The sequence below is a fragment of the Rissa tridactyla genome, chromosome 4 (genome assembly GCF_028500815.1).
Source record: "Rissa tridactyla isolate bRisTri1 chromosome 4, bRisTri1.patW.cur.20221130, whole genome shotgun sequence".
NCBI lineage: Eukaryota > Metazoa > Chordata > Aves > Charadriiformes > Laridae > Rissa > Rissa tridactyla.
Genome location: NC_071469.1, coordinates 1,798,005 through 1,934,320, shown reverse-complemented (window position 1 = coordinate 1,934,320; position 136,316 = coordinate 1,798,005). Strand labels below are relative to the sequence as shown.

Sequence of the window (136,316 nt, the reverse complement as noted above, 5' to 3'; positions counted from 1 at the left end):
GAGTTTCTTTGCGGCGGTTGTGAAAGAGAAGGTTGTCCTGGGTGGGTTTGCCCTGAGGAGTCTGCACAGGGAGGTCAGCGTGGTAGAAATGGCTGATTTTCTCAGTCCTGGTACCCTCCTGCCCTGGGATGTTCGTTGAGGGAGAGCACTAATAAGCTGGTTTGCGAGACGGTGCTCTGCGAGTGCCGGCAGCACCTCTCCCAGCTTGTTGCTCTGGGCTGGAAGGAAGACTTCATCCTGCTGAGCTTCTTCGGGGACGTCAAAGGGTGAGAAGATCTCCCACGTACTCTTTGGAGGTGGTGCAGAGCCATGGCCGTGGGGCCGGGATGCTGTGTAGGGACTCCTGCTCTTCTCCCTGCGGTGAAAGGGCGAACGCCGGCAGCACGGGGCAGCTCAGAGCTTCCTTGGGCTCCTCCATCTCTCTTTTGCTGGGACGAGGAGATGTGGGAGTCCATCTCCCGCGGAGCCTTTTGGGTGCTGAGCTTCCCAGGGTCCCTCCTCAGTGGCTTCCTGCTCCCTCCTAATCCCCGCTCCGGAGGGGGAGGGGGCGTTGTTAGCGTCCTGAGGAGCTCGTGACTCAAATGGAGGAGTATTAGCTTTTAATTAATCACCTAAGCTGGCTTTTGGTAAGAGCCCGGCCTGCGTGGAAGCTGCAGGCGGTGGGACATTCCCTGTGCGGGTTTGCCAGCGAGACCCGCTGCCATGACATCCCCGTTTCACCCTCACGAGTGCCTCTTTCCCCAAGGAAAATCCTTTATTTTCCATGGGCATCCCCTTCCTGTGGCACATGCGCAGCCACGGCTGTTATCGCCTCCCAGCTCCGCGGCGGCACGGCTGACGCACCTCTCGCGTCACGGCGCTTATCTCCCCCCCTCGCCTGGGTCTCAGCTGAGGGCTCCTGAAGGTGACTTTTAAGATGAGGTAGCAAAGAAATAGGAAATTCCAGCACACCGCTGCCTATTGAGGGCCTCCTGTCCTTTCTGGGTAGGTCCTGGGCTCCTCTTCTCCCATGGAGAAGCTCCTGGAGTTTGGAGGTTTGAGGGAAACCCCCTGGGGTCAGACATCTTGAGAACTTTTCTTGGACGGGCTCAGTAGCTTGCGGAAAGGCAGCAAAATTGGTAAAGTGCCTTTTTTTTTTGCCTCTTTGACGCTGGGTCCCAACCCTGGACCTTGGGATGAAGACAAGTTGTGTGATAGCTTTTGCGGTGGCTGTTTGCCAGACACGTCCTGTGAGTTACAGCGCGGTGTCTTTGGCCAAGGGGGAGGCAGCGGAGAGCGGGGAGTGCTCACCCCCGGGCAGAAGGGCTTCGGCTGATGGTAAGGGGTCACGGTGGCCAAGGAGTAGACGCTTGTAGAAGAGGTGCCTCGGTAGAGCCGCGCCTGGTGAAGTGTCGGGAGCAGGCTGTGGCATGTGTCCTCAGGGATAAGCGAGGGACACAAGCAGTCATGGTGCTGGCCATCAGTAAGCTCTTCCAGTCATAGAATCATAGAATTGTTCTGGTTGGAAGAGACCTTTAAGATCATCAAGTCCAACCGTTAACCCAGGACTGACAAGTTACCACTACCCCATGTCCCTCAGCACCACGTCTGCCCGTCTTTTAAATCCCTCCAGGGATGGTGACTCCACCATTTCCCTGGGCAGCCTGTTCCGATGTTTGACAACCCTTTTGATGAAGGAATTTTTCCTAATATCCACCCTAAACCTCCCTTGGCGCAACTTGAGGCCATTTCCTCTTGTCTGATTGCTTGTTCCTTGGGAGAAGAGACCGACCCCACCTCTCGCCAACCTCCTTTCAGGGAGCTGTAGAGAGCGAGAAGGTCTCCCCTCAGCCTCCTCTTCTCCAGGCTGAACACCTCCAGCTCCCTCAGCCGCTCCTCACAAGACTCCTACTCCAGACCCCTCACCAGCTCCGTTGCCCTTCTCTGGACCTGCTCCAGCCCCTCAATGTCTTTCTTGTCATGTGAACCCTAACTCGAAGCAGGACAACGGCTTTTTGGTTGCTGCCACATCACTGCAACTTCAGGAGAGGACGTGGCTGTCACAAAGGAGTACCCTTGTGCTGACCTGGGGTCTGCAGCTATAGAAGTGAGGTGCTGGCACAGCTTGAGACCTCGTGGGTTCTGCCTGCCCTGGCCTCTTCTTGCCTCGATGGCAGCAGCATCGCCCGTCCCTGCTCCAGATACCTCCTTCCATGTTCAAGGCCAGGTTGGACGGGGCTTTGAGCAACCTGGTCTAGTGGGAGGTGTCCCTGCCCAGGGCAGGGGGGTTGAAACAAGATGATCTTTAAGGTCCCTTCCAACCTAAATCATTCTGTGATTCCATGGGAGACCATCACCACCTTCTCTCCCAAGTCCCCGGGCTTTGCCACGGAGGCACATGGTGCACAAAGGGTTTGGTGTCTTCCAGGTGAACGTCTACCCGGGTTTTTCCCCCTCTAGCCAGGGTTAGCGAGGGAGAGATCCCTCCGTCCGCGCACACACCCTCTCCGTTTGGCAGAATTCCTAGCTGGATTTATTTCTACCGATTTGCTTGTCTTGGTATGAAAGGGATTTGCAGAAGGGAGAGCTGCAATTGGCCGGGGTTGGGCTGAAAACCCCCCGATCTGGGGTTTGCGGTTCAGCGGCTGACCTTTCCCCAGCGCATGGGCTGCGGGGGGGGTGGGGGGTGGGGGTGGAGAGGCAAAGGGTCGGGGTCTTCTCCTGTGCGAGGGACGTCGGGCTTCAACGTGAAGGCCCGCGGGGTCTTTCAGGAAGGGCCGTCTTCGTTATCTGAGCTCAGGGAGGTGGGAGAGGCCGGGGGGAGCTGGGCCTTGTCTTCCATTTTCTTGGCAGTGTCTTTGGCACCGAGGGCTGGCACCGACCCCAGAGGGCTGCAGACTCCCACTTCAGAGAGACAGATAAAGAAAGCACTTTCTGTCAACAAAACCCAGCCCAGCTTCCCCGGGACAGGAGAGGGGAGGAGGAGGAGCCCTCCGGGAGAAAGGAGAGGGAAATCCATCGCTTGCTGAAGGCGAGGAGCCGGAGGAGGGCTCCTGCGGGGTCGGGAGCTCATCCAGAGCTGTCATGGCAGCGGCGGAGAAATTCCAGCGAAGCGGTGGAAAGGGTCCAAAGGGAAGGAGACCAGCTTCCCCAGAGCACCCCCTGAGCCCACCGGCCCTGCCTGGGCGGAGATCGCTCCCTCCTGTGTGCAGCCCCTCCATCAGCCCCGGCGAGGCCAGCGGCTCCTGCGGCTTTGCTGGCAAAGCTCTTGCAGGCCACGTCAGCGCCGAGTAGGTGGTGGTTGGGCAAGACCTTGGCTCTGGCGCTCTGTGGAGCCGTGTGTCTCGCGTAGCTCAGGCCTGACCCCACGATCTCCTTTCTCCCACGTGTCCTGAGCCCGTGTGTCCCACAGCCCGAGCGTGGCTCCAAAACTGCTGTGGACAAACCCCGCCTGGGTGTCCCACGTCCCGGGTAGTGCCACCAGCCTGGCTCATCCCACATGCCCCATCTCTGCTTTTACAGCGGGTATGGACAGATGGCAGTCAAGCTGAAGGATCTGCTGATCTTCTCAGATGAGTTTCTTGGCTCAGCAAAGGTCCGGCGGCGTTTCTGACCTGTGAACAAGGACCTTTGTGTCCTTCTCAGGGCTCATGCTTCCAACCTCCTGTCCCCTTGCAGGCCACGACATTAATGGAGCTCTGGAACCATCTAACATCGACACGAGCATCCTGGAAGAGTACATCAGCAAGGAGGACTCACCAGATATGTAAGTGCTTCCCTTGCTCCGCAGCAGGAACAGCGTTCACTGGTGTTTTCTGCGGAGGGATGTCCAGCCATTTCCAGCCCTGCGATTTGAGGAGCTGTTTGGAAATCGCTGTGCACCCTGGCTGCGCCTCTGTCCCTCTTAAAGTCCTCCTTTATTGCTCTGCGCTCCTTTACTCATTTCCAGTTCTTCCTCCTGTCTCTTCCTGGCTTCTTGCCGTTGGATTTCCCAGTCTCTTCTGTCCCCTCTCTTTACCCCTCAAGGCTTTTCCTTAATCTGAGCCACGGGAAAGTGAGGACTGGGAGCACGGTGTGGAAGATTAAATCCCCAGCGCGACAGGAGTGTGGAGAAGGGCAGGGTCTCCCCGTGTGCGCCGGCGCTGGCAAAGCCGGGGGGCAGCGGACGTGGATAGCAACCGGGGTGATCTGAGCCACGGGGTTGGGAGCAGGATCTTTGGGGCTGAGGTGACGAAGCGGCTTCCCCTAGGTCTGTGTCCTGGGCACTTCTGGCCTTTTACAGCTCCACGGGTGGATTTTGCACCCTTGGGGTCGGATCAGTCCCACCAACCCAGGTGACGGACCTGCCTCCCTGTACCCTCCTGCTGGTGCCACCACGATGCTGCCTGTTTTGCTATTTTCCGGGTGTCCCCCAGCACCTGAGTGGCTCCATCCCCATTGCTGCACAGCTGGGGAGGGGAGGGGTGGGCAGAAGGCACCGTCTCCCTGTCCCTCTGCTGAGGTTGTCCCCTTCTCTCTCTCAGCTGTTTCCCTGACATCCCTGCTTCAGCCAGCTATGCGCACCCCCAGCCCTCCAGCTCAACCACCGTCAACGCGCCTCTTGCCAGCTCCATCGCCAATGTGACCAACCCCGCTTCCAGTGGTTCCCTCCACCTTCCTCCCCCGGGCAGCCAGATCCCAATCCGACATGGTCCTCTTCTGGCCAACCCTTGCGGACCCAGCTACGGTGCTCACCTCAACTGCAATAACAACAATGGCATGGTGGTGCCCAAGGGCTACCTTGGTGGCCACTGCCTAAACAACGTGGTCCCTCCAATCAAATCAGAGCCCAAGGCCTCCTACGCACCTGGGTAAGTGGGGTTGGGGTGGCAGAACAAGGGCAAATGGTGGGACAGGTGCTCCTGCAGGCTGGTGGGGCCTGGAGGGTTGGTGTAGTTTGTCCCACCGGGCCTTAACTGCTGGCAACATCACTCTGAGAGTGACGGAGGGTTCACGGAGAGATGCTTTTTTTGCAAGTGGAGGTCCTGAGGTTGCGTGAAAGCTTGTTTGGTAGATCTTGTCTGTACGCATGGAGTTAGAGAGGCTCAGTGACATCCCCCGTGTCTGCAGGTGGCGGTGGAGCCGCCGGAGCTGGGTGACCAGGGTGTTGATGATGCACATCTACAAGTGTGTGATGGGAGAATATTGTAGCATCGTATTTCTTTTTTAAGAAGGAAAAGATGCGGAATAAATTTGAACAAGCCAAAATTCAGCCTCCAGGATGTTCCCGTGACTATCCCGGGGGAAGATGTTGACTAAATTGGGCAGAGAGATGTACTCCTCTTGGCCTGATGTCATAGATACTCCACTCAAGAGAAGAAAAAGACGGCATCTGAGCTGGATTTGTACTCCTTTGCAACGAGCTCTGGATGCAGCCCTGGTGAAGAGGAAGAGGATGAACTGGGTTTTAGTATTGGTGACGGACTCAACTGGACAATTAGTCCTGGCGGGAGAAAAGGTGTGGTTCCTGCTCTCTGGAGACAGGAAGAGGCAGGAAGGGAATGACCCCGGCAGGCTGGGAGAGCGCAGGGATGTGGCAGCAGCCATCTGCAGTGGCCAAAGGGACAGAGACCATGTCAGTAGAGAGTGCTTCGGCAGGGGTGGCACGCTGAGAGGGTATGGCCCTGCGGTGGTGTCTGGGATGGGAGCTGGCATGCCTAAAGCTTTAGTGCCTGGAGACCCAAAGGGAAGAACATGTCTGGTGTCCTCCTCCTCGTGCACTTCTCTGGTCCATGCTGCTCTCCCCCAGTCATAGGGGAGCGGAACAAGATGATCTGAAGCTGGACAGATGAAAATCAAAGTGTGCAGCAGCGTATCCATCAGGGGGAGGCCTTGGCAGTTGGCAGTAGTCGTACCAGGAGGAGCTGTGCTGTGGTCCAACCTGTAGCCCAGGTGATGGGTGGCCCTGGTGCGCTCTCTGTACAGCCAGTCTTTGTGCCTTCTCCAGTGGAGATGGTGGATGTAAGGGACCAGGAGGCCAGGATGGCCCCAGAACTGCTCATCTCTGCAAGCCCCCGGCTGGCTTTTCTCCCTCTGCTTTGTGCCCTCTAGTGTTGCCAGCAAGCATGACGTGGTGATTCCCAGATTTGGAAGCCCGCATCGCACTGAATCAATGATTCAGCTGTTATGCAGCTCCGTTGGGATGACTTTGGCCCTTTGGATGAACTTGGAAAGTCTTCCAGAAAGAGACAAGCTGAAGAAGATCTGCCCTTTTCCATTCCCAGAGTGGGGAGTTCTCCTTTGCTGTGTACCCAGAAGGCTACATGCAGCTTAGGGGGAACCATGCCCAAAAACATGACGTGATGGCTTGTCGTGCCTCTTCTGCATGCATCTGGCATTCTCCAGGATGCAAGAAGTCATGAGTAAGGTTCATAGCTTGCTATTGGAGGTGGGCACCTTGGTTTGGATGCAGATGGACTGGGTCAGCTTCGATGGCAGCATCTCTTCAGCATCGCAGAATGACTCTTCTCTGTTGTACTGGGCTTTTCCCGAAGGAGCGATGTCTCGTGTTGGATGCCAACAAACTCTTCCCTCAGACCGGGCACATCTACACTACCTCCCTACGTGAATTCTGCAGCGTCCACCTTTCTGCTGCAGGGCCTTTTCCAGCCTCCGGTATTCCCTGAATTGTCCCGGGCCCTTGTTACTGGCCAAAACTTGGCTTGCTGAGGCAGAAATCCTGATAAATTCATAGGAAATACAGTATGAAGTCATGGCCAACGTGGCAAGGAGCCTGGAAAGAAGGCTGGTGAGAGACGTTCCAGCCCAAGTGTAGGAGGGGATTGATGGAAAGGTGCTACGAGCAAAGGTGGAGGGTGAGGGAAGCATGGTGACGGCTGCTTGTTGGGTTTACCTGACCTCCTCCCTCTCCAGCTACTGCTGTGTACCAGTTACCATGGAGAACCCACTTACTGGGTCTTGCAGGAAGGTCCTGGTGGGTGTCCTGGTTCTCTGGTAGCTGTGGGTGCCGTGAGGAGCCGAGTTTGAGAGAGATGTGTGCGTGGTGCACTGCACCTTTCCTCCCTCGTTTGCTTTTTGGCCAGCTTTCGTCCGAGAAGCACCGGTTTGTCTGGGATTATTTTGCAGCCACGAAGCTGATGGTGGAAGATGGGGGAATGGGAAAGGATCCCCGCTGAAAATCCACGCGTGGTGAGGAACGAGGCGTCGGGAGGTGGGGAGGAAAACAAGCCGTGTTTGTCTTAGATGGAGAAGCCTTTGCTGAGGTTCTGGGCTGCTGAGATCTGATGGACCTTACTGGGGCTGTGCGTCACGGATCAGATATGAGCAGGCAGAGTCTCCCTGCCGAAGGTCTCCACAGGACAGAGCATTCTGCAGGCGCTAAGGTGAAGGGAGCCTTTCTCTAGAGCATGGGCAACAACCGCTCCCACCGCCAGAGCCACCATCTCCCTGTCCATCTCCAGTGACCATGGCTCAGTCTAGCGGGCAGCGGGGCCTCAACTTTTTCCATGCACTTGATCTCTAAAACGTTGTTACTAGAGAAGAACCAGTGTCTGAGACAGGCAGATCCCTTTGCTTGTGCACCAGGGCGGTGGAAATTTTCCTCTGGCCTGAAGACGTGTGAGGGCCAAGCTCACACAGGTGCGTGTTGAGGAGGGGCTGCAAAAAGAAAGAAGAAAAATTGGTCGACATGAATTTCCACGGAGGTGCTTTGGAAATGGCTGAAGACTCCAGCTGCCTGGAGTCCGTGCTGGCTCCAGGTGGAGGGAGGAAGGATGCAGGAGGCAACCGGCTCCCTGCAGAGCATCAACGCTGCCGCCGCACGCGACAGGGCTGGTCCTCAGTCCTGCTGTCCCCAAGCCGTATTCGTTCTGGAGAAGGCAGCTGAGAGCTCCCCCTTTTATTTGGGGACGTTTTGCCATCGGGGCCAAATCCTGGCGGCGTTGGTGTAGAGCCAGGGTGATACAGCCAGCAGCTGTGGTGGTGCTCAGGTTGGTACAGGGCACAAGGCAGAATCCATCCCCTGGGCATCCCAGCCTTCGCTTTTGGGAATCAGACCCCAGGTCCCAGCCCCGGTTGCCCCAGAGCTTCCCACATACCCGCGGTGAAGCACACGGTCTTTCTCTCGGGGGACGGATAAACTTCTGGTTGGCTTCTTTTAACTGGAGGTCTCCTCGGCGGGTCAGCAAAACGTGTGTCCCTGCTCCTGAGGTCCCTCTGGGGGGGAGCGGTGACAGCCCCGAGCTCGTCCCCGGGGTGACGGGGATGTGCTGCAGCCACAGCTGGGATTTCCAACCGGAGCCTGGAGGCTGCTTGGATCAAACTGGACCTATGGGTTGTGCTGGAAGTTTGGTTTAAAATGACCTTCCCTTCTCTTTCCCCGTTGCTCCGCAGCACTTTACCTGACTCTCCCCCGGACTCCGGATCAGAAGCCTACTCCCCTCAGCAGGTGAATGGTAAGTGCTTAAAAGAGAGAGGAGGAGGGGAAGGGGGGGCAGGGGGGGTAAAAAAAAAAAAAAAATAATCCAAACCCCAAACCCGACATCCTCCCCCTCTTTGTTCTGGGAAAGTGGTTGGCTCTGAAATCTTTATCAGACGGGAGAAAACAGGCGGCTGCAATACGTGGGGAGATTATCAGTTAGTAAATATCCCTAGACTTTCGCCTATTGTTCGGCTGCTGGTCTTTGGAAGGGGGGAGAGCGAGCGAGCGAGGGAACGGGAGAGAAGGCGAGGTGGGAATCCACTGCCACGGGGGAGAGACCGGTGCGTGTGGCTTGTCGTGTCCCCCCCGACCCCGGGCAGGGTGGGATGCGGAGCCTGCGAGTCTCCTTCTCCTGCCCTCCGCCTCAGGGGAGCGAAAGGCGAGGGGTGTGAGAGCGTCCCTGACATGGAGCCCGGCTCCGGGAGGCAGAAATGAACCCGCCGTTCAGCAGTAAGTTCCTTCCCAGCCTTTTCTCCCCTCCCGCCCCCCGCCCCAAGCCGATCCTGGGGGTCTGCTGCTCCCCCTGCAAAGGGCAGAGAGAGCTGGGTGTCCCCCCCGCCAAGGTGCAGGCAGGGTCACAGCCAGACCCTCCTGGCCCCACCTGGGGAAGCCACCGAGCGTTAGTTGGTTCCTCTGGTGACCTTCACTGCTCTTTGGTGGAAGAAACTCCTTGGGGAGGAAGGAGGGTTGCTTCTGGTCTCCCTTCCCCCTCGGCAGCAGCACCCTCTTCCCCAGGCTCCAGCCCAGTCCCCACCAGGAACAGCGCCTGCTCTTTTTTTTTTTTATGGAAGAGGTCAAGAGTTCTGTTTATCTTGCTAAAAAAAAAAAAATCCCTGGAATTCCTCCTGGCCCTTCCTTAAATATAACAAAGAGGCCGGGTTGCTCACCACGGGGAGAGCTGCTTTGACGTGCTGGCAGAGCAGCAGCACCTCTGCTTGGGGAGGAGAAGACCCACAAAGCGGCTCCTTCCTCGCGAGGGAAGGACCAGATTCCCAGACCTGGTTTTTCCCTGGAGCTGGGAGCACGGAGCATCAGCCCCTGTCCCCACCCTGGTTAGAAGCTCATGGAAATTGCGACGTGCTGTGGCCAGGGTGAAGATGCAGTGTCTGCTGCCGGGGCACGTTCTTGGACGCTTGTGCGTGGGTTGTCCCTTGAAAGTTGGACGAGGTCTCCCAGCTTGCACTGGAGCCACCAGTGCCGAGGCTGAACGTGCTGCAGGGGCAGGATGTTCACTTAAGGGGATGTAAAGATGCATTTCTTGCTGTGCGGGGCTTGGTCTCCGAGGGTCGTTTGGAATCTGTATCCGTCAGCTTGGCCGAGCAGTGCCGAAGCTGCCCGGTCGTTGCATTGTTGAGCCGTGCGAGTCTTTGCCCCCAGTTACAGGGCTGGAAGTTGAGTGCTGGTCAGGGAGGCAGGAGCAGAACTGGGTAAGGAGGATGTCGTGCCCGGCACCATCGCTACCCAGCTGAAAAACAGAGAGACGCCCTGTCCCAGCGATGTCACCTCTCAGCCCTGGCCGTTGCTTGAAAGCAAGGCTGCTCTTTGGTCCTGAGGATGGAGACCTCCCTTCCTCCCTGGAGCCCTAGTGCTCGGCTGGGCTGTCCCTGAGACAGCTCCAGAAGGCAGGCAGGCCTGCCTGGGAGCACAGGCAGAGGATTCCAGTTCGATTTGTGCTGGAAAAATGGGCACTGAGAGATGTTGGCGGGTAGCAGAAAGCCTTGGAAGGGAGAAGAATGGGTGGATGGGTGGCAGCGTCCCTGCCCCAGCAGCCTTCAGGAGGAGGGCTCAGTGTAAATACGTTGCGCTTTTCCAGACCTTGCAACGGGAGGAGTTTTCTGATTCCTGATCAAGTGCTTTGGCCTCATTAGTCAACCACGGACTGGTTGGTTGTTCTGAGACCAAAGTCCATCCGGTCCAGTGTGGCTCAAGGCTGGCTGGTGGCACCAACTTAGGGGAGCAGCCTGGCCGAGACCCAGCAGATACCTTCTCTGCTGGCCCCCTCCACGTCCCCAGAGTCTGTGACAGGCTCAGCCAGTCCCTGGGTGTGTTTTCTCCCTCCTGCAATTCGTTGGTGCTTCACGGGATGTCCACAGCGGGGTGCAAAGAAGCTTTGTCTTGCGCTTAGAACACCTGCAAAGTCACTGGCCCTTCCCAGCCCTTGGTTTCCGTTGGTGGAAGAAACTCCTTGGGGAGGAAGGAAGGTTGCTTCTGGTCTCCCTTCCCCCTTGGCCATACCCCACGGCCAAGTGCCCCACGAGTCAGTCCCTCATTTCTGCAGGGACCTTGGCACCCCGTGGGGACACCTGAACTAATGCAGACACAACCTCCAGCCATCCGGCGAAGGCTGTGAGAGCGGATGGGCTTTGTCCTGCCGAAGAAAAGGGGGGAGGAGGTTGGTTTGGTGGGGCTGGCGTCCAGGCTGCGTGTTTCCCACGGGCAGGAATCCCAGCAAAGAGCGCCTTTTCCCAGGCAGGGGCTCAGCTGCGTGTTTGGTGACTGCCAGGTCCAGTTTCTCTTGGGTTTTGTGCTTCAGCTGGGCATCAGCACCCGGCTCCCTACCAGCTTTTTGACCAAACCTGTCTTTGTCGGCACAGATTTGATGCGCCGGATCCTGGGGAGGTCTCAGGAGGGGAACGTGAGTTTATCTCATCTTTTTGCCGTCGTTTAAAGGCCCGTGCTGCGAAACTCCTGAGCAAGCACAGGCTTTTGGAGTGCTACTGAGATCTTCTGGTTGAATGCCGGGATGGGAGGGAAGGACTTCCATGCAGAAGTGGTGTTGAACTTCCCCATGAGGCTTCTGTTACCGCCTTCTCCAGGAGCTGCCTGTCAATGCCTCTAATTTTTAGTGTTTTAATGCACCCTAAAAAAGAACGAGCTTGTGCCACCAGCAAGTGGAAGGCAAAGATCCGAGTCTGCTGAGTTGCAACGATCTCTTATTCCAGCTTCTCTATTCTCACCGCAAAAGCTGTAAAATGGAGAAAAAAACTGGAAAGAGAAGAAACTGATAAAAAAACCTCAACTACATCTCCAGGACGTTCATTCACATTTTCCTGGGAGATTTTTCACGGGAGAATTCGTAAATTCTTACAGATTTGTAAAAATCTGTAAATTTGTAAAGGTCATGTTTTTCTCAGCATGCGCCGTTCTGAAAAGGTTCTCCCGCGTGTAAAATCTGCAGTATTGAGATTTTTCTGTGCACGTATTTTCTCGCTCTCAGCCTGTCGGCTCGTTTCTCGTCTGTCTTGCACTAAAGTCGGTGATCGTTCTTTTAGTTTTCCTGTATTTTTCCCACTGTGTTTCTTCACTTGCGGAATCTGCTGGTGGAAGGGTTTGACTTTGCTAAAGAAGCACGTTCCAGGTGAAAAGTTTCTTCTCTTTCCAGTTTTTTTTCTCCATTTTACAGCTTTTGCGGTGAGAATAGAGAAGCTGGAATAAGAGACCGTTGCAATTCAGCAGACTCAAATCTTTGCCTTCCACGTGCTGGTGGCACAAGCTCGTTCTTTTTTAGGGTGGTTTAAAACATTAAAAATAAGCTGCCGAAATGATGCCAACGCTGATGATTCCCGTAAATTTTGAGTAGGCATTTAATCCCGTCATTAGGGCTGAGTTCTGCTGAGCGGGGTGTTAAAACTTCGTCGCTGTGGTCACCAGCGTGACCAGTCCTTCAGTAGACACTGTCACACAAAGACCTGGGTACGGAAAAGGCGGAAATCACGTCCTGCTCCAGCTGGGACGAGCACTGAGCCTGTTCAGGTCATGTCAGCGCATCGACTTTTCTCACCAACGCTGTGTTTTTTCTTTAGTAAAATCATTCCTGTTGTATCCTTTGGTCAAATCCCTCATTTCTAGTCATTCTTGAGGCACGTTGGGTGAGATTCAACCATCTTGCTTTCCTTCATACACTTTACTTTTTGCTCTCAGCCTCCAGAAATGTTTTCATAGAAACATAGAATTGTCCAGGTTGGAAGGGACCTTTGAGATCATCGAGTCCAACGTTTTTAGTTCTAATTAGAGCCCTCAGCTGAGCTCTGACATTGCTCTTTATTGCGCTTTTGGCCAGCTGGAAGCCTAAGCAGCTGCAGAAAGGGAGGTGGATTTGCATTCCCCTCCGCACGCCAAACATTTCTTTTGATGGTGCTGTAGTCAAATCGACCCTAATCATGGCATGGCTTTAGTATCCAGTTCCAAAGAGAGGAGGAGAAAGGCAGGATCGTATTTGAATGTCCATTTTTGTTTATTTAAATTTAGAGATCAAAGTCTCCTTCTGGTTTAAATTTAAAAAAAAAACACAAAAAACAAACACCCAAGCAAGCAAATGCCCCCACAGAAGTCCTCAGGGGTGATGCTGATGAGCTGGCGTTGTTCAGCCTGGAGAAGAGAAGGCTCCAGGGAAACCTTAGAGCCCCTTCCAGTGCCTAACAGGGCACCAGGAGAGCTGGGGAGGGACTCTGGAGCAGGGAGGGGAGCCGTGGGACAAGGGGGAAGGGTTTTACACTGAGAGAGGGGAGATTTGGATGAGATATTGGGAAGAAATTCTTGGCTGTGAGGGGGGTGAGCCCCTGGCCCAGGTTGCCCAGAGAAGCTGTGGCTGCCCCATCCCTGGAGGGGTTCAAGGCCAGGTTGGCCGGGGCTTGGAGCAACCTGGGCTGGTGGGAGGTGTCCCCACCCAGGGCAGGGGAGTTGGAACTAGACGACCTTTAAGGTCCCTTCCCACCCAAACCATTCTGTAATTCAGGTGGTTCAGTTGTCTCTGCTTTTCTCTAGTTGTTCCCATGCCTGTCTCTGCTCTCGTTGGAGAAGAGCACAGCAAGTGTCCCTGCACTCCAACACAGTGACAAGCGACCTTTGGTGCCTCTGGCCCAGGCTGGGCATCCTGGGGACATCTCTCTGCTGGGACTATAGAGGAGACCAGGCAATGGACCGAGCTGCGACCCCGTGCCCTGTGGGGTGAATCCCACCCTTGGCTTCTCAACGCTCTGTTGGTCTGGTTTCTTGGCCGGGTGTTGTGGCCCACAGCTACGAGGAGCTCTGGCATCATAAAGTGGGTCTTCCTCGCCAGAAGAGCATATTACCGGACACTTTTCTTGGGTGATGCCCAGAATCAGTAAAATTTGGCAAAGTTCAGGTGCTTTCTCTCCAGCTTTGCATTTCCAGGCACAGGGTTCAGACCCTGTTGCTGACTGTTGGACCTTTGCCACCAGCTGTGCTTTCTTGGTCCCTGCAGTTCCTTGGTCCTACAGGAATATTGTGGTTGACGGGTTTTCTGTTTGAAGGGAGAGACAAAACTGACACAAAAGCTGCCTGGGAATTCCAAAAGACATGTTTTCACTGCAGAGCATCCACGCAAATATCAGGAATGTTTCTGGGAATCTTCCCTGTCGTCCCTCAGTCTGAGGAACTGGTTGCCCTTTGAATATTGGTTCTTTGAACTTCAAGGTGCTGGTCTTGCCTGCTTCCTTTGTGCTTCCCCCTCCCAGAAGATGTATGGTGCGAGACACGCGGTTTCGTAGTGTTGCATGTCCCTTGATCAGCTGGCCAGCCAGCACCATGTGGTGTCCTTGCTCTGGAGATACCAGGTAGAAAGACTGTCTGAAGTTGACAGCCAAGGCTGCTGACATGAGAAGGGAAGCACCGCTCTGGTTCTCATGCTGGGGAATGCTGGAGGTGTCCGTGGGGTGCTGAGGCCGTTAAGGAACGTGGGAGGAGAAGTCAGTGCAGGGCAAGGTGGCCATTGCAAGGCAGATGGGGTGGCTGAGGGGACGCAGCCGTGCTGAGGCCAGGCAGAAGAGGCAGGGAGGTGCGGGTTCCCATTTGGAGTCCTGTGTCCTGTGTCCAGCTTTGGAGTCCTCAGCACAGGAAGGACACGGAGCTGTCGGAGCGGGGCCAGAGGAGGCCCCGGCGATGCTGGGAGGGCTGGAGCCCCTCTGCTGGGAGGACAGGCTGAGAGAGCTGGGGGGGTTCAGCCTGGAGAAGAGAAGGCTCCGCGGAGACCTTCCAGCCCCTTCCAGTCCCTCAAGGGGCTCCAGGAAAGCTGGGGAGGGACTCTGGATCAGGGAGGGGAGCCGTGGGACGAGGGGGAAGGGTTTTAAACTGAAAGAGGGGAGATTTGGATGAGATCTGAGGAAGAAATTGTTTGCTGTGAGGGTGGTGAGCCCCTGGCCCAGGTTGCCCAGAGAAGCTGTGGCTGCCCCATCCCTGGAGGGGTTCAAGGCCAGGTTGGAGCAACCTGGGCTGGTGGGAGGTGTCCCTGCCCAGGGCAGGGGAGTTGGAACTAGACGACCTTTAAGGTCCCTTCCAACCCAAACCATTCTATGATTCAATGGGTTCATGGAGATAACCATGGCTGGGATGGCCCAGGAGGAGAGGGGTGCTGTGTCTGTGCTGGTCACAGACTTAGGACACGCAGTGCGCGGCCCTACCTGCAGGTCTAACAGCTGTTCCTCCTTCTCTCTTTCAAGATCCTCACCTCCTCCGGACCATGACCCCCGAGAACATGTGCCACATGACTCCCCCTTCTCGCCTGGAGCACCCTCCTCCGCCGCCTCCCCCTCCGCCTCCCCACCTGCAGGGTCCCCCGCCACCGCCGCCCCCCCACCCGCACCAGCAGCAGCACAACCCCCACTACCCCGGCCTGCAGCGGGACATGTTCATGAAGGCCGAGCCCCTGATGCCACCCTACGGCATGGGGCAGGGCATGGCGCCTGCCGACCTCCACCATGCCCAGCAGTCGCAGATGCTGCACCAGCTACTCCAGCAGCACGGAGCAGAGTAAGGCCTCGGGGCGCTGGGGCTTTTCAGCGTTATTTGCGTGGTGTGGGGAAGCGGCGGGAGGAGGGAATGGGAGCTGGAGGCTCGCGGAGTGCGTGAGCAGAATGACTGGGTTTAACGGCAAGTTAAGGAGCGTGCCCTGGGTCTGTGGGAGCGAGCTGGGGAGGCATCGAGCTGGAGATGTGGAGCGGGGCCAGAGGAGGCCCCGGAGATGCTGGGAGGGCTGGAGCCCCTCTGCTGGGAGGACAGGCTGAGAGAGCTGGGGGGGTTCAGCCTGGAGAAGAGAAGGCTCCGGGGAGACCTTCCAGCCCCTTCCAGGCCCTCAAGGGGCTCCAGGAAAGCTGGGGAGGGACTCTGGATCAGGGAGGGGAGCCGTGGGACGAGGGGGAATGGGTTTAAACTGAAAGAGGGGAGATTTGGATGGGATCTCAGGAAGGAATTTTTCACTCTGAGGGTGGTGAGCCCCTGGCCCAGGTTGCCCAGAGAAGCTGTGGCTGCCCCATCCCTGGAGGGGTTCAAGGCCAGGTTGGACGGGGCTTGGAGCAACCTGGGCTGGTGGGAGGTGTCCCCGCCCAGGGCAGGGGAGTTGGAACTAGATGACCTTTAAGGTCCCTTCCAACCCAAACCATTCTACGATTCTGTGATTTAAGGTCCCTTCCAACTCAAACCATACTACAAGATGACCTAAGTGTGGGGAAGGGTTTTTGCGTGGCTCGGAGTTGGGCGGTGGGGACGGACAAGAGGACAGCAAAGACGTGGCTCAGTGCAGGGATGGCGCAGAGCTTGGCGGTCGCAGGGAGGGTGGGCAGAGCCTGGCGGCAGAAGGTGATGATAGTCCTGAACGAGCCCGTGGCTCCCCGCATGAAGAAGGTTTTCATGGAGGTTCCCCGCATGAAGGTTTTCATGTGAGATCCCAGCTCTTTCCTGGTCGCGGGCTGTGGGGCTGTTACCTCCCCACCTCGGGCTTTCCTGCTCAGCCTTCGCTGTCCCGCGGGTCTCCGCAGCCTCCCGGTGCACCCTGCCAAGAAGCGGAAACACTCTGAGTCGCCCCCCAACACCCTCAATGCGCAGATGCTCAACGGGCTGATAAAGCAGGAGCCAGGTATGGGGTCCGTGCCACTCAACCCTGACAGAGTCCAAACGCCTCCCTGGCACCAGCCGGGAGCGCTCTCACCAGGTATGTGGTTTTTGCCCACCCCATCCCCTTCCCCCTTAATACCCCCAGCATGCAAAAAAACCAAACCCCTGCTGCCAGCCCGGGCACCCCGCTGGACCAGGGGGCTTGGGAGGAGGGCATGTGGCCACCTCAGGGGGTGCCAAACAGTGTGGCTCATCCCGGCTGGGCTCCCAGGAGCCCAGATCTCATGCCCGTGGCGGTGCCCTGGCAAGCTTCAGGCTGGCCGCACAATGCCAGTCGCTTCCTTCTGCTCTTACGCAGCCGAACGCTCTTGTCGGGGTGATTGAAACAGGTATTTTCCCCTCACGGCAGGCCTGATTCAAGACAACGACAGCTTGAATGGCTCCTACTTGGATCCCAACTACCAGTCTATAAAGTGGCAGCCACATCAACAGAACAAGTGGGCAACCCTGTATGATGCCAACTACAAAGAACTGTGAGTCATTCACCCACCTTTGGAGAAAGGCAGATTCGCCTTTTGTGTGTCGGTGGCAGGGGACTGGGTGGATCATACTCACACGATGGGACAAGGATCTTCCTGGGCTCCCCCATGTCCTCTCCCGTCATGCTGTGGTGGAGATATTCTCCCCACCGTACCTTTGCCACAGGGAAAGTTACTTCTCTGCACTTTTGCAGGGCTGATGGAGGGCTAAGAAACGGGGCTGGCTCTGTAGGAGCCAGCAGAAGGCGGTTCGGCGGCTTTGGTGACAGTTTGGCAGCCACTTAGACCTTGGTCTGCCCTGGAGGGTTGGATTGGCAAATTCAGCCTTGCCCTCAGCATGGGTTGGACCAGCAGCACCTTTTCCTCCTGCCCAGGCTTACCAAGGTCCCGGATTTTAAAACAAGCATTAGGATTTCCTAGACGATGCATAGCAGGGATGACTGGAGGTAATCTAGAGCCACTTCAGCGCAGCTTGAGAGCAGCGTGGAGGAGCCTGAGGAGGAGGAGGAGGAGGAGGAGGAGGAGTGGGAGTTGTTGATGGGCAGAAGAGGAAAGGAGGAGAGAAAGAAAGGAAGAGGGAAGGGGTTGAGGAAAGGCAGGAGGGGCAGGGAGGTGGCAGAGAGGAGAGCTGGGGTGGCCGAAGCTGGGTGGGAGGGTGGGCTCGGGGGGCTGCGTGGGGCTGGGGGCTGGAAGGAGAAGCTGGGGCAGAGGAGGGTGGAGGCAGCGCGTGGACCAGCTGCGCAGGGAAAGAGGAGCGCTCAGGAGGAAACCGCCCTGGATCCTCCCTGCATTCCTCGGAGGTGACAGAGAGCTGGCAAGCAGCAGGCTGGGTTCCAGGAACCGCTCGCCGAGCGAACGAACCCCCCCACCCCGGTTCCCCTCCTCCCCTTCCTGCACAGCCAGGGGCTGGTGGGGGTTTTCTCGGGGGACAAGGAGCAGCGGGTGCTCCGGTGTCTGCGATGCCGAATCACCCAAGATGACTTATCAGCCCTTGCCTGGATGGTGCTCGGGATGGGAGCCAAGGAGCCCAGGCGAGGCCCGTGGTGGAGGCAGAGCGGGATCCGGGACGTGCAGGGGAGTTCTCCCAGCCCTCCTGGAGACACATCTCCTGCTCCTTGGGTCATCCCTAACGCAGACCTGGTGGCGACTGGGACGTGCTATGGGTTGTTCCCCTGCGGAGAAGCGGCTGTTGGAGTTGGTTACTTCTTTGGTGACATTTGATTTTACTTCTGTGGCTCTTTTCCCACCCGCAGCAGGAGAGGGGTAACTTGGGGAGGTGGTTACTTCTGTTTTACTGAACTGTTTCTCTAAAGGAAGCATCTCCCACCTTCAGGTGGGATATCAACCGCTGCTGGGGACTCATGAGCGGCTCCGAAGTCCAGTCCTGCAGCCCTGCCCCTGCTCTCCCCCACCAGTTTGCTTTTCTGTAGGCTGGGGGGAGTGGGGGAAGCTGAGCATCTCTTGCTGAGCACACAACACGCCGCAATCCCAAATTCCTGCTTTCCCACCCAGGGCAGTGTTCGTGTTGGCTCCAAACCCCTCTGAGCTCTGTCTGGACGTGCCATCTCTATCGCTTGGTTTTCAACCGGGACCTGGGTGTCACTGGGCAGTTGCGATGCTGCCGTTTGCCCACCTGACAGAGACACCTTCGGCTTTTGCTGCTGTTTTTGCCTCTCCCAGACTCTGGTTTTGTGCCAGAACTGCCTCCAACCATGACCCTCACTATCTTTGCCCCATATCAAAGGGTTTCTGAGAAGTGGAAGCACCAGGAGAAGCAGACCCCCCCTTCTCTAGCTCAGGCAACGGTTGGCCACAACCTGTAAGTCCCTGGGGTGGCCTCTCTACCCCCGTCAATCTCTGCAGGGCTTTCACGCCGTGGCAGCGGCACAAAACAGCACCTTGTGTAGTCAGCAGGGTCCAAAGAGCTCCGCGCCTCGCGGGAGCAGACCTTTCGCACGGCCTCGCTTTTCTCTGGGACATAATGAGTCCCCCCCTTTTCCTTCCAGCTCTCTCTGTTTACCTGCGCTGGGTAAACGCTCCCTCGTCCCAAACACGTCACAGTTCTTTCAGCTTGTCACGGAGCATCTGCAGGTGTTGCAGTCCCCGGTTCCAGAGATTTCCCCTGCGCCCCGGTATCGTACAGGGTGCCTGGCCGAGGGAAAACACGCAATATTTTCTGCTGGGCGCAGAGAATTTGCTGGAGCCCTGCAAACCGCGGCTTTTCGCTGCTGCAAAACCCAGCCCTTCTCTGCCGTGTTCCTTGGATCCGTGCTTGGGATCGCTTGCCTAATACCTGCTTTTAGGATTTAGGGCGAAAGCCAGAGCAAACCTCCTTCGGTGGCATTTAGGTCATCAGCCCGTTGTGTAATGACTAAATTCCTTTTAACTGACTTCATGTAGATTTTAGGAACCCACGTGCCCGTTTGTTATGGCACTGGATTTGGCCAGAATTAAGGGTTAAGGTCAAGGGTTGATCAATTGATTTTTAGTTACACGCTACCCCGGTGGACTCTCCCTCCTTCGCGGTGGGTTTGAGGCCAGGTAGCTCTAGGAGAGCCTGTGCAAGCTGGACCTACATCTCCTTCTAAATGGAAGATCGCTTAGTGCTCCCGGTACGGCAATGCACCAGAATATAGCTATGAGAAACACCAAAGGATCCATCTTCCCTTCCTTCTTCTAGAACAGCATTTTTTAGGTTGACTAATCCAAGTTCTAGCAGGTAGGAGCCTCCCCCTTCCTTTCTGCCTTTTGGGTGCACTCAGCAATCGAGCGGGATCTCCCTCTCTTAGACATCCGAGAGTATTTCCACGATTCAGTTTCCTCTGAGATGATAAAGCAAGGACCAGCCGTTCCCGATCTGTTTGCTGCTGGAAGCTTTCCTCTAGTTTGTAAGTGCTGTTAAGAGTTTCCTGCCCCTACAGGGAACGTATTTTTTTTTCCCCCGCCGCTGGGATCCAGGTGCCCCCAACCTATTCACAGCCCCAGGAATGTGAATCATCTGAATCATCTGATTTTTCCTCCTCTTGTTCTTAAGAAAAAAGACCGGAAAGGCGGGTGAAGGAGGGAGACCGAGCCTTCAGGATGCCATGAACATGACCCTTTCTGTTGGGCTAGGGGAATAATGGCTCCGTCAGTACTTTATTTAATATATTTTTCATAGAATCGTAGAATGGTTTGGAAGGGACCTTGAAGCTCATCCAGTGCCACCCCCTGCCCTGGGCAGGGACACCTCCCACCAGCCCAGGTTGCTCCAAGCTCCGTCCAACCTGGCCTTGAACACGTTTTGAACCCATACAGAGCAGTTTATATTTGTGCCTGGGGATTTATCTGTAACATTCCATGCTAAGCATAAGCTTACAGGGCAAAAAATGCTATTAAATGATATTCCATGCTCCTGCTCTTGCGCACACAAAATGGGGTCCCTTGATGGTTTCTCTCTGCCAAGAGCGGGGCTCAAATGTCTCAAAGTCCATCATGTTTGGTGGTTGATCAGCTGAGAAAGAGAAGATTTTTCCAGATTTGAGGTATGGATGATATGGTCTTTCTGCTGTGATTGAGCATCTTGCCGGGAGATGCTGAAACCTGGCGGGATCTGGGAGTTTGAGATCCAACAATCTGTGTCAACCAACGGTGCCGCCTTGTCTCCTGATTTTGGGGGGGGAACTCAAAATTGCTGGGCTCTTGCTGGAGTTTTGGCAGGATTTTGCGCGTATTTTCAGTGCGCCCACCAGCTCTCTGATGTGCTCAGCAAAGGAAGGGGGCTTCTGGGAACAACCCATGAAGCGATGCCTCCTGAGAACCGCTCGAAGTTAGGTGCTCCCGAACTCTTTGGCTAAGGATGGGCAAAGGGTGGGTGTTGCTGGCAGCTCAACAGCGTCCTTCTTGCCATCAGGCAGATATGCGAGGAGCTGAACCCAGCGGTGGAGCTGCTCAGGTTCACCACCAGCACCTACAAATCCGCTGGCAGCCACTTGCCTCCTCCTTCCACCGGTTTGTCCAGTGGGTGCCACTCCGGCTTTTCTTCCCAGTTTCTTGCAAAGAGGCTTCCTGAAGAGCTAAACGCAGCCTCGTTAGCGCTGGCTGATGATAAGCGTTAAGGAGACCTTTTCTTCCACCAGTTCCTACCTGAGCCGCTCCCAGTGAAGGCACCAATAACCAACACTGAATGTTTTTTGCTCCTCAGAAATTTCCTCCTATGGTTTGTGGTGCTCAATAGCCCTTTGAGAGTTTCTTCCAGCTTCTCTCAGCACCGCTCGAGCCCATTTAACAGCTCTGTCTTCTTACGCAGCGAGTGTAGCTGTCACATCAGGTCACATTTGTATCTGGTGAATGAGCGGAAAATTAATAATTAATGGCTCCTCCTCGGCCATTGCTGTGGCTTGATGAGATGGGGACAGCCCAGGGGGGGTCTGACCTCATTCTGCAGTTCCTAAGTAGCTTTTCTGCCTTTTATGAGACCTGTACAGTGAGTTTAGTTGTGTGGATGGCGACAGATTCCCCGTCCCCAGGCAGGTTGGAGCAGTGGAGAAGCCCTGCAGCTGCCAGGAGAAGGAAGAGGAAAGGGAAGCCGGGCTCGTATGGACTACACGGGTTTAGTTTTGACACAGGTTTCCTAGAAGTAGGCTGGATTCAGGAAATGCTGGGAAGGAAGGGGGGAAGGAAGGGAGAGTTGCTGCATGGATTCGCGTGGAGGTGCCTGGAAATCGGTGTCGTGGCTTGCTGGGCTTGTGTCTCAGGCTCTGCTCACGTGGGCTGAGGGATCTGGGTCTGACCGAAGTCTCTGGATTAGTTTTATCGATAATATGTTCCTTCTTGGCCCTTTGCACTGGTTTTGTGGTTTCGGACTCGCTGAACCTTCAAAAAGGTTAGCTGGTTTCCAGCAGCGGTGCCGAAGAGGCCTGGAACCGGGCAGTTCCCTAATTTACTCCTGGGAGCAGGAGTAATTCATCTCCCTGACAGCCTGCTCTGATAAATGCCAGCAGGCTCCCTCCTCCCTCTCCCCCGCTGTTTACAGTTTGAGGGAAGGCAGCTGGAGAAGGGTAGTGTAGCACCCAACAGAAACATTTCCACGCCGAGCCCAGAGCCTGGAAACCTCCGATCCTGGAAACTGGGCTGGTGCCCTTCTCTTCCCATCAAGCAAACTGGTCCTCTCCATGCGCTCTCCTCCGGAGCTCGGGGCTGCGGGCTAAGCTTGAGCTTTCAGGCTTGCACTCTTTGGTTGAAGAAATGTCCTTATAGACAGCACCAAACCTGGCCTGGCTGGAGATCCTGGACCTCACCAAGGGGACGGAGGTCGGCGTGATGTGGTCCTGTCCTGTTGGATGGCGTTTGGGTTAGGTGACAGGGTGTTGTTGGCCAGCTTGGCTCATCTCATGGTCATGGATGGATCACTGAGGTCTCACTCTCTCGTGTCGCGAGTGTATCTCAGGCAGCTGAAGGGACCACGTACGCTGCTGAGCTGTGGACGCACTGGTGAGAGTGTGTTGGTCTGAGATGGGACCATCAGAGAATCACAGAATGGTTTGGGTTGGAAGGGACCTTAAAGCCCACTCAGTGCCACCCCCTGCCCTGGGCAGGGACACCTCCCACCAGCCCAGGTTGCTCCAAGCCCCGTCCAACCTGGCCTTGAACCCCTCCAGGGATGGGGCAGCCACAGCTTCTCTGGGCAACCTGGGCCAGGGGCTCACCACCCTCACAGCAAACAATTTCTTCCCAATCTCTAATCTAAATCTCCCCTCTTTCAGTTTAAAACCCTTCCCCCTCATCCTATGGCTCCCCTCCCTGATCAGGAGTCCCTCCCCATCTCTCCTGTAGGTTCATCATGCTGTAGGTTCCTCCATCCCAGTGTTGGTACCCTGGAAGAGAAACAAAGCAGGGACTGCATGGAATTAGTGAGCGATCTTTGAAGTAGGGGGTCTCCAGACATTATTTCTGAGGAGTGGTTGAGATATCTGGGGAAACTGGAAGGAAGGAGGAGAGAAATAGGGGAGGTTTTGCTTCCAGAGAGGAAGCAATCGAGGCACGTGAGCATCCCTCTGACAATCCTGCTCTCGGCCACACATCCCCGTACAGTTCCCTTTGCAGCACAGACACGTTTCCCCTTGCAGTGTCTTGCCGTGCACTTTAACGTGGAGGGCGAGGGTGCTCCCTGCTCCTCTGAGTTTGTAACCCCCCACCCTCACTTGGACTGGGAGAAACCTCCTCTCCTCTGATCCTGCCCTTCCAAGTCCTGCCTTAATCTCCTTTTGTCAGTGGGGGCATTTTGGCTAAAATAATCCATTTGACCCCAGACCTTTTATTCCTGACGCTTTGTCCTCTGACCCCTCCGCTCTCCCTGGGAAAAGCCAGCGTGGCTTTGGCTGCCCCCGAGCTTTTGACTTGTCAGCGGCTGGTGTCATCCCAAATCCCGGGCACCGTCTCTGCCTGGGGGTCGCCTGCCCTTCCTTCTCCTCCCACCACATCCAGAAAGTCTCAGGAGGGACACGGTGCCAGCCCAGTGCCCGAGGACTGGCTCTGGGGCAGGGTGATGGCGGCTCTAAGGTCCCTGTGGGTTAAGATGAAGGGGAGGATGGTTTTTCATGTGTCACTGGAGTCCTTACGGTGCCTCAAGTGGCGATGTCCCCCCCACCCTGTGGCAGCAAGGGAGTGGGTTTGCTGCTTCCAGGTGGGATTTACAACATGAGAGTAAAACAGCACTGGAACAGGAGATCCAGGGGATACCCAGCCCCGCACACTCTCTGCAGTGGGGCAAGCCGAGAGCAGCTCCTTGGCTCAGCCGGAGGCGATGGGCTGAAGGCAGAGGGCTGGGGACATCCATGGCCCCTCCACTACCTGAAGTGTTCCCCCTGCAGTGCTGCCTCCAGCGCTGGGGCACCAACAGCAGAAGGACACGGAGCTGTTGGAGCGGGGCCAGAGGAGGCCCCGGAGATGCTGGGAGGGCTGGAGCCCCTCTGCTGGGAGGACAGGCTGAGAGAGCTGGGGGGGTTCAGCCTGGAGAAGAGAAGGCTCCGGGGAGACCTTCCAGCCCCTTCCAGTCCCTCGAGGGGCTCCAGGAAAGCTGGGGAGGGACTCTGGATCAGGGAGGGGAGCCATGGGACAAGGGGGAAGGGTTTTCCACTGCAAGAGGGGAGATTTGGATGAGATGTGAGGGAGAAATTGTTTGCTGTGAGGGTGGTGAGCCCCTGGCCCAGGTTGCCCAGAGAAGCTGTGGCTGCCCCATCCCTGGAGGGGTTCAAGGCCAGGTTGGACGGGGCTTGGAGCAACCTGGGCTGGTGGGAGGTGTCCCTGCCCAGGGCAGGGGGTGGCACTGAGTGGGCTTTAATGTCCCTTCGTGCCCAAACCATTCTGTGATTCTATACCCAGAAAGCAGCTTCTTGCCTCCTATCTCCCCCAGCACGGAGATCCTGCGTTGGGGGATGCACCGGCCACAGCTTTTGGGAAAACTCAGAGAAAAGGAGCCTCTGAGAGGGGGACTCTGGAGGGATCAGGCATCTCTGGAAGACAGAGGAAGGGGAGCCTGACTGTCTCCCTTCTCTCAACACGCCTGTTTAGCAGCCATCAGTTTGAGTGACGTTAACCAGAGCATGTTTTGGAAGCATCCATGGTTCGGAAGGTCGGTCAGTCCCTCCCTCTTCTCTGCTTTCTCTGTTAAAAACCAGTGGGGCGAGAGGTGAACGCCTGGGGGTCCTGGGCAGAGGGAAGCAGCTCAGTGGGCAGAGGTGGGTCTCGGTGAAAGCAGTTTGGAAGGGCTCCGGCACCCCTGGCGTGAGCGTGGAGGGTGCTGGGACCAGCCCAAGCCGCTGCTCCCCATCAAGAAGAGCCAGATGGAGAAGTGGGGGCTGAGGCTGGGAGGAGGGCGAGAGCGGAGGGGAATTCCTCTCGTGCTTCTGGGCTAAGGTAGTGCTCTGCTCCCACCGTCTGGTTTGTGTTCGGGGCAGCCCCGGGTCCCTCGGGTGCAAGAAATGAGTAGTTGCTCCTGGCCATCCCAGCATTATTCATGAACGCCTGGAAATATCCGCAGGTTTCGTCCACATTAACCCCTCAAGAGCGTGTCTGGGGAGAATGGCTTCCCAGACAGAAAGGAGGTGGCCAGCCCAGGGACACCAGGCGAGCAAGAGTGACTTTTCCCTTATCTCCTGCTTCCCAAAGCCTGCTGATACCTGCCTGGTCCATTGCTGTCAGTCTGTCCGCCTCCCCTCCCAGTGCTCTGGGCACTATCCGTCTGTCTGTCTCTCTTGAGGACTGGAGGTGGAACTCAGAAGTGGTTTGCTTTTATGGGAGAGTCCTCCATAATTTTTAAGCCTGATGTCAAAGCCTAGGCTGAGCCTCGTAGTTCTTTAATTAATAAATGTATTAAAAATAATTACTAAATAAATAACCTCATCCATAGTTCTTTAAAACAATAGGATTTTGGTGTTCTCCTAGAACTGCTCGGTGGGGCGGCGGGATGAGAGGCATCTCCTTCCCCGCTGCGTAGGACGGGCAGCGCCCCAGGGGCCCACCAGCTCAGCTCTGGGGTTTGGGATGGCGAGAGAAAGGGGACTTGCTGCAAAGGCCACATTTTTCCCCCGTTCCCATGGTAACCGGCCCATTAAGGAGATGTAGATTAAACCTCCCCAGCTGGTGTGTGTTCATCGGGCTGCCAGGGCCCCCTCCTCCTCCTCCTCCTCCTCCTCCTCTGGACCTGCCCGCTGGGGGCTGGAGGCTTTTCCCAGCAGCCGGAGCAGGTGGTTGCGATTTCGGCAGGAATCCGGCACGCAGGAGGTACCGCCTGGTAGCAGGGCGACGTCGGGAATGTGATGGGTGAAGCGAGTGGAGGTGTGGGACCCCTCCACCCCCCAGGTCAGCCTGAGCTGCGTCCCCAGCCAGCAGCATTCAGGGGGCTGCTCCAGGCTTCGGGTGGGTTGTGGAGATGGTACCTCCAATGGGTTTGGAGACAGGGCTCAAAAATGAGCTGCTGCCCTGGTGTGGCTCATATCACAGAATCATAGAATGGTTAGTCATATGTGTAAGGCTCTTACAAGTCCTAGGAGGAGCGTCTGAGGTTGTTCAGCCTGGAGAAAAGGAGGCTGAGGGGGGACCTCGCTTTCTACAACTCCCCGAAAGGAGGGTGTAGCCCGGGGGAGTCGGTCTCTTCTCCCAAGGAACAGGCCATGGGACAAGAGGAAACAGCCTCAGGTTGTGCCAGGGGAGGTTTAGACTGGATATTAGGAAAATTTTTACACTGAAAGGGTTATTAAGCATTGGGACAGGCTGCCCAGGGAAGGGGTTGAGGCACCATCTCTGGAGGGATTTAAAAGATGGGCAGACATGGTGCTTAGAGATGTGGGTTAGTGATGGTTTTGTCAGAGTTGGGTTGATGGTTGGACTTGATGATCTGAAAGGTCCCTTCCAACCCAGGCAATTCTATGATTCTATGATTAGAGTTGGAAGGGACCTTAAAGCCCATCCCATCCCACCCCCTGCCCTGGGCAGGGACACCTCCCACCAGCCCAGGTTGCTCCAAGCCCCGTCCAACCTGGCCTTGAACCCCTCCAGGGATGGGGCAGCCACAGCTTCTCTGGGCAGCCTGGGCCAGGGGCTCACCACCCTCACAGCCAAGAATTTCTTCCTCAGATCTCATCTCGATCTCCCCTCTTTCAGTCTTTAGTACTATAACATAGCATATAGAGTGGTGGTTGCCCCAGCTTTCCTCATGAAACCCTGGTCACGGGAACCATGCCCCTTTCCAGTTGAAGACCCACCTAAAGCAAAGCTTCAAGGAGATACAGACCTTCTCTGAACTCTCATCCCTGCACCGCGGGATGGGTTGCAGCACGGCAAAGTGTTGGGTTCGTGTCAGGCAGTGCTGGTGCCCGTGGGCACCCAAGAGCAGCACCAGCGCAGGGCAGGAGGGACAGCATCAGAAGTGGTCTCTTTTGCCCCAACTCAACCCTTCTTCCCTTCCCATGTGCCTGCTCTGCCTCAGGATTATTTTGTGGTTGTATGTGTGGGTAGAGGTGACCTTCATGGTGTATGGTGAGGTGGTACTGTTCACAACAGACGTCGTTTGTGTGTGGTGGGACGCAGAGGTGAGCTGTCTGGTGAGGTGTCCACCCGTGGGGTGGTTCATGTGCATCCGCACCCCGGGCTGTGGCCATGTACCGTGTCATACAGACCCCTCGTTGTCTCTGCTCCTGGGCGTGTGGCTCATTGTCCTGGTTTGAGCGACACAGGACTAATTTCTCTTCTAATGCCTCAGAAAACTGCACTTTTAGAAGATTGTTGTGTCTGAATTGGTGAAAATATTTACTTTACAGCCAGCTCTGGTGTGGGGGATTCAAGGTCTCAGCATTTTCGAGCTCGCCAGGTGCGGGGATGAGGAGGAGCGAGACCCGGGCACTTGCCCCAAGCTGCCAACAGAGTTATTTCAGACCATGAACGTCACATTTGATATAAATCAGAAAGTTTGCTGAGGAGTTCTCTCTCCATCCCGTGCTGGCTGCCATCCTGAGCACTCCTCGCCCCGGTGCCGGAGCCCTGAGCCCTTCCCTTCCTCCCGCAGCCGCAGCGCTCGCAGGGTCCCACATTGGCTGTCCCTGCGGGGATGCACGGCTTCCGCTGATGGAATGGGCTGAGTATAATCCTTGTGCGTTTTATATCAGTATTGGGATCAATATTGGTTCTTTAGTCTTATTAATGGTAATTATCTAGTTTTGTTCTATTAAATCTGGTTATATTTCAGCCCTTTGGTTTCCTTGTTTTTTCCCGATTCTCCTTCCCAGGTGGGGAGGAGTCATCAGGTGATAGAATAATTGTCTAAACGACAATTTTGTGGGTTCCTCAGACCTCAGGGTCATCCTTCCCCCCACCAGCGTGAGCCTCTCGTGGGGTGCACAGGGTCTAACGCCTGCTGCCGTTTCCACAGCCCAATGCTCACCTACCGCGTCGATGCTGACAAGGGCTTCAACTTCTCAGTGGGCGACGACGCCTTTGTGTGCCAGAAGAAGAATCACTTCCAGGTCACAGTCTACATCGGCATGCTTGGAGATCCCAAGTATGTGAAGACCCCCGAGGGCCTGAAACCCTTAGAGTGCTTCTACCTGAAGCTGCACGGAGTGAAGGCAAGCGGGAGCTAAGGGCCAGTAGCGAATCCAGCAGGGAAAAGGGGTCCTTGGCAGACGGCTGGGATCAGGCAACACCACATCTTCACGGGCTAAGTTGTAGGGAGAGTGTTGAAGGCCAGGACAAGGCAGATCTTGGAATAAGAGTCCTAAGATGACTCAATCACTGCCTGGGTGTCTTCAGGGCTCCCTCTCACTCACCTTTGATTCCAGAGCTATATAGGCACTTTGGGAAGATCTTTTCACCTTCAACCGTGTGTTGGACACACGTTCACCCATGGTCAGACAATGACCACACTCAGGTTGGGTGTTGCAAGTCACTTGTACTGTGAGGAGCACTGGGCAGACAGCGGGGGAGAAGGAGGTGGGAAGGGGAAGGTCTCGGCTTTCTGCTCTTTGTCACATATCCAAATCTTTCTCTCCAGCTAGAGGCCTTGAACCAGTCCATCAATATCGAGCAGTCGCAGTCTGACCGCAGCAAACGGCCCTTCAACCCCGTCACGTGAGTATTGCCCGGGGTGTAGAATGGAATCATAGAATAGAATTATAGAATCGTCGAGGTTGGAAGAGACCTTTAAGATCATTGAGTCCAACCATCAACCCGACACTGCCAAACCCACCACTAACCCATGTCCCTCAGCACCATGATTCCACGTCTTTTAAATCCCTCCAGGGATGGTGACTCCACCACTGCCCTGGGCAGCCTGTTCCAATGCTTGACAACCCTTTCAGTGCAAATTTTTTTCCCTAATATCCACCCTAAACCTCCCCTGGCACAACTAGAGGCTGTTTCCTCTTGTCCCATGGCCTGTTCCTTGGGAGAAGAGACCGACCCCCCCTGGCTACACCCTCCTTTCAGGCAGTTGTAGAGAGCGAGAAGGTCTCCCCTCAGCCTCCTCTTCTCCAGGCTGAACATCCCCAGCTCCCTCAGCCGCTCCTCACGAGACCAGTGCTCTAGTGGGACGTGCTACTGGGGCATAAGCAATGGCAGGAGAGGGTGGGGAAAGAGGCTGAGTCGGAGGTCTTGGGGTTGTACTGTGGCTGTCACAGTCTCCAGTTTTCTCCTCTGTTTCCCACAGCAAAGTTTTCCTCTCTTCACGTTCCCAGTTCTGCTCGGTGCCCAGTTCATAGACCCGCCTTGGTGGAGCAGGCCAGGAGATGGTCATTCCCCAAAGAACCTCCTTTCCAGCAGTGTCCTCACTCACTCCTCTGTTTTCCCTTCCCCAGGGTCAACCTGCCTCCAGAGCAGGTCACCAAGGTCACTGTGGGGCGGTTGCACTTCAGCGAGACCACAGCCAACAATATGCGGAAGAAAGGCAAACCCAACCCAGACCAGAGGTGAGGAGCACTGGTGCCTTCTCCAAGCCGTTGTGAACACTCAGGGCCTGCGGATGTGCCAGTCCCCGAGCTGGGGAGTGTGGCTGGAGGGAGGGGGACGTGGGGGACAGGTCCTGAATTGGTTGTCTTTGTCTGTGTGGAGGAAAGGAGGTGTCTGCTGTGGCCGCAAGGGTCTCCCCAACTCTGGGAGGGGGTGAGAACAGTGGCTGTGCCCCATAGCACAAGGAGAGGGGATGTGCGAAGCCCACCATGACAGCTTGGTGCCTGGGCAGACTGTGCGGTTCCTGGTGCAGGATGGCACCCTGACCTCCCTCCCCTCTTGGCAGGTATTTCATGCTCGTGGTGGCCTTGCAGGCACACGCGCAGAACCAGAACTACACGCTGGCAGCCCACATCTCCGAGCGCATCATCGTCAGAGTAAGTCCCTCTCTCCTCCCTCAGCCCCTGCAGGTGCCCCGCAGTCCTTTGCTGGATCTCCTGGGCAATCTTCCTGCCTTCCTCTGCCTTTCCAGTGCTTTCCCCACCCAGCCCTCTCCCACCTTCTCCAAACCCCTACTGCCTTGCTTGTAGCTATCCCTGTCCATGACTGGGGTCTGGCTCCAGCCTTTCTACACCTACTTAGTCGGAGCAGCCTCAAGGCATGCAAGAACCTCTTGCAGGATAGGGAAGGTGTCCCATTCTCCCAAGGTTGGACCAGTGTCCAGGGCAGAGCTGTTGGGAGTGAGGGAACAGTGTTGTTGGGACAAGCTATTTGTATTTTATTCTCCCCCTCTGCTCCGCTCTGGGAGACCCCCCTGCAGTGCTGCCTCCAGCGCTGGGGCACCAACAGCAGAAGGACACGGAGCTGTTGGAGCGGGGCCAGAGGAGGCCCCAGAGATGCTGGGAGGGCTGGAGCCCCTCTGCTGGGGGGACAGGCTGAGAGAGCTGGGGGGGTTCAGCCTGGAGAAGAGAAGGCTCCGGGTAGACCTTATAACAGCTTTCCAGTGTCTGAAGGGGCTGGAGAGGGACAAGAAGGCTGGAGAGGGACTTTTTACAAGGGCTTGTAGTGATAGCAAGGCGTTCGACACGGTCTCCCACAGCATCCTCATAGGGAAGCTTAGGAAGAGTGGGCTTGATGAATGAACAGTAGGGTGGATTGAGAACTGGTTGAAAGACAGAGCTCAGAGGGTGGTGATTAGGGACACAGAGTCTAGTTGGAGGTCAGTGAGGAGTGGTGTTCCCCAGGGGTCAGTGCTGGGTCCAGTCCCAGTCAATATATTCATCAATGACCTGGACGAGGGGACAGAGCGCACCCTCAGCAAGTTTGCCGATGACACAAAGCTGGGGGGGCGTGGCTGACACCCCAGAAGGCCGTGCCGCCATCCAGAGAGACCTGGACAGGCTGGAGACTTGGGCAGAGAGAAACCTTAGGAAATTCAACCAGGGCAAGTGCAGGGTGCTGCACCTGGGGAGGAATAACCCCCCGCACCAGGACAGGTTGGGGGTGACCTGCTGGAGAACAGCTCGGTGGAAAGAGAACTGGGAGTCCTGGGGGACAATGGGGTGCCCATGAGCCAGCAATGGGCCCTTGTGGCCAAGAAGGCCGATGGCATCCTGGGGGCATCAAGAAGAGTGTGGCCAGCAGGTGGAGGGAGGTCATCCTCCCCCTCTGCTCTGCCCTGGGGAGGCCACATCTGGAGCGCTGTGTCCAGTTCTGGGCTCCCCGGGTCAAGAGGGACAGGGAACTGCTGGAGAGGGGACAGCAAAGGGCTACCAAGATGCTGAGGGGACGGGAACATCTCTCTGATGAAGAAAGGCTGAGGGATTTGGGTCTCTTCAGTCTGGAAAAAAGACGGCTGAGGGGGCACCTTATCAAGGCTTGTAAATACTGAAAGGGGGGTGTCAGGAGGATGGGGCCAGGCTCTTCTCAGGGGTGCCCAGGGACAGGACAAGAGGTAACAGGCACAAACTTGACCATAGGAAGTTCCATCTCAACACGAGGGGGAACTTCTTTGCTGTGAGGGTGGCAGAGCCCTGGCACAGGCTGCCCAGAGAGGTGGGGGAGTCTCCGTCTCTGGAGACATTCAAACCCGCCTGGACGTGTTCCTGTGCCACCTGCTCTGCGTGACCCTGCTCTGGCAGGGGGTGGGACTGGGTGATCTCCAGAGGGCCCTTCTGACCCCTGCCATTCTGGGATTCTGTGATGGCCTCTCCTGCTCTACGGTCCCTCTGCAATGTGCACGGAGGGATGGGTCTGTGGGGTTCTCCTGATGTGCTCACTCCCTCTAGACCTCGGAGTGCCTCTGCCCAGCAGCAATGCAGCGTTTCTCTCCCTCGTTTTCAGTCCCCACTTTCCTGTCTCTCCACAGGCCTCCAACCCTGGCCAGTTTGAGAGCGACAGCGACGTGCTCTGGCAGCGCGCACAGCTCCCCGATACTGTTTTTCACCACGGCCGGGTTGGCATCAACACGGACCGCCCCGATGAAGCCCTCGTGGTCCATGGCAATGTGAAGGTCATGGGTTCGCTGATGCACCCTTCAGACGTCCGAGTGAAGGAGGACATCCAGGAGGTAAGAGCCAGGCAAACCAGGGCAGGTTTGGGGTGATGAGGGGTCTGAAGAGCCACCACAGAAAGTTTGAGGGTCCTTGTGAGCCTGTTTCAGCTGCCGATTTTAACATAGTCTTTATGGGCAACCTGAGCTCCTGTTGACCAGATGGGAAGTGCCTTAGAAGTCTGTCGCCATCTGTCCCAAACACAGCTTGTCCATCGCATCTTGGGGAATATCGACTCTTCCGCTGTTAGCCAGAACTAGCAAACGCAGAAGTGACAAACCCGAAACCGAGCGAATATATGAGATAGCACACTGGGGTTTGCCAGAGCCTGGGTGGGAGGCTCCGCTCTGCTCTGAAGTCCTCTCAGCTGGATGCGCCTCTCCAGAAAAACGGGATACAATCATGTCTCATATGTATGAGAACTGCCCTGTGCCTGGTTGTGCAGTGGGACTCGGTCTCCTCCTGGTTTCACTACCCAAGGAAAGTGTCCAGTGACAAGAACTGGAGATCAACCCCGGTGCAAATGCTGTTTGTCCTAATGGCTGGTCTGAGCAGGGTTCAAGGCTGTCCCGTGAAGTGCTGCCTCGCAAAGATATAACCGTGAGCCATGGTGGGTTTTGCTGCTTGGAGCCAGAGACTTGGGAACTTCAGAAGCAACACCCCGCTTAGGAGTTGCGTGTGTCTGTTTTGTCCCAGGTGGACACCACAGAGCAGCTGAAGAGGATCTCCCGTATGCGGCTGGTCCACTACAACTACAAACCCGAGTTTGCGGCCACGGTGGGCATTGACAACACCTCGGAGACAGGTATGGGCCTTGCGTCACACCGCGGTGACCTTCTTGCCTCTGCAGCGCTGGATCTCGTGTTCTGCCACCCACAACGGCGTTTTGTTGATGGTGCCAAGCGGCACTGCCCTTCCTGGTGGCTGTACCCAGCTCTGCCCTGCGGCAGCCCCCCAGGCATGGGGTAGGAGAGAGGGGGCTTCCCACCACCTGAAGGTTAGGCATCTAATGAAATTCCTCTTCAGTGAGTGGGAGAGAAGATGGCGCTTCCCACAGATGACTTACAGGGCTTCTGTGATGAGGCTTCTCCTAGTACCCACCTCTCTGCAGGGCTACAGCCACGGCAGGGTGATGCCAAGACCCCTGTCCACGCAATCTGGGAACCAGCCTTGTCTGAACAGCCCCTGCTCTTCTGTGGCTGAACGTGTATGGGCTGCCCGGGCCATTACAGGGTTCCTACCAGCGACCACGTGGACCAGAGAAAGAGCTGTGTCAGGAGGAGCCCTGCCCAGACCACCTTGACCCACTGTGCTGTTTCCATGCAGGCGTCATTGCTCAGGAGGTAAAGGAGATCCTCCCTGAGGCTGTGAAGGACACCGGAGACCTGGTCTTTTCCAATGGGAAGACCCTTGAGAACTTCCTGGTGGTCAACAAGGTTGGTGGCAGCCGGGAGGGGCAGGGAGGCTGTTGAACCCTGGCTCGAGGGAGTTGTGGAGCTGGGAATGGAAGAGGGAAACTGGGATGCTTGGGAAATGCTTCTAGGCCAACACCACCCATCTGAGTTTCAGATCTGGCTGGTCTTTCAGATGTCAGGAGCAGCCCTGGGTGGACGGCGGACATCAGCAGGGAGGAACTAGCCTGATGTGGGTGGAAGTTGGCAGCATCTCCCTCGGGAAGGGCTCCTTGTTGGCAGCCTCCTGTAGGGAGGCTCTTAGCCATAATCTCTCCTTTCTGGATAAGATAAGGTGGTTATGTCAAGATAACCCAGAGCACCTGGCTTGCCTGACCTCTCCGTAACCTGTGGCAGCCTGTTTGCTGCTCTGGGACGTTGAGGAGACAGCCTTCCATAGCACACATCAAGGGGACAGCCTCCCAAAGCTGCCAGCTCTCTCCTGCGTCTCCTGACCAGAGTAGGAACGGCCAGGACTGACCGTAGTGCCTTGTTTCTCCTCTGTGGAAGCCTAGATCCCTGCAGTTTCCTCACCAGCTGGCAGTAGCTGCGAGCGTCACCTTTTCTTTGAAAGCTGGAGAGGGACTTTTTACAAGAGCATGTAGGGATAGGATAAGGGGTAACGGCTTCAGACTGGAAGGGGTCGATTTAGATGAGATCTCAGGAAGAAATTTTTCACTCTGAGGGTGGTGAGCCCCTGGCCCAGGCTGCCCAGAGAAGCTGTGGCTGCCCCATCCCTGGAGGGGTTCAAGGCCAGGTTGGACGGGGCTTGGAGCAACCTGGGCTGGTGGGAGGTGGAAGGTGTACAGGAGTGGAGTGGCAGAGCCTGAGGCTGGATGGGGGACAGTGTGGCTGCAGTTGTGCTGGGAGACGCTTGCACTGGAACGCTCTCCTTTATGGGAGGGTCTGCAGGATCATGGAATCATTTAGGTTGGAAAAGACCCTTGGGATCATTGAGTCCAACCATCGACCCTGCTCTACAAAGTTCTCCCCTACACCATATCCCCCAACACCACATCTAAACGAGTCTTAAACTCATTCAGGGCTGGTGACTCCACCACCTCCCTGGGAGGAAGATTGTTCTCCAGAGGCTTCCAGATTTGGACTCTCCGTTGGTCTGGATACAACTGTCTGTTGGATAACGCTGCCAAATAGCTCCAGCAGCTTGCACTGCAGAGCAAGAGAAAGGGTAGATGGAGAGCATGGCTCACATGATTTGATCAAGGGCTCCTGATGAAGACGGGGACTTTGTGTCAGTCCTTTGTAATTGAGGAAGTGCCCTGGGGCAGGGCATGGGAGAGCAGTCAGGGTGGCCAGATCCATGGGAGCAGGAGCGCCTCCATGTGCCAGGCCACCCAGACTCCCAACCCCTTCCCTGGCAGGAGCGCATCTTCATGGAGAACGTGGGAGCCGTGAAGGAGCTGTGCAAACTGACAGACAACCTGGAGACCCGCATCGATGAGCTGGAGAGGTGGAGCCACAAGCTGGCCAAGCTGAAGCGGCTGGACAGCATGAAGTCAACCGTGAGCTCCGGGGCATTCAGGTACGGCCACACTGAGGACACGGGAGCCAGATGAGATGTCTCCTTCTGAGACCAGGCAGCCCTGAGTGACAGCTTGGTTTGGGAAAGGGGAGATGGGGAGGAGTGGTGGGGTGTTGGAAGATCTCATTTGCCTGGGGTAGATTCAAGGAGCTACTGGTGAGACAGGTCTGGCGTACACATACCAAGAGCCTGCTCTTACACCAGCCCAAGAAACCCCAGTGTGAAACTGTCTCCACGTTTCCCTAGAGTAAATGAGCAGCTTTCTCAGGGCAAAGAGTTCCTCATGTTTCCAAAATCATCATACCCACCCTGCTCAGCTTCTGCAGGTTTTAGGGCAGAATTCAGGCTCTCTGGGCAACGGACCAGCACTGCACCGACGCTTGAGCAGATAAAGTGACCAGGGTTTGTGACTGTCGTGCCACACAGAGATTTCTCCCCTCCCAGAGAATCTCATTTTTGGCTGGGAATCCCTTGGCGTGCCGTCCCGGCATGGCTCAGCTCCATTCCTCCTTTTTCCTTGCAGCCAAACGGGAAGCCAGTTCAGCCGTGCGGGAAGCGTGCCCCACAAAAAGAGACCCCACAAAGTAGCCAGCAAGGTAAGGGACCGTCCCAAAGTGGGGAGAGGTGGCCTAAGAACGCTCGTCTGCATGGTCCTCCTGTGTTTCCTTCCCCGCGCTGCAGAGGGAGAGACCCTGTCTGCTCCCCTTTCCACAATTTCTCCTTCCTTTTTGTCCGTGCCTAATGAAGACGTTCTATGGCTTCTGCTCTGCGGGGGTTCAGGGCCTGCAGGAGAGCAAACCAGGGTGGGATCTGTGTGAGGACCAGGGCGGGAAGAAGCCCTGAGCTGATCTTGAGGTTTTTCTCTTGCAGTCACCATCGGTTGTCCCGGAACAAGCCTGCATCAGCCAGCGGTTCCTGCAGGGCACCATCATTGCCTTGGTCATCATCATGGCATTCAGGTGAGAGCGCGCGCCCCGGGCTGCCGTTTCTCCGCTCTCTCCAGCTCATGGGTTTGGTCCATGCCATCCATGGGGTGGGTAGCGAGGGGCTGTGGACCTACGGCTTCTTTCGTGGGCTGAAATCCCTTGGAAGCAGATCAGAACCATGACGTGGCCCTTGCCCCATGCCCATCCTCAGCAGGTCCCTCTCTCTTTCTTTCCAGCGTGGTGTCCATGTCCACGCTCTACGTGCTGAGCTTGCGCAGTGAAGAAGACCTCGTGGATATCGATGGGTAGGTACTTCTGGGCTCTGGGGGAGGGATGCGGGGACCGGGGAGGGGTCTGAATCGCAAAAAGCGAATGCTCTGGGGTTGTTGAGCTCCAGCGAGTCAAGCTGTAAAGCCAACCAAATGCATCCGCACGTCCAAGTCTGGCGCCAATTAAATTGTCTGGAGCAAGAAGCGAGGAACAGAGAAGAAAAAGGAAATACGCTGCTGTTTGGCTGCTCACGTATCCACTCGTGGATGGTCTGAACGTTCTTTGGATGCCTCTTCAGCTGGACTAGAACAGCATCGTCCCACTGATTGCAGTGGGGCTGGACCAGTCTGTACTAGGCGAGAGTTTCCCTCTGCAAACAGCGTCCTTGGTGTGGAGAGAGCGTTGAGGGAATGGCCCCAGCCCGGCAGCCTGTGCTGGGCATTCGGTTTTGGCACGCTTCACTCCTTTGGGAGCTCACGTTACCAGATAACGAGTCTCTTTTTCTCTCCCTCTTCTCCCTGTCCTATCTCTCTCCCTCCTGTTCTGGTTACATCTCTCATCCGACCCATTTTCTTTCCGCTTTGTCTTGAATTTTCCCAATTATTCTTTCCATTTCCATGATCTCCCATATCCTCTTTCATTCCCCCTTCTCCTCCTCATCTTCTACCTTTTCTTCCCATCTCCCTTCCCTGTCCTGTAGCTCTTTTGCTGTGCCCACTGCCTGTCTCCTGGCCCTCTTTCGGCACAGGGGTCCTGGGGTGCCGGTCGCTCTGTGTCCACGGTATGTTACTGTTTCATTATACTCTTATTTAATTGCCGCATCGCTTCTCTCAAATCCTCTTCTTTCTTCCATCTGCACCACAGAAGGCCCAGAATCTTAAGCCAAACTGAAAGCAAAGAAAGGGATATGAATATACAAGTGGGACTCCAGGAGGAAGGATTATGGACCCCATCAGGAAGGGGAAATTAGGATTGGGAGATTGGAGAACCAACTAATCCAAAGCTAAATAAAGAAACCACATACTACAGGTAGAGCAGGAGCAGGCAGCATGAAAGGAACGGCAGGAATGTGTAAAAAGGATGAAGGCTTTTGAAGAATTAGCCAAAAAAGCTGTTCCTACCCTCTCTTCGTATGCGAGTAGCTTTATTGTGGAGGGTCACTCTGAAGTACAGGACAGATCACACTGCGAAAGGAGGACAGAAAAAAAACCCTAAATTATTTCTTTTTATGAGCCATCACTGCTGGGAATGTTTGGAAAGGTACCGACAGAGGGAAAAGTGGGCGAGTTACTCGTTAGGTACGGACCAGTAAAGCACCTCAGTTAATGGGATCTGCGGGGCTGCTGCAAAATAATTCCCTGAAAAGAAAAACAGGCCCTCCTGGTCTATCGGCAGCCTTCGGACAAAACACGGCATGAAGAGCGGTGGAAGGCACAATTAATTTTGTTCTTTTAAGAACTCCACATCAGAGTGTTTCACAGGAAGCAATTAAAGAAGTAATTGCTTGTGGGATGCGAAATAAAGCCACACGTGGGAAGTGTTGGCGAGGCAGTGGAGGAACATGAGGGATAGGGGTAGGGTTTGGGCTGGGATGAAGATTAGGGAATGCCCACATTCCCTCCAGGAGACTGGCATTGCGTCTCCTTTCACCAGAAACAGAAATCTATGGAATAAGATGATAGAATCATAGAATTGCCTAGGTTGGAAGGGACCTTTCAGATCATCGAGTCCAACCATCAAATAGTCTTGCAGGTGACAAAGAGATATTTTGATGTCCCTAAATGAGCAAAAGCTCCGTTTATCATGGAGAAACCTTGAGCAATGCTAAGGGGACAGGCAAGACATGGGCACAGGACAGGCGAAATGTGGGACAGATAAAAGTGAACGGCTCCTGTGCCTGGGCAAGGTTTGGACAGGTAGGATCTTGACTGTCTTTGTGAGGAGCTCCGTAAAAATTTCTGCTCAGTGGACAGCTGCTGTGCGTGAAGGGAAGAGCTTTGGTTCATCCCAAATCTCTGCAGGTGGTAGCTGGTGCCCAGAAGTGGTGTTGCTCTGGGCTCCTGGTGCAGATGTTGGAGAAAACCAGCACGAGGCAGCGGTTCCTCCCCTTTCACATCTGCCTTACCCTTGGGAGATGCCTGTGGCATCCTCAGGTCATGTCTTGGTAGCTTCAGTGAAACACCTGAAGTTACGTGGGATGAATCTGGGTGGAATTGTGCGTGTTTCTGGAAAAGAAGGTGAGGAACAGTCTGTCTCCGAGAGATAAGGGTCACCTCCCTTAGGGAATGGTGGGTACTTGGAGCCCCTTATGGCCTAACGTGTTGAGACCCAAGCACATAAACCCACCCCGGAGATCGCTGTTGGAAATCAAGTCCACTGAGTAGACCCTCTTCCCCAGTGAGCGTTGCTGGTGTCCTCTGGACCAGCTGGGACTTGTCCCTGCCAGACGTGGCACTGCCACACGATCTTCTGGGGCATTTCCAAGCTCTCCTAGCTGTCCTCATGGTTTTTGTGCCTCCCTCCTGCCTTTCCTTTCCCAGATCGCTCCAGTCTCCGCTCCTCCTCACCCTTGCACTCTCCACGTCTGCTCTTGCTCCATCTACCTGGTCCCGTCGCCCCACTCGCTGCTACAGCTGCTTCTCTCTTCACCTAAAAGTGACACCGGTGTCCCCCGTGGTGGAGGTTTTCACCCTATTTTTCTGCATTTCAGGTCAAGCCAGAACTTTGACAAAACGCAGATGGTGCGATCCACAGCTGCGTCAGACGGAGCCAGCAGCAGGACCCCCTCGCACCACGGTAGGCAGCAGCGGGGCAGGGGACCAGGCAGACGTCCATGATGATGGGTTGGGGTGCAGGGTGATGAACGTGGCTGCTCCTCCATGCCAGGGGCTTGCTGGGAGGTCTGTATTCATGCAGGGAGGTCCTGGGGCTCTGGTTTTGTGGAATCATAGAATTGTCGAGGTTGGAAGGGCCTTTTCGGATCATCGAGTCCAACCATCATCCTAACACTGACAAAAACCATCACTATACCATGTCCCTCAGCACCACGTCTACGTGGATTTTTAAATACCCCCAGGGATGGTGACTCTGCCACGTCCCTGGGCAGCCTGTTACAATCTTTGACAACCCTTTCGGTGAAGAAATTTTTCCTAATATCCACCCTAAACCTCCCCTGGTGCAACTTGAGGCCATTTCCTCTTGTCCTATCGCCTGTTCCTTGGGAGAAGAGCCCGACCCCCCCTGGATCCCCCCTCCTTTCAGGGAGCTGTAGAGAGCGAGAAGATCTCCCCTCAGCCTCCTCTTCTCCAGGCTGAACACCCCCAGTTGGGGGCATTTGGTGCTGCTCCTCGTAGCTGCCTCTCCCCTTGACTTACTCCACGTGTCCCTGCTCTTTGCCCTGCAGTCACAGAGGACACGCGTGACTTAGACTTCGGCTCACCTGGTCCCAGTGTGCTGGCCTGCTTCAGCCCACCATGTTTCTCCACGTGCTGCTCTGCTGCTCCCACCAATGTCTCCTCCATTGCCCTCTCTGAGACCAGCCCCACTCATGCCACGAACCGGACAGGTAGGTGCCAGCCAAGCCATCCAGGAGGTGCTGGGACAAGGTCTGTCACACCATTGCATCACCCTGTATCCCCAGCTCCATCCCACTTCGTGTCTCACCTCTGGGCATTCTGAAAGGGACGTGCAGCCCGGCCTTTGGAATGTCCCTGCCATCCTCTGCACCCCCTGCCTGGGCTGAGACCTGCTCCGGTGGGCAGCTGCGGGGCAAAGCGGGGCTGCCAGGCTGAGGACCCTTCTGATATGGGTCAGACATCTGCAATCACGCTGCCGGGCATAAAGGGGCGGCCTGAAAGGACTTTGGAGCTGCCAGCACGAAGTCATGAGATGTTTCGCCGGGCTGGCCAGCGTGCCCGAGCAGCCATCCCTCGCAGTCTGGCCTCCTTCCTCTGTTTGCTTTGAATCATAGAATGTGTTGGGTTGGAAGGGACCTCTAAAGGCCATCTAGTCCAACCCCCCTGCAGTGCGCAGGGACATCTTCAACTACATCAGGTCGCTCAGAGCCTCATCCAGCTTGGCCTTGAGTGTCTCCAGAGATGGGGCCTCCACCCCCTCTCTGGGCAACCTGGGCCAGTGTCTCACCACCCTCAGTGTAAAGAACTTCTTCCGAATGTCTAATCTAAACCTGCCCTGCTCGAGTTTAAACCATTGCCCCTCGTCCTGTCGCTACATGCCCTTGCAAACAGCCCCTCCCCAGCTTTCTTGTAGGCCCTCTTCAGGTACTGGAAGGCCACTATAAGGTCTCCCTGGAGCCTTCTCTTCTCCAGGCTGAACCCCCCCAGCTCTCTCAGCCTGTCCTCCCAGCAGAGGGGCTCCAGCCCTTCCAGCATCTCCGGGGCCTCCTTTGGCCCCGCTCCAACAGCTCCGCGTCCTTCTTGTGCTGAGGCCTCCAGAGCTGGACACAGGACCCCAGGTGGGGTCTCACCAGAGCGGAGTAGAGAGGGAGAATCCCCTCGCTGGATCTGCTGGACACGCTTCTTTTGATGCAGCCCGGGACGTGATTTGCCTCCTGGGCTGCGAGCCCACATTGTTGGCTCATGTCCAGTTTTTCAGCCACCAGTAGCCCCAAGTCCTTTTGCCACCTTTTCCCACCACGATCCCACCATCCCGTGCAGGCACAGAGGCTGGGAAGCCTCAGCGACTCATCGGGGGGTTAACACAGGAGATGACAAGGGGACAGGACAAACGCAGAGGTGGCAGAGCTGTTCTCTCTGCACTGGCCTCGGAGGTCAGGAGTCCTTCCAGCCTCTCTCCGTCTCCCAGCACAACCTTTCTCTCCCTTTTCTCCCCAGACCAAAGCCAGACCTCACTCCTGCCGGTGACAAATATCAAAGCCAAATCCAGGGGCATCACCGGGAAAGCGACCTCCTACGCCAAGTGGCCAAAGACGCCTGACAGGTCTCAGAGCTTCGGCAGCCCCAATGCCAGCCCCTCCTCCCCCTTCACCCACCTCCAGGCCAAATCCAAGTACATCTCCAACCTCTCGCTCTCCCGCAGCAACTCCCCGCTGGGGCAGAGCCGGCAGCAGCGCAGCATCAAGCAGCCGGTGAGCGAGTGGCCCCGCATGCAGGATCCCGGCACGGATGGTAGGTGGACCCCTATCTTCTCTCCCTGCAGCAGCACCGTGGTCCTCTCCCGGGGTTTCCTCAACCAGCTGGGGCTCATCCGGCCGTGCACAGCTCTCGCTGCGTCCCCATCCTGCAGCTTGTTTGCCCCCGGTTCTCCCAGTGCGTTCGACCTCCAGCCCTGCCCTTCCTCCCCCATGCTGCCCCCCATCTGGCCATATTACAGAATCACAGAATCCCAGACTGGCAGGGGTTGGCAGGGCCCTCTGGAGATCACCCAGTCCAACCCCCTGCCAGAGCAGGGTCACCCAGAGCAGGTGGCACAGGAACGCGTCCAGGCGGGTTTGAATGTCTCCAGAGACGGAGACTCCCCCACCTCTCTGGGCAGCCTGTGCCAGGGCTCTGCCACCCTCACAGCAAAGAAGTTCCTCCTCGTGTTGAGACGGAACTTCCCATGGTCAAGTTTGTGCCCGTTCCCCCTTGTCCTGTCCCTGGGCACCACTGAGAAGAGCCTGGCCCCATCCTCCTGACACCCCCCCTTTCAGTATTTACAAGCCTTGGTAAGGTGTCCCCTCAGTCGTCTTTTTTCCAGACTGAAGAGACCCAAATCCCTCAGCCTTTCTTCATCAGAGAGATGTTCCCGTCCCCTCAGCATCTTGGTAGCCCTTTGCTGTCCCCTCTCCAGCAGTTCCCTGTCCTCCTTGAACCAGGGAGCCCAGAACTGGACACAGTTCATATTAGCCCGTGGCTAGTTCCTTTCTGAGGCTGCCATACCGGCACCTCCATTCTTACCCCCAGCTCGGTTTGCTCGGCCATTTCTAAGTCAGCTCTAGAGGAAGAAATGCGCAGATTCGGTCATGCCGGCAGTGGAGAGAAAGGAATGTTGATGACCAGCCCTTGACAGAGTCCGGGGCACCCCTTCTCCTGGTTCTCCACGCCTGGACACAGTGTTAGCGCTGTCTTGCAGCAATCTCACCGCCTCTCTGATGAGGGGGTGATGAGGAAAGGTGGTCTCAGTGCCAGGCGTCCCCTTCCAGCCCTTCTCGCTCGGGGTACCCCAGCTGCCGTCCCTTTGTCCACCCTAAATAGCCTGTTTTCCCACCCGCAGGGCCAAGCCCAGTGCTGCACTCCATCCGGATCACGGAGATCAATATGGCCATCCAGTCCCAGTACTGCGCAGCCGCCGACGCCTGCAGGTGAGTGAGGCAAGGCCGGCTGCCAGCGCGTCGGTGGGATCTCCAGGGGAAGCAGAAGATAGAATCATAGAATCGTCTAGGTTGGAAGGGACCTTTCAGATCATCAAGTCCAACCATCAACCCAACACTGCCAAAACCATCACTAACCCATGTCCCTCAGCACCATGTTTACCTGTCTTTTAAATCCCTCCAGGGATGGTGACTCCACCACTTCCCTGGGCAGCCTGTTCCAATGCTTAACAACCCTTTCGGTGTAAAAATTTTTTGTAATATCCAGTCTAAATCTCCCCAAAGATGGGCAGCTCCAGGAGTCTTGGGCCATTTTCTGCCAACCCCCACGTCAGCCCATGCTGCTCCTTGGGCAGAGGGGCTCAGAGTGCAGGAGGGTGGTATTTGGTGACAAGCTCGTCCATGGGAAGCCCTCCATTCTGAAGTCTCAGCCCAACGGAGGCTTTGGGTCCTGGTTTGACCATCTCGGAGCCGCCGGAAACGCCGTGGTGAGGTCTAACGCTCTCTCTGTGTCCCTAGGACTGGAAACTTCACCTACCGCATCCCTGTCAACCAGCTGACAGCAGTGAACACCAACCTGACCCTGGAGATGAAGTGAGTGGACCGGGCTCAGCTCTTCGGTGTTTTGGGACCCCTGAACTCAGCTGGATACTGTGCCCTGTGGCCACGGTGTCTCCTGCTTGAGCTAGGGAAGAGATGGCAGAGGCTGCTCCCCTTCCAGCGTCTTTACTGTGTCTTGTCTCCCCAGCTCCTCCTCCGCCGTGTCCATCTCCCTTTGTGGCCTCGTCTCCAACGACCCCTGCCAGGATGCTGCGAGCACCAACACCTCCACCGATGCCACAGACGCACAGGTAGGGAGGGTACGGCTCACAAAATCCACGTGTTTGTGTCATCCCAGCACATCCCAGCCCTCCAGAAGGGATTACGGCAGCCTGGCTAGGGCAGCACGGGGAATTCGTGCTCAAACATAGCCGCACTCTGCACTGGTTAACGTCAACGACCCTCAGACATCCTTGCAGCCCCACCAGGGAGGGCTCTGTAAACCTGATACATGTGGTCACTCATAGGAGATCATCTCACCCACCCACTCCGCACGAGCCCCAGGGCTGTGGGGAGAAGACCGGGCTGTAAACTGCCATAATGAATCCTGATGAAAGCCCTTCAGGGGGGCATTTTGCAGGTCTGCATCCATGGAGCCTGCATCAGACCCTTCTTCCCCTCCTGGCCCCTCTCAGAATCACAGAATCCCAGACTGGCAGGGGTCGGAAGGGCCCTCTGGAGATCACCCAGTCCAACCCCCTGCCAGAGCAGGGTCACCCAGAGCAGGTGGCACAGGAACGCGTCCAGGCGGGTTTGAATGTCTCCAGAGACGGAGACTCCCCCACCTCTCTGGGCAGCCTGTGCCAGGGCTCTGCCACCCTCACAGCAAAGAAGTTCCTCCTCGTGTTGAGACGGAACTTCCCATGGTCAAGTTTGTGCCCGTTCCCCCTTGTCCTGTCCCTGGGCACCACTAAGAAGAGCCTGGCCCCATCCTCCTGACACCCCCCCTTTCAGTATTTACGCGTTGATAAGGTCCCCCCTCAGCCGTCTTTTTTCTAGACTGAAGAGACCCAAATCCCTCAGCCTTTCTTCATCAGAGAGATGTTCCCGTCCCCTCAGCATCTTGGTGGCCCTTTGCTGTCCCCTCTCCAGCAGTTCCCTGTCCCTCTTGACCCGGGGAGCCCAGAGCTGGACGCAATGCTCCAGCCCAGCTCTATTGCTGACCCTGGAGAGGTTGCTGGGTTGTGTGGGACCTGCGCAGAGTGGGTCCGGCCCAGGAGAACATCCCCTGACGCTCAGCCCTGCTCTCATCCCGGCTATTCCGTTTGCTTCCCTAGGAAACGACGCACCGCTGGCCTCTCGTGATGATGTCTTTCCAGGAGTTCACCTACCACTTCCGAGTGGCGCAGCCTGTGAGTACCAGCACCTGCTTCGTCTCCCCTCTGGCCCGGAGCTGAGAGGCAGGAGAACAATGGGACCACGGCAGGTTTAGTGGCCACGTTGCCCTGAGAGCCTCCATCGTGGCTGTTGCCTTCCATGGGTAGTGGCGGGGGGTGGGGGGGTGATTTTTCTCTGCCCCCAGCACATAATTCACGCCCAACTCCCTACCCCTGTCCCTAAACTCTTTTTCTCGCTCTCTCCCAGGGCCGAGCCAACTGCAGCACTGCCCCCGAGCAGATGGGCCACCTTTTCACTGACTATTATTTCCAGTTTTACTGGCTCTGTGAGTGAGTCCTGGCAGCACCAGTGCCCTCTGGTCGGAGAGAGGAGGGGGACTGGTGACACTGGTGTCCTGTACACCCTCCTCCGCTAGCCCCCAGCCCCACTTTACCCCCTCCCCCCCGGCTGCTGCGGGGGGGACGCGGAGCTGGTTTGGTTGTGGCTGGTGACACAAGGCACTGAAGCAGGGACACACAACCAGCCCCGTGGGACCTCCTGGGCTCACCTCGCGCCAGCTCCCACCCCCCCACCCGAAATCCCTCTCTCCTTCCCTTTATGGGGACGCCCGTGTCCTCCGTCGCTTCTCCCTCCCTTTGCCACACTGGATTTGAAAGCAATTACACTGGACTGAACGGGGACGGGAGCTCCATCCTGTACTGGCCCAGCCGTCCCAGATGCGGCGCATCGGTTCTTCACGACACTGGAAATTGCTCGACACTGGAGCCCTTTCCGAGAGCGAAACACTGGAGTTTGGCCTGGAAAGGGAGGCTGTGCCTGGATGTACTGGAAGTCGTACACTGGAGTTGCTGTTCCTTCTACAGAATACCCCCCCCCGGAGACCCCAGGACCCACCGACGGACTGTCCTTTGTGGACAACAAGCGAAGGTGCAGCTTCGACGTCAGCCCTGTCTGTCCCCCTCCTCACTGTACTCTTAACTTTCACCGTATCCGCTGGAGAAACCCAAGAACCCCACTAAAAAAAGCGCTGCTGCGGCTGTGCCCGGGCCAAACCGTGTGTGGGGCCACTTGCCATCAACCCAGGGGAGAAAAAAACCTCACCGGGAGTCACCTGCATTAAAGCGTCGTGGGACCTGTTTTAGTTTTCACTTGGCAGCCGCGCGCGGCCTCTCGCAGCGCGCGTGGAACCGCCCGCTTCGTTCCTCCAGCCAGCACAGCCACATCTGCCCAGACGTGCAGAGGCGAGACCACCGGCAGAGCACGGCCGGGTGGCCGGGGACGCGTGACGTGGCTCCACTGCACCCCACCCTGGCTAACGGATCTCCGCCAGGTGCCGAAAAGGCTGGTCCTCCCCCTAAAGCGGGGAACGGCAGCGACCGCGGGCCCTCGCTGTCGGAGAGCAGTTATGTTGAGTGTATTTGGGGTGTTTTACTGTTACAAGTTCTTAACTTGCTAAACTACTGAATTTTTATTATTTTGCGGGGGGAGGGGGGGGGGGCGTTTAAGCAGTATAAAAATGGGTCTCTAAATTCTGTCCCTGTTGAGCCACGCGTGTCTGGCGTAGGAAACCAAAGTTGGGCAGGGGGGCACTGCTAAGCTCCACGTTAAAAGCTTGACAGCTCCAGCGGTGCCGGGAGGCGTCAGACTGGCTGCCTGGTGCCCATCCTCCTCCCCGTCCCTAAAGACGGAGCCACCTGCGTCCCCGGAGGCCGAGCCACCCCCCAGGTCCTTGTGTCTGAGGGACATTTCTCTAAGGAAGCAGCAGCTGGGGAAGGGCGGTGAGGGGGAAACGCCGCTCACCGCTCCCGGAGGGCTCTAAAGCTGGCTTCGGAGAAGAGCACGCCTTGTCCCGCGCAGCTCCGGCGCTGGACGTTGGCAACCCAAACCAAACTGGTTTTGGGAAACGGCATCAGGCTCCGGCTGCTGCGTTTTTGTGGCTTTCAGCGGAGCCGATGGAGATGGTCTCTTTGATGTCCCTTCTGCCTCTAACCATTCTGTGAGCGATCCCTTTGCCGTCCCGTTACCAGCACGGAGGAGCGCGTGGCTGCTGCCGCGGCTCCGGAGAAACAAGCTGCGAAGATCTTTTTTTTTTTTTTTTCTTTTTTTAAATCCAGATAGAGAGATGGTTCCTGCGTGCACCCCATGGGACCCTACGTGGGCTTCTCTCCACAGCCCGGGGAGCGGCTTTGTCTCCCGTCACCCGTCTCAGAACTCCTGAGCTCGTCCCTTGTGACAGCGCCAGGAGCTGGTGTCCCCGCCACCGAAGGCTTTTTATTTGTAGGGCGGTTTCAAGGTCAGGTTTTCCATTCCTGCTCTACGCCTACGGTCACCAAACGCTTAACTAGACCTGGGTGTGACGCTCTCCAGGCATTAAAACGCACCGAAGCCTGGGCAGGCAGAGCTGGGGGGCCAGCAGGGAAATTCCAGGCAGCCAAACAGGAGTGAAAATGGGGGACTACCCAAATTTGGGGAGCTCAGCAGGAAAGCAAGAGGTCCCAAGGTACCTGCACACGAGCAGGTCAGCTCCATGCTCAGCAGGCTTCTCCATTTCTCCACGTTTCTCCATTTCTCCCTGCAACTGGGACGGAAAGCCTCCGCCGTAGCCTTCTGGAGAGGCCGCCCAGCGCTCTTCCCTCCGCCTGCCCTGAGCTTTTTTTTTTTTTTGTGCTTAATCTGGGAAGTTACTTTCTTGGCAGCTTTTATTCTCCACTTGGCAATCAGTGGCCCAGGCTGGCACGACCTTATTCAGGCGAGCGATGCCACGTGCTCTTCGACGCCTGCTTAGCTGAGACGTAGCGTGCCCAGACCCGCCGTTCTCCCTTGCGTTGTCGAGCTGGGCTAAACGCCCCTGCGCTCCTGTAGCCCCTGAAGAGGTGCCGGGCGGTGCTGCGAGGGCCACCACGAAGCCACCTCCTGGCTGGTGGCCCTGGCCGAGGTCAGCAGAGACCCAGGAGTACATCTCGCCCCGGGAAAAGCCGCTCCTGGAGGGGAGGAATCAATCAATCGTTAAGAAACGCGCCGGCAGCGGCGTGGCCCAAGAGGAGATGGGGGTCTCTCGGGTGTCCCTGCGACGCCCAGCCATGGCGTTAACCAGGGCCACTGGCAAACCAAGTGGCTGAGGGCTACGGAGACATCCCCAGTGCCTTTTTCTGCTGCCAGGACAGCGCGAGGGACCAGCGGTTTCCCACGCGGGCGTAAAATGCCGCGTGCCTCAAAACCGGTGGCCGGTTAGCTTAAGAACTGAGATGAGGCAACACCTGCAGTGCAGAAGCCGGCCCTGCCCACGCACGGCGGGTTGACAGCGGAGCAGCAGCGGGCAGACAGCGATCCCTGGGATCGAACGAGGAGAAGGATTCAGAATGCGTTTTTAGCATCTTATATCGCAAATAGGATTTTTTTTTTTTTTTTTTTTTTTTTGTCGTAAACTCTACCGCAAAGCGTGCGCCAGTTCCGCCGGCCGCTGCGCAGCAAGGCAGAAACGAGCTCAGAGGGGGCTCCGTAATTATTTAAGGGTCACGGGATTGGGCCGAAGCCCGCGGAAAAGATCTGTTTGCGTAGAGTCCCCCCAGGGAACTTCCCCCCTCAGTGAAGCCGCGTTCCCCATCCCTAATCAGTAACGAGAGAGTTCACAATCAGGCCTTTCCCGGCGTGAGACGGAGGGAGCTCTGAGCCAATGTCTCCAGCCGTACAGCTTGGGGGAAAAAAAAGAAAAAAAAAAAAAACAAACCCCACTCTTCCCGCTGGAAACCAGACGCTTCATCTCTCGAGACATTCCCGGCCGGCAGGAAGGAAGACAAGCGTGGAAACGAAGCCACTCGCCAAAGTCTGGCTGCTTCGGAGTTTGTTTCAAAAGCAAATTCGCAAACATTCTGTCCTACCGTTTGAAAAGAGCTTAAAGCCTGTAAATAGAGACTATGCCACCACTGCAAGAATTAAGGAAGGAAAAGAAAAAAAAAAAGAAAAAAAAAAAAAAAGTAAAGCACTAATTTGTTTGGTTTAAATGTTGCTGTCACAGCTTTAATCACTGTATATTGCCAGCGAGTTTGTAGAGTTGCATTCTTAGCAGGTTATTATTGATTATCGGTTTTTATTCGTGGGGAACAAGCGTGGTTTCCCCCCCCTTTCTTTCTGATTTATATTTATATTTTGCTGAATTTGAGTGCCGACTCTCCGGATTCCCCATTTTTTTTTTTTTTTTTTTTTGGTTTGTTTGTTTGGCTTATTTAGACTTTGTTTTATGCTGGAGGTAAATATGCCCATATAAATAAATATATAAATACCGCTTTGTATCCAAGGATGGCTCCTGGCGCATTCCTCCCTTGCTGAAATAACCGTCTTTCCCTTCGGTAGCTGTAAAACTGCTTCCCAGAGGACGGAGAAACCCCCGTGTCATTAATTAGCGGGATTTTCCAGCCGTGCCCATGCGAGTCAGGGTGAGAACAGCCCCAGCCCGCGGCTCTCGCAGCTTTCGAAGGGGTATAAAAAAAGAGGTCAGGGCCAGAGCCAGAGGCATCCGCGAGCATCCGCAGAGGGAAAGCTTCCTTCCCAAAGAGGAAATAAGGGCTTTAAATCTCTAAGCTACCTGTTGAATTTCTCATTTTGAAATCTAATTGCTGAAAGCCGGGCTGTAAATCCAAAGCTACCTATAAAAATGCAGTTGTGCGTACCATAAACTCCTCTTTCATAGGCAACGCACTTAATTCACTGCTTAACCGAAGGGCGCATCCAGCTGTAAGGTTATTCCGCCTGGTACTCCTCAAACATTCCTCCCCAAAAAAAACTCATTTCCCACAAACTCGGCTTGTATCTCCCCCCGCGGTGCCCCCCAGACCGGCATTATTCTCGCTTTGCGTCCGAGGAGCCACACCAGCGCGTGACCCGGGAACCCCGGCCAGAGACTGTTCCACGAACACCGTTTCACCCAGGGGACGGTCCACGCGGCCACCGCCACCATCTCCGCGCCTCAGGAGCACGGAGCCCGGCTGAAAAGCGGGGTCGGATGTTTCCATCAGCTCCGTTTCTACCGCAGGAGATGCCCCGGGCGCTGCTGACGGTAAGTGAACCACCTCAGAGCCGTCCCTGCCTGTCCCAGAACCTCCCAAATCGGGGCAGACCAAATAACAAACTAAAAACAGGGTTTATTTTTACAAGTTGGTGACAAAAATCAAACTAAGTTCTATTCTAACCGGAGCCGCTTTGAGACTCCAACAAACATTAACAAGCCCCAGGGTCAGGATGTCGCTCGGGAGGTAATACTACACTACCGACTTAAGAATTCTTAAGGTTTATGGTCAATGACCCAAAATGCGCATAATCGTTCACCTAGATAAGATGCATCCCTCGATCTGTACAAAAGATGAACCGTGGAAGGTGTCACAATCCACAGGGACAGCCCCTGACCACAGACCCGCTGCTCTGAGGGAGACCGACTCGAAACGGCTCTTGCAGAGCCCCATTTATACCCAATTCAAGTCTGACCTGTGATCGTATGTGTAACCCCCCCCACCAGCTGAAGACCCCAACTTCTTCACCTTTCAACCGAAACGCCCACCACCACGTGGGCATAACCAAAGCTGTGGTGGGAAGTTTTCCATCGGGTCTTTGTTCGTTTTTTTCACGGGCTTTTGTCAGGTCTGATCCTTGTCGGGGCTTCGACGGGGCGGGTGCATCTGCCACACTGTCCCTCTCCGCTCTGCGAGGGGCCACCGCCGCTGGCTCGGGACGAGAACGGGCACAGCGTGCCAGCAAAAGGGCAAGGGGATGAGACGGTAAGGAAGGTTGAGGGATATAAAAGCAGGCTTAGGAAGAAAGCCTTATTTTCTAAAGTCTTGCTGCACTAGGGCACAAGGTGGCACTGAAACACTTCTGGGCAGACACAGTTGTGGAAATCTCTGATAAACACAGGGCCCACCCCATGGCACATGGATCTTATGCCAATATCCAAGTGGTTTGGAAAAGGCAGGTGTAAAAAAAAAAAAAAAAACAAACACTCTCTAAAAGACAAACCGTGAGTCCAAAGGCAAGTGCATCACACAGGCAGTTTTATTCAGGTTTGGTTTGTTGGGTGGGCAGAAATCGCTCGACAGCGGCACAGTCCGTGCCTGACACGGACTTTGATGTTGAAGTATAAAAGAAATATAAAAAAAGAGCTTCTGCAGGTCTTCCCACCTAGAACCAAAGGAGAGATGAAGGAGGTCGGTGAGGCCGGGGCAGCACCAGAGCCGGACTCTGCTGCTACTAAAGCCACAGAGGAAGGGACAATACCCAGCACACACGTTTCTCTCCTGCCTCAGACGGGAACGAACTCCAGTTCTGCTAAGAGGGAACAGACAGGCACAGGAGCACTCCCCATCTAAGCCACCCAATTTGGAGTTGCCGCCATGCTTAATCCCAAAGGCTGCAGAGGGGATGACAGCACAGCCTTTTGCGCATCTTAACTTTACGCCCCAAAAAAGGTGGCTTTTGTCAAGATCAGCTGTCACAGGGCTACATTTCCACCCCCCACCCCAAACATTAGGCCCTCAGGGCGCTTACAGCCGCAGGAGTTCCCCAGGCAGTGCCGGTGCTCCTCCGCCCGAGCTTCAGACGTAGATCCCGACCCACAGCAGCAGAAAGAGGACCCCGAAGCCCATGAAGAGCGAGGCCACCAGCGAGATCAACAGCTCCTTGTAGATGTCCCGCGTGTACTTGGTAGAAGTCACCTCGTAGCTGCAGCCGGGGGGTTAAGGCACGAACGGCAGCAGAGCGAGGTGAGGGGACCCCCCGCCTCCCCCGCCCCCACCTCCAGCCCGGGGATACACGAAGAACCAGGCGGTGAAGAACATGCCGATGGCCAGCAGCACCACGGTGAGGTGCGGGAAGACGGCCGGGTTCACCGGGCTGGTGTATCTGCTCATCGCCTCCAGCTCCTGCGGGGACACGGCGAAGGTCAGGGGCACCACCACAGGCCGAGTCCCGGTCCCGGCATCTGACCTCCCACTGCAGTCCCGAGGCCCCGGCACCGAGTCCCGAGCACCGGTCCTCCATCGTGGCCCCAGCCCCGAGTCCGGAGCCCCGGCCCCCCGTCACGGCCCACGGTCACAGTGGTAGCCCCGACCCCAAGTCCCGTCCCCCAGTCCCCTGCTGCGACCCCAGCCCCAAATCCCGGCCCCCGGTCACAGTGGCAGCCCCGACCTCTATTCCTAGCCTCAATTCCTGGTCCCAGCCCCGACTCCCGGCCACCGCTCCCGGCCCCGGCTCCCGGCCCCGGCTCCCGGCCCCGGCTCCCGGCCCCGGCTCCCGGCCACCGGTCATAGTGGCAGCCCCAACCTCGATTCCTAGCCTCAGTTCCCGGTCCCCGGTCCCGAGTCCCGGCCCCCAGTCGCGACCGACGACCCCGGTTCCCAGACCGCGGTCCCGGTCCCTCACCATGTCGCCCCGGTACCGGCTCCCGCTCTGCTCCGACACGTCGCCTCCGCTCCGGAAGGGGAAGGGAGAGCGGGAGCGGGGAATGCCGGGAAGGGTGGGCGGGGCGAGCGGGAGCCGCCTGGCTATTGGCTGCGCCGGCTCCCGGCAGGCATTGCGGCTGGAGCGCGGGAGCGAGCGGCGGGGTAATGGCGGTGGCGGGGAGCTTGAGGCGGGCGGATAATAGCAGCTGGAGAGGCTGAGGCGGGTCTGGGAGTGGGGATAATGGTGGCTGGGGCAGGCTGAGAAGGGCGCATGGCGGGATAATGGTGGCTGGGGTAGGTTCAGGTGGGCCTATAGGGGATAATGGCGGCTGGAGAGGCTGAGGCGGGCTGGGGGGGGGGAGCGGATAATGGCGGCTGGAGAGGCTGAGGCGGGCCTAGGAGTGGGGATAATGGCGGCTAGGGTAGGTTGAGGAGGGCCTGTGGCCGAATAAGGGCGGCTGGGGCAGGCTTAGGCGGGCTGGGGGGGGAATAGCGGCGGCTGGAGGAGCTTAGGTGAGCCCGGAGAGGGGGGATAGCGGTGGCTGGAGAGGCTGAGGTGGGCCTGGGGCGGGGGGGGATCATGGTAGCTGGGGCAGGTTGAAGAGGGCCCGGGGAGGGCATAACGGACGGTGGGAGAGGCTGAGGTGGGCCGAGGCTAGGGGTGGGGGGGCGGTAATGGCGACTGGGGGAGGCTGATGCGGGCCTGGGGGAAATAGGGGTGGCTGGAGAGGCTGAGGCAGGCCTAGGGGAGGACGTAGTGGCGGCTGGTGGAGGCAGGAAGGGGGGAGGTATCCGTTGGCTGAAGTGGGCCCGGGGCCGGGTGGCGACTGGAGAGGCTGAGGTGGGCCTGGGGGGAATAATGGCAGCCGGGGCGGGTATCTGTGGACCCGGAGAGGCTGTAGCAGAAAGGAAGGAGGGTTAGTGGTTGGGGGAGGTTATGATGATGAGGAGGAGGATAATGGTGGGCTCTAAGGAGGAGGGGTGGGAATGGCAGACTGGGAGATGCCAGGGTGGGAATTGGGGAATAATGGAAGGGGGGATAGGGAATGGCATGCTGGCAGAGAGTGAAGCGGGAGTAGGGGTTAATGGCAGGCCTGGCGAGGCTGCGGTATAGAGAATTCATAGTAGGTAGGGTGGTCATGGTGGAGCTGGGAGGTTGGAACAGGGCAGGTAAATGGGGCCTGGATGGTTATCATGGTGGGGAGAGGGGAGGGTGAGGTGTGATGGGGAGAGGGGCTGGGCTGAAGGAGGCTGAGGTAGGAAGTGGGAGGTAATGGTGTGCTGGGGAGGCTGAGGCTGGAAGCCAGGGAATCGTAGAGTCTTCATGGTTGGAAAGCACCTTTGAGATCATCGAGTCCAACCATACACACACCAAAAAAAAAAAAAAAAACAAACAAAAAAACCCCCCAGCAACCTACAATCTCCAATGCTTCCCCTGCGAACCATTACCCTATGGCTGTGGCTTCCACTGGCTGCCATTACCTGGCTTCCACCCCCACAGCCCAGCTGTTAACCCACAACTCCCCCCAGCACTGTGTGTGTGCAGAGGCTGATCCCAGCATCCCCTTTTCTGTCCCCCAGGATGGGAATCCATGGCCTGGCCAAGCTTATTGCCGACGTGGCTCCTGGCGCCATCCGGGAGAATGACATCAAGTCTTACTTCGGCCGGAAGGTGGCTATAGATGCCTCCATGAGCATCTACCAGTTCCTGATCGCTGTGCGGCAGGGAGCTGACGTCCTGCAGAATGAGGAGGGTGAGACCACGAGCCACCTGATGGGCATGTTCTACCGGACCATCCGCATGGTGGAGAATGGCATCAAGCCGGTTTACGTCTTCGACGGCAAACCCCCGCAGCTGAAGTCAGGGGAGCTCTCAAAGCGGACTGAGCGCCGGGCTGAGGCTGAGAAACACCTGCAGGAGGCTCAGGAGGCCGGAGAGGAGGAGAACATTGAGAAGTACAGCAAGAGGCTGGTCAAGGTGACCCAGCAGCACAATGATGAGTGCAAGAAGTTACTAACGCTGATGGGCATCCCCTACGTGGAGGCGCCGGGGGAGGCTGAAGCCAGCTGCGCTACCTTGGTGAAGGCTGGGAAGGTCTATGCGGCTGCCACAGAAGACATGGATTGCCTGACCTTCGGTAGTCCTGTGCTGATGCGGCATCTTACTGCCAGCGAGACGAAGAAGCTGCCCATCCAGGAGTTTCACCTGAACCGTATTCTGCAGGATCTTGACCTGACCTGGGAGCAGTTTGTTGATCTGTGTATCCTCCTGGGCTGTGACTACTGCGAGAGCATCCGCGGCATTGGGCCCAAGCGTGCTATCGAGCTCATCAAGGAGCACAAAAGCATTGAGAAGATCGTTCAGCAGATAGACACCAAGAAGTACCCTCTGCCTGAGAACTGGCTGCACAAAGAGGCCCAGAAGCTCTTTCTAGAGCCTGACGTGGTCGACCCTGACACCGTTGAGCTGAAGTGGACCGAGCCCAATGAAGAGCAGCTCGTCCAGTTCATGTGCGGGGAGAAGCAGTTCAACGAAGAGCGGATCCGCAACGGGGTCAAGAGGCTGAGCAAAAGCCGGCAGGGCAGCACGCAGGGCCGGCTGGACGACTTCTTCAAGGTGACGGGTTCCATCACGTCAGCCAAGCGCAAAGAGCCAGAGACCAAGGGGTCGGCGAAGAAGAAAGCCAAGACCAACAACGCCTCAGCCGCAAAGACCAAAAAGGGAAAATAGCCAGACTGGCCGACCGCAAACCCCTGTGATTGGTTTTTCTGTTAAAACAGGAGTTTTAGGCTAATAACAAATGGTCGTCTTTTCTGTCCTGCGTGTTAGTGCTAGGAAGGATGTTGCTAAAGCGCTTCCCAACAAGGCTAGGTTAGTGAATCAGAGAAGCATCTTCCTGCGCAGCAGTAGTAACGTACGAGGCTGGGAGAGAAGAAAGAACTGTGGCGTGGGGGGGGTCTAAAGGGGGGAGGAACCAGGGAGCTGCATTCAGCGGTTTGGGACGTGATGAGGAGGCCACAGGGAGCGGAGGCGATACCCAGGCTGCGGAGTTAAAGGGAGGTGCTGATCGCAAACACCCCCTCTGCTTTAAGAAATGAAAAATTGAACATCTGGAGAGCGAATTGGGTAGAAACGATAGGTTTCTGCCTCCACAATCCATCCACAAAGAGGTAGGTGCAAGCAGCGGAGGCGAAGGAGAAACTGGGGAGATGTGAATGGAAGGCAAGCTGGAGTTGGGAGGGAGACTTGAAATAATGAGGTGAACCTCTCCCTTTAATGAAGATTGGGTATAGGTTCTTCCTTCCCTTAGTGTAGTCACTTTTCTTTATATAAAAAAAAAAAAAAAAAAATAGAAAAGTTGTAATCCCAATTCCACCAAAGTTCTGGCCCCCTCTTACTGCACAAACCGAGGACAAACTGAGCTGTGACTGCAGCTCTCCAAGCCTGAGTTTTGCTGCTAGGTTCTGGTTTATGTTTAAAAAAGGAAAAATATCGATCAACCTAGCATGGAAGCCTGTTCACTCCCTGATTTCCCGAGGCATCCTTCCACGTTGTACACACAGAGACAGGTCCCAGACTCAGATGAAAAGAAGATAGTGCCTCTTTTTTTTTTTTTTTTTCTTAGTTTATTTTATTCTGTATTTTGCATAGTCTTTCCGTCTTGTCAAAGCGCTGTGCCGGGTTTTGTTTTCAGAATAAAATTTATACACAAATAGAGCGTTTCTCATTCTCTGGAGAGGCAGCTTAAACCTTGTTGCTGAAGGAAAAATCGCAGGTTTAGAGGAAAAGCTATTAGTGACAACAGCCAACAAATCAAGCACAAGCCCAAATACAGAAAAATTGAGTTTTAATCCGGGTGTTAACAGTAGTTTTTTGATGCTTTGTAGGCACAGAGCTTCTCAAGTTGGACCCTCTGCCCAGCTGCAGGTTGCCCTGTGTGTGGGAAGGGGCACCCGGAGCAGAGCACCCAAAAATAACAAATCTGCTTCTCGGATCTGGTGGTTTTTCACAGGGTCTCGCCTTAACCTTAATTCCAAGCCCTAAACTGGAGATATTTTGGCAAGAGGAAGCCTGGCTGCTTCAAACGAGGGCAGCTGTAGTCGGTGTGCTTTGAGATGGACATCGGTGCCCTCCACCAGCGTCAACGCTGCTGTCACCGCGTCACGTCGCTTACAGAACCTGCACCCAGAAAGGCAGGAAAGTGCTGCAGGGAAAATCAGATTTTAAAAATCAACAATGTAGGGGGGGGTGTTGTTTTATCACCTGTTCTGTGTATTTATGTCTTTAACAAGGCTTCTATCCGTGAGCATTTCTGCTTTCGACCCTGAATCCTTGTCGAGCTGAGCCACGAGCTTTTTCCCTTTGGCTGAAAGAACCTGCTCAGAGAGTTTAAGCAACTTCCAAAGGTCCTGTCACTGGTTTGTCTCTTCCAATGGAGGAGTGGAGCCCAGGCTAAGTTTTCCCGGGAGGCTTTAAGGTCCAGCCTTGCTGGGCGGGTTGGTTTGAAAGCCCGGCTCTGCTGGGATGATTTAGTGTCCACCACGTCCCTCTCCCTCTCACACCTACCCCCCACCCCGTTGCCTTCCATCCAGGTTTACTTGGTCACCAGGGTAAGTTATCCCTGCGCTATTATAATACCAAGCAAGCTATACTACTGATATATAATATCAATAATATATGTCATACTGATATATCAATACTTCATACGATAGCTATCATATATAGTAGGCTCTGTTGTATGTTATGTAGTAGGATATATAGTAAGCCGTACCCTGTTATACACACTAGACTGTCTACTATATAATTTTCAAATGAAGATACTTAATCTTTTGAAATGTGTTTATTACGTGTAGAAAGCTATGGGTGAAAACTGCTTGAAATAACGTTTTTCCTGCGGTGTTGCTAAGATCGGTTATCCGTAAACCGATGCTCACCTGGAAGTCACAGCGGTTCGGGCGTTTTATCCACTCAGATTTCAGGACTTGGCGTTAGTTCATTTCAAAACGCCGTAAAGACAAATTGTGGTTTCTCAGCGGGTACTGGCTTAAATGGATCCATCTGCAGTTTGTCTTAACAGGAGCTTCTTGGTTAAATATTCCTGTTTTATCTGTGAATACTTCCACGGTGGCCACATGGAAAGCTGGTTTTGCGGTGAGGGAATGAAAGATGATTTAAAAAAAAAAAAAAAATAGAGTATTTTGAAGTTAGAGTCAGGAAAATGCTTATAGCGAGGAAATAAACGAAATCAGCAGCAGGACAAAGAAACTGCAAACTTTACGTGTTCAGCCCAACCCCGGGCTCCAGCCCTTCCTCCTGCCCTCCTCTTCCTGACCAGGATTTAGTTCATCACATCATTACCTATCACCTTACTATGACAGAAAGAATATCTCAAGGAATGAGACAGGGATGATGGGACAATTTTAAGAAAGTTTTAACTTTTCACGTACCTTTACTTTACTTAAAGGACCAACATTGAAGTTCCCTGCCTACTGTTTCGTCGAGGGCTGCGCGCGGAGCGAGCCGCCTTTTAAATGAACAGGATTTCTCTAATGAACCCCGAGTGAAATCCTAAGTGTGACGACGGAAGCACGGTTTGGTGTCTGTACCCCTGGCTTGTGCTGTCGCGCTGAGGAGCGCGGTGCGCTCTGAACCTTCGGGCTGGCGGGCGGTGAAGCCGCAATAGTGAGTTCCAGGCGCAGAGGTGACCAACTTAAGAAATAATTTTTTTTTCTTTTTTTAAAGTCTGAACCATAAAAGCTGTTCCACCCGCAGGGAGAGAAAACCATTTATGTGCACGTTTGACTTTGGTTACAGCTTTCAGCCGCCTTAAACTGCGTAGTTGAAGCGAAGCTCTAAAGTTGCACAGCCCAAACAGGAGAATGAATTCCACACCCTGGCATCCCACTAAACGTTATTTAGCACCTCATACGGCTTCTTTCGCGGATGAAAACTTCCAAACTTCTCTCCCTCCACATCAGCACTGAGCCAGGAAAGGTTAATGAGCCTCACACGGTTTGCTGCAGGGGGGGCAGGGCCCAAGTCCCAACTTCTTCCAGACCCTCCTGAGAATTTCTAATGATCCTTCCGTGGCTGGCACGAAGCTCTTTGCTCCGCTCTGATTTCCTTCAGGGATTTTATCCGTGAGGGCCAAAGAAATAAATAAACCCAGAAGCTGTCGCTCTGTGCCAGCCCTTTGGGACGGCGGCGTCACCTGCTCGGGTCAAAAGCCTGGTGCCCCCAGCGTTGCTCCTCAACGGATGGAGCTGCCGCGTTCCGTGGTCTCATTTGTGAGTGTCCCACCAGCAAAGTGCCGCTTCCCTCCTCCCGTAGCATCGGGGGCGTCTGAGGAATGGAGGAAAACGGATCGCGCTGCTCCTTTCTGCCTTAGGGCAGGGGTTCGCGTGCGAACCACAGGGAGCCGCATCCCGATGCTGGGTAAGGATGCGGCGTTACGCAGGAAAGCAGGGCCGTAGGCTCAGGCTTCAAATGCAGAGCGAGGTTAAACCCCCAGCCTTCAAATTTACTAATTCAGGGAAGAAAAACTCATTAGCAGAATAGACCTGAACTGTACATTTTCCATACGGCTGAGTTTCTAGGCGTTATCTTCAGGCTTTTGTAGTGTGGACCACCTGGACTGTACATTTTCCGTACGGCTGAATTTCTAGGCATTATCTTCAGGCTTTCTTGGTCCGTGTCACCATCTTATTGTGACAAAACCTCTGCAAAAACGTTTGAAAAGCTGCTTTTCTGCCCTGAACCCTTATAAACTGATGGGGGCAGACAGCTGGGAGGCAAGAGCAGGACTGTGCTACGGAGCTACACGGAGACCTGTAGCCCGGGGGGGTGGTGGGCGATGTGTGTGTGTGTGTTACGCAGGGCTCAGCCTGTGCGAAAACCTTTAGGATTTTTCTCCAGGAAGAATAAAAACACCCCACAGAGCCCAGAGCTTCTGCTTCTGCCCCTGCTGCAATATTAATCCTCTTTTGCGGAAGGCGAGCGCTTGGTCCCGGCGGTAGGGCTGGGTGCGTCCGTCTGGGATTTTTGTGTATGAAGATGTTGGAGCGTTCTCAAAAAAAAAAAAAAAAACCCAAACAAATTCAGTTAGAAGAAGGGAAAAGCAGCTGCAGCTAAAACCTAGAAATATCCTACCAGCTATTTCTGGTGCGTCGGAAGGCGATAAATATTTGTAAAGTGCAAACTTCTGCCTGTTACGGAGCTAGACGTGAGAAATCTGGGTTGGCACCAGAAAAAGCAAAGTGCAACGATGGATCTCAAACCTGAGATACCCACCTTGAGGGGAACCGCTAAATCCGGTGACAGATCTCGGATGTGAGATACACCTCCCCCCCCCGCCCCCGATAGGAACCGCTAACCCCGAGAACGACGCTGAAATAACACGTTCCCCGGCGCCTGAGCGAACTGCCAGGCAGCGCCCACAAAACAGGCAGCGCCCCTTCGAAACAGATATTCCCGCTGCCCTTATTAATTAACAGCGGTGCCGCTATTTATACCAGCCGCACGGCTTTCGGGCTGTTAACGGTTTGAGAACACCCACAACCATTTATTGTCATTCGGACAATTATTCTCTCACCCGACGACCCCTCCCCACCCGCGAAGGGGAATCCGGGAAAGCAAGGAAACACCAGGGTTGAAATATAAACAGATTTAATAGGATAAGACTAAATAATGACCAATAATACTAAAGAACCAGTATTAATCCCGATACCGATATAAAATGCACAAGGATTATACTCAGCCCATTCCATCAGCGGAAGCCGTGCATCCCCGCAGGGACAGCCAATGTGGGACCCTGCGAGCGCTGCGGCTGCGGGAGGAAGGGAAGGGCTCAGGGCTCCGGCACCGGGGCGAGGAGTGCTCAGGATGGCAGCCAGCACGGGGGAGACAGAGAGAAATTCAGCAAACTTTCTAATTTATATCAAATGTGGCAGCTTGGGGCAAGCGCCCGGGTCTCGCTCCTCCTCATCCCCGCACCTGGCGAGCTCAAAAACGCTGAGACCTTGAATCCCCCACACCAGAGCTGGCTATGGAGTAAACATTGTCATGAATTGAGACATTAGGGTCATCCAAAAGTGAAGTTTTCCCCAGCATTAGAAGAGAAATCCGTCCTGTGTCGCTCAGCCCAGGCCACAGGCGCAGGGAGGATTCCCAACATCTGCTGCTCTCCGCTAGAAAGAGCGGGGAGCCGGCACCGGAGGGGCTGGATGAGAAAAAATACTGAGTGCAAGGTGGCGCGTAGTTTGAAAACGAAGGCATCGCTTTTCTTTCTGCTGCGTGGAGCCTCCACGGTAAGTGATTTTTATTCTTTTTTTTTCCTCCACGCCTCCTGGATTCCCACGAGTGCAGCCGACAGCTTTCTATTACGTGTAAAACGCCTTAGGTACAATTCGGATTTCAGCCTCAATTGTGAGGAGCAGCCTGAAAACGCCCGCCTTCCCTACCTCGAGGGGGGTAAAAACACGTAAATAATAATTAAGCTGGAGCAGATTAAAAAAAAAAAAGTGTAATAAACCCCCGTTTCACTGTGGTTTGTCAGGACTGGCGGGCGCTCAGCCTTCTCCTGGGGAAAACGAAATACCTCCCCTTTTTCTGCCTCCAATTCGCAGGAAACGAGAGGGAGTTTGCGACTCCTTCACCAGTTTTCAAATCATTCGGTTTCGGGCTGTTTGGTGTCTTTTTTTAAATGGAAAAAACTTTTTTCTTCCCCCCCCCCCAGATTCCGACTCCTGGTGAAAGAGAGCAAGGACAAACCACGACTTTCCCGAAAGCTTCTGGAGGAGTTGCTCTGCCTGCGAGGACCTGCCGGGCAGCTAAGCAGAGTGAGGCGCTGGCTCAGGCATCAAGGCTTTGTACTTCTAACGACGTGCTGCTGCGCTTTCCTCTTCCCCTCTTTCTCCTCCTTCCAGCAGGCGCGGAGTAGGGCACGCCGCTAGGGAGAACGGGGACATGGCTGGCGGCAACCACACGGCGGTGACCCAGTTCGTCCTCCTGGGACTGACAAGCCAGCCAAAGCTGCAGGCTCCGCTCTTCGTAATCTTCTTCCTCATTTATCTCCTCACCCTGATGGGCAACCTCGGGCTGATTGCGCTCATCAAGACAAACCCCCGGCTGCACACCCCCATGTACTTCTTCCTCTGCAATCTGTCTGTTGTTGACCTTTGCTACTCCTCTGTCTTTTCCCCCAAGCTGCTCGTTGGCTTCTTGGCGGAAGAGAAAACCATTTCGTACTCCGCCTGCTTTGCCCAGCATTTCTTTTTCCTCGTCTTCGTGACGGCGGAGGTGTTCTTGCTGGCTGCCATGGCGTACGACCGCTACGCAGCCATTTGCAAACCCCTCGTCTACGCCGTTTCCATGCCCCGGAGGGTCTGCGTTCAGCTGGTGGCCGGGTCTTACGTCGGGGGGGTTTTGAACTCGCTCATCCAAACGTGCTGCTTGCTGCCGTTGCCTTTTTGTGGCCCCAATGTCATCAACCACTACTTCTGTGACACTAACCCTCTGCTGAAACTCACCTGCTCCAACGGCCGCCTCAACGAGCTTTTGCTGGTAACCTTCAATGGGACCATTTCCATGTCCGTGCTCTTCATCATCGTCACCTCCTACGTGTACATCCTCCTCTCCATCCTGAGGATTAGGTCGGCCGAAGGAAGGCACAAAGCCTTCTCCACCTGCGCCTCCCACCTCCTGACCGTCACCTTGTTCTACGTGCCCGCGGGACTCAGCCACATGCAACCGGCCTCCAAATACTCGCTGGAGGCGGAGAAAGTCACCGCCGTCTTTTACACCCTCCTCGTCCCCATGCTCAACCCTCTCATCTACAGCCTGAGGAACAAGGAGGTCAAGGACGCGCTTAGGAAAGCCACAGCAAAGAACGTTTTCGTGAGCCGCCTGCTGACCAAACCGGCCCCCATGGGTTGATAAAACTCCTGCTGCTTCCGTTTACGAAACGGTCTCATGGCAGCTGTCTGGAGGAGGAAAGACCTGCGTGTACTTACGGAAGCAGGGACAGCAAGTTTTAACCGTGCTTTAAAATCCGCGGAGACTCGGATTTGACATCCTGTCATTACACGTCTCCGATAAATATTTCCTTGTCATCTCTTGGGTTTGTTTTGTTTTCTTTTTTTCCCCGTGAAATGATGTAATACCATAGGAGGTGGTAAAAATAAGCTCATAAGGAATTTCCCCCTTAAGCGTAGCTTCTGAGGAGGTTGCACTGATTGGAGCAGAGGGGCAAGTTCAAGGAGGACCGGAAGCTTCTGGCGAGGTGCATGCAAAAAACCACACCTCACTTTGGGCTAAATACAAGGAAAAAAAAAAAAAAGAGTCACATTTGCTTCCAGGGGGATGTGCCGTGGAAAGCAAGGGAAGGGAGGAGAAGCAGAGGCCACTGAGGGCAGTACGCGCTGGGATCTGGCATTGGGAAGGTGCTAAAGGGTTGCGTGAGCAGAGCCTCGCACCGCAGGGCACTTCCACCCCAGCAGCTGGGATATTTTCCTGCTGAACTCCCAGGCACTTTTATCCCCGTGGGGGAATGAAAGCCCCGGGTTGTCTCCGCCTGTACCCGACACCCGCTCCCAGCCACCCGCGTGGATCCCATCCTACACCTCGCCTCCCACGGCTGCGAAGACGCCAAACTCAGCCAGGCTTGTCCTGTGGGAGGGAAACCGGCTCCCTCCAACCTGTGTCTGCTTTAGGAGACGTAGCAGCAGCTGGGAGGGGTATTTCTCCCCGTTGGTGAGGAGTTTACCTTGACTAAATGTACCTACCCGTGGAGAAGTATTTCCCCCCCACACCCCTATTTTCTCATCATGGGGCTGTTGTGAATGAGATTTCCTCCCAGCCGCCCCCTCCCCCAGGGAGCCGCTAAGAAGGTGCCCCTGAGGGATGCGGCAGAACCTCCTGGTCTCCAAAGCAGAGAGGGCTGGCTGCAACCTCTTAGAGACCTTGAGCACTAAGGGATGCCAGGTCTCCGGAGAGGGAAGAGGCGGGGTCCATCTGCCCCTTGACGTTCACATGACTGCCTCCAAGGTGTTCTGGACATTGTTCTTCCATAGCTAAAATACAGGTTAAATACTCCTAGAAGGATTTCTTTTAGGTGGCCGCCGAAATCACAACCTAAGCGCACCCGCTGTATTGTTCTACCAATAATCCAAACTTTGGCTTTTTCGCTCAGATGTAAGAGTTCTACATTGCAGGTACCAAATATAGAATAAAATACAATCCACCCGGAGCACGCGGCCGAGCAGGGGATGTTTTTTCTTAAGAGACAGCCACAGAAAGGCGGGGAAGAGACTTTTATAACACTTACCTTTCATAACAGCTTGCCTTATCCTCAGCTTGGACACTAGAGGGTCTCGCCTGACATGAAGAGTTGTTCGCGCTACTCGCGTGATGCACCGTGGCTCAGGGAGCAGCAGGGACCAGTTACTCCCTAAGGGAAGGCAAACTGGGAGCTGAAGGTGGCCACGACGCAGGGCGGGCAACAGCCTCACCTGCAGGGGATGGTCCCACAGCTCCCACCCATCGCCCAGGGGAAACCCAGGGCCAAATTCAAGCCAGGGAAGACTAAAGACCAAGACCAAGCACAGCTCTGAAAGTAGTTAAAGACCCCGGGCTGAGCTTAAATAGTGCCCGAGCCCTGGGCAGAGGGTTGTGGGTGGAGGCCCCAGCTGAGGCTGGCCGTGGCGATTACCATCGTTGCACTCCCTGATGGCTGGGGAAGAGGGGAACTGGGGTTTTTTTCCCTACCCAGTGCCCTAAACCCAGTCACCACACCGCATCCAGCCTTCTCTGATGCATCCCTACACACAGAGGATGGAAGGATGGAGCAGAAAGGAACGATGAGCTCCTCTGCTGTGTGTTAACGACTCTCATTCCTCCTTCTGGTATGCAGAATAAGGCGCTTCAGGTGTCACATTCTCTCTTTCTCAGGGAAATTGCGAATGCCTCTACTTTTCATGAAAACTCCATCAGAAACTTTGATTAAAAACTGTATAGCATTTCATTTCATGCCCGCTTAAAGCTGGTTTTAACGGGCTGCCATTGCATTCGTTCATTATTCACTACAGTTCTTTTAGGAAGACCGCGGTTTATGAGGTTGTTTATTTTAAAACATAAGATTTATTCACTTCATCATTGTACAAGATACACGTTCTTCCAGAAATTGTATAGTTCATTAAACATAAAAGGCCCGTCTCGATTAAATGTTAAAAAACCTTTGTCTACTGTTTTCTTTTGAGCATCTTCCACCTCAACCGTGCAATGACGTACAGAAGAGTCGTAACTCAGTCAAATGCGGTTCCACGATTACCACACAAAGCACGGACCTCTTGTTGATCGGCCCACATGGAAAATAGGCACAGATCGACAGAAAACCGAGGATCTTCCTGGGAAGATCTCGGTTGGGACATGCTTCTGGCAACGTGCTAACCTACGTGTGCCCAGGACAGGTCATTAGCACAGTGCCGGGTCCCCGGAGACAACACCATGGCTTTGTACCTTCTGACGGTTCTTCCATACGTTGGTCAGAAATTACATCTGAGGTCACAGCTGGACCTTGACCTGGATGATCACATTCCACCCTGCTCTCACCAGGTCACTTACGGTGGATAAGTGTACCCCTCTTGTCAGGGTCACCTCTGGCCACGTTGCAGCTCTCCGTATATCACTGACTTTAACAGATCCTCAGATCTTCAAGCTCATTTGGGAAAAATTAATATCAAGTGGGCAATGGAAATATTAGTAATTGTTTCCCTCCTATTTGAGCATCCTTTTTGTGGGCAACATTTTCATGTAACACAATTTAGACACAAAACATTGTGGTACTGTCTCAGTTTTGCTAGAAAATTATTCCCATTAATTATTGAAGGCTCACGCCATGATTAAAATAAATCAAAGTGGTTTGAAGAGAGCAATTCGTTATGCTAGTTCTCCGTACCCTGAACTTGCTGCGTGGTCTCCCGGTCTGTAAGCAGAGCCATAATGACCGATAACTCTTATTCTTTCGTTATCTCCGACGAGGGTTTTCAAAGCCTGCTCAGACGCAGCGCCAGCTTTCGCCCCCGCAGCCTCCTCAGGGCCCCCTTCACCTCGCTGTTCCTCAGGCTGTAGATGAGGGGGTTGAGGGTGGGGGTCAGGAGGGTGTAACACACCGAAATCAGCTTGTCCCGATCTCCGACCTTGTGAGGCTGGACGTAGGCGAGCATCCCTGGCGCGTAGAAGACGGTGATGGCGGCCAGGTGGGAGGCGCAGGTAGAGAAAGCTTTAAGCCTCCTCTTGGCCAAAGGGATGTGCAGGATGGTGTGGAGGATGTAGGCGTAGGAAAGCAGGATCATCAGGACAGAGCCCACGATGTTAAACCCAGCACCGGAAGCCTGCAGGACCTCGTTGGCGCGGGTGTCCGAGCAGGAGAGTTGCAGGAGGGTGGGCAGCTCGCAGAAGAAGTGGTTGATGCTCCTGGCCCGGCAGAAGGACAACCTCCCCACCAGGACGGTGTGCAGCAGGGAGGTGAGGAAGCCGGCAGTGTAGACCAACACCATCATGCCGTAGCAATGAGCCCTGGACATGGTGGTGACGTAAAGTAGCGGCCGGCACACGGCCGTGTATCGGTCGTAAGCCATCACCCCCAGGAGGAAGCACTCGCAGGTGATCAGAGCAATGAAAAAATATATCTGGGTGAAGCAACCCAAAAACGAGATGTGGCTTCTCCCCAGCAGGAAGGTCTCCAGCGCCTTCGGGACGATGGTGGAGGAAAGGCAAAAATCGATGAAGGATAAGTGTGTCAGGAAGAAATACATGGGGGTGTGGAGCTGGGGGTCGGCGTTGATCAGCAGGATCATCATCAGGTTCCCCAGCACCGTTAAAATATACAGGGATAAGAAAATTGTGAAGATGGTGGTTTGTAGCTCTGGGGCGTCGGAGAAGCCCAAGAGGATGAAGCCGGACAAAACAGTGAGGTTTTCTCCATCCGTCATTTCTACGAGTTAGACGAAATTGGAGAGAACTAAAACGAATCCGTGAAATAAACCCCGAAGAGAGAAATACTGTGGAAACATCAGAGTTTAATCCATAAAGTAAACGCAATAGAAAATGGTGGGGTTTGTTTTTTTTTTAGAAAAATACAAGGCAACTGCATTTCTGCCTTTAACCCGAGCTTCAAAGTCAAACAGGGGAAGGAGCCAATTACGTAGTCGTATATTAAAGGAGACTAATTCTGCCGTGATTTATTTACGCTGTACCAATGATACGCTTAAGAATTGTCAAAATGTTCATTCCAGTGTAAAAAAATGAAGTCAAATAAACACATTCCAAAACGGGCAAAATTCAGATTCTCACCATTGATTCCTGGAAATTTTAAGGATATTTTTTTCTTTCTTTCTTTTTTCCTTTTTCAGACTGGATCGGAGCTTTTCTGTGGCCCCAGTAATTCTGGTGCAGCCTTTTCATCATGAAACAAAGCTGTGCGCTTGAAATTGTTTAGGTTGTTCTTTGTTTTGTTTTTTTTTTTTTAATTTCTAAGTTTTTCTGCTTTTGAAGAAAAATCCCTGCGTGTGCTGGGTCGGAGCCGGAGCGGTGGTATTGCCTCTGCCATGATTCCTGTGAGTCTATGACCAACTCAATTATCTACGTAATAATACTAAAAATTAAAATATATTATCTATAAACCAAATTTTTTAAAGCTTTGGCTTGGATGTTCCCATCTCCCCCACTCAGCCCCTCTGCAGATGAGTTATCTGATGGAAGATCCATCTACAGATGCCTCCATCTCAGACAAAAAACTCCCAAAATCAGTTGTAGATGGTGTCAGGAGCGTGTTTTTCAAGCAAACCTCCTACCCCCTGGTAGGGCACTCAGGTTCATGCCATGGATGCTCTTGGAGATCACGGATGGAATTCCTTTAGCTCTGGCTGCACCGGTACATCCCGGCCACGAAACAGCATCCGCTTCCCCGGAATTGGCTGAATTAATAAAATACAGAAGGCTGAAACGAGGGCAGGAGGGTAATTAAGTTCCGGCACCACTCGTTTTCCTCCACAGACCTCCAATCTTCTTGGTCAACGTTGCTTGGCAATGGAGACGGAGTTGTAGCGCTGTCTGGAGGACTCGTGCCCTCAAAACGTGCGTTTCTCTCTGTTGGCAGCAACTTCATCATTTAAAGGTTTGTGTCCCAGAAGCGCCTGTTTCCATCCCGTGGGGGTCAGCCTGGGGTGACCAGCTCCTACGTGAACTTCCAGCCCCGGAGAGGACAATCCTCTCTTAAAACAGCTTCAAGGTTAAGAAGCAGCTAAATATTTTTAAATATTTAAATAGCAAATAAGCTATTTTCAATAATAAAAACATCTAAAAACCTTGCCAAGTGTGGACGGAGCTACGTGGGAGCATGAGCCTGTGCTGCAGGACGTCACAGAGCAGAAGCTTTTATTCTCAATTTTCTCTCAGCAGAAATGCAGGAGGCTTCAATCCTATGAGCAAAACAGGAACATTAATTAGGCTTCTGGTTGTTTGGGGTTTTTTTCCCGGTTTAGGTTTCCCAATTGATCATTTGAATGCAGAAATTTAAAAAAAAAAAAAAAGAAAACTACTGCTGTAACATGAAATAAATAAAAAGATCTGCTCCTCGTAACTTCTTACGCCAAGTCCAGCCACTAAAAAAAAGGGGCTGCTGCCCATTTTTTTCAGGTGTTGATCAATATTAATGTATTTTTTTTGCAATACGAGGTATAGAATCATAGAATCATAGAATGTGTTGGGTTGGAAGGAACCTTTAAAGGTCATCTAGTCCAACCCCCCATTTTCCAACCCTGTACAGAAACAGCTAAAGAGAGAAATCAGTCGAGTCACAGGGGATGCAAAGCGTGGAATTTGTCGTGGATTAAGGGCTAAGAGAGAGAGCAGAGAAGCACCGGGATGAGTCTTTCTTGTACCCCCCGGCACCTACAAACGCTTTCAGGCACGGGAGAGGCAGCACGACATGGGTCACCAACGGGAAACCTCAAACCCGTTTTTTACCTGTTTGGCTGAAAAGACGCGGTGCCTGCAGCCCCTCGAGCAGCCCATCCGACGGGTGGGAGCGCTGGTGGATGGGGAGATGCTCGGGAGCGGGTCGCCCGGGCTGGCCGGCAGATGGGTTTTATCCCGGGTGTCTGCACAAGCCTCTCTCCCTCAAGACCTTCCTCCAGCTGATAATTATTTCGACCTGCTCAGCAAAAGCCCCTGCCAATTCCCTGCCTGCCCAAACCTTCCTGGCTGCGCCAAGGCCTCCAGAGCAGCTCTCCTGGAGGGACCTGCCCGTGCCACCACCTGGTCTCGCAGGAGGACAAGTTTCTTTGTTATTTATCCAACTGTCGCAAAGTTCTGTGTTGAAAAAAAAGCCCATTGCTACCAACAAGGAGACCTGAAGGATGAGCTGATGCTGCATTGAGGGATGACGACAACATAGGATAATAGATCATAGAATGGTTTGGGTGGGAAGGGACCTTGAAGCCCACCCAGTGCCACCCCCTGCCCTGGGCAGGGACACCTCCCACCAGACCAGGTTGCTCCAAGCCCCGTCCAACCTGGCCTTGAACCCCTCCAGGGATGGGGCAGCCACAGCTTCTCTGGGCAACCTGGGCCAGGGGCTCACCACCCTCACAGCCAAGAATTTCCCTGAAACAAACCTAACGGAGCGTCCGCTGTACGAATGGTTTGAGCGTGGCCACGGGGAGTCCTCTCCAAATATTTATTTCCATACGCTTTACCGGTGACTGCACAACGGTTCGCTCCAAAGCATCATTTTACACCGCTGCTTTGAAGATATAACAGAATTAACTCACATTGACCAGTTTTGTTCCGATGAATCCTGAGTGCCAGTGTTTCCTGAAAGCTTCTGCTAGATTGACAGGCTGAGAGAGCTGGGGGGGTTCAGCCTGGAGAAGAGAAGGCTCCAGGGAGACCTTCCAGCCCCTTCCAGTCCCTCAAGGGGCTCCAGGAAAGCTGGGAAGGGGCTGTTTGCAAGGGCATGTAGCCATAGGACAAGGGGGAATGGTTTAAACTAGAGCAGGGAGGTTTAGATTAGACATTAGGAAGAAGTTCTTTACACTGAGGGTGGTGAGACACTGGCCCAGGTTGCCCAGAGAGGGGGTGGAGGCCCCATCCCTGGAGACACTCAAGGCCAAGCTGGATGAGGCTCTGAGCAACCTGATCTAGTTGAAGATGTCCCTGCTCACTGCAGGGGGGTTGGACTAGATGACCTGTAGAGGTCCCTTCCACCCCAACACATTCTATGATTCTATGATGAAGAGACATGGTAAAACCCTCAGTACAAATATTAAGTGATAATTTTGTCCCAGACATTTAGGAAACACCAAGGATGGGGCAGGTGGAAGAGAACGCCGAGCTATGAAAGTGTGGGGAAGCAAGATGGAGAAGTATATGGATGGCTTTAGATGTTTGTAATGTAGATTTGTTTTTCTGCTGGAAGGCACCAGACTATTACTCCTGGAGAGGCACCGTGGGTGGGCATAAAAGGATTTCCCCGTGTTTTTTAATTTCTTTCTGCCTCATTCGGTAGTGGGCTGAAACCAAGGCTTGTGAAGTGGGAAAAGTAACATAATAGAGGGGGGAAAATAGATCTCCCTCAACTTTAGGGCAAAAAAAAAAAGCGAGATATTTAAAGATTATTAAAAAAAAAAACATGTAGAAGGCAAAATAATCCACGAAGGCTGCCTGCTTGGGTAGGGTGTGCGACCGCAGGGTGAATAATGGAGCTTGAAATCCCAGATGCAGGCAGCTGGGTACTGCGCTTGCTCCATCTCCATCGTAAGACGACCCCAGACCACCAGCACCTTGGCTGCTGGGGGCAAAGGAAAACCCAAAATCCTCCCACCCACCCTCCCTCCGGCCCTTTACGCGCCTAATTAAATTCCTCGCAGAGCAGAGGCTCAAATATGACTTGTCCCCATTTACCATGAGTGCTTTGATGACCAACACACCATCACAGCGTTATTTCACATGACCCCGCTTTGTGGCATAGACCTAAAACTCCTGGAAAATGCGATTAACAGCACCCTAATCCCAGGAGCACCACCAGAGGACGTTCATTAATGTAAAACGTGAGAGATCAGGCACTGCCTGGTTTGATGTTGGCAGGGCAAAGCCACCACCTGGGTTTTCCCTTTTGCTCTCTGAAACCTGAAATTAAGTTGATTTTTTTTTTTTTACAATATTTAAATAATAAATAATGTTTATTTTAAGTCATAATTAAATAACATTTACCGTGGATGACAACTTTCTGCCCAATACATGGTCACTGTCAAGTCTCAGGCTCCAGTTGGGGAAAGTCTTTTGCCTCCTTGCACAACGCGTAGCCTTGGTTCAAGGAGAAACGCGTTTTCCGAGTGTCCTGTTTCCAGGTGCATTTAGTCCCTGCTTCTTGAAGGTGCTGTATCTAACCCTCCTCACCATGGCAGGGTAGCCCTCACCTTTCAGCCGACCAGGAACTGTGGATGGAAAAGGAGGAGAGGACTCTACCTTTTGCTTTCCTCATGGCGTTCTTCATGTCCATGTTTCTTAGGCTGTAGATGAGCGGGTTCAGCATGGGGACTGCAACGGAGTACAGCACGGAGCCCACCTTGTCATGCTCCAAGGAGCGTCTGCCCCCCAAGGAGCCTGGGCTCAAGTACGTGAAGAGGGAGCTGCCGTAGTACAAAGCGATGGAGACCAAGTGAGAGGCACAGGTGGAGAAGGCTTTGAGCCGACCAGCCGTGGAGTGGAGCCTCAAGACGGTGGAGAGGACCAAAAGGTAGGACATTAGGATGAAGACCGTGGTGCTTAGCACGTTGAACCCCACCATGGCGGAAAGCATCGCCTCGTTGACATGGGTGTCAGAGCAGGAGAGGGCTAGCAGTGGTGGTCCATCGCAGAAGAAGTGATTGATCCTCTTGGACCGGCAGAATGGGAGACGAAATATGGAAACTGTGTGTATGGTGGAGCTGATCACACCAGCTAAGTAGGCACCAGCCAACATCCTAATGCAAAGCCTCTGGGACATGACCACAGGGTAGAGCAGGGGGTTACAAACGGCCACGTAGCGATCGTAAGCCATGGCAGCCAGCACGTAGCACTCGGTGGTGGCACAGGTCGCAAAGGAGAAGAGCTGAGTGGCACACCTAACGAAGGAAATTACCTTCTTCTCCACTAAAAAATTCAGCAAGGTTTGAGGGATGATGGTGGAGGAGTAGCAGACGTCCAGGAGAGACAAGTGGCTTAGGAAGAAGTACATGGGGGTGTGTAGGCACGAATCGATTCGGATTAATATAATTACTCCCAGATTTCCTATTAGGGTGACCACATAGATGGCAAGGAATAAGACAAAGCACGTCACCTGCAGGTCTTCTCGGTTCGTGAAGCCCAGGAGAACAAACTCAGACGCGAATGTATAATTACCTTCAACCATATTGACTATATAAGCAGTTCAGCTGCTTGATGTCTTTCAAACGCCTAATGGCATCTGTCAATAAAGTGAAGAATGCCAATTTTCATCTATCAAGCGGTTACCCCAATTTAAGTCAGTATACGGGAAATTGAGAGAGGAAAAAGTCAAGTTCCCGAGGCCAATCTCCCGTTCAGCTCATACAGCCGCCGGCAGCGCACTTGGAAGTGGGCGGATATTTTAAGGCGAGGAAGGAGGGCAACGCCGTACCACAATAAAGCGTAAATAAATTGCAGAGCTTTCTCACGGTTTCTCTCAAGCCGTTTACACACGGCGGCCCCTGATTTTCACAATAACTGCTGGGAAAATGAAATTATTGCTCATCTTTTGAGTGCTCCCAGTTCAGCGTGAGTACGTGAGGAATAAACACCTGTTCCCTGCGTCCCGGGAAGGTGTCTTTTAGGTGAAAGCACTGGAAAATGCAGCTTTCCTCAGCATAATTTTGCCTCGTGTGGGACGGTGGAGTATTAAGAGCCAGGATTTGTCTCACCTCGCTTTGCTTTAGAAGTGGTGCCTAACTTGGAGATAAAAGGTAAGTTCAGGCTGGGGCTCCCTGCTCACCCGAGAGAAATCAGCAGCTCCTAAAAATTACGCTTTACGACAGACGGGATAAATAAACATCGATTTTTCCTGGATGACATTAATCATCGCTTGACAGAGTTACACGGGAGAGCAAAGCAAGAGCGTGTGCTGCCCGGCCTCTGACAGGCAGATCCAACCTCAGAAGTCATAATTATTTGATGACCCCTTTGGTGAAGGGGTGAGGTTCCCCTGCGGATCCAGACCTCTCATTTCAGATGTCCTGTGAGCGGCGTGTCTGACTCCCCCGATGTTACTAACGGCGATTTCGAGCTGCTTTTGGCTGCTCGCGTAGAGATGCCGGGGGCGAAGCGGAGTCTGAGACATTTGCCCGGCGCCGGATGATGAACTACAAATAATGAAAATCGAGCTGTTTGGGTCCGGAGCTGCATCCTCTCCCAGAGGCAGCATCCACCCACCTGGATGCAGACATCTACTGCCGTTGGAGAATTGACCGGAATCTCACAATTAACTAAGGCTCACCCTTACCTTTTCTTACCTGACAAGCCAACCGCCTTGTGTGGAGCCATCCAAGGTGTAGACATGATACCCAGGAGGTGGATAAGGCTTGTGCCGTGCATGGGAGCTGCGCGCCGGGAATCACATCTCCCTCCAGCTGGAAGACATTGACTGCAATGGAGATAAATCAAATTAAAACCCCACACCTCGCTGCCTCGGGCGAGATATGATTCATGCTGACAGCCAGGTGGCTGGTCCACGCTCTGCTAAATAACTGCCAGCAAAGCCCCGAATATTGATCCTCGTCCTCCTGGGGGAAGGAGCTTCATTTGCGACACCTGCTTTCCTACTCAGATTGGGGAAGATCTTGCATCTCTTGGGCAAGCCAGCACAAGACCTTCCCACAAGCTGCCCGAGGGCTCACCAAGCAGCCTGGCCTTAGCGTTTTCTAAGATTTAACTCATGACGTTACGGACAGGAGGAAGACCAGCCACCGCCGAGACCAACGTGTCCTCCTGGTTAAACAACAATTAGCCTGCTCGCGTGGTGGACGTTGTCCTCAAAATCTCGGTGTGGGAACAGGGAGGAGGTGCCAGATCTATGGAGCTAAAATACTCGGTTTGGTTAGCTGGGGTTTTAAGAGTCCTACGGCCCAAATTATCTAGTGAATGAAGCAAAGCCTCATTAATAAGATGGTTTCCCGCTCCAGCTGGAAAGGTACACCGCGTCTTCTCCCATGCAACCCACGCTTCCAGAGCTTTGCCCTTCGCCGTATTCATTGAGCTGGGGTTAAAATGAGTCGGGGAACAAGGTCTTAACCCCCAGGGAGTGTCAGCCCCCGCCAAGCCCAGAGGGGTCCCGAGACCCTCCACTCGGTCAAGCTATAGCCGATGGGTTTTTTTTAAATTAATGACCCCAGAAGGTGTTATTTGAACAACAGCAACTCAAAAATGTTGCCTTCAATAGTTTTATACATCCTAAAAAAAAAAAAAAATCCTGAAAGGGTATATTGCAGTTCCTGCCCCATCTGCAATAATTGTACCCAAAACCTCTGCTTTTTTCCCAGCGTAGCTCTTCTTGGAGGCATTCCACCTTCAGTGTAGACTGCATGCGATGAGAAATCCAGCATTTCCTTTCCTCAGTTTATGCTGAAAAAAAAAGCTTTAATTTTAATTTTGATGTATCTGCCTTTGTTTTTCAATCAGAAACTCTAGCTGGACTTGGCTCCTAAAGACGAGAGGTGGCTGCACCTTTACCTCCCAGGAAAGGACAAAAGTCATCTCTTCATCTGCTCCAAAAGTAGGGAATGACCCTATTTTTTTCCACCTAGCCCCCGGCGTTCCATAGGGAAGGGTGGGTGGGCGTCTTCCGCATGAAGGTCACCAGGATGAATCCACCACGGTCACCCAGGAACCGGGTAATTATATAGGGAGCCTCATCCAGTTAATTCATCGCCCGAGAGCACTGAGGGCAGCTGCTCACCTGGGATTATTTAGGTAATGACGGACGTGATTTACATAATTCAACAATGAAAAATGAAATTCTTCACCTACATGGGCTAAAAGTTCAGCTCACTCTCTATATAATTTCCCCTTATTGTAAAATCCGGGATAGCTTTGTCAGGAGTGAAGATGTGCTGTAGGGACCCTTTCTGAGAGTGAGCTGTAGGAAACAAGTGATGGAGGAGGTAATAACTTAAAATACTGGGAATTATCGCTTCTAGTTGCGTATGGTTAGCAATATATGAGCAATATACCAAATATGAGAATAAAATAATTCATAGGGCGAACTTGATAATCTAGATTTCATACAACCTGAAGCCTCACCCGGGAATTGCATTAGGAAAAAAAGAAAGAAAAGGAGATTAAAGCACTGTTTCTAAGTGCGAGGGGAAGTTGGGCAGAAGCTTGTTCAAACACCCGAAGTTGCCCCTTCATTTTTCACAGGCTCAGGAGCCGACGCCGAGAAAATAAATGCTCTAAACGGGCCGAGCCGACTGTAGCGGCGAGATGATGGTCTTGGTTTATTCATACGCTATTTCCCAGTTTCCTGAACAAGGACAAGCCATTCAGCCGCCCGAGGCTTACTAGCACATAAAAAAAAGGTTGCCTCTAAAATAAAAAGGAGCAGATATTTCCAACAATGTCCAATAGGTGGTGACGATGGATAAGAAATCCCCGTCGGTATTTTTCTGGACGCTTATTTAGCGTTTCCCCTTCCGTCGCTCCCTTTTGATATCGGAAATTCTGTTACAGCCTTTTCACATCTCTTGAGGATGACAGCAGAGCATAAAAGTAGATAGGAGAAACAAAAATAAGTCGTTCACGTATAAACAGGCCTGGATTTTATTTGGAAGTGGGTGAAATGCGACTTTTGAGAAGGAAAGGGGCATCTAAAGAAGAGGGATATCTGTACGCCATCGAGCCCGGCAACAGGAAGAGTCAGCGTCAGGCTTTAGCATCCAAAAATAATAATAAAAAATTGAAGTTTTAGTTGCCCACCAGGGGTCATATCACTGTTTGGGTTATTTTTCGCTGTGTTAGAGACTGTTTTTGGCAATACAGCTCAGCTCAAGTGCGGGTGGGTGGAAAATCCTCACCCAGGACCCAGCCGAGCCTCCCCCGTCCCAGCCCATCGTCTCCCAGTGCCCTCCCAGAGGAGCTTGTTAAGACGCCGTTGCAGGGACATCTCTTACCTCCGAGTGACGAAATGATAAAGAAATATCAAAGTTTGCAGGGCTGGTGTAGGGAGGGTGAAAATATTGTGGTTACTCTTCCCCCTGGTGGCATTGCATTTTCACAGCAACCACAAGCTGGGGAAAAGGGGGAGCTGCGATTTCTGGCACGAGTTGCTTCTCGCATAAGAAATAAAGACTTGTTATTTTTATTACCCTCATTATTTTCTTCTGTTTCAGGGTGCTTGTGCATTTTTTTTCTTTTTTTTTTTTTCCCCCTTTTTTTTTTTTTTCCCCAATTCCTTTTCCCCACCGCTTCACGCCGAAGCGCAAATCTCTGGATGCCAACTCTACTGACGATATTATTGTCTTTGTTTTTAACAAACCGCCGTGGGCATAAATTAGAAAACTAATTAGAGCTTTGTTTCAAGGCTTTGAAAGGCAGCAATTGTGAGGGGGGGGGGGGGGGGAAGAACGAAAAGAAAGTTCTGTGGTTGCCTAAAGAGAAGTGACAAAGATTAATTTAACCCTGCAATTTAACTCAGCAGCCCGGTTTCAAAGACAGAGCTATTTAAGAATTTATATTTCATTCACTTGGCTTATTCACCGTATGCCATTACCCCCTAACCGCATTAAAACGTCAAAGTTTATCCATTTCGATCTTGTCTTTCCTAAAAAGAGCTTTTCACAGGAGCTGCCTCCCCGACCCAGCCCATAAATCATTGAGAGCCCGAATGCCCAATGCTGCCCGGGAAATGATTTGGCATTTCTCCGGTGTAGCCATTTTTCTACAAAAAACTGTAGAAATGGCATGTCCCCTACCCCTTCGTTTACTGAGCAGGTATTTCAGCTAAGTTGAGGCTAAGGAGCGACAAGAAAAATCAGTAACGCATTTAACATAGGAAAATATTGCATTATATATAAATATATAGTATAATATGCATTTAATATTGTATTTTTCTATATACACACACACGTATATGTATACGTGTGTACAACTTGCTGTTCATGGGACCAGAATGCTCCTAGATGTCCTTTCTGATCAAAAATTATGTCCCACTCAAAGCAGAGCCGATTTCACAGGAACACCAGGTTGCTCCTGGTCTCCTCCAGGCAACTTCTGAACGTCTCCATGGGTGGAGGCTCCACAGCCTCTGAGAGAAATCCCGTATTGGGTTTTTATTGAGGAGGGTTCAGAGCCTGATTGTGATTCTTTCTGCTGTTCTCCTCAGAGCATCCTTTACCTCCTGGTTCCTCAGGCTGTAGATGAGGGGGTTCAGCATGGGGATCACCACCGTGTAGAAGACGGAGACCACTTTGTCAGTGTTCAGGGAGTAGCTAGAGCTGGGGCGTAAATACATGAAGATTGTCGTCCCATACAACATGGTCACTGCTGTCAGGTGGGACGCGCAGGTGGAGAAGGCCTTTTGCCTGCCTTCAGCTGAGCGGATCCTCAGGATGGCAAAGGAGATGAAGATGTAGGAGACCAGGATGGTGGAGATGGTGCTGAGCTCAATGATGCCAGCCAAGGAGAAGAGGATCATCTCATTGATGTAGGTGTTGGCACAGGACAGAGCCAGGAGGGGAGGAACGTCGCAGAAGAAGTGGTTGATGACATTGGAGCTGCAGAAGGGCAGCCTGATGATGAAGGTCATCTGTATGATGGAGTTCAGGACACCTCCGATGTAGGACCCCACCACCAGCCACGTGCACAACCTCCGAGTCATAACAGAGGAGTAGAGCAGGGGGTTACAGATGGCAACGTACCGGTCATATGCCATGACGGCCAGCAGGAAACACTCAGTTGTCACGAAGATGATGTAGAAGAAGGCTTGGCCCATGCAGCCAGCAAAGGAAATGGTCTTCCTCTCTGACAGAAAGTTCACCAAGGTCCTGGGGGCAACCACAGAGGAGAAGCAAATGTCAACAACGGAGAGGCTGCCAAGGAAGAAGTACATGGACGTGTGGAGCCGTGGGTCACTTCGGATGACCACGATTATCCCCAGGTTGCCCAGAAGGGTGACGGCATAGATGAGCAGCAACAGCACAAAGAGGGCCACCTTCATCTCTGCTTGGTCACTCAGGCCCTCGATAATGAACTCTGTCACCGAGGTGTGATTCTGCTCTGCCATTCAGGGCTTCGTGTCTACCAAGGAAGGAGAGAGCCTGAAAATACAGGAGAGTGGAAACCATGCCTTTATTTATTTGAACTGAAATGGGATAAATTGATAATTTACACCCTGCGCACCCAGCCCACGCGTTTCTAGGGAGCTCGAGTGGGATGGACTGTGCTGTGGACATCTGCTCCGGGCTTGTCGCCCTTTATGGTCTAAGGCAAGAGGAGGTTTCTTCTGAAGGGAGAACATCCCAGCTTTCCCAGACATCTTCCCCACCTGCAGCGAGTCACTGCTGAGGGTCTCTGGCTTTCCATCTGTGGGCAGACCTTCGGGCAGGTTCACTTGTATCTCAGAGTCCCAGTTTGGTACCTACAGTTTGATGAGATCGATGGATACAGCAGCAGATAGGGACGCAGGTGACACAGACCAAACCAACAGCTCAGCCCTCGACCTCCCCTGATTAAGTTTTTCTCCCCATTTTTTCCCTTCCTCCCCATTTCAAACCAATCATCAGGTGCCCAGAACCGGAGAGCTCTGCCTATAGTTGTAATAGTTTGGGCTAAATGTAAAAATAGCGTAGCTTGCTTTCATGGGTTTGGGAAAAGACACTGCAGTGAAGAAAAACACCTTTCATTTGCTGGCAGGTGGGCAAGGAGAGAGGAAGGGAGTTTTGCATGATCCTAAAATTCATTCAAGACATGAGGAGTTTAACATTACAGTTTCAGAAACCTTGGGGAGGTGAAGTCAGGGGGACCATGGGAGAAATTTGGGTCTGAACTTGTTATTTTGAACCGGGGTAAACACCAAACATTTCCTCTGTGTGATTTAGAGAATATACAATTGAGAGACTAAACACCATAAAATCCGTCTTGATTTCCCCGTGGCATGCAGAGCAAAGGCGCTGGGGCTGGGGGTCCCCTGCATAAAGGGTTCATGTGGGTTTCACAAATGACGGATCAGCCTTTCAATGAGCCATCCCATCGCATCCCTCGCCCTGCTGCCGCAGCCCACGGGAAGGGACCACCAACCGCCACGGTGTGCCTATGACTTTAATCACACCTTGTATTTCCAGAAGTGGACTGGGAGATGAAACCTGGTGTACGGAGGTGATTCAGGCGTCAGGAGGCAGCTGTGAGTGTTTATGAGCATGAACCAGCTGTAACGCGGCAACTAAGCCCAGACAAAAGTGGGATCCACAGTGTCCTGGAATATACAAATCACACCTGGTGCCCTCCCTGGTGTGCGCAAACAGCAGCATCCGACCGCGAATTGCACCTCGTCTCCGGGTGAACGCAAGGTATGGCGGGGGCATCGGCAGAAGGCATGATGGAGGGGAACGGTCAAGGGGAAAAAAAGAGCCGGAGTGAGAAATTCCTGGTTTAAGATGCCAGCTGAGGAGGAAAACCTTCCAAGAGGGAGCCTGATGGTGGCACAGCTTGGCATCCTGGTGGCTAGGGCACTCCTGCCTCTCCCTTCAGCTGGAAGAGGAGTCAACACCATGGATGAGACCATGGAGCTGTGCTGAGCCAAAAACATCACCCAACTCCAGTTTAACTCTAAATTTAAGCTCCTGGTTAAGCTCCTCGCCCTAATGAAAAAACAGGTTTCTATCCCTGGTGACTGGAAGGTTCAGAATAAAACATTTTTTACAGGATTAAAGATGAGAATCAAAGCCTTACCCCACCAGGTGAGCACCAGGATCAGAAGAGTCATTGAAGAACCACTCTCCATCAGCTGAATATTTCTTTATAGAATGATTTTTTATTCTTTAAGGCGACCATATCGTTATTTCAGGGCCAGTGGGTGGGTTAATCTGTCCTTGAGAGCGCCCTCCTCTCTTCTTCTCCCGGGCTCCTTAAACATACCACAAGCACCATGATTTCTGGTCTTTTGAATTCAAAATCCCGGAGCGTATCCCAGCAGAAATACTTCACCTCCTTTAACCAACCCAGAGGAGCAAACCTGGTGTAAACCAGAACAGCCTCCCCAAAGGTAAAGCTGCTGCAGTGATTTATACCGGAGCAGGGTGTGGTCCCAGCAGAACCCATCAAAATCTTTCGGGGTCACACCTGCCTGTGGATGGGGGTCACCTCTTACCAGCTGCGAGGTCTTGGCCACCTTGGAAGGCACTACAGGCTTGGGGTGTCTGGACGGTAAATCTGGGGGACTAACCCTCGGAGCCATCCTCCTCGCTTCCAGACAAACAAGAAAGTCTCTCCTGAGCCTTTGAGAGCCTCCTGCATATTTTCGTCGGATGAAGCGCTTCACTCGCAGCAACGTGTTGCTTTTATACCTCTCTCTGTGGGTCTTTGCGGGCAACGGGCATCCCTCCTCGGGGAGCAAGGGTTGGTCAGGGCTTTGGCTACAGCTCAGGTCTCCAAAAGAAGTGAATCATCGTTGCATACTGATGGCTTCTTAATGAGAAACCAGGAGAATCACAACCGTCTAAACTGCTAATAAAGGCTTAACTATGCACAGCCCCGGGCTAACTATTGTCACAAATATCAATAACCTGCTGTGACACTTGGCAGCCTCAAGGGACAGAATCCAAATGAGCCCAAATTATTCTTCACAAGCCCCTCTGAAAATCAAGGAGGGTGTGAGAAGGTGCATCCAAAGGGCAATTCACTCCAAGTATCTTAAATCACTATTCCAAGCCGCTTAGGCTGTGGTAATTAGCTCCGGATGGGTGCCTGGAGCAGATGGCTGGGATTACGGGAGATGAAGGCTGACCCGAGCCTCCAGGAGATGAATGAGCCTGAAAGGCTTCCAGACTACAGATGGGTAAGAAGAGGGAGGTCTATACAGGACCCACCTGTCAGAACATGATTAACAGACCGCCCATTAATCTTTTTTTTTTATTTTTTATGCTCCAAATATTTCCAGGAATATCTGAGCTGCCCGTTTTTCCCTCCCTTTAGCAGAGATCCAGGTCATTTTGCTGCTCCACCTCTACCGCGAGATCAAATCCATCTCTTCCTATTTTGAATGGAGCTAATCCAGCTCTGTCTGCAAAGAGTATTGATAGCACGTTCATGGTAATTTCAGCATAAATCGTCTCTGCCCAACACACTCAATAGATACCAGCTTCTTCCAGTGTCTGGAATGTTTCCAGGAGCTTTACAGTTCACGCTATTTCTTTCAGTATAGCTGATTTTTCCCGATAAATAGTAGGAGCCCAAGCTTTTAGGTTAAACTGACAGTGTGGAGAGAGTCACCACATAAATAGCAGTTCACATTCAGGTCATATTTTGGCCCATAGATGGGATTTATTCACCTATCTGTTGTCAACACTAAGCGTAGACATTTAAGCCAACTGCCTGGGCTGTCTTTGCAGAGGGTAGAAATGAAGGTGGGGGTTGAGCTGTTCAGACATGGTTGTCCGGGACTATTTGAGACCCACCATAAATCTCTCTTACTCCCCCCCTAAAGGGCACAAGCATCCCGACATCTTGTGCCAGACCTGTGCCCATACGTCCTATGGTACCTCAGGTGGAATGAGATGGATCGATAGACTCGGTGTAGCCCGCAGGAGGATTTGCCACATCCAAAGGAGACCCGTGGTCTCATGAACAGACAAGTTCTCCATCAGTATTACCAAGACCCCAGAGGACTGGTTGAGAGATGGACACATGGGATGGGTTTGGGCCTTGATAGAATCATAGAATTGTCAAGGTTGGAAGGGACCTTTCAGATCATCAAGTCCAACCATCAACATAACACTGGCGAAACCATCACTCTGAGCACCATGTCTACCCATCTTTTAAATCCCTCCAAGGATGGGAACTCAACCACTTCCGTGGGCAGCCTGTTCCAATGGTTAAGAACCCTTTCAGTGTAAAAATTTTTCCTGATATTCATCCTAAACCTCCCCATGCGCAGCTTGAGGGACCTTGGCAATTTGACATAGGGACCTACACAGGAGCTATAGGTGTCCCAGCTTCTCCTCCGATCTGAACTCCAACAGTGCGATTCAGTTGGCCAAAGGGATCATAGAATGTGTTGGTTGGAAGGGACCTTTAAAGGTCATCTAGTCCAACCCCCTCAGTGGTTCTGTCAGCAAAGCTGCAGGACTTAGAGGAACCCCTGAGCTTCTGGAGGAGCAGCTGGAGCCCAGCAGGAAACCTTCAATGGCACCAGAGACCAACCAGCAACAGACCAGTGCCTGCACCAGCAAACCCAGATATTGGCAGAGAAGAGCAATGGCAGACAGCTGTGCTGCCCCCAGATGGGTGTTTGGGTTGGGTGTAGCTCTACAAATGACAATATTTTAACAGCTGGGTTTATATTTTGGGGAGTTTGTGTGTCAACACTTTCACTGCTGAGACACATTTGTTCCCACTTTATTACCAATCCTCCAGGTACAGCTCCAAACACCCCCTTCCTTCTTGAAAAGGGAAATAAAAACATGCAGTCCAGTCCATGCCAAAACAAACTTCTCTTGCTGCTGGCAAAAGAATGACAAAGAAAAAAAAAACCCAATTTGTGGAAATTTTTATCAGGAAACTAAGTATAAACCTTTGAAGTGTTTCTCATGAAATTCTTCATCTCCCCTGTCTCAGTTATGCGCTGTGGTGTGTATCACTGCTTCTAAGGGTGGCTTGGGCCTATTAATTTTCCTCTTACTATGCAGGTACAAATGGAAAAAAACCCATGAAAATAGTCTGTAAACTGGAATCGGACATATGGAAGTGACATGACCCATAGGCTGGGTGGGTTTCAGCCACCCCAAATTCAGATGTCTTGAAGTGGAATATATCAGTTATGCCACATTAATGTGTGTATATATATACATATATCACAGAATCCCAGACTGGCAGGGGTTGGCAGGGCCCTCTGGAGATCATCCCCTCCAGCCCCCTGCCAGAGCAGGGTCACCCAGAGCAGGTGGCACAGGAACGCCTCCAGGCGGGTTTGAATGTCTCCAGAGACGGAGACTCCCCCACCTCTCTGGGCAGCCTGTGCCAGGGCTCTGCCACCCTCACAGCAAAGAAGTTCCTCCTCGTGTCCAGATGGAACTTCCTATGGTCAAGTTTGTGCCCGTTCCCCCTTGTCCTGTCCCTGGGCACCACTGAGAAGAGCCTGGCCCCATCCTCCTGACACCCCCCTTTCAGTATTTACAAGCCTTGATAAGGTCCCCCCTCAGCCGTCTTTTTTCCAGACTGAAGAGACCCAAATCCCTCAGCCTTTCTTCATCAGAGAGATGTTCCCGTCCCCTCAGCATCTTGGTAGCCCTTTGCTGTCCCCTCTCCAGCAGTTCCCTGTCCCTCTTGACCCGGGGAGCCCAGAACTGGACACAGCGCTCCAGCTGTGCCCTCCCCAGGGCAGAGCAGAGGGGGAGGATGACCTCCCTCCACCTGCTGGCCACACTCTTCTTGATGCCCCCCAGGATGCCATTGGCCTTCTTGGCCACAAGGGCCCATTGCTGGCTCATGGTCACTCGGTTGTCCATACAATGCATACATGGATATACACACACATATAATACAACATCCTGTGTCTTCGTGCAACACGGTTCACCCGAGCCATTTCCCATGTTAATTTTAACAAGAATCAGGGCCTTTTGTTCCTTCTAGGGTGCGAGACTAAGATCAGTTTTACTGTTTACCCATTAAACTTTTAATTTGGCCACTTAAATCCCACAACTAGTGGTCTTTTAGATATAGATAACCACATACTTTGAGAAAACAAGAAAAAATTTAGTAATATTAGTTTTATTGCAAGTAACACACCATGGCTTTACTGTACGTCCCTAACTTTGAATATATGTACTGAAAAATCCCACTAAAGTGTACATTTAGGAACTGTCACTGTCCAATACTTAGTGTTGTGTGTTAACACAATCATTTGAAGTATTTATTCACTATAAAAAGCACTTTGAAGGATTAAAGTGGAGTAGAAAATTTTTAAAATACCTTTGAACATTCTTTGAGGGGTGATGGTGGAAGAGGATTCAGCGATGGTCCTCTCCATTTTCCCCTGTTTCCTGCAGCTTTAGGGAAACATTTCCTCCTCTCCCATCCGAGCCTCCTTGGTCTGCTCCGTGTGTTCTCCTGTGTGCTCCCACCATTCAAGGGGTTACCTGGAAGCACTGAAGTTCACCTTAAATCTGTTGATCCCATCTCATGGCTGGAAGAGGTTCAGCCCTTGGTGGAGATCTAGTCCACTGCGATGAATGATGTCCAAACTGCAGGAGAAGGTGACCACGAGCAGGCTCAGGCCAAAGACAGCTGAGAAGCAAGTGGTCCAAGTCCTCAGCAGAAATCTTATAAATGTGCTATTTTTAAAGGGCTGAGCCTCGTAATCGTATTAATCTTCAAGAAAGGGGTGGCTTGGCGTTGCCCAAGGAATGGCAGGTCCAGGAGAAAAGCCGGCACACGCTTGCCTCCAAATATTCAGAAACAATCTGGACATTTTAGGACGTTTCCTCACAAATAAATCTTTGGTGAGTTCTTCAATGAGTATGTATTTCTCCTGTTATGACATGCACTATCTAGAGGTGAATGTATAACAAATTAATTCCATACCAACAAACTACGAAATGGACAATAAAATACAGAAGGATTATCACAGATTCTCTCCAATTTCAAAAAAAGACCCCAAAACACAGACCCCATTCCCCACCACTGCCTAAACATCAAACCATTTACCACTTTATCAGGGAAATAACTATTCTCCCTACTGCTCTCTTCAGAGCACTCTTCATCTCCTGGTTCCTCAGGCTGTAGATGAAGGGGTTCAACATGGGGGTCACCACCGCATAAAAAACAGAAACGACTTTGTCCCTGCCCAGGGAGTAGCTGGAGCTGGGCCGCAGGTACATGAAGAGGAGGGTCCCGTAGAAGACGGTGACGACCACCAGGTGGGATGCACAGGTACCGAAAGCTTTGTGCTTGCCCGGCCCAGAACCCATCCTCAGGATGGTGAATAGGATGCGGCTGTAGGAGATGAGGATGACTGATACGGTGGTGACCTCGTTGAAGCCCCCAAAAGCAAGTAACAGCACTTGGTTGAGGCGCGTATCAGAGCAGGCCAGTTTCGACAGCGGTGGCCCATCGCAGAAGAAGTGGTCGATGACGTTGGGGCCGCAGAAGGACACTCTGAGAGCAAACCCCGTGAACATGACAGCGTTAAAAAACCCAACCACATAGGACCCAGCCAAGAGGGAAACACAGACCTTCTGGGACATGACAATGGGGTAGAGCAGGGGGTTGCAGATGGCGACATAGCGATCATAGGCCATCACCGCCAGGAGATAACTCTCCACGACTACAAAAACAACATGGAAATGCAGCTGTACGAAGCAGCCAGCAAAAGAAATAGTCTTCCTCTCTGAAGAGAGGGTCAGCAGCATTTTGGGTGTCACAACTGAGGAGTAGCACAGATCCAAGAAGGACAAGTTGCTGAGAAAGAAGTACATGGGGGTTTGAAGCTGGGGATCAAGCCAGACAACAGCAATGACACCAAGGTTTCCCACCACGGTGGTGACATAGACGAGCAGGAAAAACACGAAGAGGATAACCCGGAGGTTGGGGCGATCCGTGAATCCCTTGAAAACAAATTCTGTCACCGTAGTCCAGTTTTCCCAAGCCATTAGCGGGCAAGAGACTCACAGCTCGCAGACAGGGAGGCGATTGCCACGAAATCAGTTATGCTGACTTGATCCCTTAATTATTAGTGGGTTTTAATCCTGTGCTCCTTAGATAATGAGGGCATTTCCTAATGAAACACTGCCAGATACCCTGCCAGGATGCTCAGTTAGTCCAAAACCACCTGGCCATGCAGGGACTCACATCCGCCATCCTAAACCAAGCTTTTCTTGGTTAAAACACAGCTTATCTCCCACCCTCATATTCTGATTTCAAGGAAAGAAGTATAAATCTAACAAAGTTCTCCCTCGGACGTCACCATGGTCTTCACTATGTGCATCGTTTCCATCTGTCTGCAGTTTTTGGGACATTAAGGAAAGAGCAGCTCACATCCGTTAGCGTTTGTTCTGCTAATACGCAAGCTGGAGGAATATCGGTGTTCACTCTGCCGTTCAGGTTGATGATGTCCCAGAGACTCTTTTTATTATCCCTGGTAACTCGAGGTTGGAAATTGTCGCTCGGGGCTTCTTATTCTCAGTGCTCAGAAACAAAAATAATATGGTTTTGTGGTTTGTTTTTTTTTTTAATAAGGGGTTGCTAAGTTAAGTGGCTAATTTGAGGAATAAACTGCGTGTCAATAACCGCTCTCATCTCATGAGAACAAATACACGGACAGAAGAACATATGCATACGTCTTTCCTTTTCCAATATCTTCCAGCCTAGGTGGTGACTTGCTGAAAATTGTGCTTTTCCCTTTATTTCTATCATTTAACTTACATTTTAAGCAAATAACTTCCCGAGTATTTTGAAGCAACCGATTAACATGCCAAATTAGGGTTAGAAAGTCAAATTTCCTTTTAGAAACAAAGCCGTAATATAAACTATGTCCCAAACGCAGATATTTGAGAGCAGTTTAAGTGTAGTTCCCCATTTTTTCCCCTATAAGAAAGGCTCGGTTTGCCCTCATGCCGGGCTGGATTAAGCTTCAACTTCTTTTTTTATTCCCTAATCAAGTTCCCTGCTTGACCCCAAAAACCCTCACTGCCCTGGGCTCCCGCTTGCCACCAATTCCACCGCCATCCCCCTGAGATACCACCTCTTCTGGTTTCCCATAAAAGATCCAGCCTTTTTCAGCCTGAACTGCTTTAGTCCTGAGTTTCTCCAAGGCCAACAGAATCTGCAATTTTTTATTCCTGAGGGAAAAAACTGGAAAAAAATAACAAGAGAGAAAATTAGACAATATCCCATCAAATTCACTTGAAAGTCTGTGTGCTCATCTCATAAATAGGACAAAACAATTAATACGTCCCCAAAAAGGATTGTTCCTGGGGAGAGGGCAAGCACATGTGACACACTGAAGATTTCTTCTGCACACATATTTGTCCCAGTATAACTCTTACCTCTAGGCAAGGATATATTTTCAAAGAGAAAAAGCAATTCTTTGCTGTTGTGACAATCAGTGCTACAGTTCTTTGCCATCGCCTCTAATCAGATCTTTCTTACCCGTCCGCGTGACTCTATTGCACAGAATCTTCAGTGACTTAAGAAAAACCTTGGTTTTCCACCTTCTAGCTTGGTTTATAAATCAGAACCTCGGGGAAGCAAATTTATTCCGACTCTCCTTTTCTTCACCTGTTTTTTTTTAATTCTACATGGTGCTGGATGTCCATGCACGGCTGTGTCTCCCAGAGGTTCTTTTCTTCTCTATTTATGGCTTTCCAGCTTAGATGGTTGGGATAAGCTGCCAACAGCCTCCTTGGGCACACCACCCCGTGCTGATCACTCTCGCTTTTTCTCCCCTTCAGATATAATTGGAAAGTTCCCTTAGCGATTGCAAGACTTAGAGGTCCAGAGTGATTACCTCCTCAACCCTTGAGAAGGGTTGTCTTCTGGGAGCCAGAACGCACCAAGATCAGAAAGTGCCGTGAGGCTATGGAGAAACAGCATCTCCCAGAGACAACATCCCAGCAGCTTGTAGCTATGGAAACACTGGAAAGATTTACCAATATTTACAAAGCCTGGAAAATCATAAAGAATACCCTACCCATTTCCAAAACAAAATGTCACCAACCTACTGGAGACCATAATTCTAGTATCAAATTAGGAAATGGCAGGGGTACTAAGGACCAGAGAATAATACTTAGAATAATAAATGTAATGTTATATTTATTTCCCTCACTGAGAATACTATCCCCATGTAGGGACAGGGCCTTGATGGAGCAACTGGCCAAGGAGCAAGCACTGGCTGGGATGTTGGGTGCAGAGGGTGGTGGGTTGTACTTGGAGGTTGGCAAGTGCTGCAGGGGGTTGTTCTCTTTAATCTCTTTAAATAGAGCCAAGGGGGACACCACGGTGTTCAGGGGATCATCTCACAGTACCTGAGCAAGGCAAGTAGGGCAGACCCAGAGAGCTGAGCCAAATTCAAACAAGACTCCAGACCATCAGGCAAGTTGGTGATCATGAGGCAGGTCCAAGGTCAAGCCAAGTCAATCCCCTGGTCAGGGTCAGGTCCAGCAACTGCTGTGGAGGTCCATAGTCAAGCAAAGGTGGGGATCAAAGGAGTCCGTAGGTGTGCACACCCATTGCTAAACTGGAAACCACCACCCCCCTAGCATAACCCAAGAGAAGAACAGGCTCCCTGGGCTGAGCTTAAATAGAGCTGATGGGCAAATGGGCAGAGGGTGGGGATGGAGGCCCCAGGTGAGGCTGGTCAGGGCCATTAAGGCCTATTAGGTCACTCTGGGAGAGATTAATCACCGTCTGAAAATGTCCATTTCTCACCATTGAACACAGTGGAAGCCCAGAGTCACTGGTTCAGGTGTGGACATCTGTCCCATAGGTACCTAAATGTGGATAATCCCACCCTTGCTAGAAAAATTGTTCTGCCCGGTGTCCACAGAGGGACACCAGCAGCTCCAGAGGTGGAGCCAGTTGTGCTTTATGAACCATTTGGGGCTCCTCTGAAAGATCGGAAATGCCTCTAAACCCATTTTCATTCTGCTGGCAAGGTCAGACCCAAACCTTTGCATGGCCCGCAAGTATCTCAGAAGCTTCACGTGCGCTGGTCATCACTGCCTCTGTGTCTGCGCTCAGCGATAGCTCATCCACGTGTGATGTCTTTCAGATACCCAAAACAGCACAATGGCTTTCAGAATTGCATTTCACCCATTCTTCTTCTTCCTCCCCTTCTTCTTCAACTTTTTCTGCTTATTTTTATTTTTCTTCTTTTTCTTCTTTTCTTTTTCTTCTTTTTCTTCTTCCTCCTCTTCTTCTTTCTTCTTTTTCTTCTTCTTTTTTCTTTCTTCTTTTCCTCTGGTAAACCCTGCCACAAGAAACCCTGGGGGCTTTCTCCCAGGAGTCCACAAGGGACCGTATTTATAGCCCCATCACCCACAAGCTATTGGAGCCTGGGAAGGAGCACGTCTCTCTCTACATCAGGTGGTTAGTAGAGGTTAAGCGGATGCGTAGACGTTCTCCTCTGCATTCGGGATAAACCCTTGGCTCCCATCACTCAATAAAAGCAAAGGCTCCGGAGGAGCCCTAATGCCAAGACTGCCTTTAGGCAGTGAGTCTTCTCCTTCACATCCTCATGTCCTCTTTTTTTGGGCTCTGTCGGAAAACAGCCTTACCAAAGTAGGTTTTCTTTATAATAAAAGGGAGTAATGGCTTGTGCAAATTGTTTTTCTTTTACTTAGGAAACTTAAAGCAAGATGAACTGATTTATGCAAGCGTTAAGTAAGGACAAGTCTTATTTTGCTATAAGGGAATGCAACATTTCAAATATATAGTCATTAACAAATCAGCCTTTGGAATCAGCAAGTTTTAAAATTAACTGTTTTCAAGTAAGCATCTTAACTTAATGCCTGTGGTTTTAGGATATTTCGGCGTGCTGGAGCTCATAAAGGTATAAATCACAAACTTACCAACATGAATTTTATCCATTGTAAATGATATAAAATAATTTGATAAATGTGATTTGAAAACTGGGATTATAATTAAAAGCCAAGGGAAAATGTCTGGAGGTCATTAATGTTGTGTAATTTGTGATTTCACTGGGACTGTGACTTTCTCTTGCTCCAGGTTTATGGTTTTTATGCTTACGAGGTTCCTCTGAGTTGTCTTCCGAAACAAATTTCTTTCAAACTGAAGGGGAATAAAGATCGAATTATTTTTTTTAACTCTGAAAACACACGTGCTAGAATAAATCCATAGTTTTAAGTATCCAGTCATGGGAGAGGGGGGAAAAAAGACATTTGGATTGCTTCAACTCATTCCCTGTTCTTCTCTAAACGCCTCAACTGAAAACCAAAAAACGTACAATTTGGGTTTAGAAAATGTATCAGAATATACCAAAACGTGGCAGTTAAACTGATGATTGCTTGGAGTGAAATATGGTCCAAAAGTGAAACTCTATGCTTTCTCATTTTGATATTTTTCTTCCTTTTGCCTCAGCAGGTAACATCTCCCTACATCTCTAGCATCACTCTCTACAACCACTCGAAAGGACACTGTAGAGAGGTTGGGGCTGGTCTCTTCTCACAGGCAATTAGCAATAGAACAAGAGGGAATGGCTTCAAGCTGCAACAGGGGAGGTTTAGGCTGGACATTAGGAAAAAATTCTTCCCAGAAAGAGTGGTCAGACACTGGAATAGGCTGCCCAGGGAGGTGGTGGAGTCACCATCCCTGGATGTGTTTAAGACTCGTTTAGATGTGGTGTTGGGGGATGTGGTGTAGGGGAGAACTCTGTAGAGTGGGGTTCATGGTTGGACTCGATGATCCCAAGGGTCTTTTCCAGCCTAAATGATTCTATGATTCTATGATCTGTGTTACCTGGCTTTATTCTTTAGATAACGGAGAGGACAGATGCCTCAGAGCAGTGCCTAAAACAGGGGAGATCAATGTCCTTTTTTCTTGTAAAGCAAGTATTTCATTAACATGAGCAACAGGGTGTAAACGCTTTGCATTTCTCAAGCACGGCATTTTTTGCAGAAAAGTCCACAGAAAGGCTAACTGGAATATAATTCTTAAAAGCAGCTGTTTAGATGAATATTTACTGTCATCAGACATTTGCCAAACTTATGTTTTCTACAATGTCTTTTTAAATATTTTCAGTGATAAGGTAATCAGGTCTAATTTTTTTAGGAAGACGTCGGTGAATGTAATGGCATTGTCTTCCAAAAGCCATAGCTGTACTGTGCGTGACGTATGGACATACAGATACCCACATCTCTAATGGTATATGGCTTGTTTGCACTTGTGGTGAAATATTATTTAGTAGAGTCGGTGTTTTCCATAGGAATACTTGATTTAGACAAAGCTGCTTTTTTTCCAAGAGAGAACTCAGTGTAATCAGTGAATATTTATTTATCAAAGGAACCATTTCAACCAGACAAGTGTAGGAAGGAGATGTTCTATTTTTTTTTCTTCTTTTATTTTTTCATATCCTCTTTTTATCACAGATACAAGTGAGGGAAGAAAATGTTTATCAGCTCTAACCACACAATTAATAAATTTGTCCTCCTGGGACTTGCCGAGAGCCCGGACGTTCAGCTCCTGCTCTTTGGGGTGTTTCTACTCATTTATGTGTTCACCCTATTGGGGAACATTGGCATGATGACCCTGGTTAGGACCAACCCACACTTGCACAACACCCCCATGTACTTCTTCCTCCACCATTTGTCCTTTACCGATGCTTGTTACTCCACGGTCATCATGCCCAACATGCTGGTGTCCTTCATCTCGAGGAACAAAGACATTTCCTTCACCGGCTGCGTGGCACAACTTTACAGCTTTGTTTTCTTCGGCATTGTGGAATGCTACCTTTTGGCCATAATGGCATACGACCGCTACGTTGCTGTCTGCAGCCCGCTGCGGTATGTGGTCTTGTTGCCCAGGACGGTCTGCGTCTGGCTGGTCTCAACGTCCTACCTCCTTGGCTTTCTTTACGCAGCGATATACACTGGCTGCACATTTGGGGGACCTTTCTGCAATTCCAACGTAATCAACCATTTCTTCTGCGACATCGGCCCCTTGCTGAAGCTCTCCTGCTCCGACAGGTTTCTCAGGGAGAAGGTCATCTTTGCCTTCGTTAGCCTAAATGGGATTAGCACCAGCGGAATCATCTTGATCTCGTACCTGTACATCCTCTCCGCCGTTCTGAGGATGCGCTCGGTGCAGAGCAGGTCCAAAGCCTTCAACACGTGTGCCTCCCACCTGATGGTCATCTCCTTGTTCTATGGGACAGGGTTCTTCATGTACCTGCAGCCCAGCACCACCCACAATGGCCTAGACAAGGTGGCCGCTGTGTTTTACACGTTAGTGACCCCCCTACTGAACCCCATCATCTACAGCCTGAGGAACAGAGAGGTGAAAGAAGCTCTTATGAGACATATGAAGAGTCTTCGTCTGCGTTGAAATGGGGAGGGAGGGTCTGCCACTGTCATGAGCAAGTAGTTCTTTGGTCTCAAGGAGGCAGGGCTTATAATAAAGTTTAAATTTGATTTTAGCTTCCCAAAAGTTAGCATTTTCTTTCCCAGTCTTGTGCGGATGCAACGGTGGGGGAAGACTGTGGGGCACACCGTGCTGTATTTTCCTTTCCATAGTTGTAAGACATAATCGTGGGGATGTGTAAATTTGTGGGCTTTAAGTTCAAACTCCTCTACTTTAGTTCTAAACGGATTAATTAGATGGGCACAGAGAGCTGCAGGGACTCAGCTGACACTGAAACCCAATCAACCCAATCCTCCACGGTCATCACGTCTTACGATAGCGTCTCAAAACGCGTGCTAATTTTGACTGTCGTGCAAATTTGAATTTGGAGGCGCCTTGTATAAAGCAGAAAACAGGTTTATCTGAACATAATCAACACATTCATCTGAAAGGCACACCAGCTATTTTGGTAGATCTATAGGAACTTCAACACAATATTGGCTTTAAAAGTATTTTTGGCAAGTTTTCTATAATTCTGCAAATGACAGCAGGGAAGACTGCAAGATACTTTTTCAGAGGCAACTTTGATGCCGGCAGGATTAGTCTCAAAGTTATGCCATATCATATTGTGGATTTTGGCTAGCTTTTAGGCATAGCAGAAACAAATTGAGAACTCTATTTTAGTCTCATTAAAATGAATTTTAAAAAGCTTTCTTGAAACAAAACTTTGGGTATCCTGAACAAATAGCACTCCGTGACTTCAACCGGTCTCCTCAGAAAGGTACAAGTTATACATAGGTCCTTGGCGTGTCTATATATGTGGGATATGGCGTGACTTTGGCAATGGATGTTTATTTTGAATCAGGGCTTTGCAGTTCCAGCAGTTTCTGCGAATCAGCCAAGCTGGGTTTTGTCCTCCAAGACAAGCACCATGCAACTCAGGCTCGGTACACTAATTGATTGTGTCCCTTCGCTCCCATTTGTTTGCTGGAAAAGAGGCAGAGGCAGAAAAAATGACACCGGAAAAATGAAACAAAACTTCAGATTAGTTCTATAGACTTCTTGAAGTAGGCATGAGCCAGATCAGAGGTTGGGTACTGAAGTAATGTCGTAGATATTTTCAGTAGATACGTTATTTGTGGCCCAGAAAAAATGTTTTGTTTTGTTTTTTTCACATCTGAGCTATCTGAAAGTGCTGAGACAATTCTCTAGCTGATGGCAGTAGAGGTGGAAAAAATAAGCGGAGGTAAATTCACAAAGCAGAAGGGAAGCGCGGCCCCTCCATCTGTACGTCTGTAGGGTGCTCAGCCAGGGACTGGGGTGCTCAGTCAATGGTTCTGCATGGAAAACTACCTCCAAATACTCTGGAAAAGGTAGTTTCCGCTCGTCGCCATCACTCTTGCACAAATAATATAGAAACACAACACGTACGGTATTCTCTGCAGCCGGGCAGGCAGTAGAGCCGCTGTGGGCTCAACGTTGCATCTCCTCTTGCTTAAAGGAGAGAGAGCTGCTGCCCACCCTCGAGCAAGTCAGAGGGGGCTTTGCCTGGCCACAGCCCTCCAAACAAGTGCGCAGAGATTGCAAAAGTATTTGCCTTTCAAATACCTTGGGTAAACGTTTTGACCACCACTGAGTTTGTGAATAAACGTGAGGAAGCACTTGGCTTTTTTGCCCTTGGAGATTTTCAGTGAATTTCAGAATTTGCTTCATGATTCTCCAAATTCATTTGGGTTTTTTTGTTGGAGTATTGAATCAAAAAAAAAAAGTCCACGGAATTTTTTATCTGCTGTTGTGACACTTCATGATCAGTGGCATCGATATTGTGCCTAGGGGTTGCAACACACCAACATAACGGCAGGGACGTGGGCCATGTGAATTGGGAAACCGTGAGATATAAGGTGGGATTCACCGTCAAGCAGAGGAGGGAATTGAGTCTAACATACTTGGTCATTAGGTCTTGGATAAAGTAAGAGATTCATGAATATCCCCTTGCTTTTATTACTAGGTGGTTGAGTAAGGTGGTTGTTTGGCATCCCCCTGTCGCTGATGGAGACATTCCGAAAATGAGGATCTGAAATAGTTGGCATGAACATCTCCAAGAGGTTGGCTTGCTGCTTTCCTCTCTCTGTGCTTGTTACTAGCCAGCATGGTAAAGTCAAAGGAGGTTAAAAGGAGAGCTCAACTAAATCCAATCCATGGAGAAGCTAAAGAATCATAAAATGATAGCGTGGTTTGGGTTGGAAGGGACCTTTAAAGGCCATCTAGTCCAACCCCCCCCTGCCCTGGGCAGGGACACCTCCCTCTAGACCAGGTTGCTCAGGGCCCCGTCCAACCTGGCCTGGAATGCTTCCAGGGATGGGGCATCTACCACCTCTCTGGGCAACCTGGGCCAGTGTCTCACCACCATCACCATAAAAAATTTCATCGTTATATCTAGTCTAAAGGAGGAAATGCTTTTGGAAACAAGTCCATGTAGAGCTCAAGACACAGACGGTAGCTCAGGTTGCCCAGGGAAGTTGTCGATGCCCCATCCCTGGAGATGTTCAAGGCCAGGTGGAGGAGGCGTTGAGCAACCTGGTCTAGTGGGAGGTGTCCCTGCCCACAGCAGGGGGTTGGAACTGGATGATCTTTAAGGTCCCTTCCAACCCAAACCATTCTGTGATTCAGCTGCCAGGTGTTTGCAGAAGGCAGCATGGGCATGTGCCTACTGGGAAAGGCAGTGGTTGTGGGGCCACTGGGCAAGTAGGGCCAGCGTCAGGGCTCATGGTCCTGCTGGGTCCCCTGGCACAGGAAAGGGTGGGAGACATGTGCTGAAGGTCTGTGTGAAGGAGGACCTCCTTGATGACTCGCTCTGAAAGGCTGCCAATGGCATGTGTGATGCCCAGGTGGCCAGCAGAGATGTGGCTTTGGGTGTGATTGGAACCGAGAGCACCTGGGGCAAGAGGAGTTTGTACAGGAAAGATTTGTTGCCCTTTAACAATAAGGGAGTGAGGCCCTGAGAATAAAAGAGGTCATAAGGCAGGACTTAAGCTGTAAACTGGGAGATACTGGTGGCTGTGGAAGAGCATTTTGACAGGCCTATCACAAAGCCTGGAGCTAATGTCCAGTGTACGTCTGAAAAGAACAAGAGGAGGGGAAAAAAAAGCTACATGCAATAAAATACAGAAGATAAATCGGACTGTTTACAGTATCTGGTGACAAGCACAAGCCGGTAGTAGAACGAAAGCAAGACTTGGAAATGTTTTCAAACCAAACCTGGAAGTCGGAGTAATAGGGTGGGGAAACAAAAATCCTTGGTGTCAAGGGAAGCTATGGTGTCCTCTATCACAAACCCAGCAGATAAATATTGTCCCAAGGCTACTTCCACTTGACAAACTGCCTCAGGGCATTCTTCACCTCCCTGTTCCTGAGGCTGTAGATCAGGGGGTTCAGCATGGGCACCACCAGCGAGTAAAAGACAGAAAAGGTCTTGTCCGTGCTCAGGGTGTCGCTGGGCCTCGGTCGGAAGTTGAGGGCAAGGATAGACCCGTGGAAGATGGTGACTCCAGCCAGGTGAGAGGTGCAAGTGGAGAAGGCTTTCTGCCGGCCCTTGGCAGAGCTGATCTTTGAGACGGCAGAGAGGATGAAGGCGTAGGAGACCACGACGGCCAAGATGGTCACCATCTCCACCAGTCCCCCGAGGCCAAATACCAGCTGCCTGTTGACGTGGGTGTCGGAACAGGAGAGCGCTAGAACTGGCATGAGTTCGCAGTAGAAATCGTCAACCTTGGCTGGCCGGCAGAAAGGCAGGCTGAAGGTGAAGTCGGTGTGCACCAAAGAGTGCAGCAGGCCAAGCACGTACGAACCGGCCACCAGCAGGATGCAGACCCTGTGAGACATGATGGATGCGTAAAGCAAAGGGTTGCAGATGGCTGCGTAGCGGTCATACGCCATCACGGCCAGAAGGAAGCACTCGGTGGTCCCAAAACCTATGAAAAAAAAAAGCTGGGCAGCGCAGCCGGCCAGAGAGATTTTCTTCTCCATCAGAAGGTTCATTAATGTCCTCGGCGCCACCACCGATGAGTAGCAAGCATCTAGGAGGGATAAATTGCTAAGGAAAAAGTACATGGGTGACTGAAGTTGTTTGCTGCTCCTGATCAGCGCAACCATGCCCAGGTTCCCTGCCAGTGTGATGAAGTAAATGAGGAGGAAGAGGATGAACAAAGGCCCTTTTAGTCGTGGGTCATCCGTCAGTCCTGCAAGAGTCAACTCCGTAACTTGCTCGGTTTGATTTGCCACGGCCATCTTCTCCAAAAGCGCCGCAAGTTACGTTCGTGGAGCTGGAATTAAAATAATAAATTAATGGAAAAAGACCAACAATCCCCGGCGCCTGTCCTGGCTAACCCTCTCAGGAGCGGAGGTTTGTTTCGTTTTAAATCAGCGTTCACCAGAAAACAATTTGGCAAGACAGCGGGAATTTTATTTCGGTATCAGTTATTCTGCCAAGTGTTCAATTTTTCACTCGTTCTGATACGTGTGTATATTTACCTATTGTACACGTGTAGTATATAGCACATTTCAGTGTAACTCTCCCAAGTTCTAATAAGAAAGAGTGAAAGAAAGGCTTCGGGGATTCCTATAACGAATTAGTGATATCAATAATGAAAATAGACTTTTCGCAGAATTTGAACTAAAATACAACCTTTCAAATTTTAGGACGCCTTCCCAGTGGAATTTTTTTTTAAAAAGATTATTTTGCTGGCATTCCTGCAGAGAGAAAAAAAAAATGAAAATCCCCCTTACTCTTCCATAACTTTTAATTTATTTTGCTAATTTGGGGTTACGTTTTTATGGAGTGTATGGAAACGGTACGGTGCCACCATTTGAGAGAAAAGAAAATATTTTTTTTAAAAAAAAAAAGATGGTACAGCAAGTCTTTCCCTTTATAACATCTTTCCCTATGTCATTCTAGAATTTGTCATTAGAACATCATTCTAAAATTCAGATTTAGGAATTTTAAACACGTGGAAATGCACCAATGCATCCCAACTTTTCATCACGAGAAACTGGTGAGAAATACGGAGCAGCTCTCCGGAGTGGTCCAGAAGCAGCTGCTGTAGCATAAATATATATTTAAGACGAACCAAGAAAACTGTTGGACAAACTGGGCCCACTTTTAGTCAAAGATCACGGAAAACACTGTGACTAAATCCCTTTAGGGGAATGAGTACGGCTTTCCCAGCAGGAAAATCAGGAGAAAGATCAGTGTAAAACTGGCATGAATGAGCCTGGTTTATATTCATAGTGGGAAAGTCAAAGTGTGTACATCAGAAAAACTCAACCGTTTATTGACAAAGCTACAGGGGGAAAAAACACGGCAGGAAAACCTGTGGAAATCACCAAACTCCTCTGCAATTCCCCAGCACTGCAGAGAGAAAGATGGATTATAACCGGTGTTTTCTCTGCTGACTGGCATTATAACCTTCAAAGAATTATATATATAAAAAAAAAACAAAACGGGTAATATAACCTTCAAAAAATTCATGTGCCCTGTGATTTTCCTTCCCCTCTTGTTTATTGCTCTTGCGTGAAGAGAGCAACTCGTCTTGGTTTGGCTAATGAAGATATAATGAGGACAACCAAATTAATCTTTACACCCCTCGCCTCCGAAGGAGGAAGCCGTTCTCCTGCCCTCTTGCTTCCTGCAAGGAATTATATATGATGTTCTGCAAGGCTGATATATATATATCCCCTTAAAATTATGGATCACCTTAAAGTTTCAGCTATAAATCAAATCCGGGTCTCCTCTTCTCCTCAGCGGTTAAAATCTTGCTTCTGATTTTCTTCCTTACTTCACGTTAAGTCATGACAGATTGCGAGGACACTTACACGTTCGGTCTGTCCAGCCTGACAGCTTTAATTGCTTTTTAACGCTCGTCTCTAATCCACGGAGACTTCCGAGGTGCTTTTGTTGAGACATGGTTTGGAAGCCTTCCTTTGGGAGAAATGCAATTATTTTTGTATTCCTCTGTCAAGCATATATATGTGTGCATGTGTGTACGATCTCCCTCTCTATATATATGACAGAGGAATATAAAAATAAAATAAAATAAAATAAAATAAAATAAAATAAAATAAAATAAAATAAAATAAAATAAAATAAAATACACCAAAATAATATAAAATAATATAAAATATGTGAATTACATACAGAGGTGCCTGTTTCTTGGGGGTGCGAGGAAATATCGACTGGGTGGAAAATTTACTTCAGCAAGAACATTCTTTTTCCCAACTTTCAAGTTGTTTACTTGTGTTTTTTACCTGAAGTTATTTGTTTCTTAATACTATGACAGAGAGACCTCCAGGGTATCGGTATCAATCCCCTTTCCGTAACTTCTTGGTGTATTACACAGAAAGTCTGTTTCTTCGTAGGCTTTAAGGGCCATGGAAATATGGCATTAATGGTTAAAAAAAATGGTGAAACAGTTGTTATTGACCCAACATGTCATTAAGTTATTTACACTTGCACATCGCCTGAGAAGCAGCTTTAGGGCCAGCAAAGGTGAGGCTCAGGTTGCCCAGATGTTTCCAGGAAAATTAGCACCGACACTCGCTGTGACCTCTGCAAGGACCAAACACCTCGAACTCAACCTGCAACTTCACTTGCAGGAACCAAGTTTTTGGTGAAAAAGCCTTGTTAGAGTGCCAGGCCACAGGTAATAGCTTGAGAAACCACAGTGAAGAATTGCATGATTGAGTTATTAACTGATTAGATGATGTCCTGTAGGCCTTCAGGTCTATCCCATTCCCACCCAGCCCTGTAAACACTGGGTTTCCGAGAGATGCTCTGTAGAAAAAGGGTTTCTGACTCTTCTGGGTTCTCCTCTGAACCTGAGCAGTCTGGAAACCTGTATCCAGTGCACAGAATCACAGAATGGTGGGGGTCGGAGGGGCCCTCTGGAGATCATCCCCTCCAGCCCCCTGCCAGAGCAGGGTCACCCAGAGCAGGTGGCACAGGAACGCGTCCAGGGGGGTTTGAATGTCTCCAGAGATGGAGACTCCCCCACCTCTCTGGGCAGCCTGTGCCAGGGCTCTGCCACCCTCACAGCAAAGAAGTTCCTCCTCGTGTCCAGATGGAACTTCCTATGGTCAAGTTTGTGCCCGTTCCCCCTTGTCCTGTCCCTGGGCACCACTGAGAAGAGCCTGGCCCCATCCTCCTGACACCCCCCCTTTCAGTATTTACAAGCCTTGATAAGGTCCCCCCTCAGCCGTCTTTTTTCCAGACTGAAGAGACCCAAATCCCTCAGCCTTTCTTCATCAGAGAGATGTTCCCGTCCCCTCAGCATCTTGGTAGCCCTTTGCTGTCCCCTCTCCAGCAGTTCCCTGTCCCTCTTGACCCGGGGAGCCCAGAACTGGACACAGCGCTCCAGCTGTGCCCTCCCCAGGGCAGAGCAGAGGGGGACAATGACCTCCCTCCACCTGCTGGCCACACTCTTCTTGATGCCAGCCAGGATGCCATTGGCCTTCTTGGCCACAAGGGCACACTGCTGGCTCATGGTCATCCCGTTGTCCCCCAGGACTCCCAGTGCAATCTGTCTTTCTTTGAAGCCATTGAACAGAGAAATGAGACAAACAGGATGAATCAAGCTGTGTGGAGGGGCAGCTCACTGCACTTTGACCATTGACAGCGCATGAGGTTGGGCGTCACCTCACCCAACTTCAGCCATGCAGAAGTTACATGTCTAAAATGTGTCAGTCGCCTGACTTCTCCCTTTAATTAAGGGAGATAAATTGTAAAGAAATTACCCTCAATACACCTTCATGCAGACTTCAGTGCAATTTTGACTCTCACTCAATGACAGCAATAAGGAAATACTCTCCTGGTCGCCAGCGTCCTTCACTCATTGCCTTCTCCCAACTGCTCTTCTCAGGGCAGCCTTCACCTCCCTGTTCCTCAGGCTGTAGACCAAGGGGTTCAGCGTGGGGGTCATGATGGTGTAAAACAGCGTGGCCCTCTTGTTCTCATCCAACGCATAGGTGGAGCTGGGGCGCAGGTACATGAACAAGATTGCCCCGAAAAACATGGTGACGACCGTCAGGTGGGAGGCGCAGGTGGAGAAGGCTTTTCTCCTGCCCTCCGGAGAGCGTATCCTCAGGACAGCAGGGAGGATATAACTATAGGAGACAAAGATGATGGTCATGGTGCTGAGACAGTTTATGCTGACGAGAGCAAGGACGACCACCTCGTAGGTGTGGGTGTCGGAGCAGGAGAGAGCTAAGAGTGGGGCAATGTCACAGAAGTAGTGGTTGATGACATTGGAGCGGCAGAAGGAGAAAGTAAAGATGAAAGTGGTGTGCGTCGCCGCGTGCAAGACGCCGATGGCATAGGAACCAGTGACAAGCCACCGGCACATCCATCCGCTCATGATGGTGGGGTACAGGAGGGGTTTGCAGATGGCCACGTACCTGTCGTAGGCCATCACAGCCAACAAGAGGCACTCAGTGACCCCAAAAATGACGAAGCAGCAGAGCTGGGCTGCGCACTCCAAGAAGCCAATGGTTTTCTCCTCTGTCAAGATCTGCACCAGCATTTTGGGGAGGATAACGGAGGAATAGCAGACATCGACAAAAGCCAAGTGGCCAAGGAAATAGTACATGGGGGTGTGAAGGTGAAGATCGGTCCTGATTAATATCATTATCCCAAAGTTCCCCAAGAGGGTGACCACGTACGTGGCCAGGAAAGCCCAGAAAAGGAGGACCCGGAGATCTGGGCGGGTGGTCAGCCCCAGGAGAATGAACTGATGCACACCAGTGTGATTGATGGGTGTCATTCTCTGCAACGCGTTCAACCTGCGGGAGATTGGTAAAGTGTCAATGATTCGGGCAGCTTCCTCGGTGTCACCGAAGGGAAGCAGAGCACTTCCTACCGGAGGGTCATGAAATGTCAGCCAGACTCCGGATCACTCTGGGAAGAGCCAAGCCTTCATCCAGCAGCTTCGAAAGGATCCTGGACCCAAAACCTACTTGTCGAGCTGAACGGTGAGAGTGCCCACCTGGGTCTCGCTCAGCATTTCTTCTCCTACGCAGCTTCCTATCGGTGCCTTCCTGGGGAAATTTAACACAGGAGAAAGGTCAATACACAGTACACAGTAATAAAATTACTATATTTAATGCATTTTGGTTTTTCCTTAGTAAATGGCAGGTACATTTTGAAAATGATAGGGGCTTTTTAAAAAAAACAGAACAACGTGGAACAATCTGAATTGCAGAAATCGCAGAATTACTTTTCTTGTTGGTTTTGCAAAATGGAACAGAGCCAAAGTGCGCATTTTTCTTTCAAAACAGATATGAATACACAGTTTTCAGGATACACAGTCTTGACAACGCCATAGGAAAGGGTAAATTTGCAGTGGCACCGGGGAAACTAGCTTGGATGTAGAGCCAAAGCCATACAAGCAAGCACAGGAGGAGCTGAGCAGGGCAGGGAGAGGAGACAATCCAGCCTGTGCTGTAGGTATTGGGCACCCTCTTGCCTTGGCCACCAGGGCCATCCGTTGCCATTACAGTGGCACCTATGAAAAGACCGAATATGTCTCCTCGTTTCATGGCATCTAAACTTTAAAGCATCCTCCTTCCGTGTAGGATTCCTTCTGCTCTTCTCAGTCTCCTTGCTATAAATGAGGTAACTTACACCTCTGGTCCTTTCTTTCCTCCACCTCACCACCACCAAGTCCATCAGACAAAAAGGAAGGGGTGATTATTTTAGCCCCACGATGTCCCTTCATGCACCACTGCTTCAGAGCAGGGTCAGGGCTGAGGACTGGCCAGAAGATGCCCTCACCTTGGACATGAGTTCTCCAACAAAACTCAGATCTTCAGCGCAGGTCCACGTGGCTCCCTCAGTGACTGGGATGAGTTTGGCTGCTCCTCCAGACAATATGACCGGGGCCGTAATTCATCTTCAAACAAATGCCGAGAGTGTTTTTTAGAACTCTTTCCCTAAAAGCTGCACTGAGGATGACACTGATGCACCTTCCAGACAGCAGACAAACCCCCTCCCTACTGTTTAGTGTTTACGTGGTATTTATACTGATTTCTGTGACCTTGGAGGCATTTCAGTCCATGGAGAACAGAAGCTTGACAACAAGCAAAATCCACCCGGAATATAAATTTCTTCATCTCCAGGCTCATTAATGAAGCCCAGGAAAAATTTGCTTTGAATATTGGGACTTAAGAAAATGTCTTCCCCCCTCTTCCATGCTGAGAAGAGAGAGAGGATGAAACGTGAATGTCTACATGATTCATCAAAAGCAAATCCCAAATTTTTCGGCAGTCAAGCCTGGTTATTTTCTTTCTCAAGCATCTTTCCTAGTGCCACTTAAGCTGGATTTTGTCAATGCAAAGATACTTCTTGCAACCATTTCTGCTGTCATCATCTCTCATTGTTAGCACCGTCTTGCTCCAGAACCCACCCCAAATGTTGATCTTTGCCTTTTCCGGCTTTGATAAGAGAGCAACTGCCCCACCACTACGTTTTTTGATATTATATTTTATTATTATTATTTTTTTTGTTATGAGCGTTAATGGGAAGAACAAGGCAATGGCAATCACCTAAACTCAAATCAATACCAGAACTGCAGTCTTACCTAAACAAAATTCTTTTCCCTGAGATCCATCCAATGGGTCCAAGTGCCGTGACACGTATGATCTACTCTGGCCTCGACGTCTGGATTCACGAAACATTTTCCTACCCGCTTTCTCCAAGAGATTTAGTGTCCAGAGCTGCTGGTCTCTCTGTATTGGTTTGTTTGAGAAGGTTGCAACTTTCAGAACCTCCAACGGCTGCGTTTCAGAGACCGCTCATCCCTGCCATTACTAGCAGGAATGATATCGTCTGTCCATATGTGTATTTCTTTTGACAGTGAGAATTCAGAGCTTTTAAACCCCCTCAGACAAACTCTGCGTGTACCCAGGGTGCCTGGTGACAGTCTCTCACCATCACCGTCACTTCACAGCTGCTGCCGATGGCCCCATGGCCAAGAGGGATGACATCATCTAGTAAAATATATGAATATATAAAGAAAAGCACCAATTATTTTCACAATGTTATGAAAAGGGCTTGGAGCAACCTGGTCTAGTGGGAGGTGTCCCTGCCCAGGGCAGGGGGTGGGACTGGATGGTCTTCAAGGTCCCTTCCCACCCAAACCATTCCATGATTCTATGATTCTGTAACTTTTCTCACAAGTAGGTCCTCTATCAACTTCCACGGCAGACTTTTTTCTTCAATATTATTTTTTCCTAATGAGATTTGGGGCCAAAACCCTTAGCAGGCTGTCGACAGCCACTCCAGCTATTGCATCCCTCTGGGATACGGGCAGCACTTAGGACCAGTTGAACACGACCAGCTCATAATTTCCCCTTCTCAAGTCACTCTGCCTTTATCTGTCAATGAACTCACCAAAGATCGACCCGATCCCATATTCACAGCTTACCTAAATGCTGTATTACTCACCAGCTGCCCAGATTTTCAGCAGAATTTGTGTTTAGGGGGACAAGAGCGGCATTTTCTGGCAGATGGCGAAGGTAGTTTCGAAAGCGTCATCAGTTTGAAATGTTATGAAGTCTGCCAGATTGTGTCTGTGTTATTGTTTTTACTCGCCATCCTTTTTCTCTTCATTGAATCTTAGTCACTCAGGAAGTATATAAAAACACAATCTGCGCTCAAGTGGGCAACGATGCCAAAAATCCTCTAATGAACTTTAATTTAAAGGAAGGCAGAAAGAAAACCTACCCCAAAAAAAAAGGCAGCGAGGGTCTGTGTGGCTTCTCTCCCTAAGACTGCAGCTCCCAAAAACTTGTCCTGAAAATGAGAGAAGACACCCAGAAAAATTCATTAAGTGGATTTGACACTTGGCTGGGGCATATCTTTCATGTTTGGAAACCAGCCGGTCTTCATGGGTTAACGGCAGGGCGTGGCTCCTTCCAAATATGCTCATAAACTGTGCTTGAAGTTTAATTTCCTCCGACCTAAATCTATATTATTTCAACACTGACTTGAGGAGCACTGAATTGCTCAAAGGGAAAAATAAAATAAAATAAAATGATAAGGTGTGAAATGAATTGTTCAGTGGCATTGGCACGCGGTGCACGGGCCGGTGCTCGTCACCACGGCCAGTCCCCTGGTTTGGCGTGGGATTTCTCCTCGCGCATCCCAGCCTACAGGACTCCTGAAGGAAATGCCAAAACGAAATTGGAAACAGCGTTTTTTTGAGAAATGAAAAGCTAATTATGGGGTTGTTGTGTTGTGTTTGTGTTGTTTTTCTTTTTTCTTTTCCACCTCATTTGTAGCTACCCCGGTGGTTTTATTTAGCATACCAGCTGTTGAGTCTGAGCATGAATGTTGTCATCTACAGGTGCGGACTGCTTCATCTGACCATTCTCCACCCCGTTGCCAGGAACTCTAGGAAGCATTTCATCTTGCTGCAAAATAAACATCCCAAACAGCTTATCTCAATACTTACTAAAAGTTCCCACTTCTCCCCAGTGACTGCAGAGTCCCTGGAGCAGGACAAAGTGGTGTCTATTGTCTACACCCTGGTGAATCCCATGCTGAGCCCCCTGATCCGCAGCCTGAGGAACATGGGGGTGAAGGATGTTCTGGGAGACTCCTAGGAAGAGCTCTTGTTTCCTCCTGGATTCAGACTGGTAAGAAGATATAATTAACTAAATGCAAATAACTTGGACATTCTTGAGGTGGGCTGAAAATAATGAGCAGGTGACTTTGAGAGCCATGAAAGCTCGGAAAATTCTCTGTCTAGGGTGCAGGGGGTAACTCAGGTTGAGGGAGGGGATTCTGCCCCTCTGCTCTGCTTTCGTGAGACCCCACCTGGAGTCCTGTGTCCAGCTTTGGAGTCCCCAACAGCAGAAGGACACGGAGCTGTTGGAGCGGGGCCAGAGGAGGCCCCGGAGATGCTGGGAGGGCTGGAGCCCCTCTGCTGGGAGGACAGGCTGAGAGAGCTGGGGGGGTTCAGCCTGGAGAAGAGGAGGCTCCGGGGAGACCTTCCAGCCCCTTCCAGTCCCTCGAGGGGCTCCAGGAAAGCTGGGGAGGGACTCTGGATCAGGGAGGGGAGCCATGGGACGAGGGGGAAGGGTTTTCCACTGAAAGAGGGGAGATTTGGATGAGATATTGGGAAAAAATTCTTTGCTGTGAGGGTGGTGAGCCCCTGGCCCAGGTTGCCCAGAGAAGCTGTGGCTGCCCCATCCCTGGAGGGGTTCAAGGCCAGGTTGGATGGGGCTTGGAGCAACCTAGGTTGGTGGGAGGTGTCCCTGCCCAGGGCAGGGGGTGGCACTGGGTGGACTTTAAGGTCCCTTCCAATTCTTACCATTCTATGATTCTATCTCTGTGGGATGCACAACTGTGCAGAAACACTTGGTTTGGTGCAAAGGCCATACTGAATAGCTGAACTACACATGTCAGGGACTGGGTCCTTAAGGAAAAGCAGAAGACACCAGATAAATATCCCCAGCCACCCACCGTGGACGTTGCTGGGACAGACAAGGACAAACTTGCTTCCTCTGCCCTGTGAGATGAGCCAGTGTGGGGATGTCACATGGAGAGTGTCGTCACGCCTTTGTTCTTGTGATCTCTAAACTTGTGATCCCATCTGGGCTTGCTGGACAAGACCATGAGCAAAAAGGGACAATAAGGGATATGGTGTCACCGATAGCCAAGAAGATGAATCTTCAAGGGGATTCTTTTTTCCTTTTTTTGTCTCCTCATCTCCCTGCCCACCCCTTGTGTTACCTGATGAGAAACATTAGAATCAACATGGGAGGCCAGATGAGAAAATCATCAAGCCGACCGCGGCACCTCTGAGAAGCAGCCGGCACCAGGGGCACCTGGAAGGTCTTCACAAGCCTGGTTGGAGCACGGGGGAAGTTGCAAGGAAGCAGCAGGACACAAGTCATGTTCTAGTCTCCCTATGGAAGAGTCTATCGCTTCGATTGGCTATGAAAGAGCTTAAATATGTAGGTTTTAGACTGAAAATGTCAGGTGAGATGAATTCCAACTTCTGTAGGCGCAAGCGTGCCCGTGCTTAGGTGTGCAAACACATGCACACCCAGAATGACTGCTGGTTTTAGTAATGTAATGTCTAGTAATGCCTAAAAATAGAGATCTTTCCAGATACGCACATTTGTAATGGTGAGTTTCAGGGCGTTCATCCAACCATTCAATGTTTGCTCATGCAAAACAGAAAACTTAACGAGACGGTGCTTTTACTGGTATGACTCCTGAAAACAAATCTAATGGAGCCGCATTGGTTGGTACCAGATGGCAAACCTACACGTGTTTGTCCTCAACGGGTATCTCCACTTCCTCCATGCATACTTCAAATTAAGGAGTCCCAATGTATGGGAAATTTAGTGCAACGCTGAGATTGAGGCTTCCCATTCACAAAGGTCCGGGAACGCACAGTCAGCAAACACTTACAGAGAGAGATACACATACACATGCGTACAAGTATGTACTCATATTTTCATATCCTGTTTCCTATATATATTTTATTAAGAATTTAATGCGTTATACACAATACATAGGAACTGCTTGCGTGCACACCTGTATGCATAGCACCACACCCAATGTGCGTATGTACGCGTGTTCACAGCAAATGAAGCCTTCGAAGTGATTCAAAGTGATGAAAACACCAAACCGCTGTTTGGTATAAAATAGCACAACCAAAACCATAACAGCGCAGCCCTTCGCAATACAAAATTTGCTCTGCTTTCTTCTTTCGCGCGCGCGTGTGTGTGTGTGTAGCTGCATTTTGGTACTGAGAGCCACACCAGCAACATGGAAGCCCTTCTCTTTGGTGGTGTCCCCAGACCCTGCACTGCAAATATCAAATATCTGCCGTGATCCATGCCTCCAGATCAGTCCCATTCCTGTGCCCACGGAGGGGAGGAACCACAGTTCTGTCACCAGCTTCATCCTCCTGGGGTTCACCACTGACCCAAAGCTGCAGCTTCCCTTGTTCATGGTGTTCACCTCAGCCTACGTCACCACCCTTGTGGGCGATACGCCGTAGCTCACGGCTCCACACCCCAATGTACTTTTTCATTGGGAACTTGTCCTCCCTGGATCTCTGGTATTCCTCCATCTACACTCCCAAGATCCTGCTGAACTGTGTCTCCGAGGACAAGAGCATCTCCTTCACTGGTTGCGCTGCTCAGTTCTTCGTCTCCGGTGGCTTGGCCTACACCGAGTGCTACATGCTGGCAGTGATGGCCTACGACTGGTACGTGGCCATCTCCAGCCCACTGCTCTATGCTGCTGCCAAGTCCAAGAAGCTGTGCATGGGGCTGGTGGCTGCCTCCTACCTCACCGCCTTTGTCAACTCCACTGTCATTACCAGCTGCACATTTGCCCTCAGTTTTTGCAACGCCAATGTCATTGATGACTTCTTCTGCGACCTGCCCCCGCTGGTGAAGCTCTCCTGCGATGTGACAGACAGCTACCAGATGCTCCTGTATTTCATCCTGACCTCCAACATCATCCTCCCCTCCGCACTCATCCTCGCGTCCTATGCCGCCATCCTGGCTGCTGTCCTGAAGATGCGCTCGGCCGGGGGGCCGCGCAAAACCTTCTCCACCTGTGCCGCCCACCTCTCTACCATCACCCTCTACTACGGCTCCATCCTCTTCATTTACGCCCGGCCCAGCTCCTCCTATGTCCTGGGGAGGGACAAGGTGGTCTCTGTGTTTTACATGGTGATGATCCCCATGCCGAACCCCTTCATATACAGCCTGAGGAACCAGGAGGTGAAGGAGGCACTGAAGAGACTGGTGAAGAGACAGACAGCATCTTAGCAGAAGAAAACCAGGGATTGTGTCCCCAAAGATGCATGTAGCAAGAAGTGCACCTATCTTTTCTTGTTTGTGTTCTCATTTGCTGCTATTTACAATAGGTGCAGGAGGAAGCGAACCAGGAGCATAAGCTCTTCTGAGCCTGAAGTGCTTCCTGATGGACATGAGATGTCACTCCTCTCCTTCCCACCTCCCCCTGTAATATAATTTATATCTGTACTATAAAATGGGATCTTAGCAGTGGCTGGCCTGTAGCCTAGTACTACGACATCATCTTCTTCACCCTCTGCTTTATCTGGATTAAATATTCCTTACTGACGCCCAACCAGCAGCTCAGGTGGAGTGCCATGTCTCATTAATATATCATGCTTCTGCTCCTGAGCTGTCCCAGTTATTTCCTCGTGGATTGCACCACATCAACCTACTTTTCATGGTCCTGGACTAATTTCACAGTGAAACCTTCACACCAGTGTGGACAGGGAGGGTCAGATCAGAAGAACCAATGCTAAAAATCTGGGGTTGAGTTCTGTTGCCTGAACGTAGACTATTAACACCACGGAGATGCCCACAGGTCTTCTTCTAAGCCTTCAGATGTTGCTCCAGAATGGCCCAACTCTTCTGAAGGCTGCCTGGAGCATGCCAATGTCCTTGGCACCTCAGAACAGAGAAAATGGCACCAGATTTCTACGTGAGGGCAACCGAACCCAGACCTGGCCTGGGGAATTTCACTCCACCTTGCTCCTTTCCTGCAACTTAAGCACAAACTTTCCAGCACCACTTGTAAGAAAACATGGAAAAAGGGTGAAGCAGTTTCCTAGTTATTAAAATACATTTTTTCCTTTATAAAGTTTTAGTCCAACTAAAAGGAAAAAAAAAATCAAACCAACCAAACAATAAAGTTCTTTTTTATTATTATTATTATTAAGACTGTTGGGAGGCGGGATTAAGTGGACCAAAGTAGATTCCTTCAAATTTAGATAAATAAAAATTGAGTCATTAAGTTAGAGTTCCTTGTCTCCACTTGTGATCAATGAAGGTGTGTTTCCAATTTTCTAGTTTTTGTTCAGCCAAAGAGTTCAGTTTAAAGAAGTTAAGTTTGAAGGTCTCCCAGCTTTCTCCCCTCGCTGTGTCGTCGTTCGCGTCACAGGCTGGGGTCAAGGCTGTATGAGCTGGGCTCCTTTTGGATGAAAACAAACTGAAAAGGGGCTTGAGGGGGGCACCTCATGCAGTTTCACCTCCAGTAGGTGTTCAGATCCCCGGACCAGAAATAAATTTAATCCAGAGAAAACTTTCCTGAAACACATATGCCATAGGATGTGGTAAAATTTCCTTTTATTCCCACATGTTTTAGAGGGGACCTGGCTGACCATCTCACAATTAGACAATGAATTTTCAGATGTTGTGAGCCCAGTGAGCCCGTTCCCATGCCTGTTCTCCAGTCCCAAATCCGTAATGGCAGGACAATCCCATTTATGAAAACCAGTCAGACATGGAGGATGTACCCAGTGTACTTCAACTTGCTTCACAGTTCAAGATTTAAAAAAGACCAAAGAAAATCTATCCCAAGGCAATTAATGACAAGAAATGCAAGGTGTGAGGTGTCCTTGAGGAGGTCCAAAGGTGAGGAGAAATGCAACGAGTTTCCCCGGCTCCCTCTGCTATGGGGTCAGGAGCAGGCAGGGACAAATCACCCCCTTAGCAAGAACCATGGGAACCCCATTATCTGCATTGGTCATGAAGACAAAGATGTCTCTTTCTTTGTCTTGTATGGCCGAGCTTGGACTGGCACAGAAAGCCCTCCAGCAGGCCCTCCAGCAGGCCTGAGCTCCGGGCTCTCGCCATGCAGGTGGTTACGGCTATTTCCATCACAAGTGATGCTGTTCCCCTTCCGAGAACAAGAAGTGGTCCTGGGGGATCAACCACCCTTCCAGGAGTCATCAGCTTAACAAGACCTTCTGGGGTTTACCAAGAAAGTTTCTTAATCACCACAAAAGCTCCTCAGCGGGCTCGTAGTCAACTTGCATCATTCTTCTTAACAAGCCATGAGAGACTAATTAGCAGGGGCTAACAAGAAAGAAACTTTCTTCCTTGTTAACAACAAAGTGAACTTCTACAGCTGCCTTGCTTGGCAGAGCTAGTCCAGGCCCCGAAGCCGATGAGTTGGAGGGTCGGTGTATTGGCATGTCACTGTATTAAGGACAGTTGTGTGGGGATGGGTGGATGGAGAGCAATGCTCCTCCAGGTTTCTCTGATTAAAGTACCTGTCCCTCATCCCCGAGGTTAAATTCCCACCCACAGGCTGAGGTCCTTCTTCCTTGGTGGGATGGTGCAGTGACCCAGCAGCCCCCTGAGCTCCTTGCTGAGGAGGTACGGTGGTGTGCCTGGTGGGAGCTTCTTCCATGTCAGTCTTGGCTCTGCTTGGCCTCATTTCTATGTGTTTCTACCCCGTAACTGTTCCTGCTCAGTGCTCTTTTCTCCCCTATTGGTCTATGCTATAATTGCGAAAGTTTATTAGTCATTTCACTGTGTCTCATGTTTTATTTTAGAGGGGAAATCACAAAATTGCTCAAAACTAAGCAAAAACAGTTCATAATAATATAACCAAAATAAGCCGAAGATGCCAGGACAAGTAGCAGGTACCTGACTGGTTGGTGACCTCCCCATTACTCGCAGAAGGTGCCACATGATAGTTCTCTGGTCCTTGAGCAAGTTGCAGACACTGCAAAAGTTTCTCAAATAAATTTGAAAATACAGCTGCAGCTGAGCTAAAGTAAGTTGCAGAAAAGGCCTTGATGAGCCTTGTTGCAGTGAACTGTTGTTAGGAAGCCCAGTGTCTCTTGCTAGTACTGGGAACACCGAATTACCTGGCTCTTGTGTTCACCAGAAACTGCCCATTATTTGATGTGAAGAGAGCTCTGGTCATCATTGTCACTCTGAAAGCAATAGGTGTTATTCGTTGTCGTTGCTTTAGACAACAAAAGTAATGGATTCTCAAACTACAAAGGGTCAAGAGGTCTTGAATTCTTGAAATTAAAATAATATCAGGCTGTAAACACCAATAAAAGCCACTAACGCATGCCCGAGGCAGGTCAGTGGCTGGCCTAAACCAAGAGGAGTTAATGACCCAGCATTTAGGAGCAAGGCAGAGGTTTCACAATATGTTCGTGCCCAGTAGCTCACAGGAGAGCACTGCTGCTTTTATACCCTAACAGTACAGAGATGGAATGTAGAAAAGTTTCTGAGAAGACCTCTTGATTCCTCTGAAGCACTAGGGAAAGCTATTTTTCAGATGAACATACAAGGCCAGGCTTGATGGGGCTCTGAGCAACCTGATCTAGTTGAAGATGTTCCTGCTTACCACAGGGGGGGTTGGACTAGATAACCTTTAAAGGTCCCTTCCAACCCAACACATTCTATGATTCTACGTTTCCTCTCCATCACTCTCCCCAGCACATCCTTCACCTCCTTGTTCCTCAGGCTGTAGATGAGGGTGTTCAGCATGGGGGTCAGCACCGTGTAAAACACAGAGACCACTTTGTCGAGGTCTTGGGAGTGCCTGGAGCTGGGACAGGAGTACATGGAGGCAGCAGATCCATAGAAGAGGGTCACAGCAGTCAGGTGGGATGCACATGTGGAGAAGGCTTTGTGTTTGCCAGCGGCCTAGCGCATCCTCAGGATGGTGGCCAGGATGTAGGTGTAGGAGATGAGGATGGTCAGGTTGGTCACAAACAGGTTGAAGCCAACCACAACGAACATCATCATCTCATTGATGGTGGGGTCCATGCAAGAGATGGCGTAAAGCAGGGCCCCTCGCAATAGAAGTGGTTGATGGTGTTGGGACCACAGAAGGACAGCTGAAGTGCAAACCCCGTGTGGATAGTGGCATTCACAATCCCAGCAAGGAACGAGCCAGCCGCCAGCAGCGCACAAACTCTGCTGGACATGGAGATGGGATAGAGCGGGGGGCTGCAGATGGCCACGTAGCGGTCATAGGCCATCACAGCCAGGAGGTGGCACTCGGTGGTGGCAAAGACCACATAGAAATAAAACTGTGCGAGGCAGGCAGAGTAAGAAATGACCTTCCTCTCTGCTAGGACATCTGCGAGCAGTCTGGGGGTGATTGAGGAGGAATAGCAGATGTCTAGGAAGGACAGGCTTCTCAGGAAGAAGTACATGGGGGTGTGAAGCTGGGCATCCAGCCTGATTAGCACCAGCATCCCCAGGTTCCCTAGCAGAATGACCACGTAGATCACCAAGAAGACCACAAAGAGGGCAGCCTGGACATCCCCCTGCTCTGAGAAGCCCAAAAGAACCAATTCAGCACTGGGGGTGCGGTTTCCTTTGGCCACCATCATAGCACAGTTGCTGTAGGAAAGCAGAGATGTGGAGAAACATGGGGTCAGCATATTCCTGTTTTCCCCACAAACAAAGGTTAAAGATCAAGCAAAGTGCGCAATGGAATTTATTTCTAATGGTTTTATTGGTTTGATAAAGTCAACGTGCAAATAGCAAGGCTTATTCTACTTCCTGAAGAAGTAAAGAAGTTTGCTGCTCCTGAGTTCCAAAGAGATAACCGCAGTGATTTATTCAAACATTAGAAATCAAAGTTTGCACTTAAAAGGATAAAAAAAAAACTTGTCCTAGAAAATAGAAAGAGAAAAAGCGCTGGTGAGAGAAAGAAAGAGAGAGACACTTTTTTTAGATAATTTCCTTTAAGAGTTACAGAACAAATTAAAATAAAACTCTAATTCCTTCCCTTCCTTTCTATGATACTCTGAAATTAAGTTTGAAGCAGGCGATTTAGTGCAAGTATTAACCCCCCTTTAATTATAGTAATATCCACATCCTTCTTGTGATGCCACTAAGTGGAGAAAGACAATGGAAAGACTTTATAAAGGTCGGTACCGGTGGAAACACCAACAATGTTACAGTGCCGTTAGGAACTAGGGGGTGTAAGTTGCTGATAATGCAGTTTTTTAAGGAAAAAAAGAGAGAAAATTAAGCTCATGTCTTAAAACAGAAGTTAGGAATAATCACAGAAATTGCTCACTGAGGGTTTTTTGAACTGTTAAACAAGATACCAAATTACACCATAGGAAAGGACCCTTCTGCATGAGGAAGGTTCAACACACGTGCCCTACCTTCACTTATACATGAGGCTCCCTCAAATACGGATTCATTAAAATTAATTTTTATATGCCATTCCGGCATTAAGTCAGTTGCAGAAGCTTTCACACCCCTCTAAAACCAATTTGAAGTTTGCCAAATAACCCAGGTAGCGCTTCTCGGCCGTGCTCTTCATGGCATCACACGTGGTAGACCAGTCCTCCCATTGGCTTCGTGTAAAAGCTCCAAGACAAACCAGAACTCGAGGAGGGCAAGGGGTTTTTTCACCAGCATGATAACATGCCTCAGACCACCGCTGCTTTGTAAAGCCACTTCAACACCTTGTCCAAGCTGCTGCCCTCTCCAGCCACTGGGTAATAATCACAAATCCCTGTATTCTTGATTAGAAGAATCAGCTGAGATTGAGGGGCTGCTAAACTCTGCCTATGTATCTCGGTTGGCTTGACTCATGGCCTTAGTTAGTGGCTGCCTTAAATATGAAAAAGCAACTTATAAATGCTTGTGTTCCGCATGAGATATCCTGACCTCGGGTGACTATTTCATGTGGAAACAGGCTCCCACCTAAAGTCCTCTCCTTGCAACTTTTTGAAGCGTTATTTAGGCCGAAACTCACCTATTCACTCACATCTCAGGGCCCTTTTTGGTTTGTCAGAGACTTGTTACCTCCTAGACCAAAGTTTTGTCTGAGAAACAAGCCCTGATTTCTCCCAGTAATGGTGTTAAAAGCAACAATGCTTTGCCAGTCATGAAGGGCGTCGATACTGGACCAAGAAAAGCCAGTGTTTATAGGACGCTTTCACTCAAAGACCAAGAGTTTTGCCGCTGCCCTCCCAGCTGTGTCACGCAGGAAATTCCTCTTGGGAGCTGAAGACTTTGGAAACAGCTCCTTAAGGAGGAGACATGTGGTGATAAACAAACACAAATAGGTTCAACAAGTTAAATGTAAGCTTGAGTATTTTTTTTTCCACTTCTTTATATATAGGCAAAGAATTTTATATATTTATATATAAATTTATCTCTCGGAATATATAATTTATCTCTTGGAATGACAGAGAATTAAAAAGAACTACTGTAAGAAATTGAGATCCAAGGGTTGGGAGATAGCTCAGGATTTGGAGCAGTGTCGCAAATGCTATTGGGGAGGGAGGGAAAGCTATTCTGGAACTCTTCTCCTGCAATTTGTTTTAACGTTGTCGGGGATATCCTGTTTAAAACCCAGAGAGTTGGATCCAGGTGTATGGGAGAGTCGCAGCTGGGTTTATCGGGAAAAGTTTTTCTTTTATTGGTCTTAAAAGAACAAATCAGCACCAGTACCTGCCACCAGATCTGGGGAATTATTTCCTATCCATCCATGGAAAATATAAACCTGCGTTTGGGAAGTTAATTCCTGGTATCACTGACCTTTATGTCAAAGCGAAAGTGTAGCTCTGACGCTGTCTTCATCCACTTTGCTTTCCTGCTCTTTCCAGAAAGCATTTTCTGGATGCTGAGCATCCACGATGAGCTGAATTATAAATTATTGATTAAAAGCTGGTTTCACCTTCTCACTTCTGAGTGGGGTTTTTTGAAGGACTCTGAAACATCAGCATGGTGAGCTGAAGCTTCCCCCTTATAGAATAGAATACGCTTAATCTAATTAATTTATTATTTAGTTTTGTAAATTTAGTTAATTTTTGTTTAAATTAAGTCTTCAGAATACACCCTGAGTGTGACTGCTCTGAGCGAAAGGCACATTTGCCGTGTAGCTGTGTCAGCCCATCACCTTTTTCAGCCAAGAATCACGCGGAGAAAACCACGCATTTTTTCCAGAAAAATTCCTCTCGCCCTGATGTAGCTGTTTAAAATAGATGAATCAAAGCCCCCAAATGCGTAGTTGTCTCCAGAAGGGGAACCTGCGGTGACTAAGTCAGCTGTGAAAGCCTACAATTAGACGGGATGACTCCTGGACCGAGATGACTCAACCCCTGAAACCAGAAATAATTAATAAGCTGCAGCTGGGATGGAAAATAAACTTTGCCTGGACGGAGAAACATAAGTAGGAGAGGAGATGGTGGGGGGAGTTTGGTCAACGCTGGGAGTCTTGGAGGCACCAAAGAAGTTGGGCACGTTTGGATACAACATACGGCCAGAAGCACGGAGGCTTCTCGTGTTGTCAATGCTTGGGAAAAGCCAAGACTGCTCAGACAGTGTCTTGAAAGACTGTTCTTGGCCAAGTTGAGGGAATGCTTGTCACAGGGGATAAAACTCCCCCTTGCTCCTAGGCAAAGAAGCATGTCATCATGGTGGCTCCAGGCTGGTGGGTGTCCGTGGAGGAGACCCATCCAGGAAAGCAATAGATAGGAAGCGTGGCGATATGCTGTTCCCCATAAAGACTAGACTTGGACAAATGGGAGAAAATAATAGATCAGGTTTATTGTACTGAAGCAAACCCTTTGGCAACTACTTGGAAAAACTGAAAACAAAGTTATGAAAGACATTGTCCCTCGCCAGCGCACAGTCTGTATTTCGCTTGGCCCCTTCTGCTCTGAGCCACCTCTTTCAGGCCGCAGAATTTGGTATTGTTGCAGCACTGCATTAAATCCTCTTTGGGGAAAAGTATCAACCGTGCATGTTCAAGAGCTGTTTATAAATTTATTTACTCCAAAAGTTTCCCTGACAATGTGGTTTTTTAGGATTGTCTGTCTTTTCTGCATTCTGTCCTTCTTTCAGACATTGTAATTACAGGTAATCTATTTTTCAAGCATGGAATTAATATTTAATTCAAACTCCGTGGTGTTCAGCACGAGGTAGAGCATGTCCATCTCACCAGATGTGCAGATGTGTACGGTGCCCATCTTCTCTCAGGTGTCAGCCTTATTTCTTCTGCTGACTCCACCGTGGCAGGTGATACCTGCTTTGGTTTGGTTAGAGCGGGACCTGTGGGAATACCCACAGAAGACTTTGTTCATAGCTCTTCTGAGGGTGCTCCTCACCTCCTTGTTCCTCAGGCTGTAGATGAAAGGGTTGAGCATGGGGGTCACCATGGTGTAGAAGATGGAGGCTGTTTTCCCTTGATCATCTGTGTACCTGGAAAAGGGATGGAAATACAAGAAAGCTGCAGAGCCGTAGAAGAGGGCAACGGCCATGAGGTGGGAGGTGCAGGTGGAGAAGGCTTTGTGCCTGCCCTCCGCAGAGCGGATGCTCCAGATGGTGAGCAGGATGCAGGTGTAGGAGACAACGATGGCCAAGACTGAGATTGTGATGATGAAGCCAACACAGATGACCATCACCACCTTGTTGAGCCTGGTGTCGGAGCACGAGAGCAGCAGGAGTGGTGGCATTTCACAGTAGAAATGATTAATGAGGTTTGGGCCACAGAAAGAGAGTCGGAGGAGACCAACGGTGTGCACAAGGGCATTCAGGCTCCCGGCAGCGTAGGAGCCCACCACCAGCTGGACACAGACCCCACGGGGCATGGCAACCAAGTAGTGCAGAGGCTCATGGATGGCCACGTAGCGATCGTAGGCCATGACGGCCAGAAGGACGGCTTCCGTGGTGCCGTGAAAGAAATGACACTTCTCTCTGCAAGGAGACCTGACAAGAGCTTCGGCACGGTGGATGAAGAACAGCAGACGTCCAGGAAAGAGAGGTGGCTGAGGAAGAAGTACATGGGCACCTGAAGCTGAGAGCTGGTCCTGATGAGAACGATCATCCCCAGGTTCCCCACCAGCACGGTGATGTACATAAGCAGAAAAATCCCGAAGAGCAGCTCCTGCAGGTCAGTGAAGCCCAAGAGGACAAACTCGGTCACGCTCGAGTGGTTTCCCCCAGCCATTCTCCTGGGCCAGCACAGAGGAGACACAGAAACACAGGGAAGAGGTGAAATAATGTATCCCAGCTTGAGAGAGCCTGAGGCTAATGCAAGATTTGGTGTTCCCTGGATAAATACACCCACCTATTCAGAGAAAAAAATACGATAGCTATCCTCAGTGGGCAGGCTGAAGATCCAAAAGAATACATTGAAAAAATAATATATTCATGAAATAATAACCAACAGATCATAATACAGAAAAAAAAAATATCTTAAAGCTCAAATCTTAAAGCTCTGGCTGGCCCGTTACGGAAAGAATTCTTCTCGCAAAATGATGTCTTCTCATGGACATCCAAATTCTTGCCAATATATGAGCACGTTTGGGAGGATTTCTGTCCCTTTTTGGGGGAGGTGTTTTTATTTAGGGGTAAGTAAATGCAATAATATCATGCCTTAATTTGCCATGTTAATTAGTGTTGCATTAAGTAGACAACAGACCATGTTGGAGTGATTTTCTGCCTCCGTATCAATTACAATGAGACTCTAGCATACCCGATCACAATTTCATATATGTGTAGCTTCAAGAGGAAAAAAAGCCCAATTTATAATCTGGATTATACTTGCACGCTATCTTCCTTGCGCCTCTTGGGTCAGCTAATATCAGGGATTTTTATCCAACATTTGAGTTAGGATTCAGACATATTGAGTCTGGAGTATGGGGTATGCGGTTTTTTCCTTCAGGAGGGACCTTAATAACTTCAGGATTGCTCCATGGTGGGGTTCCTGCTTCGGCAGGGGGTGGACACGCCGGTTAAGGAAGCCCTTCCCCACCCAGTCGAAAATGGTCTCAAAACCTCTCAAAAATCTCACCCTCCCTCTGGCTAACGGCTTCTCGAGTCGTTCTCGGAAAGGCACTCGGTGGTCCATGAGTCGAAGTTAACACACGAGCTCCGCTGGCCTTTTCCGACACCAGGGAGGTTTCCCTACGGCAGCCTCCGACCTGGCTGGAAGATTTAAGCTTTACCCCACGCCCACAGGACAAATGCCCGAAGGGTCCTTGGAACCAGAGTGAGCCTTCCCCAGAGAGCCTGTGGAAAACAAGGAGGTTTCTCTCCCAGGTTTTAGGGATGGGATCCCCAAGGATGCCCCAAGAAACGATGCCCGCAGAGCCCGAGCAATTCCATTTGCATATGCACTAATGAGGAGTGGAACACGAGGCAATGCATTTTTGCTGAAGGCTTGAATTTGAAAGATTTAAAATTTTTTTCAGTTCTCCAGGAACATGGGAGGGAGGCAAAATGGTTTAAGGCAATCATTGCTTTACGTTTGCAATGATCAGTTATCTTCATTTTCTTTTTGTACTACACATTTCCATAGAGTGGATCAAAATGCGGATATCAATTTGCCACTGTGTCGTCATTTTTCTTTTTTTGAGATAATTTGTTGTTTTGCATTTAGGCTTGAATTACAGTTTCCCCAGCACCGCTGCTTCGCAGGGGGCAGGGTCTCGGGGCAGGTCCCATCAGTGGCATTTTTGTGGATGGAGGTCTCTGAGAGCCCGTCTCCAAGGGCAGGATGCTTCACCCATCCACGTGTCGGGACAGTGAACCCAGATTTGGGTAGCTCTCTTCCAGATGTTTGCAATTAGGTGCACAAATTTCAGTCAGCATTTTTTAATTTTTTTAAAAATTTTTTTTATTCTTTTTTTTGGTTTTTTTTATTCTTTTTTTAAATTCTTTTGAAGTCTTTTTTATTCTTTTTTTATTCATTATGTTATTCTTTTTTAATCATTATGTTATTCTTTTTTATTCTTCTTTATTCTTTTTTAATTTTTATTGGTTTTTTATTCTTTTTTATTTTTCTTCCTTTTTTCCTTCTTTTTTTTCTTCTCTTTTTCCTTCTTTTTCTTTTTTCTTCTCTTTTTCCTTCTTTTTCTTTTTTTCTTCTCTTTTTTCTTCTTTTTTCTTCTCTTTTTCTTTTGTTTTTTCCTTACTCTTTTCTTTTCTCTTTTCTTCTCTTTTTCCTTCTCTTCTCACCTCTTCACCTCTCTTCTTTCTCTTCTTTTTTTTTCCCCCTGCTGCCCATCGGCTGGTCACACCCCTTGGTGTTCAGCACCACTATAATTTTACCTGCTATATTTTTCTTCCTCTGTTCTTATTGACCTTTTTTTTAAAAAAATAGTGACTGCTTCGTATGTCGTCCACTAGAGATGACCTTAAAATACGTGCATTGCCTGTTCAAGAAATGAGGATCACTATTTCTTTCCTTCTCACTTCCCTCTTTCTATCAGTCTCACTGCCTGTTTCCGAGCACGATCGAGGTGACCGTTTCTTCAGGGTGATTCCTGTTCTCCCATCACCCCTCTCCAAGCAGCTTTTACTTCTCCATTCCTCAGGCTGGAGGTCAGACGGTCATTTCAGAGAGTCCCTTGACCCGCTGCCAACGCTATTCCTGGGGTGCTCTTGGGCATCTCCGCAGCGAGGACATATTGATGGCTCATCTTCAACTTGGTGGCCACCACAACCTCCATGTCCATCTCTGTCAAGCTGCTCTCTAGCTTGTCCTGGTGCCTGGGGCAATCCTTCCCCATGGGCAGGATTCAGAATTTTCCCTTTTTGAAGTTTACGTTATTCCCATTTGCCCATTTGGGTCAAAAAAAGCTGCCTTTGAAATGCCGTTTTGCATCATGTGCTTCAAAATTAAAATACCCCCAGTTTGGATGCGTGTGTGGGACCCCCTTTTCCTGGTGGGTCATGATGAACGAGCAATGATGTGGCGGGTCTCTTCATCTCGTTTCGCAGTGGCAATGATTATCTGCTAATTGCTCTGGAGCTCCTCTCTTCTGATTAAGCAGGAGAGGCTACAGCTGGATGCTCGGAAAGGTGTTTTAGCTTGTCTTTGTGTCACATCCAACGCTCCAGGGCTTGAGATGCAAATGAGTTTCCAACTGGAATTTGTTTTACTTAAGAAAGCAGAAATAAGGCAATCAAAACAGTGGTTTAACGCTGTAGTTATTCTGAGTTTGAGGTCTTGTGTCTGAAACTGTCCTCTGGCTGCATCTTGGAGTTTAGCTGGAGACAGCTGGGCTTGCGTTTTTAGGCGGAGCTGCCTGAATTCCAGTTAAATCCATTTTAAACAGAGCGCTGAGTAAACACTGCTATCGAAGGGGCAGGAGCCACCTCCCCTTGTTTAGATCCTTGGTGGTTAGGGCTGGGAATCACCTCAAATGTCTTTAGGGGAAGGACTTATCTCCTTAACTTTAAATAAACACTATGTTGCCTCTACTCCTGGACTGGGTAGGTGGGCTCCCTTTATGACCAAGGAAGATTTGGTCAAGTCCATCAGCGGGGTCTGGTGGGGCTCACCACAAGGCAGACACCTACATTTTGTCAGCTGAAGAGTTCAATAAACTCTTCTGATTGCATTGGCCAGAGTCGTGTTAGCTGTAACAAGACCTCAGTTCCCAAACGGGTAATGACAGACACTCAGATTTGGGTCTTAATACGAGCTGAATCTAAAAGAGGGTGAAATGAATCCCATTCACGAGGTCTCCTCTAGCTGGTGGGTAAAAAAGGGCACAGAAACAGAGAAATCCTATTATTTTTTTCCCTTCATTTTAAAAAGGAATTGAATACTTGGACTTCGGATGTGTAGATCTTGCCCTGGGGTGGTGACTCCCCTCCATCGTGTGAAATCCAGATGTTCGGGAAGAACCAGGAACCAGAAGCACAACCCTTTGCCATCCAGGCTAGCTGGAAACCGAGCTCCCTTCAGTTTCCCTTAGCATAGAAACGAAAGAGAAAGTCACAGTTTGGCCTTGCCCCATTTAAAAAGGTATCTCTCTTTAAAATAAGCCATTATAATATTTACGATACAAGACACAAGTTACCACCTTGGAGCAAAAAACCCTTCTGAGGTCCTGGTGGAAGACGCAAGGAGACCCCATCCAGACACCGGTGAGTTTCTCTCTGTGTCTGCCTTTGCCACCACCATTCATGGATTCGGAAAGAGATTTTGAACCCAAGCAAGAGAAATTTGCACGTTCCGCATGTCTTGAGAAAGGGGGAGGCGAGAAGGGGGAGGTCAGGTTGCGCAAGGACAGAGAGACCCATGGGGCAGGACTAACCTCAGCTGGCTTCAGACACCTGCAGTGCCAGCAAGGGCATCTGAGAGAGTCAGCCCAGAGACAGGGAGGCTTCTGTGTGTGATAAAATGTGGATATTTCTGATGGGACCGGGTGATGTTTTGCATGATACAGACTAGCAGCAGCACTGAGAAGGGCTGGTTTGGATGTTGTTAGATGTAACGTGTGTGTTTGAGGTGTCCATGCTCAGTTACACGAACACCATCCAAGGCGAAGAAGGAAGTTAGTGATGGTTTTGTCAGTGTTGGGTTGATGGTTGGACTCGATGATCTGAAAGGTCCCTTCCAACCCAGGCAATCCTATGATTAATGAGGACGAGGAGGTGGCCATCCAACGTGTGAGATGTTGGCAATGGGACACAGCCCCCACCTCCTTCCCCCTTCCCGAGGCGGATGTCAACAACTGCGGTTGGATCTCCTGAACCCTTTTGAAGGCATTAAAGCGATTTAGCATGACACTATCTGCAACCAACAGCTCGTTTCTACAAAGCACAAGCCACACTGTCGGTTTCTTTCGCTTTCACGAGCACCAAAACATCTCACTTCCCGATACTCTCGGCAGCAGCGTTCACCCGTGGTTTATGGTGAAACAGCCAGTCTTTTTTTTTTTTTTCTGAAAAGAAGAAAATAAAAAAGCCAGTCTTAAATTTTTGATTTAGCAACAGAATACAGGCAGATTAATTCTGAATATTTAATTGTGCTTTCTCCCTTGTTTTCTCTCTTGCCTGCACAGGAGCGCCCATGGGCACCTAGATGAGTTTAGGGCGTGTGGACCACGCTCGGCATCTCAGCAGCTTCATCTGCTGGTGGTTGGCCCGCTCATAAGCTTGGTGTCCACCCTTTATTAATCATGGGTAGAATGGGTGTTAAAAATAAATAAGTAAATAAAAGAGCATTTCCTCTGACTATTGATCTTGTGGCTTCCGATTCCTCTTGTTTAAATAAATTAGGGAAATTTTGCAGCAGCAGCAGCGGTGTGGAGGGCTATGGGAGGAGCTCTGCGCAGTGATGGCTTTGGAAGGGCAATGAACCTCCTGGGCTTTGAACCTCTAGACGGGGCAGGGTGAATAAAATTGCCTCGGTGGTGGAAAACAGCGGGAGCAGTTCTGGGTGCACCACGCTGGGGGCTCCTTCTCCTCTCCGTGACTCTCCTCCTGGAGCCACGCGGGGTGTTTCCCACTGCTTTTATGGTCAGATGCTGACCCCGCAGGAGTCAGTGAGGGCCGTTAGACACAGCAAACCCCTGCCCTCCTCAAACACGGCAGCCTGGCTTGCGCAACGAGGAAAACGCTTTCGTTTTTGAGAGCGGGAAGCCACAGCCAGCAGAGCAACAGTGCTGCAGCTGCAGAGTTGTGTTTTTGAGAACACTAAGAGCTCGTGTCCCCATTAAGCCACCAACAGCAGAAGGACATGGAGGTGTTGGAGCGGGGCCAGAGGAGGCCCCGGAGATGCTGGGAGGGCTGGAGCCCCTCTGCTGGGAGGACAGGCTGAGAGAGCTGGGGGGGTTCAGCCTGGAGAAGAGAAGGCTCCGGGGAGACCTTCCAGCCCCTTCCAGGCCCTCAAGGGGCTCCAGGAAAGCTGGGGAGGGACGCTGGATCAGGGAGGGGAGCCGTGGGACGAGGGAGAAGGGTTTCCCACTGAAAGAGGGGAGATTGAGATGACATATTGGGAAGAAATTGTTTGCTGTGAGGGTGGTGAGCCCCTGGCCCAGGTTGCCCAGAGAAGCTGTGGCTGCCCCATCCCTGGAGGGGTTCAAGGCCAGGTTGGATGGGGCTTGGAGCAACCTGGTCTGGTGGGAGGTGTCCCTGCCCAGGGCAGGGGGTGGCACTGGGTGGGCTTCAAGGTCCCTTCCCACCCAAACCGTTCTATGATTCTATGAAACACCAGGTGATGGTGGAGGCAAGACCATCTGGACACAAAGTCATTGAACATTGTTGTATGTTACATACAAATAACGGCTGTAGATCACTGCAGCAAGACCAGATGTCCTGGGACTCTGAGGAAAACATTAAAAATAACCTTGAGTCTTCTATTTAAATAAAAAAGGTGGCAATTTTCCCTGCACCTAAACCAAACAGCATGCTGAGGGTGACAGTTGCAGAGGAGCAGAAGCATGGGAGAACATGAGAAATTGTACACAGAGGTCCCAAGGCAGGAGTAGGTCCTGATGAACACACCTGGAGACATGTGAGATGATGAAGAGGGGAGAACCTTGCTCGCTGTCGCTGTGTCCAGGCTCTCACCATCACGAAAAAGGGGGGGGGGGGTTGCATGTAACATGAACTAACGATGGCTGAGTGCAGATTTGTAACTCATTTCACGGACAAAGAAAGGACACGGGAAGGAATGATTTCTTTTTGACTTGATGCCACCAGCTCCACGTGCTTGATATTGCAGAGGACGGGAAATCCGAGACTTTCTATCGTGAATTTGCAACGTGGGAAATTCCAGTTAGAAACAAAAGGGAGGAAAAAAAATCCCCTGTGAGGGCGGCCAAACACTGAAATAGGGGCCAGGGAGGGTGTGGAACCTCTGCCCTGGGTTATTCCCAAGGCTCAGCAGGACAACGGGGGGTCTGAGTTGTCCCTGGTGGGTATGGGTGGCTGTGCCGGAGACCTCCCGTGGTCCCTGCCGATATGGAAGGAATGGGGAGCGCAAACAGCCCGGGAGGGTGTTTGCCCCAGGCTGACGGTGCCAGCCGACCGTTGGCTGGATTAAATAATAACCAGGGAGTTATCAGGAAGCTTTGGGAACAAAGAAGGATTCGGCTGGTTGACGCCGGGTGGCTGTTGGTTGCGTGTCGTTAATAAATCAGCAAACCACTTTGATCCTGACTTGATTTAATCCAACTGAGCCGCTTCTCCCTCCAACCCAAGTTACTGCGTGTCACTGGGAGAGCACCACGGCTAAGCCAGCCCTCCAAAGTTCACCGCGGCCCTGACAGTCTGTACGGGCTGAGGTACTACCCAAATTGGAGTATTTTGGCTTTTTTTTTCGTGTGTGCAACGTCTGTGTACCACCCGGCAGCTCTCTCTGCAGGGTGGCGGATGGGGGTTCCTTGATAATATCTGCCCTTGGGGGTTTCATCACATCTTAAAGTGCTTTCAAAGTGCCTTCACTCACAGTAGAGCTCACCCAAATATCATATTTAACTTAAATTTTTAGCCGGCTAAAATTAAATGAGGTGTACGGTGCTGTTAATCATTCAACAAGGTTTGAATATGAAAAAGAAAAACTATTTCCTGGGTAGCATGCCGGTTATTTGCTGTCGTCTCTCTTTTTCTTGCTAAAAGTGTTGGCGTCCCAAGGCTAGTTATTAATTATGGCCCTTAATGACTTCACAACGCTGTCTTGAAATGGGATTTCATTTAGTGGAACAGTAGAATTCGCCCCCTGTTTATCCTGATTTGCTAAGCAAAAGGGGGAGCAACACACAACACAGTCCGTAATTTGAGTCCAGGCAATTGCGGAAATTTTTGCTGTGTTTTTCTGGTTTAATTTGGCCGGATACGTAGGACTGAATAAATGGTAGAGGGCAAAATTTCAAATGAGGAGTAATGCATGCTTGTAGTTCTCTACCTGTGTCTCCATTAGGTTAAATTAACTACTAAATATAATTAACGACATCTGGAGAACTGAGTGAAACTATCCGTATCCTGAACCAGCTGAGGATCAGCCAGGGAAGCTTCTAAGTCAAAGTCCAGAAGACCCCAAAAAGGTTATCTATCTGAGAAATTTAATCAAAAAATGACCACATCACCCACATCTCCATTCTGTTTGGCTATAAATTTACAACGTTCATGATCATTTTGGTTTTGTGAGTCTCCTCAAGGCCTCCTTCACCTCCTTATTCCTCAGGCTGTAGATCAAGGGGTTCAGCATGGGAGTCACCACTGTGTAGACCACTGCAGCCCATTTGTCGTCTCTCGAGCTGTCTGAGCTGGGCTTTAAGTACACAAAAAGGGACGTCCCGTAGAAGATGCTCACCGTGGTGATGTGGGAGGCACAGGTGGAGAAGGCTTTGCGCATGCCCTCAGCTGAACGGATGTTCAGGATGGCAGAGACGATGGCCACGTAGGAGACCAGGACAATCAGGCCGCTGGACAGGCCGAATAAAGATGCTGAAGTTGTTAGGATAATGCGGCTGAGGGTGGTGTTGGAGGTCGAGAGTGATATCAGAGGGGAAATGTCACAGAAGAACAGGTCGATGACTCTGGAGCCGCAGAATGATAAACTGGACATGCAGATAGTCTGTCCCATGCCATTGGTCAACCCCATGAGATACGACCCTGTCACCAGCTGGAAACAGTATTTTGGGGACATGACAAGGGGATACACCAGGGGATGGCAAATGGCCATGTAACGGTCATACGCCATCATCGCCAGCAGGAAGCATTCAGTCATCCCAAAAAGATCGAAAATGAAAACCTGGGCCACGCACCCCACATAAGCAATGCCCTTCTTCTCTGACATAAAGTCAACCAACATCTTGGGGGTGATGCCGGTGGAAGAACAGAGGTCTACAAAAGCCAGGTTGCCCAGGAAATAATACATGGGGGAGTGGAGCTGAGGGCTGGCCCTGATTAATGCGATCATCCCCAGGTTCCCCAGGATGGTGAAAAGATAGATGAGTAGAAACATCAGAAAGAGGGTGACCTGAGCCACCAGCTCCTCTGTGAACCCCGTTAGGCTGAACTCAGTCACTTGGGTGCAATTGATTTCTGCCATTAGTTGGACGTGTGCTTTCTGTATGAACGCTTTGGTGGAGGTTTCTTCTACAACAGGCAGGTATCTCCCAGGTGGAAAACCCTCTTGGCAGTGGGACCTGCTTGGAGACAATCACACAAGATCTAAAGGAAGAGTTTAGGCACTGATCAATTAGAAAGAGCTTGCCAAAAGTCACATCCTAGGGCGGGTAAAACAAAGGGGGTGCCGCAAAGGCAAAGCTTTGCTTGAGCACCAGAGGCCAGCGTGGTGCACGGTCCTCTGGCTCGCTCCTGGATGTTCAGCAACGACCTCCATGAAAAGCCGTAGGGAGGTTACGCACCTGAGTAGCTTTACCTTGGTGCCGCATTTCATCCCCCGTGCTGGTGTTCAGTCTGGGACTCCGAGATCATCCAGCTCAACCTGAAACACAGAGAAACGTGGTGCTTCTACAGTGCAGAGCTGGTTATTCACCCTCTCCTCGGCATTTGCCAACCACCCACTTCTTCCCCCTTTGCTGCGACTTCTTCCCAACTATGAAGCTTTACGCCGAGGTTTATATTGGATTCCCATCCCTCCTGATACACTGCTTTAGCTAGAAAAGCTTTTCCTAGGTCTTTAGCCCGTTCCTACAGTCTTCAAATGGACATGAGTAACCCCCAAAGCTAAGCAATCTCTCATTGAAAATATTTTTGAGGGAAAAAAAAATCATCTCTTGGACCTGCCTCATCTCAGCAACGATAAGGTCCCTAAACATACTTTACAGGAAAGCTTCTGGTCCTCATCCAGGAGCCCTTTGCAGTCAATGGGGAGAGGAAGCTTCCTGAGCGTGCTCTCCAACAGGGTGATCTCCTGACCACCCGTCTCAGCAGTTGCATGGTGAGGACACAGGGCAACCAGCTCCCTGGTTTCGGTGGAAAGTCCAGAGTATCAAGGAGAACTGAAGCCCAGGACCCTGCAGGTAGGGCATGAGATGAAGACAGGAGCCATTTCTTTTTTGCAAGGGAAAGTTACGGGAGCTGGGCAGCTCAGCACGCACCATCCTTGCTCGTGAGTCTGGTACTGGAGCTCCAGCTTGGGCTGAAAAACAATGACCCTCACTTACATCTCAGCACTGTCTCTGCTTCCCTCCTGATGGTCTTGGAGGTGGGTGTGAAGACGTGTGTGCCTGAAGCTCTGCAGGAGAGCTTGAAAATAAACCACCATCAGCAAACACCCTTACTATTTCACATAATTTGGGGATTTGGGGACTGGGAATCTCTTTGAGCCCCAGGAGAGTGGCAAAGCCCAAAGCAGGTCATTATTTTTTCTCTGCACTTAGTTCGGAGAAGAAGTGTACCCTGAGGAGATGACCTCAACTTGAGTGAACAACAGGGCTTTGGGCTCTCTTCAGAGCAAGCCACACAACAAAGCCCCATTTTCACGTCCACTTTTTGAACATTTCAGAGACAGTAGCAGCTCCACAAGCACCGTGTTTGATGTTATCACACCAGGGAGCTGAGGGGGACCTCGCCAATTGGGCACGGTCCTGCAGGGGCTGAGCCAGGGCTGGTCACAGGGTCCATCAGCAGTCCCAGGCACCATGGATGATGACCCACCTTTCTACCCATCTTAAATTCCTTGTTTGCAAACCATAGCTCACAAGTTTGGCTGCAAGGAGCCAACAGAAGATTGTGGCGACCTTGCTAAAGTTGAGGTAAACGCCATCCACTGCTCCCCTTTGCATGCACACAGCCATCATCTCATCACCCATGGCACTCGGGTTGGCCAAGCATGACTTGCCCTTGGCACATCCATGCTGGGTGGTCACAGTCACCCTCCTGTCCTTCCTCAGCCTTTAGAGGGCTTCAGGGGTGATTTGCTTCTTAGTCCTGCTGGGGACCGATGCAGATCACAGTCCTGGTGCCCTCCATCTTGGTGATGACATTTACCTTCTTCCACCCATCACGCTGGAAACCCACCGGCCAAAAGGGCAAAGGAGAACCTGAGGTGTCCAAAACTGGAAGGAAGGTGATGAGAAAGAGGAGATAAAGAGCACGAAGAAGGACTGAAAGGGGCAGCAAGTGGGGAAAAGGGCCCTTCTGAAGGGATGAAGGGAAGGTCTAGGGCTGGCCCTGTCTCTGGTGGCTCTGACGGAGGTTCCCAAGCCCGACAGGAGATGTGGTGATCCTCTTTCCACTGCCCTCAGCAAAGGCGAGTGCTGAGGGCAGCAGAAACCACTGTGGGATAAGGTGGGAGGATGTATGTTGCAGAGTGGGAGTTGGCTTAGCCCTGACCCACACCCTCCGCTGAGCCGCGAGTGGGGCAGGAGGCTGAAACCTCCCAGAGCCAAACACGAAAGGAAAATGCACGTCACACGGATTCCCACCAAATCTCGGCCAGATCCAGGCTCTCGGTGAGGTGAAACTGTTCCCAGTGGGGTCGCATTAGACATCGCCTCGGATGCTGGGAACTGGTGTTTTACTGACTCGGAGCCAGAGATCGCCCATCCCTGAGGGTGCTCTGGGCAGCATTTGGGGTTTAAAACCCTTCCAGGACCACATCCTTGCCTTTCTCCAGCAGAAAAATCAGCGGTGCGATGCCGTGGATGAGCCCTGGCAGGTCCAGTCCTACCTGGGGCTGAGTCCCCCCCCTCCATCCTCCTCCTCCCCGCTGTCAGCGCCGCCTCTCGCACCTCCTCATCTCCCCGCTCGATACCGGCCCCGCGGCCACGGCCCGGCTGACAGCGGGAGATGGATGGGGCCGAGCCGGCGCCGCGGGGCGAGGGGACATGTGTGGGGATGTGACGGACGCAGCGGGGCTTGGGGAGATGTCCCTCCCCGTTTTGCATCACTCCCGCTCCCAAAACCCAGTGCTGCCCTTGGCCACCTTGCAGCCGACGGGGACCAGTGGGTTTCCTCTCCGTTACGGTGGCCACGGGAAGGATTTAAGCACCGACCCCAAAGAAGAAGTGAAGGTTGAGCCCCATTTTGGAGAAAACGGCCGCCACTGTGCAAAGCAGGGAGGGATTTCAGCCCAGTGCCACCATCACCTGGGTACCACGGGGGACAGAGAGCCGTCAGCATCCCCGTGAGGGTGTCCCCCGTTCCCTCCAGACCCGTCCCCAGACCCCCAGCATCCCTCATCCCACCCAAATACACTCCCGTGGTGTGCAATGAGATGGTTCCTGTGGCCCCATCGCAGTTCAGAGGGGAGTGGGGGGGGGGATGGACTCCGGAGCAGTCCCTCTGCTTCCCCCCCTCCCAACCACAGCCCCCCATCCCTGCGTGAGTCACCTCCCCGCACGCATCCCTTGCCCCCGCGGCGCCGGCGCGTCCCCATCCATCTCCCGCTGTCAGAGCAGTATCGAGCGCTGCCATGGGAGGTGTGGGGTGGAGGGGACAGGGACCGGGGGGTCCCGGGGACCACAGCAGAGATGGGACCAGCATTTGGGATGGGTGCAGAAGAAGGGGGGGGACGCCTTTCCTCCCCCTCCCCGGAGCCGCAGAGGCTCTGCAGGAGCAGCCGGCGTGTTGCCGATGCCTCAACACCTTGCCATGGCTTTTAATACTGGGTGTTGACGGGAGGCTGTCGGCCGAGCCGCCGGCACCCAGGGGAGAGGGTTGGAGCGGGCCCCCATCTCCCCCCGCTCGCACCTGTGACATGAAGGGGACAAGGACACCCCAAGAGAGCCGTCCCTCCCCAGCCCAGGGCACCCCGCAATCCGGCTGGGGACCAGCGGTGGTCCCGGTGGTCCCATGGCCACCGCTCGCCCCCCGTCCATCATCATCATCATCATCGCGTCAAGGCGCAAAGGCAGGTTGGGGAAAGGGGGCTGTGCTCCGGCCCCCGCGTCTCCACCCCCGAGCTGGGGCATAAAACCCCCCGGCAGGCTGCGGGGGACAGTCCGGAGCTGGCACTGCGCTGGGAGGGGGCTGCGTTGGGGTCCCCGCCGCCGCCACCGAGACGGGGGACGGAGCCACGGACGCCTCCCTCCCACCCGCTGCACCCATGGCAGGTAAAACCCACGGTGGGCAAGGCTCCCCCCAAACCAGCGGTGGGGTCCCGTGGTGTTTTTGGGGCGCAGCGGATCATAACAGGGGGACAAAACCCCACTATGGCGGGGGGCCAGGACCCCACGGTCCTCCCACCCCCTGCGCAGAGGGAGGATGCGATGGGGTGGTTGGTGATGCAGGGGGGTCTGCTCCCACATCTGGGGCGCAGGACACCCCCAACACCCCCTCGCCCCTCCGCAGCCTTCCTGGGGGGGCCGGGCGAGGGCCCCCCCTGCGGCGCCGGCCTGGGGTGGGCAAGCGAAGGGCTGGGGGCCGGCGGCAAGAACCGGCGCGTGTGCCATGCCGCGGCGCGGCTGGAGATGGGCAGCCTCTGGGAAGAGTTCAACCGCCTGGGCACCGAGATGATCGTCACCAAGGCGGGCAGGTAGGTACCGCTGCGGGGAGAGGGAGGTGCCGCCGGGGTGGGGGCACCCCCTTTCCCACCCCCTTTTTTTCCCCGCAGGAGGATGTTCCCCACCTTCCAGGTGAAGCTGTCGGGGCTGGACCCGTTGGCCGACTACGTCCTGCTCATGGACTTTGTCCCGCTGGATGACAAGAGATACAGGTGGGGATGGGGATGCTGGGGTGGGGGGGACGGATCCCGGCGGTGCTGAGCGCCGCCCCCCCCGCTCCCCGATGCAGGTACGCCTTCCACAGCTCCTCCTGGCTGGCGGCGGGACGTGCCGACCCCGCAGCCCCCGGCCGCGTCCACTTCCACCCCGACTCGCCGGCCAAGGGCGCCCAATGGATGCGGCAGATCGTCTCCTTCGACAAGCTCAAGTTGACCAACAACCTCCTGGACGACAACGGCCACGTGAGGACCCAACCCCGGGGTGGGAGATGGAGGGGTGGGGGGAGGATGCCACGCACCCCTTCAGGGGGGTGATCTGCCCACCTCCCCTCTCTCTCTCCTTCCCCCCCGCCATAGATCATCCTCAACTCCATGCACCGCTACCAGCCCCGCTTCCACGTCGTCTTCGTGGACCCGCGGCGGGACAGCGAGCGCTTCGCCCACCAGAACTTCAAGTCCTTCAGCTTCCCCGAGACCCAGTTCATGGCAGTGACGGCTTACCAGAACCACCGGGTGAGCCCCGGGTCGGGGGGGGGGGGGACACAACAGGACACGGGGACATCGGGGTGTTGTGTGTGTGTGTGTGTGTCCCCCATCCCAGGGACCCCCTGACCCCGTTCCCCTCCGCAGATCACCCAGCTGAAGATCGCCAGTAACCCCTTCGCCAAGGGATTTCGGGACGGCGAGCCCGAGCCGTGGTACGTGTCCCCCCCCCCCCTCCCACCCCGTCCCCTGACCACCGCCCCGATGCCACAATGAGAGGCTCCTCGCCTCCCCCCTGAGCGCCCCCCCCCCCCCACCACTACCATCTCTCTCGCAGGTGTGGGGTGCCGGCGGGGAGCCTGCTGGGCTCCTTGCCCCGCGCCCGGGCCACCGCGCTGCCCCCCCCGCCCCGAGAAGCAGGAGAAAGGTAGGGGGGCTGGAGGGGGGGCTGACCCCCTGTTGCTGTCTCTCCCCCCGCCGGGGGCTCCCCGGGGCCGTGGGGCACTGGCCACCGCCGTCACCCCCCAACCGGCCCCACCGGTGGCTCCCCCCGGCTTCCCCGAGCTGCCCGCGCCCCCCTTCCAGCCCCTCGCCTGCCCCCCCGGCATCTACGTGGGGGCCAAGCCCCGTGCCCTGCCCTACCCCCTGCCCACTTTCCCCCCCCTCAGCGCCTACGGCAACGCCGCGGGCACCGCTTTCAGCTACGGGCAGCAGTAATGGGGGGCCACCCCTTGCCGCCCCCCCACCCCCCAACTTCCGAGACCCCCCCACCCAGCCCACAGCAGGGGGGACGGAGACGCAGAGCTGGGGACGAGCCACGGGGACGGCTTTATTTGCGGCCGAGGAGGGGGCCGGGGGGATGCCGCGGCCAGACCCCCGCTGCCCCCCCAGCCCCGGGGGTTTGGAGACCGGCGGAGTCGGGGGGGGGGGAAAGCCCTGCCTCCCGGTACCCCCCAGCCGAGGACTGGATCCGGTGGATGCTCCGAGCGCCTGCCCCCCCCCGCCCCGGCGCGGCTACTCCCCAACATCGGGTGCGAAGGCGAAGGGGCACAGCTTGTACCCGGCGCCCACGTAAAACTTATTCTGGAATTCCACCCTGCCGAAAGAGAAGGCCCGGTGAGGAGCAGCATTTTGGGGAGGGGTGGGCGGGGGGTGGGTGTCGGTCACCCCGTCCCACTGGCACCCCCCCTGCTCCCCCCCGCCCCGCCCCAGAGCTCACCAGTGCAGGCGCAGAGCGTGGAGGAAGGCGGAGAGCCCCTCCATCACCAGCAGGATGGCCACCGTCAGCACGGCGAAGGCGGCGAAGACGGGCACCAGCACCACGCCGCCCGCGTAGCTCAGCCGCACGAAGCCGTTGCGCATCACCATGGTCCACAGGACCTCCGAGAGCTCTGCGGGGGCACGGCGGGCGGGGGACCACGGGGACACAGAGTGGGTCAGGCTCTGCCCAGAGTCGGGGGTTAGGGGGGGGGACAGGGGGGAGCCGGGGGGACACTCACGGGCATGGGCCAGGCTGAGCGCCCAGAGGCGCAGGTAGGAGGCGGTGTTGGAGACGCAGCCCAGGCAGTACTCGATGGTGTGGATCGCCTGGTGCATGAAGATCTCGGCGAAATCCACGTGCTGCAGGGACGGGGACGGGGGGGGACACGGGACATCGGCATGGGGTGGGGGCACGGCCACCCCCACCCCACCGCCCGAGCCCACCGGGGGCGGGCGCGCCCCTCACCTGGGCATCGGGGCTGTGCCCCCCGCTCTCCACGTCCTCCTTGGTGGCGTTGACGGAGTTGCCGGCCTCCTGCCCCTCCAGCAGCGGCTCTTCGTCCCCGGTGGCCACCGGCTGCACGGGGATGGCACCGACAGTGAGACCTGACTCCCCCCAGCTGAGCCCCCCCCTCCCTGCCGTCACCCCAACCTTACCCCGTGGTGGCCCGTCCTCGGCGCGCGCCGCCGGCAGCACAGGTAGAGCGGTGTCCCCAGGAGCAGGACGGGCACCGACGCCAGCGCCAGCACCACCAGCACGGTCTGCACCGGCACCTGCGGCACAAGGGACACCGCTTCAGGTTCCCCCTCCCCGGCAACCGGGTACCTGAGCTGAGAACGGCCCCACTTGTCACACCCGGCCCCCCATGGGCAAAGAGTCCCCCCCCGTGGGCGCCCCCCATCTCGGCGGGGCGCTACCTGCCCCCGGTAGAGCGGGAGGTTGCCGGCGTTGGAGGTGAAGAGGAACATGTCGATGAAGTGGATGAGGATGCTGGGGGCCAGCCGGGAGTTGGCGGCGCTGAACTTGATCCACTTGTAGAAGATGAGGAAGACGAGGTAGCCGAAGAGCGCCAGGAGGAAAACCATCTCAGGCAGGAACTCCAGCACCAACCGGTGCCGCTGCTGGAAGTGCCTGGGCAGGGGGACATCAGCCACGCTCAGCCTGGGCTCCCAACCCTGGACCCCACTCGCCCACCCCACCCGATCCCCTTAGCACGACCATGGGTGGCCAGAGCCCGCGGGTGCAGCCAACGGGGACTCACAGGTGGTTGAAGACCCCCAGCAGGACGCCGAAGCCCATGTGCACGATGCCCAGCACCACCGACATCTTCATCTTGAAGGAGTTGAGGAAGTTGAGGTGGTTGGTGGCCAAGCTCCAGATCTGTCGTGGACGAGGTGGGTGAGACTCTGGGCCACCCCACCCAGGGTGCCACCCCGTCCTCTCCCCCACGGGACACTCACGGGGTCGATCCCGAAAGGATAAGGCCCTTGGAAGACGCCGGTGACGTTGGGGTCCAGGGTGAGGGACGGGTGGGTGGCGAGGTAGGCAGAGCTGTGGGGAGAGCGAGGGGGTGTCAGCCCAGGGAGGGACCTGGGTGGGGGGGTCACAGGGGCGTTGGGGGTCCCACCTCCAAGAGGAGTGGTTGGCCATGGTGGCCACGCTCCAGGCGGAAGGGAAGATGACGGTGGCTTTGCTGAAGCACTCGTTGTAGATGAAGCCGGTGTAGATGGAGAAGGCCCCCATGAGCAGGATGAGGTAGCGCCCCTCGAAGAACGTCTGCCAGATCTGGGGGGGGGGGGGGGACAGGACAAACATGGCTCCCACATCGCACACCACCTCCTCTGCCCCACGCCATCCCCCTCCCGCACCACCAACCCTGCCCCATACTGTCCCTGTCCCACACCACCAGCCCCATCCCGTACCACCAACCCCATCCCACATCTCCAAGCCCACACCAAGCAAACCCCAGCACGAGGACATGGGGACACCAAGCAACCCCTGGCATGAGGACATGGGGACACCAAGCAAACCCCAGCACGAGGACATGGGGACACCAAGCAATCCCTGGCACGAGGGCATGGGGACTGTCCCTGTCGCACACCACCAGCCCCATCCCATACCACCAACCCCATCCCGTGTCTCCAAGTCCACCCCATGTCCTCAGGCCCACCCCACGCCCCCAGCCATGTCCCACACCCCCAAGTCTGGCCCCGCCGCCATGTCCCACTCACCTCGTTGCTGGCCTGCCGCAGGCTGGGGCTGTTCTCGTACAGCACCATCCAGAGAGCGAAGAGGAACATGAGCAGCCCGTGCCCCACGTCCCCAAACATGATGGCGAAGATGAAGGGGAAGGTGATGATGGCGTAGGGTGCTGTGGGGGGGGGCCACAGGGACCATGTCACACGGGCCCCCTGCCCCAGCCCTGGGCCGTGGGAGGGGGCCGGGGGACCTTACCGGGGTTCACCTCCTGGTAGCTGGCCACCCCGTAGGCGTCCACGATGCTCTGGAAGCCGGCGGTGAACTTGTTGGTGCGGATGAGGGTGGGGGGACTCTCGGAGGTGGGGATGCGCTGCACAAAGCACTCCACGCTCGAGCCGCTCTTGTACTGCGGGGAAAGCACCCGGAGCCTCACCCACGGCACCCCCCTGCCCGGCACCCGTCCCACCACGGCAGGAGGACATGGGGACACCGAGCCACCTCTGGCGTGAGGACATGGGAGCACCAAGAAATCCCTGGCATGAGGACGTGGAGGCACCAAGCAAACCCCAACACAAGGACGTGGGGACACCAAGCAACCCCTGGCACGAGGACATGGGGACACCAAGCAAACCCCAGCACAAAGACTTGGGGACACCAAGCAACCCCTGGCATGAGGATGTGGGGACACCAAGCAAACCCCGGCACAAAGACTTGGGGACACCAAGCAACCCCTGGCATGAGGATGTGGGGACCACCAAGCAACCCTTGGTATAAGGATATGGGGACACCAAGCAAACGCCAGCACAAGGACAGGGGGACACTGAGCAACCCCTGGCATGAGGACATGGGGACACCAAGCAAACCCCAGCACAAGGACATGGGGACTCCATGCAACCCCTGGCACAAGGACATGGGGACACCAAGCAACCCACCGATCCCTGGCGCAGGGCGTCCTGCACTTGAGTGAGGTCCCGCACGGGGCACCAGACCTCGGCGATAAGGCACTTCTCGGTGACATCAAAGCTGCACTGGTTGAGGACGAGGTAGATGGCCTTCATCTTCTGCACCTGCACCCGCCAGGTGGGCAGCGCCAGCACCACCTTGTCCAGCACCTGCGCCAGGTACTGCTCCGTCTCCTCCAGCACCTGCGGGTGCCCCGCATGGGTCAGGGACGTGGGGGTCCCTCTGTGGACCCCCTTGTCGCCCCGCTGTGGTGGCCAGCTCACCACGCTGAGGTCCTGGATCTGGCTGTGCAACCCGTTCATGGTGTCCGCCCGGCTGGCCTCGCTCTCCGGGTAGGGGTACACGTGGCAGTGGAAGCTGGGACAGATGGACGCCACCGTGTCGGGGGGTGCCAGGGCTCCCCGGGGTGGCCCAGCACATGCCCATGGTGGGGGGGTGGGAGGGGGGGCGCGGTCCGGAGCGGGTCTCGCTAAATAAACCTCTACGCGGCGCGGGGCCAGCAGCTCACCAGTCCGAGATCTTGCGGATCTTCTGCCCGATCTGCTCGCCCCAGTAGGAGATGAGGAAGATGACCCAGGTGATGGTCTCGCCCTGGGGACACCACAGCCCACGTCAGTCCCGGGTCCCCCCTTCCCTGCCAGCGCCCCCCACACGCCGCCCTCCCCCCCCCCCACCCCACCAACCCCCGGCGCCCCGCTCACCGTGGCCGGGTCCTCCATGGGCTCGGGCATCTCCACGAAGCTGGCCACCAGGTAGCCACGGCAGGCACGCCACAGCAGCCGCTCGAAGGCGCTCACCCGCCACGGGTGAATGACGCCGGCCACGAAGCTGCGGGGACACAGCGAGGGCGCTGGGACGGGCACGGCTGCCCCACGGCCAGGCCCCTGCCCCACGGCTCCTCCCCACACCTCCTCCTACAGCCGTGCCCCACGGCCGCGCCACCGCCCTATGGCTCATCTCCAGCCCTTCTCCTACAGCCGTATCAGTTGCCCCATGGCCATGCCACTGCCCCATGGCCCTGCCACTGCCCCATGGCCCACCTCCAACCCTTACCCACGATTCCTGCCCCATGGCCATGCCACTGCCCCACGGCCCATCTCCAACCCTTATCCCACAACTTTTCTGGCTGCCCCATGGCCAAGCCCCTGTCCCATGGCTCATCTCCAACCCTCACCCTACACCCATAGCCACGACTCCTGCCCCATGGCCAAGTCCCTGCCCCATGGCTCATCTCCAACCCTTATCCCACAGCTTTCCCACCTGCCCCATGGCCAAGCCCCTGCCCCACGGCCCATCTCCAACCCTTGCCCTATACCCTTATCCACGACTCCTGCCCCATGGCCATGTGGTTGCCCCATGGCCCATCTCCAAGTCTTATCCTACAGCCACGTCCATCACCCCATGGCCAAGCCCCTGCCCCATGGCTCATCTCCAAGCCTTACCCTACACCCATACCCACGACTCCTGCCCCATGGCCAAGCCCCTGCCCCACGGCCCATCTCCAACCCTTACCCTATACCCTTATCCACGACTCCTGCCCCATGGCCATGTGGTTGCCCCATGGCCCATCTCCAAGTCTTATCCTACAGCCACGTCCATCACCCCATGGCCAAGCCCCTGCCCCATGGCTCATCTCCAAGCCTTACCCTACACCCATACCCACGACTCCTGCCCCATGGCCAAGTCCCTGCCCCACGGCCCATCTCCAACCCTTACCCTATACCCTTATCCACGATTCCTGCCCCATGGCCACACCACTGCCCCATAGCCCATCTCCAACCCTTATCCCGCAGCTTTCCCACCTGCCCCATGGCCAAGCCCCTGCCCCACGGCCTATCTCCAAGCCTTACCCTACACCCATACCCACGACTCCTGCCCCATGGCCACACCACTGCCCCATAGCCCATCTCCAACCCTTATCCCGCAGCTTTCCCAGCTGCCCCATGGCCAAGCCCCTGCCCCACGACCCATCTCCAAGCCTTACCCTACACCCATACCCACGACTCCTGCCCCATGGCCAAGCCCCTGCCCCACGGCCCCTCTCCGCCCCCCGGCCCCACACGCCAGCCCCACTTACTTGATCTTGCGGTCAAGGTGCTGGTGCAGGGAAGGGTCGAGGATGGGCTCACGCTCGGAGAGCGCCCGCGGCCGCGGCGGG

General features: G+C 52.5%; 15 protein-coding genes and 2 pseudogenes across 16 annotated transcripts in view; 6 read left to right on the top strand and 11 right to left on the bottom strand.

Moving 5' to 3' along the window:
* Nucleotides 1-44,680, top strand: part of MYRF (myelin regulatory factor) — a 71,157-nt gene extending 26,477 nt beyond the window's left edge. The window contains exons 2-27 of the mRNA XM_054201601.1: nt 3,658-3,745; nt 4,503-4,829; nt 8,371-8,432; nt 14,917-15,226; nt 16,231-16,403; nt 16,716-16,839; nt 27,752-27,947; nt 28,373-28,449; nt 29,175-29,285; nt 29,612-29,702; nt 31,634-31,834; nt 32,514-32,622; nt 33,144-33,253; nt 34,651-34,811; nt 35,335-35,407; nt 35,682-35,770; nt 35,974-36,042; nt 38,718-38,803; nt 39,411-39,572; nt 40,861-40,966; nt 41,066-41,154; nt 42,242-42,329; nt 42,858-42,932; nt 43,087-43,189; nt 44,216-44,290; nt 44,523-44,680. Coding sequence (XP_054057576.1) covers nt 3,658-3,745; nt 4,503-4,829; nt 8,371-8,432; nt 14,917-15,226; nt 16,231-16,403; nt 16,716-16,839; nt 27,752-27,947; nt 28,373-28,449; nt 29,175-29,285; nt 29,612-29,702; nt 31,634-31,834; nt 32,514-32,622; nt 33,144-33,253; nt 34,651-34,811; nt 35,335-35,407; nt 35,682-35,770; nt 35,974-36,042; nt 38,718-38,803; nt 39,411-39,572; nt 40,861-40,966; nt 41,066-41,154; nt 42,242-42,329; nt 42,858-42,932; nt 43,087-43,189; nt 44,216-44,290; nt 44,523-44,609 — 3,242 coding nt within the window. The 3' untranslated portion in view covers nt 44,610-44,680. The remainder of the gene's footprint in view (nt 1-3,657; nt 3,746-4,502; nt 4,830-8,370; nt 8,433-14,916; nt 15,227-16,230; nt 16,404-16,715; nt 16,840-27,751; nt 27,948-28,372; nt 28,450-29,174; nt 29,286-29,611; nt 29,703-31,633; nt 31,835-32,513; nt 32,623-33,143; nt 33,254-34,650; nt 34,812-35,334; nt 35,408-35,681; nt 35,771-35,973; nt 36,043-38,717; nt 38,804-39,410; nt 39,573-40,860; nt 40,967-41,065; nt 41,155-42,241; nt 42,330-42,857; nt 42,933-43,086; nt 43,190-44,215; nt 44,291-44,522) is intronic.
* Nucleotides 44,681-50,295: 5,615 nt separating this feature from the next.
* Nucleotides 50,296-51,830, bottom strand: TMEM258 (transmembrane protein 258). Its single transcript, XM_054201600.1, has 4 exons — nt 51,684-51,830; nt 51,075-51,184; nt 50,811-50,984; nt 50,296-50,444 (listed from the first exon to the last, which is right to left on the bottom strand). The coding sequence occupies exons 1-3, from the start codon at nt 51,684-51,686 to the stop codon at nt 50,858-50,860; spliced, it is 240 nt and encodes a 79-aa protein (XP_054057575.1). The 5' UTR covers nt 51,687-51,830; the 3' UTR covers nt 50,296-50,444; nt 50,811-50,857.
* On the top strand, nt 51,830-55,617 carry FEN1 (flap structure-specific endonuclease 1). Of its 2 annotated transcripts, none has more exons than XM_054201561.1 (2): nt 51,830-51,865; nt 53,285-55,617. In XM_054201561.1, exon 2 carries the CDS (start codon nt 53,286-53,288, stop codon nt 54,432-54,434), a length of 1,149 nt encoding a protein of 382 aa, XP_054057536.1. In that variant the 5' UTR covers nt 51,830-51,865; nt 53,285; the 3' UTR covers nt 54,435-55,617. The 2 variants fall into 2 exon arrangements, with proteins under 2 accessions (XP_054057536.1, XP_054057537.1); XM_054201562.1 differs by having other exon boundaries at nt 51,864-51,923.
* A 5,025-nt stretch (nt 55,618-60,642) lies between these two features.
* On the top strand, nt 60,643-61,637 carry LOC128908135 (olfactory receptor 1052-like). Its single transcript, XM_054197726.1, has one exon. The coding sequence runs from the start codon at nt 60,669-60,671 to the stop codon at nt 61,635-61,637; it is 969 nt and encodes a 322-aa protein (XP_054053701.1). The 5' UTR covers nt 60,643-60,668.
* Nucleotides 61,638-64,744: 3,107 nt separating this feature from the next.
* Nucleotides 64,745-65,695, bottom strand: LOC128908134 (olfactory receptor 8I2-like). Its single transcript, XM_054197725.1, has one exon. The coding sequence runs from the start codon at nt 65,690-65,692 to the stop codon at nt 64,745-64,747; it is 948 nt and encodes a 315-aa protein (XP_054053700.1). The 5' UTR covers nt 65,693-65,695.
* A 4,481-nt stretch (nt 65,696-70,176) lies between these two features.
* LOC128909644 (olfactory receptor 1038-like) lies at nt 70,177-71,157 on the bottom strand. Its single transcript, XM_054201594.1, has one exon. The coding sequence runs from the start codon at nt 71,152-71,154 to the stop codon at nt 70,177-70,179; it is 978 nt and encodes a 325-aa protein (XP_054057569.1). The 5' UTR covers nt 71,155-71,157.
* A 4,938-nt stretch (nt 71,158-76,095) lies between these two features.
* LOC128909643 (olfactory receptor 1052-like) lies at nt 76,096-77,078 on the bottom strand. Its single transcript, XM_054201593.1, has one exon. It carries the CDS (start codon nt 77,032-77,034, stop codon nt 76,096-76,098), a length of 939 nt encoding a protein of 312 aa, XP_054057568.1. The 5' UTR covers nt 77,035-77,078.
* Nucleotides 77,079-83,665: 6,587 nt separating this feature from the next.
* Nucleotides 83,666-84,613, bottom strand: LOC128908133 (olfactory receptor 1020-like). The gene has a single exon (XM_054197724.1). It carries the CDS (start codon nt 84,611-84,613, stop codon nt 83,666-83,668), a length of 948 nt encoding a protein of 315 aa, XP_054053699.1.
* A 5,473-nt stretch (nt 84,614-90,086) lies between these two features.
* On the top strand, nt 90,087-91,022 carry LOC128909634 (olfactory receptor 1020-like). Its single transcript, XM_054201578.1, has one exon. It carries the CDS (start codon nt 90,087-90,089, stop codon nt 91,020-91,022), a length of 936 nt encoding a protein of 311 aa, XP_054057553.1.
* Nucleotides 91,023-94,397: 3,375 nt separating this feature from the next.
* On the bottom strand, nt 94,398-95,339 carry LOC128909646 (olfactory receptor 1102-like). The gene has a single exon (XM_054201597.1). The coding sequence runs from the start codon at nt 95,322-95,324 to the stop codon at nt 94,398-94,400; it is 927 nt and encodes a 308-aa protein (XP_054057572.1). The 5' UTR covers nt 95,325-95,339.
* A 3,581-nt stretch (nt 95,340-98,920) lies between these two features.
* Nucleotides 98,921-99,862, bottom strand: LOC128909645 (olfactory receptor 1019-like). The gene has a single exon (XM_054201596.1). It carries the CDS (start codon nt 99,848-99,850, stop codon nt 98,921-98,923), a length of 930 nt encoding a protein of 309 aa, XP_054057571.1. The 5' UTR covers nt 99,851-99,862.
* A 3,550-nt stretch (nt 99,863-103,412) lies between these two features.
* On the top strand, nt 103,413-106,886 carry LOC128908132 (olfactory receptor 1013-like). The gene is given in 3 exon segments (XM_054197723.1): nt 103,413-103,664; nt 105,950-106,089; nt 106,091-106,886. Coding segments are annotated over 3 exon segments (1,188 nt in total).
* A 2,891-nt stretch (nt 106,887-109,777) lies between these two features.
* On the bottom strand, nt 109,778-111,289 carry LOC128908131 (olfactory receptor 1020-like; annotated as a pseudogene).
* A 3,561-nt stretch (nt 111,290-114,850) lies between these two features.
* Nucleotides 114,851-115,824, bottom strand: LOC128909633 (olfactory receptor 1052-like; annotated as a pseudogene).
* A 7,923-nt stretch (nt 115,825-123,747) lies between these two features.
* On the bottom strand, nt 123,748-124,674 carry LOC128909648 (olfactory receptor 5G3-like). The gene has a single exon (XM_054201599.1). It carries the CDS (start codon nt 124,669-124,671, stop codon nt 123,748-123,750), a length of 924 nt encoding a protein of 307 aa, XP_054057574.1. The 5' UTR covers nt 124,672-124,674.
* Nucleotides 124,675-128,637: 3,963 nt separating this feature from the next.
* On the top strand, nt 128,638-130,452 carry LOC128908130 (T-box transcription factor TBX10-like). The gene is made up of 7 exons (XM_054197721.1): nt 128,638-128,644; nt 128,883-129,066; nt 129,145-129,246; nt 129,324-129,495; nt 129,610-129,765; nt 129,883-129,950; nt 130,404-130,452. Exons 1-7 carry the CDS (start codon nt 128,638-128,640, stop codon nt 130,450-130,452), a joined length of 738 nt encoding a protein of 245 aa, XP_054053696.1.
* Nucleotides 130,453-130,551: 99 nt separating this feature from the next.
* Nucleotides 130,552-136,316, bottom strand: part of TCIRG1 (T cell immune regulator 1, ATPase H+ transporting V0 subunit a3) — a 7,328-nt gene continuing 1,563 nt past the window's right edge. Inside the window, exons 3-18 of the mRNA XM_054201546.1 lie at nt 136,236-136,316; nt 134,860-134,986; nt 134,667-134,749; nt 134,422-134,515; nt 134,128-134,340; nt 133,451-133,601; nt 133,228-133,367; nt 132,624-132,781; nt 132,457-132,547; nt 132,258-132,376; nt 131,914-132,127; nt 131,653-131,769; nt 131,462-131,572; nt 131,235-131,355; nt 130,955-131,126; nt 130,552-130,831 (exon numbers count right to left, since the gene is read on the bottom strand). The exon at nt 136,236-136,316 is cut by the window's right edge and continues 14 nt beyond it. Of these exons, the coding sequence (XP_054057521.1) occupies nt 130,750-130,831; nt 130,955-131,126; nt 131,235-131,355; nt 131,462-131,572; nt 131,653-131,769; nt 131,914-132,127; nt 132,258-132,376; nt 132,457-132,547; nt 132,624-132,781; nt 133,228-133,367; nt 133,451-133,601; nt 134,128-134,340; nt 134,422-134,515; nt 134,667-134,749; nt 134,860-134,986; nt 136,236-136,316 (2,074 nt within the window). The 3' untranslated portion in view covers nt 130,552-130,749. The remainder of the gene's footprint in view (nt 130,832-130,954; nt 131,127-131,234; nt 131,356-131,461; nt 131,573-131,652; nt 131,770-131,913; nt 132,128-132,257; nt 132,377-132,456; nt 132,548-132,623; nt 132,782-133,227; nt 133,368-133,450; nt 133,602-134,127; nt 134,341-134,421; nt 134,516-134,666; nt 134,750-134,859; nt 134,987-136,235) is intronic.

Coding starts and splice junctions, on each gene's coding strand:
- TMEM258 (XM_054201600.1), bottom strand. Junction 50,985..51,074: donor TTCACCGCCTGGTTCTTCGT/GTATCCCCGGGC, acceptor CCCCGGCTGCAG/CTACGAGGTGACTTCTACCA.
- FEN1 (XM_054201561.1), top strand. CDS start 53,286: ATGGGAATCCATGGCCTGGCCAAGCTTATTGCCGACGTGGCTCCTGGC.
- LOC128908135 (XM_054197726.1), top strand. CDS start 60,669: ATGGCTGGCGGCAACCACACGGCGGTGACCCAGTTCGTCCTCCTGGGA.
- LOC128908134 (XM_054197725.1), bottom strand. CDS start 65,692: ATGACGGATGGAGAAAACCTCACTGTTTTGTCCGGCTTCATCCTCTTG.
- LOC128909644 (XM_054201594.1), bottom strand. CDS start 71,154: ATGGTTGAAGGTAATTATACATTCGCGTCTGAGTTTGTTCTCCTGGGC.
- LOC128909643 (XM_054201593.1), bottom strand. CDS start 77,034: ATGGCAGAGCAGAATCACACCTCGGTGACAGAGTTCATTATCGAGGGC.
- LOC128908133 (XM_054197724.1), bottom strand. CDS start 84,613: ATGGCTTGGGAAAACTGGACTACGGTGACAGAATTTGTTTTCAAGGGA.
- LOC128909634 (XM_054201578.1), top strand. CDS start 90,087: ATGTTTATCAGCTCTAACCACACAATTAATAAATTTGTCCTCCTGGGA.
- LOC128909646 (XM_054201597.1), bottom strand. CDS start 95,324: ATGGCCGTGGCAAATCAAACCGAGCAAGTTACGGAGTTGACTCTTGCA.
- LOC128909645 (XM_054201596.1), bottom strand. CDS start 99,850: ATGACACCCATCAATCACACTGGTGTGCATCAGTTCATTCTCCTGGGG.
- LOC128909648 (XM_054201599.1), bottom strand. CDS start 124,671: ATGGCAGAAATCAATTGCACCCAAGTGACTGAGTTCAGCCTAACGGGG.
- LOC128908130 (XM_054197721.1), top strand. Junction 129,496..129,609: donor TCCTGGACGACAACGGCCAC/GTGAGGACCCAA, acceptor CCCCCGCCATAG/ATCATCCTCAACTCCATGCA. Junction 129,951..130,403: donor GACGGCGAGCCCGAGCCGTG/GTACGTGTCCCC, acceptor CCCCCCCCTCAG/CGCCTACGGCAACGCCGCGG.